This window comes from Candoia aspera, chromosome 5 (genome assembly GCF_035149785.1).
Source record: "Candoia aspera isolate rCanAsp1 chromosome 5, rCanAsp1.hap2, whole genome shotgun sequence".
Taxonomy (NCBI): domain Eukaryota; kingdom Metazoa; phylum Chordata; class Lepidosauria; order Squamata; family Boidae; genus Candoia; species Candoia aspera.
Window position 1 is genome coordinate 92,835,858 of NC_086157.1, and position 139,696 is coordinate 92,975,553.

The 139,696-nt window shown below is 39.7% G+C and overlaps 4 protein-coding genes across 6 annotated transcripts; 1 reads left to right on the top strand and 3 right to left on the bottom strand.

Moving 5' to 3' along the window:
- Positions 1-4,447: 4,447 nt before the first annotated feature.
- On the top strand, positions 4,448-23,619 carry HSPH1 (heat shock protein family H (Hsp110) member 1). The gene is made up of 18 exons (XM_063305711.1): positions 4,448-4,703; positions 7,743-7,800; positions 8,448-8,588; positions 8,783-8,905; positions 10,031-10,130; positions 11,683-11,816; positions 12,586-12,830; positions 13,249-13,477; positions 14,439-14,545; positions 16,340-16,473; positions 17,501-17,700; positions 18,631-18,759; positions 19,004-19,141; positions 19,974-20,099; positions 20,613-20,720; positions 20,806-20,925; positions 22,186-22,347; positions 22,808-23,619. The coding sequence occupies exons 1-18, from the start codon at positions 4,597-4,599 to the stop codon at positions 23,003-23,005; spliced, it is 2,559 nt and encodes an 852-aa protein (XP_063161781.1). The 5' UTR covers positions 4,448-4,596; the 3' UTR covers positions 23,006-23,619.
- A 3,577-nt stretch (positions 23,620-27,196) lies between these two features.
- Positions 27,197-71,617, bottom strand: LOC134498374 (WD repeat-containing protein on Y chromosome-like). Its single transcript, XM_063304449.1, has 28 exons — positions 71,550-71,617; positions 66,950-67,229; positions 66,209-66,262; positions 63,544-63,627; positions 63,257-63,322; positions 60,007-60,237; positions 58,220-58,299; positions 56,571-56,663; positions 55,216-55,261; positions 51,214-51,283; positions 50,390-50,630; positions 47,138-47,240; positions 46,905-47,056; positions 44,603-44,705; positions 41,965-42,071; positions 41,794-41,873; positions 41,648-41,702; positions 39,516-39,561; positions 37,942-38,001; positions 36,246-36,411; positions 35,079-35,165; positions 32,980-33,038; positions 32,128-32,269; positions 31,030-31,069; positions 30,863-30,951; positions 28,516-28,697; positions 27,786-27,886; positions 27,197-27,702 (listed from the first exon to the last, which is right to left on the bottom strand). Exons 1-28 carry the CDS (start codon positions 71,615-71,617, stop codon positions 27,522-27,524), a joined length of 3,066 nt encoding a protein of 1,021 aa, XP_063160519.1. The 3' UTR covers positions 27,197-27,521.
- Positions 71,618-77,932: 6,315 nt separating this feature from the next.
- TEX26 (testis expressed 26) lies at positions 77,933-99,114 on the bottom strand. 3 transcript variants are annotated; one of them, XM_063305714.1, is made up of 7 exons: positions 98,901-99,114; positions 93,744-93,825; positions 83,366-83,528; positions 81,414-81,570; positions 80,872-81,045; positions 79,633-79,794; positions 77,933-78,405 (listed from the first exon to the last, which is right to left on the bottom strand). In XM_063305714.1, the coding sequence occupies exons 1-7, from the start codon at positions 99,040-99,042 to the stop codon at positions 78,299-78,301; spliced, it is 987 nt and encodes a 328-aa protein (XP_063161784.1). In that variant the 5' UTR covers positions 99,043-99,114; the 3' UTR covers positions 77,933-78,298. The 3 variants fall into 3 exon arrangements, with proteins under 3 accessions (XP_063161784.1, XP_063161782.1, XP_063161783.1); XM_063305712.1 differs by lacking the exon at positions 93,744-93,825 and having other exon boundaries at positions 98,901-99,110; XM_063305713.1 differs by lacking the exons at positions 93,744-93,825; positions 98,901-99,114 and adding an exon at positions 84,231-84,895 and having other exon boundaries at positions 83,366-83,642.
- Positions 99,115-103,468: 4,354 nt separating this feature from the next.
- On the bottom strand, positions 103,469-116,819 carry MEDAG (mesenteric estrogen dependent adipogenesis). Its single transcript, XM_063305715.1, has 5 exons — positions 116,379-116,819; positions 109,048-109,157; positions 107,326-107,438; positions 105,395-105,680; positions 103,469-105,043 (listed from the first exon to the last, which is right to left on the bottom strand). The coding sequence occupies exons 1-5, from the start codon at positions 116,669-116,671 to the stop codon at positions 104,919-104,921; spliced, it is 927 nt and encodes a 308-aa protein (XP_063161785.1). The 5' UTR covers positions 116,672-116,819; the 3' UTR covers positions 103,469-104,918.
- Positions 116,820-139,696: the final 22,877 nt, after the last annotated feature.

Sequence of the window (139,696 nt, forward strand, 5' to 3'; positions counted from 1 at the left end):
TGCCCCTGATATCTGATCTGCTGGATCGCTTACAGAAAGCATGCATTTTTACTAGGTTGTACCTCAGGAATGCGTACAATCTGATCCGGATGAAAGAGGGGCATGAATATCTGACTGCCTTCGATACCAGGTTTGGTAAATTTGAGTACCTTGTTTTGCCCTTTGGCTTGTCTAATGCAGGAGCCATATTTTCCCGATTTATGAATCAAATTTTCTCTGATTTACTAGATAAGTATCTGGTCATTTATCTAGATGACATATTAATATTCTCTGAGGATGCTACAACTCATGTAACCCATGTACGTAATGTCTTACAAAGACTGAGAGAGAACAAGCTGTTTGCCAAGCTAGAGAAGTGTGCCTTTGATTTAACTGAATTACATTTCCTGGGCTATAAAATATCAACAGAAGGCATATCCATGGATCCTTCTAAGGTCCAGGCAATTATCTCTCGGCAACCCCCCCGAAATGTGAAAGAGGTACAAAAATTTCTAGGGTTCTGCAATTTTTACAGGAGATTCATAAATAAATTTAGTGACAGGGCTAAATCCCTCACACAGCTTTTGAAGAAAGGATCAAAATTAATTTGGGGGGGAGAGAGAGCAAGCAGCCTTCCAAGAATTTAAGCAACTCTTTGCATCCCAGCCGCTTTTAAAGCACCCTGATCCCACGAAGCAATTCATAATGCATTCAGATGCTTCAGATATTGCTATTGGTGCTGTTTTATTGCAATATACAAACAAAACAGAGAATACATTGCTACTTTCTGCATTTTTCTCCCGCACGCTCTCACCAGCAGAGAGAAACTATGATGCTTTTAACAAGGAGTTGCTAGCAATTAAAGCAGCATTTCAAGAGTGGAGGCACTGGCTAGAAGGTGCAACCTTTCCTGTGAAAGTTTGCACCAATCACAAGAATTTACAGCTTCTACAAAACACCAGATCCCTCACCTCACACCAAATCAGATGGAGCCAGTTTTTCTTCCGTTTCAATTTTGTTATTTCTTATGTTCCCGGGGTGCAGAACTGTTTGGCAGATGCCCTGTCTCAATCCATTCAGGCAACCCCCGCTACTCACCAGGAGGTACAGGCTACTATATTACAACCTCACAACTTTCAGCAGTCTATGAGGGGGAACCAGACAGAGATTTTAGCAGCAGGCAGACAAGCAGAGGACCTATTTACAAGAGTCAGAGCTCAGCAGCAACAGGACCCATATGCCAGGGCCAGGATGGATGACCTCCAGAGGGGCCCGCAAGACACTGCCTCCCCCTTTAATGTGGAGGCAGGAATCCTCTGGCATAGTGGGCGATTATACATTTCCCCCTCACTGAGGGAAGAAATACTGAGACTTTGCCATGACCATCAAACGGCAGGCCACGGAGGTGTTTTCAAAACTCTCTGTAGAGCTCTGAGAGGCTACTGGTGGCCTAAGATGACTGCAGACATAAAGTTGCTTCTTGTCATACCTGTAGACGAGCCAAGCCTCTCCCAGGGAAGCCCACAGGACTCTTGCAACCCCTACCCACCTCTAGTAGGCCTTGGGATACAATGTCCATAGAGTTCATCACTGATTTACCCCCGGTCCAGGGGCTGACTTCCATACTAGTGGTGGTGGACCTTTTCAGTAAAATGGTGCATTTTATTCCTTGCAAGGGCCTCCCATCTGCGCAAGCCACAGAGCAGTTGTTCATGGACCATGTTTTTAGGTATAGAGGCATGATAAATCACTTGGTGAGTGACAGAGGCCCTCAGTTCACTTCCAGGTTCTGGAGGGCCCTTTTCCAGTCATTAGGGGTCCAGATCCACCTATCATCATCGCATCATCCGGCTAGTAACGGGCAAGTTGAGAAAATTAACCAATGGTTACAGCAGTATCTCAGGTGTTACACCACTTATCGGCAAGACAATTGGCCAGCCCTGCTCCCCATGGCAGAATTTACTTATAACAACTCTGTGCAATCCTCTACCAAGGTATCTCCTTTCTAAGCACTCTACGGGGTTAACCCTCAGGTGTTGCCCACCTCCTCCCAGCAGGGAACTGTTCCAGCCACGGCTGATTTTCTTAAAGAGCAACAAGCCACAGAGGAGTTGTTAAAGGAGCAGCTGAACAGGGCAAAGAGTGCTTACAAGAGAGCTGCAGATGCTCACAGACAAGAGGGGCCAGTGATTGCAGTAGGAGACAAAGTGTGGCTCTCTACCAAGTTTTTGACCTCTACCAGGCCCTCCAAGAAGTTGGACTCTAAGTTTGTGGGCCCTTTCACTGTGGTACAGCAGATAAATCCAGTGGCTTATCGCTTAAAGCTGCCAGCATCCATGAAAATCCATCCAGTCTTTCACAGAACCTTGCTAGCCAAAGACCCTCCCCCAAGTACCTTACGATCGCAACTGCCCCCCCCACCTCCAGTAATTGTGGAGGGGGAGGAAGAATACGAAGTCGAGGAAATTCTGGACTCTAGGAGGAGGGGAAGGGGCATCCAATATTTAATACACTGGAAAGGGTACCCTGAGGAAGAGTGCATGTGGGAAAATGCCAGAGATGTACACGCACCAGCGCTGGTTCAACGATTCCATCAGCTTTTCCCTCACAAATCCAAGCCTCGCACTCTACCAGAGATTCCTCACTTGACTGAGCAAGCAGAGGAATCCCAAGCAAAGGAGTTCGTAAGTTGGCAACCTCCACCCCCGCCAGAGGCTCTGAGGCCAGAGAGAGAGGAGGAGGGGGAGCCGCAGCCCTCCACCTCCGGCTTGCATTTCCCAGGGGGGAGTGGGGAAGAATCTTCTAATTATCTAGCTATTTTCCAGCAGCAGCCACCTGGGCCAGAAGCGTTATCAGACCTGGAGAGCAGCACTGATTCGTCCTCGGAGTTTTCCTTTGAAAAATTTCCATCATTGCCCAGTTCCCATGGGAGCTTGGAGGGGGAGATGGACTCTCATGAGACCTCTGGAAGGGAGGGGGCTGAAATGGAATGTGAATCTGGAGGGGAGGGCGATGTCATGAGTACTGATGGTGAGCAGGAGGCGGCCCCTATCCGGGGGGAAAACGCATGCGTAGTACTAAGGAGTTAAGCAGCCATTCAAAGAGACACAGATCAGACCCGCCTTAACTTTTGGGGTTTATCTGTCTAGGTTTTTTCCACGCTTCTTCAGTTTGTTAGGATTTTCTGTCTAATGTAGCAGTAATAAAACACTAGAGACCTATTCCTTGTCTCAGCATGGTTCCTGGCTGTTAGGACATTATGTCATGAAAATGCAGAAAATTGGGTTAACTGAATAAATTATATTCAATTAAGGCACCACCAAAACCCAAATTTTGTAACAGACATAAAAATAATAAATGCCATTGGATACAATGGGCCTTTTTGATTATGAGCCATCAAGTCAGTGTCGACTTCATAGATTTCTCCATGAACAATGTAGTTTACTTCCAAACAAACATGTATAGGAGGATTGTTAAAAGTACTGTAATTTTAAACACTTTTAAATTTGGCTTTTTTCAAATATTCAGGTGGATTCAATTTAATATCAGTCATTCTCAGCCAGGACAGCTACACCAGCAAGGATTGGTGAAAGGCGCACCAAACTGGAAAGAGCTACATTTAGCCATGATGGCTCAACTATGGCAAGTGTAAAAAACAGAAACAGTGAACTTAAACCATGACAGACTCACCAACCTAACAGCCCCTCTCTTCTGGCCCCTCTCTCCTGACCTTCCCGAAAAAATTAAAGACCTGGCTCTGCCATCTCCCTTGGGGCAGGAAGGGGGGGTTAGTCAATCTTGGGGGTGGCTAGCACCTTAAAGTGGTCCTCGTATGTTTATGAATTTGAATTAGAATTTTTAGAAATTAGAATTAGAATTTTTAACTGGCATCTTGATGCCATTTTATATTTATGTACTATATCTTGTTTTTATTGTATTTCAATCTTTTTAGCTTTATTGTAAACGCCCAGAGTCCCTCTTTTGGGGAACATGGGCGGTGACGAAATGAAAAGTGTTATCTAAGTAAAGTTGAACAGAAATGAAGTTAAATAATGCCTTTCTAAAAAATAAAAACCTATGAAGCCAAGAAATTGCAAGCATATATTAACTGACATTGTACTCAAAGGCCCCAGATTACCCAGAGAACTAAAATAACGGAAATACTTAGATAATTTTACTCTTAGATAATTTTACTCCTTCCCGCAAGCAAAAACAGCGCATGCCCTCGCAGGACCTCCACTGAGCACGCCTCTTACCTGCGCCAAAGCGGCGAAAGCTTGGGGATGCGCGGCGTCCGAGGTCGCCTTGACAACGATAACGTCACCAGGTTCCGGACGTTGCCATTGGCCGGGAGGGTTCGAGAATGCCCGAGAAGGCGGAAGCGGAAGCCGCACGTGGAGCCGGCGAGTAGCCGCCGTAGATTCTGGAAACTTCTGCCCATTGTCATCTTGAAGTCCTCTCTCTGGAGGTGGCGAGTTTCGCGCGCGGGTGGCGAGCGTGAGGGTGGCGTCTTCCCGCAGCGGATGAGAGGCTCTTCCCCCCGCATCTCGGACTGAGCGGGAGTAGAAGGCAGCGAGCGGCTTTCCTTCCAGGAGCGGCCGGTGCAGCTGCCCAGTCATGGCTGTGGTGGGCTTCGATCTAGGCTCGCAGAGCTGCTACATCGCGGTGGCGAGAGCCGGCGGAATAGAGACCGTGGCCAACGAGTTCAGCGACCGATGCACTCCGTACGTAACCGGCAGCTGGAAGTGGAGACGGAGGGTGGGCTACGAAGGGGTGGCGAATTGCCGAGACGGGGGGCGGGGGGAGCCTCCGTCTTAAATGACGGGGGTTGTAAAGCTCAGAAACGTGGGAATATACATGGCGCGTGTCTATGGGGATTGAGTTGAACGCTACAAATTTATCCCAGGTAGCATGGCTGGCATGCGAGGTACGTAGAGCTTACTCGCGAAGAATTGGACCTGGCTAGACTAGCGGCACTGCCTTTTTTATGGCGGGTGGGTTCTTTTGGTCTTCTGATGATTTCCTGATCAGGCTGCCCCCACCCTTTTTTTTAAAGAGCCCTAATCCCCATCGCGTTGCTTTTTGTTCAAAGTTATATATAATGATGCTTTTTCGGATTTGCATTCCTTTGCGTTTCGGTTTCTCTAGAGTAGCTGTGCCTAGGAGCAGCCTTCTCGTCTTTTTTATATTCCTTCCGTGAGCGTAGAGGCAGAAGGCCATTTCCCCAGTTAGAGATGATCGCTGCTCAGAGAGATGGCTGCACCGTATTCCAAGCACATGGATTCGCCCATCGGGGCCGTTTTACACCTCATCAGTCAAAGCCTTTCTACGGCTCATGCATGAGGAAAAAAAAACCATCCCACCCCTCCCAAAACAGCAGAGAGCGTGTTGGTGTATGACTAGTGTGTCTGTGTATGGTAGGGTGGCAGGGAAATTCTGATTTTTGGCTTCTCGTTGGTGTATTAGTTAATGAGAGGGATGCTGCCGCAGTACCTTTTCAGTTTATAGCTTAGGCATTTTCTCTGGCTAATTAGCTTCTACTGGTGGTGTTCTGAAGGAAGTGGAAGGTGATGAGGGAGGAGCCTGCTGGTTTTTGAAGAGCCCTGATAGGATTGGTCCAACTTCTACTGGGTTCTGGAAGCTTCTGGAGTTTTCCATCCCCAGATTAAGGTAGGAGGTAAAAGAGGAAAAAAATAAATAAATGAAACACTGGATTTTCCTTTGCCCAGGGTCAGTTGAGAAAAGATCTGGGTGCTAGAGAGTCCTCTGAAAGAAAGGTTAGACTGATATATCCATGACATTGGAATGTCCACTTTCCATATTCAGCGATTGTTCAGATGAATTTCTTGATCTGACCCTGGCAGGAATACTTAGAGTTAAAGAATTTATACTCTTGCATTTTTTAATGGAATCTGCTCCAAGAAAGCTTGTATCAAATACCTTTTTAATTCTTCAGAGTGCCAGAACTTGATTGTTTTTAAACATTAGACATCAAACATATTTCCATTTCCTGTGACTGAATTCCTAACATGTGGATGCTGGATTAGATCTGGGTCTGTGGCTGTATGCTGGTATTTGAAATCACATCTGTATTCCATTCTTCCTTTCAAGAGTTAGGGTTTGTAAGAGAGTTGTTAAGAATCACTGATAGTGTATTGTTCATAACCAAAATTTTTATTTTAATATAATTTTAGAAACATCAGTTAGAATATGAAATGAGCTGACTTAAACATGGAGATACTCTACAAGCATGATAAAGTGTGCGTTTCTGGATTCTTAAAATTAAATTCATGATCTCCTATTAGGTGTTTAACACTACAAAATCAAAGAAAATTGTGAATTTAAGTAATGGATTATATTTTGGGGTGGAATAGGTAATGTTCATAAATAAGATGAAAAAAGGTATCTTGGTTTGTAGAGGGTGTAATTGGACACAGCTAGTTCAGGGAAGTTGGTAAATTATACTGGGTGACATCTCTTGGAATCAGAGGACCTATGATATGCAAGCTGCTACCCCTGTATGCAGAATTTCAGTATATAATTAACATGCTTTATTTATAACTTTTATCTCAATGATGTATTACCCCATTGTTTGCTTTTAACTTTAGTATGATTGTTCAAACGTAATTACCTTAGCTCAATAAACCATAGTTTATTGATATGATATACCTTGATTCTTCTTGATACCAGGATATAAAATAGAGGTGTATAACTTTTTCCAGGCTAAAGGACCCACTTGGCTTTGAGGAACATGTAGGGACCACTCTCAAAACATAGTGATGGAGCCTGGAGAAGAAATACATGTCATTTCATTTTGTTTATTTAACAAAATAAAATTAATATAAATCTCATATAAATTAATATAAGTACTTAGCAGTCATATATTTAACAATTTCCACTGTTTATCATATTAAAAATAAGACTTTGAAATTTGTAGAGGTTAATGCAGCCTTATTTCAGGAGCCACATGTGGTCTTGGGAAACTCTTAAGCCACCTGTTTCAGATGTCATTGGAAACCGTAATTTAAACATAAAAAAATAAGAAACCTTCACTCAAGCTAGAATATATTTGAAGAAGAGTACGTTTTCATTGTTTCAGGCTTAATTTTAACAAAGCTATTTTGAAAACAGTATTACTACATACATTTACTTATTCTTTATGACATTGTGTAGTTTGATCATGTGAAATAGTTTTTGAAAACAATCAAGTGAAGATGAAGATTGCAGAGCATAGTTTTATCAGTACTGTATAAGGATAAGCACAATGCATTACAGAGGAGACAAACCCAACCTGAATGTGGTGCTTTCATTCTCATACTGTTTTCCATAATAATCTAGTGGGCTGTTTGCATACATAGAACTCAACTGTCTTTTGATTTCAGCTTTTCTTTTCTTAAAAACTTTGATTAGTTGAGGGGTTGCCCACAGAATCTTGACTTGTTTCTCTTTAAATCAGGATCAAATGTAGAGAATTCTATCTTTAGCAGTTTAAATTCTCAGTGTTGTCAGATTCATATTGTTCTTAACTGCATTTCTGTTAAGATTCTTGAGTAATTTTAACATATAAAATGTAAATCTTTGCATAAAAGAACTCTTTATACTGTTGCGAGCAATTGTTCTTGTTTAGCTATCAGCACTGTTGGCTTATTTGTGAACTTCTTCAGAATTTTGAAGGAAATACCATGTATAGTTACTTGGTGTTTTTATATCTTTATATGTCATATGAACTTTCCAATGATAGTTGTACCCATATCTCTTTTCAGATCAGTGGTGTCATTTGGGTCCAAAAACAGGGCAATTGGAGTATCTGCTAAAAATCAAGTAAGTTCCCTTCTGAAAAAAAGAGCAGGATAAATGGCATTTATATCTTTGGTATACAAATTAGATGATGATGTGATTGATAAAACCCATCATAGTGACCTTTTTCGGGTAAAGCACAAAGTAAACTCAAGGTGCTGCTCTGTCTTTCTAAACCTAGGGAACTAAATCAGTAGCCAAGATTGCATACCGTAAGTGCAGCCACCCTTAATTTTTCCTCCGAATATGTTACATTTCCAGTATCCTGCCTATATAGCCCTTCATGTGGAAGGCACTGGATCAGAAAGGCTGTTTAGTCATGATCGAGAACCAAACTAACATAAGCATATATACGTATACAAAGCTTGTCTTCTTGGCATTTGAGATTGTTGAGGTCAAAACAAAAATTAGTGGCCTAATGTATCCCCTTGGTACTTTCCTAAATATAAAGGAATAGCTGCCCAATTCCTGTGAGGTAGTATAATGACCGCACTTTGGTCAGATCCACATTTGCTTTAGTGTGAAAAAAGCATAATTAAGGCAAGAAATTAGAAATATTTCTTTCCTCCTCTCTCCTTTCTTCCATAAATTTATTATTATACTTTTAACTAGTAATGGAAAATGAAGTATGAAATTTTGTTAACCACTGAAACTACCTTCTCCTTTTGCAGCTAATTACACATGCTGACAACACAGTATATAATTTCAAGAGGTTCCATGGTCGTACATATAACGATACTTTTATTCAGAAGGAAAAAGAGCATGTGAGCTACTGTGTAGTTCCAATGAAGAATGGGAGTGTTGGAATAAAGGTAAAAATGTCAGTATTAATTTACAAAATTCTGAGCAAAAACTGAACAGTTGTGGAAATGGAACAAAAGAAGCATTGGCCTGCTTTACATTTCAAAACAAGGTTTGGGAGGAGTGTTGGAAATCCAGTATCTAAAAATAACAGTGACAGTTTGAAATGCTATATTACTTGCCTCCCTCTTTTCTTTTTCTGCAGGTAACATATATGGATGAAGAACATTTATTTAGTGTAGAGCAGATAACAGCTATGCTGTTGACTAAGCTGAAGGAGACAGCTGAAAATAACCTCAAAAAACCTGTAACAGATTGTGTTATTTCAGTAAGTAAATTGACTAAATATTAAGTTCAGTTGAAGCTTTTTATTTGTATAATAGTTCCTCAAACAATGTAAACAACTTTGAATATCGCTTGAATCTGAAGGCAGGGTAGAACTGTATGGGATGTTTGCTGTTGTGCTATTGATGAAAGAAAGCACATACAAAACAAATAAGAAAAATGAATTAAATAGTGCCCCCCCATGATAGTGTAGGATACAAATCCTTTAAAATGGAAGACAACAAAAAGTCCTAATTTAAAGTATACAAAACAAGTGAATAATTAATGTAAAATAATGTATTTTTGTAATTTGTAATAATATAAAAAACTGCATATTGTGTACTTGTCCAAATAACAAAGACATAAATCAGGTTGTGAATACTTATTTTTAAAGATGATCAGACTCATTTTTGTAACACCTGAATGGTTAATAGGAACAGATTTTTTGCAGCTACTCAGCAAATGATTTGCTTTTGTGTAGAAGCATTATATATGAAAACTGATGCTTTGCATATTCCATATAATCCATTTCAGAAGTTGTTTCAGTAGGGTTCTGTTACTTTTGGACATTAATTTTGTTTCTCTTTCTTTGATGTAGATGTAACAAACTAGAAATGGTACGTTATAAAGCAATTTTGAGTTGTCAGAAGCTACTACAAGCTCTTAGATTTTGTTTTCTCATAGCCAGATCTGGAAGAGCAAGGAAGTATTGCTACTAAGCAAAAGTGTTAATGATACCTCCAAAATTATTCTCCTATTCATTGGCTAAAAAAAAAAATCACTTGAATTCATGTTTTCTTCCAGAAGTCAGTTTGCCTCATTGAAATAGGTTAAGTCATTTTACAAAACGTTGCTTACAAAATGAAAAGTATGATTTTTTAAAATTTCCATTGCCATTTTAAGCATTGCTTAGTATGTTCCTAAAGGCAGGTTCTTTGTTCTAATTTCACCCTTTGGATTATAGTGGGAATGAATGTATTTGTGGGTGACTTCATAGCTAGTTAAAATCATGTGTTATCTGATAAATTAATCTCAGAGGAATTGAGTTGTAAAACAAAATGGCTTTTGTGTTGAAAACAAATATTTTCCTCAGATATCTGATTCGCATGAGTATAATTGCTTTCTTCAGGTGCCATCATTTTTCACTGATGCTGAAAGAAGATCACTGCTTGATGCAGCTCAGGTTGTTGGACTAAATTGTCTCAGGCTAATGAATGATATGACAGCTGGTGAGCAATAGAAGCTTTATTTATTTATTTATTTATTATTTATGCACTGGCATAATCTGCATGGACACCTAATGGTTTTCAATAATAAAATAATGCTGAAACCAAGACAATAGTAGAATAATAATCCATTACAGTAATACAAATGCTGTGCACGCGTCAACTTTGTTAGTTTCCAGAAGGCCTTTATGATGGGCATTGATCTGATCTTGGTAGCATACACACACACACAGACCTGATGTCATGAGTAAGGATGGCGAGCAGGGGGCTCTCACCCAGACTGTCAAGCGCATGCGTAGCACTGAGGAACTGTTCAGCCATTCAAAGAGACACAGATCGGGACCGCCTTAACCGTTGAGGTTTATATGGCTGGGTTTTCCCACGCTTTCTCAGTTTGTTAGGATTCTTGTTAAGTACTACTAATAAATATTAGAGACCAAGTCCTCGCCTCAGTGTGTTTCCTGGTAATCAGGACACCTGCAGTGTGTCAAATGCTCTTCTTCTTTTGGAGTCTGGCCCTCATTGTGTAGAGGCTTGTATGAGATCTTACTAGTTAAAACTGGTTAAAATTAATTTTAACGGCCTAGTTCATCTTAGTTGATAAGTTTGTTGTTTCTGGAGGGAAGGCACAGCTCTGGATTTAAATTATTGTGTCCTTTCATCCCTGTACTTGATGATAATGGAATTTGAGAGAGCCACTTTATAGACAGAGCAGTGAAGAGATAGGAGTACAGCTGTTCATTATTATGATGGGGGCCTTTGAGGTCTAACGTTTACATCCACCTAACTACATACTAAAAATATGATAAATAAATACCTCATTAACATTCTATCTTGCATAGCAGAACATTCTCATTGGCTAGACAGTGTCCCACCATCCATGGTTCTGGAGGGGTGGCTCAGTAGCATTCCATTGCAGGATCATTTATGTATCTGTTGGGGTGGTGCAAACAAAACAATATTGCGTGTATTCCTGTGCTGTCCTCTGTATCAAGCCTGACATTCATAATATCATGCTTGTTACCTAACTGTTTAGGGTCAGCTTGAAATGGTCAACACTTTTCTTCTTACTAGCAGATCAACCTTCAGAAATATCTAGGAGGGTTGCTGAACTTTCTTTGACTGTAATTGCCATGAGAGGGTCCTGGGTGTAGAGCTGGTAATGTTTACTGGTTGATTTATTCCTGTCTGGATACAGTTTTATGGATCATTTGGCTCTTGTATTAATTTCTTATGTTGGTTTTATATGATTATGCTGTGTTGGTTTGGTGCTTAACTAAATAATAGTAAACGTAGTAGCAGCAACAGTATTTACCATACTATTGGGTTATGCATTGCTATATAGTACAATATTACTTAGCTGCCACAGTACATTAAAATTCTCCATTGTTTCTCTCCTGTGCTAATGTAATTGATATTCTAGTTCTGGATGTAAGTAACTTTATATAGCATTCCCCAGCCTGATGTTCTTCAAATATGTTAGATTACAGCTGCATCATCCCTCACCTGCATGCTACTGGGCAAAAGTAAATTCACATTTATTTATTTTTTACAGTGGCACTGAACTATGGGATTTACAAGCAGGACCTTCCAGCTGCAGAAGAGAAGCCACGATTAGTGGTGTTCATAGATATGGGCCATTCAGCATTTCAAGTATCAGCCTGTGCTTTTAACAAGGGAAAACTCAAGGTAGACAGAACCTAGAAAGCCGTGCAAGGCTGCCTGTATACAAAATCCAGTTTTATGGATGATCCAGTGAAGGGTAGTTGTGAAGCTGTTGGATTAAATCTGGAGAAATGTAGGTGCAAGTTCCCACTCAGCACTGGGTGACTTTGAGCCAGTCATCCTTTCTCAGCCTCATCTACCTCACACGGTTTTTTATTAGGATATAATGAGGGAATGCTCCAACATACCCTGCCTTCAGCTCTCCACAGAAAAGGCAGAACATAAATTCAATAATAAATAAGGATCAAAATAAAGCTGAAAAGAGTGCTATATATTATCCTAGGTTACTCTTTGCACATAGAAGAAAAAGCAAGTAACTGACAGCAGACATAGATAAGTGGGGGAAAAATCACTGTGATGAAGTAAAAATAACTTTAAAATGTGTAATCTGCTAAAGCGTTCTAGAATAAGAAAAACGGAAATATAAAATACTTTAATTCTGTGCATGCTTACAAAATGTTACACTAGAATTAATATTGGTCTGGTTTGTTTATAGTCTCTGTGTTAGAACTAGATAACTGGATGGGATCAGTGGAAACTTTTGATTCCTGGCAGTGCTGTTTACCACACCTTGGAAACACTGTATAAATCCATACTTAAGCACTGACATTATGCTTAAAGAATTTTGGGTGGTAGCAACATCTCTTGGGCTTTATATCTGCACTGAAAATATTTCATATATGGATGATAACAGATTGGGCAATTCACATTCTCTTCTTTTTCTTCAAATTAGGTTCTTGGCACAGCTTTTGATCCTTTTCTGGGAGGAAAAAACTTTGATGAAAAACTAGTGGATTACTTCTGTGCTGAAATAAAATCCAAGTACAAACTAGACCCAAAATCAAAAATACGAGCCCTCCTTCGTTTATATCAAGAGTGTGAGAAGCTGAAAAAGCTAATGAGCTCAAACAGCACAGATATTCCACTTAATATTGAATGTTTTATGAATGATACAGATATCTCTTCAAAGATGAATAGGTAAGGGATGTATGCAACTGTCATTTTTTAACCATTTTGCTGGTTCTGGCTATAGCCCAGCTATTTTAGCTTTCTTCCCACAGTGAGCAACCAGAAGAACACCGAATGCAATAAACAGAACCCTCCTTCTCTTGCTCACAAATTGTTGTTTAGCTCATAAATATGGAGACTCTCAGCTATCCCATACATAAATTCTGGTTGGGAAGATGTCACTGTAACTGGGTTCCTGATAGGGCATGCAGGCCCAGTTACTTCTGACTGGTTCCCTTTCTACTTCAGGAGCTCATCAGGTTTACAAAGATCTAATGTTGATGTACGTGATCTTTGTTTTGAGAACTCTCTCTTGGTTATGTGCGTGTTGTTTTCTCAGCCAGAAAGTTGGCACTTTTTTCATATCTTTTTAATGTTGTTATTTTAGATCCCAATTTGAAGAATTGTGTGGTGATCTTCTGCAAAGAATAGAGATTCCCCTTCATTCCTTGATGGAGCAAATCCAACTCAAAGTGGAGGATGTGAATGCTGTTGAAATTGTGGGTGGAGCCACACGTATTCCAGCTGTTAAAGAGAAGATAGGGAAGTTTTTTGGCAAAGATGTCAGCACAACACTGAATGCAGATGAAGCAGTTGCAAGAGGCTGTGCATTGCAGGTATTTTCAGGAAAGCCATTTTTAAATCAGAAGTGGGGCTGGATGGAGAAATACGTTTGGTTCTCATTTTAGTGCTACAGAATTTTCACTTCCCAAATTCATCCAAATCTTTGTATGGCTTTTTTCAATGCAAACTTACGCAGAGACCAGATGACATGAATGGGTTTAAACAAGATAAATTAACCTTGTTGTCTATTGCTTATTTCAAGGTGTATATTTAAATATCACTCAGCTATTCGTGGACCTTGTTTGGGTACTGAACAATTGGTTGTTGTGGAAAAGTCTCCATGGAAAAGCAGTGTGTTTAAAGTCAGGCTGAAGAAACAAGAAAGCTTAATCTGTGCTGACTTCTTTTCATGAGGTAGACAGTTTTTAAAAGAACAGGTTTTGGAAGGAACGATTTAGAATTAGGCATGACTAACAATGATTGTGCTGAAATAAATTTTATGCCCTAATCTCCCTCATCAGTTCTGTGGTTTTTCTCTCCACAAGTTAAAAACAGTTTAAAAAAATACACCTGGAATCCCACAGGAAAAAATCTCTGCCTAGTGATTGTTGGTGTAAAAAACACTGAACATACTGTTCTTCAGTACCACTCCCTATCATCTTACACAACTTTGAAGCCTTTTTTTTCCTGTTTTAGGCTAGTGAGATTATCTGGAAAATTTTGCTTTGTAGGTAATAGTACGGTTAAATAAAGGAAAAAAGTCAGAAAAATTAAGTAATAGTTTTTATTGCAGAAAATATGACTTATTTCTGTCGTAAAGCTGTTTTGAAATTTAAAATATTCACTTCTACAAATCTCCTTTATGAGATTAGGCTTTGTAATAAATAGTTGGCCAGAACCCTTTTTTCAAACCAATAAAAGTACCAGTTCTTCTTCCTTTTATAAGCTATTTTAATCTGACCTGTTGGAAAGGCAATAACAACTGTTGCCTTGTGTTGCATTTTCATTTTCTAGTGTGCAATTCTGTCTCCAGCTTTTAAAGTTAGAGAAATCTCCATCACAGATGCAGTTACATTCCCAATATCATTGATGTGGAGCACAGAGTTTGAAGAAGGTGATGGGTGAGTCATAACTTCAAATTTCATGTTTCTGTGCAATTGCCCTGTAATGTAAATATGCAGCTTAAATTGGAGCTCTCGCATTTGACTGAATTCTCACAGAAGAACCAATCAAAGAAATTAAATTATAAATAGCAGTATATTATTGAATAGTTCGTGATCCCAGTTCAGTAGTTGCCACTTGAGGTGAAAAGAAATTCACAAATCTCTTGATATCCCTTCATAGTTTTTGTACTTACTCTATTTATTTATTTATTTATTTATTTATTCATTCATTCATTCAATTTATATGGCTGCCCATATCACCAAGTGACTCTGGGCAGTGAACAAAATTAAAAGAAAATAAAAACAATTACAATAATACAATGTAGAAAAAAGGGGCAAATCTTCTTGTATCACCTGCAAGTTGTTTTGTTTTGTTTTTTGATTGAAGCGACATAATGACTTGTAATAAATGAATAAAATAAATAGCAATTGCAATAGTCATATGTGCACTGGAGCAGTTTTGTTCATGCTTAACTCACATATTTTTCAAAATGTATTCAAACTCATTTGTCACAATAATTTGTGACATTGACTTTAATATTCAACCTTTTGGACCATATAAATTTGTCAGTTGTATGTTGTAGTTATACTATGAGAATAAATTGGCAGGTGTGAATATATTACCAGGTTCAAATTTTAATTATCTTATTGCCAGACGCTTCAGTTGATTTGCATTGGATGTTCCGGAATATATATTTACAACGGAAATGAATGGAACTATGTTGAGATGATGATGATCTTAATAAACTTCCCATTTGGTTCATGCTTGATAGTAGAACTTCCTAATACCAAGTTTGTTTCCAATGTTACTGAACAAATTAGGGAACATGATTATACTGAAATATTGTAGTTATGCACAGAAATTGAAATGTTAGATTATTCTCTCACTATATCTAGCTAGTGTGCATAGTAGAGAGTGTATTTTCCATTTTGACCATCCTGTAGGTCTGTCCAAGCATATATATAGACTGAGCTGATCAAAATAATTGTTGGATTTTATTTGAGAAAACTTATGTATTAGATGTGTATTAGATTTTACATGTGTAGATCCATTTTGAACATTGTATGTTCATAACAACAACTGGCAAGGTAAAAGATAGGCTTCCAACTCTAATAGAGAGGAAGATATGCTTCAGATTCTTTTGGGAAGAGATAATATATTCTGGCCAGATTAAGTCCTGCATCTATTTTAAAAGCCTGTACTGAACTTGTAATGAGAGCCAGTTTGGTGTAGTGATTAATGCACCAGGCTAGAAACTGTGAGATGGAGAGTTCTAGTCCCACCTCAGGCACAAAACTAGCTGGGTGACCTTGGGCCAGTCCCTCCCTCTCAGCCCTAGGAAGAAGGTAAGGGCAAACCCAAAAAACCTTGCCAAGAAAACTGCAGGGACTAGTCCAGGCAGTCACCAGGAGTAACAAAACTGGCTCGAAGGAACAAAACAAAAACCAAATTTTTTATGGATTAAAGACCTTAGTACAGTATAGCCCAATACCATCCCAGAGCCTAAATTGAGTCTGAGATTGAGGATAATGTGTGATATGTGTTAGCTTTTGTATATTTATTATGCATGTTTTTAATTGTATTTGTGTTTTTAAATTATAGCCTGGAGTTATTTGATTAAGATGGGCAGTTATATAAAACTCATAAGTAAATAAGCAAGCAAGCAAGCAGTTAGGATGTGGCAGAGGAGTAATAAAGACTGCTTTCATATAGATACCTCCAACTCATTTTCCTCCTTTATCTCACTGTAGGATTCATGAAGTTTTCAGCAGGCATCATCCAGCTCCTTTTTCCAAGGTCCTGACATTTTACAGAAAAGGACCACTTGAACTCCAAGCATTTTATTCTGATCTCAGTAGTGTACCCTACCCTGAAAAAAAGATAGGTAAGTTCTTGTGTATGTAAGAATCTCTGGAAGTTTTTTATATTATTGGGTATTGGAGGGATATGCAATGTTTGGCAATTCAGGATTAGAATATTCTGTCTCCACTGTGGACCATGCCATGTCAGGGGTGATTTATTTGTAAAAGTAAATTTATTGATCTGAAAGCAGTTTGGCATGTTCAGATTTATTTACTTCCAGAACCTGCAAATCACCTGGAATGGCATGGTCCAGAGGAGGAAATAGAACATTCTGGAGTTCCCAGGAATGTTCTGTTCCCAAATCAGGAAATTTTGCATATCCCTAGTGTATAGCAGCTGAATAGATTAACCCCCCCCAAAAAAAAAACCCTCTGTAGGAAAGGAGTTTAACTAACTGCACGCATAGGACAATATGTATTTATTTTACCGTTTTGTTTATGTAGCTAAATGAATTCTGAATAATGGAACAACAGAGTTAGAATTTTTATTTGTAACACAAGTATTTATAAAAGCTCCCAAAAACTTGCAATAAAATAAGTGAAAACCACTGTACCATATGCTGTTACTGTAGTCACTGATGCTGCTTAAAGGGATCTGTCTTACAAATGGAATATTAAAAAGAAATAAGACAGCCAAGTGCTGGCTGATAAATGTTTGATGCTATGAGGCCTTTTTAAAAAGTAGACATAGCTTTTTTTCATAAATCGATACACCAGTATGTCTAGGAGAAAATTGGTTTGCTGCTAATCAACATGGTAGCAGTATTATGGATTTCCATCTGTCTTAAATAATCTAAACTCCATTCTTGTTACTTACCATATTTATATTTAACCCGTCTTAGCACTCATGATCAGAACAGAAATTCATTTGGAACATTCCCTCTATGAGTACAGCAATAAATAAATAGCAAGATTAAATAACAAATCATGGGCAGTGTGGATTTTCTTTCTCTTAAAAAAACCACTTGCTTTAGGACGCTCTAAAATCTTCATGCTTTTGGGAATCTATGATTTTGTTCCATATTTTGGGGGTTGTTTTCCTGTGTGCAGGCAAATATATCATCCAGAATATTGCCACTCAGAATGATGGAGAGAAAACGAAAGTTAAAGTTAAAGTTCGCATCAATACTCATGGCATTTTTAGTGTGTCTACTGCATCAATGGTGGAGCAGATGAAAACAGAAGAGAATGAAAGTTCCAGTATTGAGGCTGAAATAGAACCTCAGAATCAAAAGCTTGAGAGCTGTAATGTAAGTTGGTCTCCTCATCTGGGAAATTTAGAATCTTCTTTATCAAAACAAGCCGTGCTAGCATTTCAGAACAGAATAATCAAAATTGCGTTAGGTTTTAAGGGTGGGTCACTAAAAGTATTTCTGTCTCCTTGAACTCTTCCAAATTCTAGAATATGCAACAGCTGGATGAAGGTATCAAATGCAAGGAACTGTTTAAAGCTGAGTTTAACTTTGTTGGGGGTTTGTTCTGGTTGAGCCAAATAAATTTTTGTAAACTATCCACAGGAACAGCTACTGGAGCCCTCCAGTTGTTAACAGACTGTAACTTTTATTTTCCTCAGCACACATGGCCATTGATAACGGATTTTGAAACTAATCCACAATAACTGAGAGCACAAGATTGCCCAATTTATCTATAGCAAAAAATCCATAGCTTATTGATAGATTACAGGTTCTGTATGTTATGAGTTCAAAGTGCATGGTTCTGAGTCCCTTCGGCTACAAGTCTCAGGTAGCAGGTAATGGGAAAAATGAAATTTTGTAGAGTTGCTACTGATCAGAGTAGCTAATACTGGGTGACAATTTTTTCTGTGCCCGCCTTGGAATACTTCCAAAGTGCTTGGGTATTAAATAGCTTAGTCATTTAAAAGAAGGCATTTCCAGCTCAAAGCTGGGAAGAAAGGTAATTCTGCAGCCTCAAGAGGAGAGTTAGAGATTGTGATATATACTTTGCTCAGTATTAGTGATTCATCTACCTGGAGCATTGGAGAGATGCTTAATGGTGCTTTGCTCTTGAGAGATGAATGTACATCCATTTTATAATGCTTACATGTACAGAAATCTTCTATCTTATATCTTAGATGTATCAAACATTAAGTATATTGTAGCTCCTTAATGGTTTTGGGTTATTACATTTTCACATCTTTTGTGCCTGGGCTCCCATTTCAGAAGAATATCCAGCAAGGCAACACTGAGGCTGGAGCTCAGTCCCAGGTACAAACAGATGGTCAGCAAACATCTCAGTCTCCCCCTTCTGAGGCTCCCTCTGAAGAAAATAAAATCCCCAGTGGCGAAAAAGTGAGTGTCTTTAAATGTGTTCTGCTGGGAAACAAAATTTAATGTAACTGTATACAGAAGTAATTTTATATAAAAATAAGATAATCTACCTGGTGCTCTGGCAAATCTGCATTGGCCAGATCATGTTGAAGTGCATTGTTGAAACTGCACCAAGAAAAAGTATTGGGACATACTGAGTTCTGTTACAGTTCTGTTTTTTTCTGTCAGTCCATGATGTAATCTTATTATGTATTGTCCACTCTAGGGAAATGAAAAGAAAAGTGATCAGCCTCCAGAAGCTAAGAAACCCAAAATAAAAGTGAAAAATGTTGAGTTGCCTATTGAAGCTAATTTAGTATGGCAGCTTGGGAAGGATCTGCTGAATATGTACATTGAAACGGAGGTGTGTTAAATGACTTTCAGCATCCATATTTAATTCTGTTTTTTTCTTTTAGTTGCATCTTTGCCTCTTGGGAAAATATTGAGGCTAATTCCTTATTAGCTAAAAAAAAAATTAAGAATGGACATTTCACTGATCAGTAAAACTGTTGAAGATGAGAATGTGTTGATTTTTATATGGATGATTGGGTCATTCCTATATTTATTAGATATAATTATTGTTGATACTGTTTTACTCATGCTTAGGGCTGTTGACCCTGATACCAATGGGAAATTACTACTTTGCAATCTAGAAACCTGGCTAATTATGCATTATAGATTCAGTGTAGATCAATTTCTTGCCCCTTGATGCATTTGAATTAGTTGCATCAATTCAGTGAATAAGGATGGGGCATGGAGTGCATTGAATGTTCAGTCTTTAATAGCTTACGTTTATTTACTTACCAAATCATCTCTCAGTGGCATACAGTAACAAAGCAAAAAATATCATAGTACAAAAATATGTATTATATTTTATAAAAGCCCACAATGGATGCAGTTGACACTTGATGCTGGAAACCTAGTCAATATTTGTGTGCATGGTGCAAGATACTCATGCTATGGTCATAAATTTCTTATTTGTGATACAATGCTGTCTAACTTAACTTTGATAGATAATAATGCAGGAGTGTTTAAAAAGGAAATCACAGCTTTACAATACAGAGTGCATTTTTTTAATCATTCACTCAATTGTAAACAAAGCCTTTGAAGAAATTTAATTGGAGAGAGGCAATTATACTGAACTATTCAAAATCTTAAGTACTTAAGACTGTTCTGATTACTCTTTTGGTAAACAGGGCAAAATGATCATGCAGGACAAACTGGAGAAGGAAAGAAATGATGCAAAGAATGCAGTTGAAGAATATGTTTATGATTTTAGAGACAAGCTGTCTGGACCCTATGAAAAATTTGTGTGTGAGCAGGTAGTTATTTTATTTATTTAAAATATTTTTAGGTCTTTCATCCAGAATGCCAGTTTAGAATATTTACAGTGCACAGACTAAATACTATCACTCAGTGCTAGCATGACCATTGCATGTGCTGGCTTGGGATTCTGCGAGTAGAAGTCCCTCCGTTCAGAGGAGATGGGCGGTGACAAATTTGATAAATAAATAAATATCTATAGGGTAGCATATTGAAGAAGAGTGGTTCATTAATCCCCATTTAAAGCCATTCAAATTGGTGACAGTCATCACAACTTTCAGTGGCAAATTCTTAATTTTCCAGTAGTATTTAAGATTCCATTGTTCAATTCTAGTTAGCATATTTACTTCCCTTCTGTTTGTTTACTCTTGTTTTCTTCCTAAAAATGCATTAATTGTGATTTTATTTTATATATAGTTAAGAGCAATTTTGCATTATGAATGCAACTAATGCAACTATCAGCTGGTAGGCAGTGCTGTTAAAAAGTAAACTTGTTATTAAACCTTGCTTAGGATCGCCAGAATTTTTCTATGCTACTGTCAGAAATAGAAGACTGGCTATATGAAGAAGGAGAAGACCAAGCTAAACAAGTCTATATGGACAAACTGACTGAGTTAAAGGTATAGCTAACTCTCATTTTTATATGTTGGATTTAAAAAGTACTACTAATTGCTAAAATGACCTGTTGTTATTCTGATCTCTTAGAAATTTGGGACTCCTATTGAAATCAGATATCAAGAAGCAGAGGAGCGGCCAAAGCTGCTAGAGGAGATGGGGCATAAGCTCCACATCTATGCTGGGATTACAGAAGAATATAAGAACAACGTATGTAATCATAGTTAAAATACACACTTAAAAGAGTGAACTGCCCTGAATCCTCTTTGTGAAATGGATTATAGATCAGTGATGCATGACATTACCTACACACTGATAAATTCTTTACCAGCCTTCTGTTATATAGACCCCACCACTACCTAAACGATAGTTGTAAGAAATCCCAGATTTTAGAGAATCATCATTAAATCTCATGATTATCATTCTGGTACAAGACAGTTTTTTTCATAAAAAGTGGAAGGGGTACAAAACAGAAAATTACGTTTTGTTAATTTGGCTGAACTGTTCTAGCTGGATCACAGGTCAGCTAAACAGAAACCTGGAACTTTTTGGTTGTTTCAGGGTTGTCCAAGACCAATTTTAGAAGGGTCTTATGAGTAAAGTAGAGTGTTGCTCATTTTCACTCTGTTTTGGACAGGAGCTGTGGTTTTCACTTGCCCCTTGTTTGGCAATGGACTAATCTGGTATCAGGCTGTTTGTGACCATGTGAGAATGTGCTCCCCCACCGCCCATCGAGCTTCCCAGCAACCAGACTTGAATTCAAATGCAGCAGAACCAGCCAGTCCAGTTGCCCCTTCTCCCCAAATCTCCCAGTGTGCTCCTTCCCCTTAATGTCCTTTAGTTGTGTTCTCCCAGTGGTCTTTTTCCTGCTGGGAATCACAGATTGAAATCTTGATGAACTAAAAGTTATTTTTAGAATATAAGAAAATTGCTGTTTTTTTAAAACAATCTTTTTCAGTGTAAGGAACATGAGCAGGATATTTTAAGCTCGTAGTGCCATACCAGAGGATGTAATTTTATGTGAACCTTATAAATTTTATTTCTAATCTGAAGTATAGCAGTCTAATAAGTCAGTAGGCCTCAGTCTTAAAAAAACCCCACTATTTACTGATTGCTTACCTTCCATGATGTTTACTTAAGGGAATAATTTAGACATGACAGTTCATATATTTTTATATGTAGCCAATAATAAATTATTTGTATTAAAGCGTATGCAGTTAGCCAGCACAATTAGCAATCTTGTTTCTTACATGAAAAATCAGAAAATTAGAAGTATTGGAAGTGTGGCCTTGTAATAAGTGGCTTTGCTGAGTGGAAGGAAGATGAAAAATATGCGTTATTAACTTATACTTTATTGTCAAATAGAATAGCCCTTAATTGGTGAACAAGAACACTAGTGCTGATACTTAAAAGCCTGAGATAGCCTTGAAAGCTTATAGTAATGACTAATACACCGCATTTCTGTTTCAGGATGAGAAATATATTCATATTGACAAAACTGAAATGAATAAAGTAGAGAAGTGCATCAGTGACACAACAGAATGGTTAAACAACGTTCTGAGCATCCAAGCTAAACAGAGTCTTGATCAGGATCCTGTTGTCCGTGTAAATGAAATCAAAAGAAAGCTGAAGGTAAGTCTTAATTATCATGCAGGTTTAAATGTCAAAGAAAAAGCTAAGTTCCTTGTAATCACATATATTATGGTTCATTTTTCTAGTCAGATCTAATTTAAATCATGTCTGAATTTTAAAAAAGGACGGAGCATAACAAATGTAATGATATGAATATAGAATTAAAGAATGCCTCTCTCCCTCTTCATTTCTTATTTGCATGCCAAAATGAGAAAAAAACTTGAGCAAGAAAACATCAGTGATGTCTTTTGTATTACTGAGAAGTGTAGGGCTGCTGCATTTCTCAGTAAAAAATATACGTGCTGCAATTACCTTTGGCCTTACTTTCAGAGTCATCACATCTAATTCTAGCTGAAATAAAAGCAAAATGCTTGCTTTTTGGACTGGCAGGCTAACTTTTCTATACAAGCTCACAACAGGAGTTGCATTCTGTTATTCCTGTAATGTTTCTGTCTTGTAGGAACTACACAATGTATGTGAGCCCATTGTAACCCAACCAAAGCCACAAGTAGATTCTCCTAAACAGGAAGAGCCACCAGATACGCCTTTCATTAACAAAACTGAAGATTTAGAAGATGAAATCAAAAACATTGAGACAACACAACAAAATGGTGACTGCCATATGAATGAGAGCCCAGTTAGCATGGACTTGGACTAGACTATTGCATTTCAGTGAGCAATTTCATTGTGGGAAAATGTATTATGTGATATTAGGGAAGATATGTTTGGGGAGCTATTTATATTTTGGAATTCTGTTGTATTATGTGGGGAATGAATATATTGACAAGCTAGAAGTTGAAATCATGATAATTCTAAAAGGAAAATTGCCTTGGTAACTTTCAGATTCCTGTGGAATTGTGAACATTGACTAAAATCTTCTGTGCAGGAATTTAACCTTTTGTATCAATTAAGGCTAAAGTATCTTGAAATTGTTGCAAAAGGCACTGCTCCTTTGAAAAGAGTGCACCTAGAGCTTTTGTAGATGCCAAGGTAGTTTTTCTTTTGTCTCCATTTTTGTTATGTTTCTTCCACTGAAGAGGCATTCAGTCAGAAGCAAAATGAAAGCCAAGCTTTAAAAAGTTATTTGTATCATTGTTCAAAATGTTTGCTAGAAGATGAGAACAAGTATGTGAAGCAGCATGCAGAATTGCTTACATTTCATTTTCATGTGTGGAAAACCAGATGAAGGTAATACATGGATTTTGTTGTTGGTTCCTGTGATGCCTTTAGTGAGCTTTAATAAAGTTCATTGAAATGGTTATGATTCTTAAACATTGGCTTTGTTTGTTTGTCCTATTCAGTTTCCTACCTTTGTCTTGGGAGCCAACAGTGGGACATAATATTTTTATGAGTCTCACTTAAAATTCAGTCAAAATTTAGCATTTTTGTCCAACTGATTCCACTGATAAGCGTAAAACAAACTCCAGCCTGGACTTTGGTCTCCAGGGATCACAATCTTTGGATTGTCCAGCACTACATCCAAGACTGTTCTTAACATTTCACATACAGAGTTTGCTGTATAGCGAGATGGGAAGTATACAAGTAGCACCCATTCTGTTCTTATGACCCAATTCCCAGATGCAAACCCAAAGATTCTTCTACCAGGGCAGACAAGGTGCTTGATAAGACATACGAATCCTTATGGATCACAGGTAGTCCCCATCCTGTTTTTCCACTCTGTGCTCATGCTGTGCCAAAACACACACAGTCAAGTCAAACTAACAGCATCACCAGTTTAGAGGTCAATGTGAAAGGAAAACTCTATTCCTATGAATTGACCAGAGCAAAGAGAGGTACTCCTCAAGTCTTTATTGTCATCTCATACAACTCTATTCTTGAACGAATTTGTCAATCTCCAAAGTTCAACAGTAGTAAATGGTGGACGAAAGAAATGCAAGCAGATGTTGTTTGTTTCATTTCAGCTAAAATGAAAGCTTAGAAACAAATTGGGAGATTTTGAGAGGTAATTTAAAGAGCTACTTCATGGGTTCTTTATGAAAACATAGCAGACAGTGCTAGAATTGATAGATGGTATGAGCAGGGTCAGTAATAAAGAATTGGATTTAAAAATATGGTAACATTGACAGCACACAAGACCCTTGTTTTAATGGACTAGTGGGGAAAAGGGTGTCCATTAAAGCAGAAGTCTTAAATTTTGCACATGACTTTTTATGCATTTTATACATAGTATGAATAGGATTATATCTACATGCAGAAGCACACAAATTTTGTCTGCTGCATCCAAAGTCTGCTAAATGTGTTAAAGATTTGTTAAGTATTTACTGTGGTGGTTTGAGTTAAAAAGAATTAAGAACAAGAAGCTGAGTAGATAGGCAACGACTGCAGTTTGAACCAGGGGAACAGAGTAAAGGTGAACGTGGTAGAATATTGCCAAGTAACAATGCAAAAAAAAAAAGTTGAAAATGGTAAGTGAAACAGATAAACCAAAACTAAGGTGGAGTTCCACATTTTGTGGATAGTTCAGGTGATAATTTCAGTTGTATACATAATTGTTTGATTCAGAACATTTCCATGTAACATTTCCACTGGTAAAGGCTGGTTCTTCTAGTGAAGAAAACTTGCAACCACTGGAACAAGAGACCAATGCCAGATTATGATGCAGAGTTGTGAAGGTGGTCTTCAAGCATCCACATAAGCACATTTTTTTTTAAAAAATCATTTTATTTTTATCATACTTCTGTAGTACTTATTTAATAAAGCTGCCACAATCAAAGTGACTTGGTGGCTTACAGTATACAGAAAACAAGAATTAAAACATCTACAGTCAGGTTAAAACCAATCTCAATAACCACATAAGATCCCAGCCCAAGATCGTTAAAAAAATGTGTTATAAAAAGAAAAGAAAAACAAAAACAACAAGACAGAATTAAGTGTAAATTTAACAAACAGCCCTCCAAAATAATTCAGTTTTTAACATTTTATGGAAAGCCAACAAGGAGAGGTCAGCCTGATCATCAGGATAGAATTCCAAAGCACTGGTGCTACTACAGAAAAGCAGCACTTTCTAGATTCAAACACCTCCCCCCAGACTTCTAAAAAATGTGGCATGTCATTTCTCCCTGGATGTTCCAATACTTTAGGCTGATGCTGGTTGAAGTAGGTGGTACTGGAGATATCTAGGCGCCAAGACATAGTGGCTTTTATCAGTCAAAACCAGCACCATAAATTGAACCTAGAAACCAATTGGTAGCCAATGAAAGGCCTGCAGAACCAGTGTTACATGCTCCCAGCAATGAGAGCAAGTAAGCGTGCAGGCTGCTGCATTCTGGACCAGCTGCAGTTTCCAAGTAGTCTTTAAGGCCCATGTAAACCACATTGTGGTAGTCTATCCAAATGGTAACGGGGACATGCATTATCTTAGCCAAGTCCTCCTACCCCAGGTAGTGTATAGCTACAATTGGTGCACCAGCCAAAGCTGGGCATAGATCCCGCTGGCCACAGTTTCTACCTGTTGTTCAAGCAGGACCTGTGTATCTAGAAGGACCTCCATATTGCAGACATGTTCTTCCATGAGTAGTGTCTGCCCATCAAGAAATGGTGGCAATGGAGAACCCTGATATAGAAACAGCAACTGTAATTTATTAAGCTTCCAACTTCAGCCTGTTCTCTCCCATCCCCTTAGAGACTCTAGACATTGGGAAAGGACATTGACAGTATTTCCCTTACAGCCTGAGAGAGTGATGTACAATTGGGTATCATCAGCCTACAAGTATTAAGGTATCCTGAACTGTGACATGGCCTCAGCTAGCCATTTCTTACATTTAAAAAATGGGGGAAGGAATCAACCCCTGCACCCCACATATTGGGGGCCACTGAGCTGATCTTTCCTTCCCGACATCACTGTCTGAAATGACCCGCTGAACAAGGAATGGAGCCATTGCAAAACGATGCCCTCAATTCCCAACCAATACAGGCAGTCCAGGAAGATACCATGATCAATCGTATCAAAAATCACCAAGAGGTCCAACAGAGCCAGGAGAGATGCACTCCCCCCATCCAGTTCCTAACACAGGTTATCCTAGGGACAACCAATGCTATCTCTGTTCCATGCCCAGGCCTGAACTGTGATCGAAAAGGGTCCAGATAATCTGCATTGTCTAAGATGCTGCAAAGCTGTCAGCCACTACCATCTTAACAATCTCCCCCTGCCAAAAGGGGTGTATAGACAGGATGGTAGTTATTTAAAATCCCTGGATCCAAAGATAGCTTAGTCAGAAGGAAGCACACCACAGCTTCCTTCAAGGCTGCTGGCAGCTCAGTCTCCCATAAAGAGGCATTGGCAATCTCCTGGATCCAAGTGGTCATGTAATATTAAAGAAACAGCAGATGATACTGGACTACAACTTCCACCATTCCTAACAATTACCATCCTGCTGAGGTTGACAAGAATTCTTGAGTCCCACAGCATCTGGAAAGTCATGGTTATTCACTCCCGCAGTTCAAAATAATTTGTAGAGAGAATGGGCACCTATGGGTTCACACTGCCAGCTCAACCATAATATGGTTTGTCTTATTTTGGTTTCTGATAATCTAATAAGTATTGTCTGTAAGCCATGATTTGTAGTCAGTGGGCAGCTTGGTCTCTGGATTATATGCATTCCCCTAAAATTTTATTTTGCTGACCCCACTGCTCAATTTCAGTTTGCCATCATTTTGAGATAAGCAACCCAAATGCCACAGTGTAGACTTGGAACAGACTTAATACAGCTTTTAAAAATCCTACCCCACAAAGAAAGACATTTTGGCATTCTCACTATGTGTTGAGAATGCCTTCTCAATGCTCCCAGCAATGAGAGCAAGTAAGCGTGCAGGCTGCTGCATGCTCTCGTGCCTTGCAGCCACGTATTCACACATAAAAGTTGTTCAGATTTAGTCTCTGCAGCTGTGCTTGTATGACACAGAAGCACAAATGAGCCAACTGCACTCTAGCCTAGTATGTAACAACCTGTAGTAGTGGATTGGAAAAACTTGGTTATCTTTCATTAAGTGTGCCTCATTCAGTAAAAGATGATTAAGCAAACCATGGCTTAGCATAATGTGTGAACCAAGTCTGCAAAATAGTACCAATTATTAGGTTTAGCGGGGGGAAATTCTCCGTTCATTAAGTACATGTCAGTTACGAGATTAAAAGGTCACTGATGTGTTTTAGTATATTACTGCTCTGCTGCTCTTTGATAATTAGTACTGAATATGTCTACACCAAGAACAGACACGTCAGGTTTCTCACAGTTTCCTGGGAAATTGTCAATTTCGTAATAGTTGATGGCATGATAAACGCTTGGTCCCCTGTGTTTCATCGATCTGTCTGAAAGCTTGGATCTCTCATACTTCATCCTAAAAAAAAGGAAATTGCTGGTAGAAAAACAACACTTTCTGAAAATGCATCCATTCATTTGTCAACCTCAGCTGCTTCTTACCGCCTGCTTGAAGCTTGTGAGTAAAGCCTCTTGTTAATTTCTTCTTCAATATCCTCATCAGTAACAGTAATTTGTGAGGAATGTGGATTACAGGTAGCCTTCTGATGAAAGTATAAAGACAGCTGTTGTTAGCATAGCCACAGCAATCAGAATTGCTGCTTTCATAACCTGTATAGAAGTCTGAGAAGCTGTTGAGCGAATTCTTGATGTCAGATGGCAGAAGACTAATACAAGAACAAAAAACATTCTGATGTTCTAATGTATGCTATGTAGTTATACTGATCCCTAGGTTCTATTTACATGCATAGTTGTTGCAAGAATCTTTAACAGGTAGTTGTTTCAGCAGGATACACATGTTACCTTATTCTCAGGATTGGTTTCTTACCCTCAAAGCAGAATTTATGTATTATTTCTCATATGCTGCTGTAAGGTTACATTTAGCATCTCTTGAATACAGATGGTTCAGGTTGTGTATACCTGTGAGTGCTATTATTGGTTTTCAAGCAAGATTTACAACCTATGACTTTGCTAAGTGTTAGGAAGGATACAAAGGATTAAATTTGAGAACCAAGTAAATCACAAACTGATCTGGTTACTCTGTGATAGGAAGCCTGCCCACACTGAATCCCACAACTGAAGTTATTGTACTCCACCCCAGTATAGTTTAAACTTCTCCAGCAAGCTGCACCATAGCACAGTCTGAATAGGCTTGTAGTTAACATAATAAAACCTTAGAAGTAGAAACATTTTGATTCTCAACTTGACTGATGATCTGCATGTCAGAGGAATTGTCTTCCAGCATAGGATGTATGGGCATACTCTGTGGATCTATCAAAATTTCATAAGGGACCATGGGATGCTTCCAGGAGGCTGGGTTAAAAATTTCCCAAGGTTCTTCCTGGCCAAAGGTTCCTATGAAGGGGAAGAAGGAAACTGTAATGCTGAAACTAGCAAATATGAAGAATTGAGACCAAACAAGACTTACTAAAACGTAAGGTAGGTGCCTTCAGAATTCAGTGCTGAGAAAGGGACCAAAAAAAAAGTTAATTATCTCATTGGGAAGTGGGAGAAAGAGATGCAGGATAAAAAACCCTGGAGCTGACATACAAATATGGCTAGATTCCTAGATTCTGCAGTAAGCGATCTTTGTCATTATAAAAGCTTCTTTCCCATCTACAAAAACTTAATCTTAGTTTTAGTTCTGCCGTTAAGCTCAAGAGTGTACATTTGCATTCCTGGAGAATGCCAAGCAGTGACAGAAATTCCCAGACAGGCTTGTTGAAGGACGAGCATTCTGCAGAAATAGCTTTGAAGAAGAACAAACATACTGCTCAAATACAAAAAAGAGGGCTGGAAATACTGCTGAAATACAATGCATCTCTGATAGCCCACTCTTTCATTATGCACACAGAGAAGAAAGCTTAGATTACAAGACCATTCTTAATAATATGCTCTACTTTAGAGGCTTTAAAAACAATAACACTAATTCCCATTGATTTTCATTGGCTTGTTCTAATTATGGAAATGATTGTGTTCACAAAGCCAATTTGTGGTTTGTATGATTTTGACTTAATGTGTTTTGTGAACCTAACCATTGTTTGTAATATGCAAACCTAGCTATTTGCTGTTTAGTCAATAAGCCATGATTAAACAATGACAAAAGATATGTGAACCCAGTCAAACTTAGGTGTAGATTGGATGCTCCCAATTATATTCAGTATGTGCATAACTATTATTGCTGTGAGGCCACTGAAGTGCTGCTATAATTAACATGTGCAAACTTCCATACATAGAATCCAGTAGAAGAGAATATCTCTAACTCAGGGTTGAACCATGGAGTCCCTGGTGCTCTGTGGGCGTTGCTGTTTGCTTGCAGACGTTTCATTAACCAACTTGGTAACATCATCAGTGCACGTACTGTAGAATATACATAGATTTTTCTTTTAAACTGGAGCCTATTAGAGTTTGAGTAATAGTGCTTTAGGGATTCATGTAGGGCTACCCACATGGCAGCACACCTTACAACTCAGTGGGATTTAAGACTGACAAAGCATGTATAAGATTACAGTGAAAATATGCACGGAAGGTATTACAAATGGGTTAACATTAAATTGAATAATGTTAGAGCTACCATAGCTGGACTGCCAAAATCCAGATAACCATTAGAAGGCAGCAAAAAAGATACACAGAACTGTAACATTTTACTGCCATTAATGGCCAGAATGTTGCAGCCCAGATCTGGTAGCTCTAAACAAGGTTTTATCTTTAATAGAAAGAATTATGTTCTAAGGAAGAAAGTTTTTCTTGCAGAAGGATTTTTTTCACAGAGCAAAAATTCAAGGCTAATTGCATGCAGTTCTCATTGACATTAATAGGACCTGAGACTCAGCTAATTAGCTTGTTTCATTGTGAGCAATCACATGTCAGTACAAGTAAATTAGTCTGGATCAAGCCCACTATACTAAATCTATTGATAAAAATATATAGAAAACAACAGGCATTTCAGTGGGCTCAAAATCAAATAATTCATCACACTAAGTTTATTTATTTATCATATTTTTATCACCACCCAAATCCTCCCCCACACGGAGTTGCAAGAAAATAGTTTCCAAATCCTTATTACTATATGCTTTAGCTTTTTCTCTCTTTCTTTTTTCCTTCCTCTCTCCCTCCTAGAGATCATACAAAGGGACTAAGGGAGAATGATAAAACGTGCAAACTTTTGTGTGCACATTCAAAAGAAGAAGCAGGGCTATTCTGATGCGGGAAAAAACCTCTACTACAACTTACGTTAAATTATACTAAATCATGTTTTATCTTCTATTGTGAATCTACCTCATTGATCTGATAAAACACAATAATGATTTGAAGTGCCACAAGTCAGGCAGTAAAATTGTGTCATGGTGTTCCATTGTCACTGCTATGGAAATTCATTGACTGATAAATGGAGGCCCTAGTTAGGTATGTTTGAGTCAACTCTGTTACTGCAACTATCCGATTTCCCTTCTGCTACAGTAAATGTTACTAGCATTGAAGGTGTCTCGTTATCCTCAAGTTTTACGAATGTATTGATTTACCAATGTATTCTCCATTCAGGCTCCACAAACGAACTGTACAATCAATAGAACAGGACAATAGGATATTATCTTCATCTATAACTTCTAACCTGTGGATTGAAAGAAGATAATCAGACCTATTATATAAGCACAAATTATTCTTTTGTTATGGTTAAGACCATACTTACGTTAGAACCAGACCTAAATGTGCTCGCCAGTGGTTCACATCTGAAGCAATGAAAAAGAAAAGTCTCAGTTTATGCATGGACCATTCAGAGTTAGACTAATACAGAAAAATACTATAGGATATGTTTATGCCTAAACATAAAATACATAAGGCCATAGGACTGTAGCCTCTGAGGATGTCTCAGAATTAGATTTCCCCCATCCAGGATTGAAGTGAGACCTCTGAGGTTAAAGGGGGAAATGCGATGTTGGAACACCTCTCTCTGCTCCTGCTAAAACTTCCATAGTCTATACCTCTCTAGCATCCAGAAGAGAGAAAAAAGATCAATGGAAACCTTGTGGGCTCCAACATTCTTCCAGTCTATATGATACTCATTTCCCCCTGCCCCCCTAAACACACACCATACAGAGTTTACTTCAGGCTTGGGGCTGACATAAAAATAATTTCATAACAAGGTCTGAAAGAAAATAAACAGTCTCTCTTCTCCTGTGTTTTAGCCTCCAGGGAGGTTCCAAGTTCAGATCCCTCCAAAACACAGATAGGATTGTCTTCTTTCTATCTTCTAAAATAAAAACGACTAAGTGTCTTTGCGATGTGAACATCCATAATTTACACAAAGCATGACGTGAGCAACACACAGTATGCCCTATATGAAACAAGCGAGTTGAATAATGATTATAGGAGGGTGGTACGCAGAGCCTGAGTAATATGGGGGCTATGGAAATTTGGCCCCAGTCTTTAAAGAGAGGCTGCGGGGCAGAATGGTCACTTCACATCCCAACCAAACTTGCCTCTTCTAGCCTTTATAAACTTAATATTTTCTCTGTTGTTTCTTGTCCATTGAAAACAATAAATGGGAGTATTGTGTGTTGAAAAATAACCAAAATAGCTCTCGATATTATATTTTAAGTGATTATTTCACCAGCCTGAATGAAGAGCATTGACTGTTTCAAATACTAAGCCATACAGTGTAGGAACTCCCCTGTGGGAGTGGTGTCTGGGCCAATTCACTGTTTTAAAATAATGCACTCGGTATTTATTTTTCAATATTAGTCCATCCTGTTCTAGATACAAAGCTGTAATGTACCCATGCACATACATTTTGGTGTTTCTTCTTTTGGATCCTGAAGGGCATAAGTTTGGATGTCATAGATATATACAAAACCATCTTCATCAGCTGCATATATATATGAATCATCTGCAGTCACAGCCATGCTGCTGATCAGGGATTTTCCCCTAGACTGGAGTATACAGTGATTCACTGTAAAATATTGTTTACACACTATTTTGAAAACTGCATCACTATACAATATAAGGAGAGGTATAAATTCCAAAGAATAATGAGATTCTGATTTTCATGTTAGTCCAGGAACTGCAGATCAACTATCGTCTGGTCACATTAAATTTTAGAGAGACTGAATTCCTTAAGCCACCCCAGCAGCATCCAGTTTGTAGTCTTCCAGTTGGCCATCTCTGGTTTACCCCACAAGCTGGCAATAAATCTTGCATTCATAATAGTTTAACAGAATGCAGTGTAAAGCATTCGTACTTAATATGATGTTGGTCTCAAGCTGCAATCAGTGAAACAGAGGATTGCAAATTAGAGAAGGTAAGTTTTTGATATATTCCAGATTTTACCAGTATTCATGCTGAAGAACTGGGTAGCATTTATTATCATTGTCATTATTGCCTTCAAGTCAGTGTTGACTCCTGGCAACTGCCTGGAGAAGTCCCTGCAGTTTTCTTGGCATGATTTCGGAAGTGGTTTGCCATTGCCCCCTTCCTTGGGTGAGAGAGAGCGACTGGCCCAAGGTCACCCAGCTGGCTTTGTGCCTAAGGTGGGATTAGAACTCAGGATATTTCAGTTTCTAGCCTGGTGCTTTTAATCACTACACCAAACTGGCTCTTTTTCCTAACTCTTACAGCCATTAATTTTACCTATTAAACTTACTGGTTGAAAACTCGCTATCAGTGGATCCTCCGAAAACAGGCTCCAGAAATGCAGATAACCTGGGAAAAAAGTGTAATAGTATCATATAATAGAAATATAAAATATTATATAAATACTATATAATATAAATTATATATATGTATGTATGTATGTATAATATTTCCCAGATAGCCTGGAAAAAAAGTATAACAATGAGGAAATGATGGCCAGCTAGAAACACAAGTCTACCGGAAAGCTACCCATACTGACCAAGTGCTCCATTACCAAAGCAACAACCCAACCTCCCACAAGAAGAGCTGTGTAAGAACATTATTCAGACGAGCACTAACACACTGCAGCAACCCAGAAAAAGGAAACAGATCATCTATACAGCATCTTCGAGCAAAATGTATACCCCCTCAATTTTATGAAAACTTGCCTGACCACCCAACCCACTACAACACAACCAAGACAAGCTATGACAAGGATAACACTGCCATTCATCAGAAACATCTCAGAAACTACCAACAGACTATTACAACTACATGGCATCACTGTGGCTCACAAACCAACCAAACCCTTCAAAACATCTTGTTTGTTGTTTATTCGTTTAGTCGCTTCAGACTCTTCGTGACTTCATGGACCAGCCCACGCCAGAGCTTCCTGTCGGTCGTCAACACCCCCAGCTCCCCCAGGGACGAGTCCGTCGCCTCTAGAATATCATCCATCCACCTTGCCCTTGGTCAGCCCCTCTTCCTTTTGCCCTCCACTCTCCCTAGCATCAGCATCTTCTCCAGGGTGTCCTGTCTTCTCATTATGTGGCCAAAGTATTTCAGTTTTGCCTTTAATATCATTCCCTCAAGTGAGCAGTCTGGCTTTATTTCCTGGAGTATGGACTGGTTTGCTCTTCTTGCAGTCCAAGGCACTCTCAGAATTTTCCTCCAACACCACAGTTCAAAAGCATCGATCTTCCTTCTCTCAGCCTTCCTTATGGTCCAGCTCTCGTTACTACATGTTACTACGGGGAACACCATTGCAAAACATCTTAAGTAACCCAGAAGACCCAGTAGCCCAAGAAGAAAAAACAGGAGTTACCTACAACATACAGTGTAAGAGTTATCTACAACATACAGCCACTATGTAGGACAGACAGGCAGAAGACTAGCAGAGCGCATCCACGAACACCATCTAGCAGTCAGAAGACACAGTGAAAACTCCTTAATCTCACAACACATGGACAGACTCAACCATAGTTTTAACTGGGAAACTGAGTATCCTAGAGCAAGCTAAATCCAAAAACGCTAGGGATTTCCTGGAAGCTTGGCACTCAGACAACACAGCCATCAACAGACACACAGAGGTAAACAACATTTACATACCATTCAAAAGAGACAATAGAAAAGCGAAAAGACCAGAACACCTCCTCACCAGCAATCAACACCCAGATATGCAAAGATTAGCACTAGGATTAACACCAGATGAACAATCAAACAGTACATTATACCTTAATCAAGGAACTATTAACTCAGGCAATCAACCAAGCAGCAAACAATAGCCCAATCAAGGAACTCCCAAGAAGAGAACAACACCCCCACCAACACAAGCTGGACAAATCACAGTATATAAACAGAGAGCAAGGCCCACTTCCTCTTTGCACTGAAGATGTTGCCTAGTCTGGCAATGAAACATCTGCAAGAAAACAACAAGGCTCTGAGAGCACCAAGGACTCCAAAGTATAATAAAAATGAAATATTTGGTAGCATTTAAACAAGCATACGTGTAACCAAAACTGAATGACCTGAAGGCAGATCTACATAACCACAGTGAGTGTGGATTTGACTAAATAAAGCTAAAGATTGCCAGGTCCCACTTTACAACTTCTAATCTCATCACTTCATTTTTCCCTCATGTTTTTAGCATGACTGACAACTCTGTTAGCTGCAATAACTGGAAACAAGGTTCCTGACACCGAAGTATCATTTCCTTATCTAGTCTGCAAAAGCATAAGTACAAATTAATTGAAATAGAAATGATCTTCATATTGGTGTCATCAATTAATTCAGTGATCATCATGGCTGTTTTTTTAATTATTTACATCATCCATACTTCATTAATCCTACCTTGTGTCCCATTGGAAACCAGAGATGCTGTAGTTGAATCAAATTTCACAGCACGAGTCTTTAGAAAGATTATCCGTGTCACATCAGCTGGTAGGGAAGGAAAAAATATAATTCACTGCAGGGAAATATAATTGAAATTTTCAGTACACTGTAGAAAAGGCATAGCCCAACTGCATTTATCCTAATATGTCATTATGCAATTTGTTTGACTTGACTTTGCATCCAGACATTTGTAGTTTGCTGATTAAACCATAGTTAAACTAAGCAAGGCTTGGCACAATATGTGAATGCAGTCAAATACCTATCATTAACATCTTCAAAGTTAAAATTTAATTTCTATCACAAAATCCCCAACCTCTTTTTCCATAAGTAAATAACAGGCCCTCTGCTCTGAGAATGTGATATACTTTTTAAGACTAAAATTGTAAATGTATATACTGTATCTGGTATAAATATACTTAGATTTAATTTTATCTGAATTGTATAAAGGGGGAGACTTTCTTTGGATCAAACTTTTTAGAGAAGTTCATCACTTTAATCTGCTAAGTTTTAGCCTCCCCCACCCCTAGATTTATTGCCTGCTATTTTATTCTTTGCTTGTGAATTCCAATTTTAGTATATGTGCTGCCGAATGCTTGTGAATGTGACTATTATCCTTCTTAAATTATATCTTATGGTGTTAGCCATACCCAAAGATTGTGCCACAACAGCTGAAACAGCATCTGAATGACAATACTGTAAAGATCTTATTTTCAAGTTCTTATTTCAAAGAAGTGAACTGTAAACCAAATTCCAGCAGAAATCTGCTTCTAATATCAGTCAGAAGAGCTGTGTTGAACAAATGACTGGGATACTTACACTGAAGAGTTTTAGGCTTTATGCCAAATGGAAGATCATTTCCTGCCCACCCATCTGGAAATTGGGAGGTGACATATATGTTAAAATAACACCAATAAAATTATTGGGCTGGCTGAACCTCTTCCTAGTGTGGTAAAAATTGAGTTGTTTTAACTATCCCAAGGCTAGTCAACATGGGTTGGCTTCAGTTTTGAACTTACCCCTCATTTTCCACTTATGTGCAATTCCACATGCAATGATTCATAAATAATTATTCATAATAATGTGAGAATTATACTCTGCAGTCTTTTTTGTGATTGGTGAACTTACTCTGAGAATGAACATAGGCAGCTGTGGCCATTGGAATGCAAAATCTATGGTCTATATGACCTGAGACCATATTCCAAACAATAATTTCACCATCATAACTGGATGTTGCAAGGAAATTAGGGGGACACTGAGCAACACAGAGAATGTCTTCTTTGTGTCCCCAGTTCTGGGTAAGAAAAAAAAAGAAGTGAATACAACTGCTTCTTCAGTTTCTTTGTGTTTTGTTTTGCTTTGGTTGTGGTTGTATTTTACACAATATGCAAATCAACAGGTAGACAAAGTTATGCAATTTAGCACAACTTCATGATTATAAGTATGAGCTGTGATGAGCTACAAAGTCTACAACTTTCAGCATGGCTACTATATACTCTCTGAATATAGATCTACAATATAAAATAAATAGGCTGATTTTTATGCAAAAACATAAGAATATACTTTTGGACACTGCCATGTGCATTCAGTTATGTATGATCTCAGTTACAGTGACCACTGGGAAGCACCACATAACTAATTTTGTCCTACTGGAACCCATCAGAGAAAGAGGGTTTGAACCCCATGGAATATCATCTGATTACCCACATCTGATGAGCCAAGTAGGAGAAAATTGGTCATATGGTGCTTCCTGGTGGTCATTGTAACTCAAAACACCACACAGAATATACACTGTGTAAACATAGAGAAATCCCCTGAACCCAAGAGGATGGGTAGAAGTTATGTACCCACCACCCCATACATGTGGACATGATATAATGTAACATCTGTATCTCTCTGCTCTGACACCTTAAGGGAAGATGGTCTGTATATACCATTCTGATACATGATGGATGGTCTAAAAGTGTAACAATCAATTAATCAATTATAAAATAATGGAATTAATTATGTCTGAGGAACTCTACAGAACTCAGTAGCTCATGCACAATCCACAACAAAAATAATAAACTACAATTACTATGTTCTCTGTCTTAGAATTTTAAGCAATCATCATTTAACAACATTCATTTGGTATACCTTACAATCTTAAGCTTCAGCTTGATAACCTCACTGCATTCATGGAATCTAATATTCAGATGCTATGTACAAACAAATGCAGATGTATGCATCAAATAAAGCCTGGGTCTCTGCTTTTCAAAAGACAGACCAAAGACCTGGGCAGCATGATGTGGCACATCATTCAAAGATTTCCGTGATGAATACTGAATGTAAACAGTACTTCTGAAAAGCTTCTAATATATTTTCAGTGAAAGATCATATGTAAATAATTGAATTACTGTCACACTGATAAACTACATTTACCAATTTCCTTGTCGGGGTAAACATGCTTCAACAAGATTTACAGATCATCTCTTTGAAGGATGGAAAACTTCAACTTGTAGGCCTCATCTGATTCACCAGAATAATGCTTCCAGCCAACAAGATATGAAGTCCCATCCTGTCTCTGATTTATTTATGCCTTGTGCTTCTTTTAGGCAGAAAGGTGGGGTGTGAATGAAACATTTATCTGGAGCTAGCCCATGTGATCTCTCCCTAGGGAAAGTGCTAAGTATAGCTCCTTCAGGTTTATCCAGCAGTGCCAATCCTCCATGATTGATTGGATATCAAAGATTAAGCTCCACTCTTACATTATCCAGCTCCCCAAACCTAATCAAATTGCTCATCCCAGACCTATATAACACTTTATATGCCAAACATATCTCACTATGTCATCCTGCCAGTGGGCCTGAGGTTTCTTAAAATGATGGAAGTCATCTGTGGAATCCTACAACAGAAAATATCCAGATAAAGTCTTATCCAAGATAATCAATTTTTATCTCCAACATGAGTATTTCATCTCCAGACATACAAAAGTTAAATTTAGCTCTAATTCTATTATTCTCCTGAAGGCTCCCAAATCTAACTTGCCTATTTCTCATCTGAGTAGTGCATTCAGTGAGTTACCAGTATTTGTTCCTATGAGTAGATTACTCTGGCTCCCCTTGTTGCTTGTCCTGCAACCCATCCTTCCATCACAACTTGACCGTCTTACCAATGCTACCATGTATGATTTACATTTTCTTCCTAAGGGGCTATCTGATTCTGACATTAAACTGAGATTCCTGTATGTCAGTCATCCAAAGCTTCCCCAACAGTTTTACAAATTAGGCTATAAAGCCCCAGAGACTTGGACAAACACGGCTAGAAATGAAATCTTTATTGTAGTTCTAGAACAGTAGCTATAACAGAACAGTCTCTGAGTGGGTGGAAGAAACCAGTGTAGAATTTATGTGACATGACTCGGTGCTTTGCACAGTGAAAGGTCCCTGTGCAAGCACCGAGTCATGTCTGACCCTTTGGAGGGACGCTGCTTTCACGACGTTTTCTTGGCAGACTATAAAGTGGGGTGGTTTGCCATTGCCTTCCCCAGCCATCACCTTCCCCAGCAAGCTGGGTGCTCATTTTACCAACCTCAGAAGGATGGAAGGCTGAGTTGACCTGAGCCAGCTACCCGAGGATCCAGCTTCCGCTGAGAACAAACTCGGGTCGTGGGGAGTTATACCCAGTCCTATTTTAATCCTTGTTTCTTGCTCCTCCATATACAGAAAAAAGTCTTGGCTTTCATCTTTTCCTTACATTCTTTGCATTCATACTCTTCTGTCCAGCTAGTCGGAGTTTCTCTTGCCATTAACAGAACCCTGACTTAAGTGATAGCTGCTAATAGCCTTTAAGAGAATTTGAAATTTGTTTGCAGGGAAATGTCAGGTTCTTTGGCAACTATGTGAATTTGATATGCCCACATACTCACCAGGAGTCAAGCTCAAATTGTGGGAAACATTATCTTTACCTAGAGGATACTGTGATATCTATCCATCCATCCATCCATCTGGTTGCATCTTGTGTACGAAGTGAGATAGAGTGATATTGTGAAAGTGCCTTCTCATTGCTGTATGTGGATTGACTAATGTGAATAATAAGTGGTATTTGCCCATGCATTCAGGGAGTAGCTAACAGAATTGCTATGTTCCCAGATTTTGTTGCTGACCTATTCTTGACTTTGCTAATGGCAGTGTAGAGGCACTACAGGGAAAGCAGAATACCAGCTTGTGGGGAGTATAATTATCTAAGTAATACAATTTTGGACATCTAGTCATGGTCTAATGGAGCCAGTTCCCTTGGAAAAATGGAAAATGTACTCATCACAAGGCCATTATTTAAGTATGTGGGTACTTTGGCACAACAATTTCGGCAATCAATTAACAGTGATACTACTTTTTTGTATACAAATTTGTTACTTACATAAAACAAGTTTATTCTTCTGTCCCATCCCACACCTATGATATACCTGCAAGAGCAATTAATAAATATTTACCAACATTTGAATGATTCTCTATAGTCTTTCTGCTATGCAGCAGCACTTAATAGTATAGCTGCTCTGTGTATCACATTGGATACTGCTACCATATTCACAAATAAAACATCTGTTGAATGCAAGCCAATAAATATTAGTTGTTTTCTTTTTGTTTAAATATAGATGCCTTTTTTAATCCATGGCTGTTAAACAAGGACCAGAGTTCAATATAAGTGGTAAAGGCTTTTGTGAAATTACAATTTGGGCCTTATTTTGCATTACTTTATGCATACACAAATGGTAAATGGGGCTTTTAAACATCTGTCAAGTTTTTTAAAAGGTCTTATTATCCAGGGTTTCATTGTCTATGATCATGGGATTGGAATAGAAACCTAAAAGATAATGAAGGCCATCTGTATTCCACTATCCCACTTGTATAAATTCTGCCATTAAATCATCTCACTAAGTTGAGTTATCTGTTGTTCATCTTCTAGATTTAGGTGAAAAAAAAATCTGTGGTCCTCCATAATTTTCGAGGAGTTCATGAACTTCACTTTCAGCTGAACTGAGCTGAAAAAGGGTTCCCCCCAATCAGACAGTAGTTGTCACAAACAAGAGAATGGAGTTTGCATTTTGAGCTGTACACCCTCAAAATTTGCTTCATTCTTGTATAAGGTTTCATTTATCAGGATTTTTTAAGTTTTAAAAATCAGGTATTCTTCATCTTAATTCTGCAACTTTCTGTTTAATATATAATATGTCAGCTTCTGAATGACTACTAGTTATTCATTTAACAGGATTTTATATGCAGCAGATAGTACCTTCATGCCATTAAGTCTTACTTGCTTATTTCTGCATATTTAACTGCTAAAGGCAAAAGAGCAAACCAAGCTGTTTATTCCAATCTCCAGCACTACTGTATATGCATATATATAATAAAATGCCTGAACAATTAATGAGAATCCCATAACTCAGTGGTAGACCATAAGATTGCATGCTGAAGTTTCTATGTTTAATTCCTGGCATCTGAATGAAAAAAGCAGCTGAAGTCACAGAAATGCAGAAAAAAACAAATTCACTTCCCTAGTGCTCAGAAGAACTATTGCCGTAAAGAATGATACAGAATGAAGTGATGGGTTGGGTCCATAAAAGGTAACAGAATAAACTCCTAACAAGCCATTAGTGATGTGGCTGGCCCTACTATTGGGTAAAGCAGAGATGAATAATCAGCAGTTCTCCACATGTTGCTAGACAACTCTAGCATTCCTTACCACTGGTTGGGCCTTCCATAAATTCCAGTTCTGGAGGGCATAGTTTCTCACTCCGTGACAAAATTATAAACTCACTTAAATGGGAGGTTTAAAGGAAGACAAGTTGATCCCCATTTACCCCCTGATATCAGGATAGGGAGGTATTCTCTACTGCTATTTGCATATAGCCAGCTGCTGCTAAGAAATGCAACATATTTATTACACAAAATCTTACTTTAGCAAAAGAGGCCAGGGAGTCTTATCTCAATTTCAGGAAGATCCAAGAACAATCCATCTCCAGTCTAAGGTTCCAGGTAATACAGCAACAGCAGACAGAGTCACAGGAAGAAAGAGCCACTTATAAAAGCTGTCTCTTTCATATAGCCCTTATTACCAGCTTGACTAATTTGCTGAATCACACTTCTTTCTTTCAGACAGATAGCTTGATTTCCTTTGTTCTTCTCTGTTGAATTTGCAGCATGATGCTAGGCTCAGGACCTTGCAGAGCACAGACACTGGATATCTGCCAGCCTGCACCTGTGTCTCCTCAGGTGCACCCTTTTCTTTTAATTCCTCTGGTGCAGGCTGGGGCTTAGACAAGTCAAGCTCTTCAGCTTCTGAATCTGAAGACTCAGACTGATACCTAACATGAGGGAAATGTGTGAGATCTTTCCTATCTCATCTGCCAAAACAACCTGATGGACTGTTGAAGTTTATTTTCTCAGGAAGGGGCCTGTTTGTATGACCCCACCCCACAAAAAACCACATGGCTTTCATTAGCCTTTCCTGCACTAAAATGTCACCTGTTACAACAAATGTGGATAACTTACTCATTTTTGTTGACCTCCACATAAGCACAGTCACGGACTTCATCACATCTGTCTTCTGTACAGAAGAAAAAGCCCACAATGCTGAACGTGTAATTTTTTTCCTTGTTGAAATGAAATTTTGGATAATTTGTCAGCATTCTGCTTACCCTTTTTCAAAGTGTGAAGACACTGCCCATTATTATAATTCCATATCTTCAAGCAGCCATCTTTTCCTCCAGTAACTAGTCTAGAACATGATTGCAATGCCTAATTATTTCTTTAGCAATATGTAAAAAATATCACAGCCTTTCTCACACACTGAAACTCTCAAAATGTACCTTCTTCCACTGAAATCAAATGTGAGGCATGTGATCGCAGAATCACCATGAGCATTGCCAAATTCAAACACAGGCTTTCCACTTTCAAAATCCCATACTTTGACCACCTTAACAGAAGAAGAAGAAAAAAAGGACACAGATGTACAGAAACACGATTGCCATGATCCTAAAATCTGTATCTTACAGAGAAATTTGTTCCGCAAGATGCACTGCCAGTAGGCTTCTGGGTGCAATTCAAGGTGCTGGTTATCATCTATAAAACCCCTCATGGCATAGGGCCTGGTCATCTGAGGAACCACCTATCCCTCATCTTTTCTTCCTATCCCACACAGTCTGACAGAGTTAGCATGCTCCGAGTCCCATGAATTAAACAGTGTCATCTTATAGGACCCAGGAAGTGTGTCTTCTCTGTCCTGGTACCTGCCTTCTGGAACACCATTCCCCATCAGATTCATACAGCCCCCCTCTCCCTATGGTCATATTTACATGAGCCCTAAAGACCTGGCTGTATCCCCAGGCCCTGGGTTAGTGTGGGTGATGGTTTCCTTTTATGGGTTTCTAGTTTTAAATAATTATTGTTTTCCAGCCTTCTGGTGATATTTGTATTCTATGGTACTTTATTGTTGCATTTTGTAAGCTGCCCATAGTTTAATAGATTGGGGCAGCCTATACATTTTATAAATAAATAAATAAATAGCCCAATTCTATGAACAGATGAACAAGTACTCACAATTCAGCCAAGTCAACATGACAATGGTGTCCTAGCCATGGAAAATTGCACATGCATAAGAACTTACATATGTAAAAGGAGATCTTTAGATAAAGATGTGCACTTTTCATGCACATCTTCTGTTCTAATTGTGCAGGGAGGAAAACAAAATGTTCCTTCCAGTAACAGGCTTCTCCTATCAGCAGGTTTTGACATTTTAGCCCATTATGAATACTACTTACATTCCTTACTATTTCTAGGAAGTTGGAGGTGGTGGCATATACAAGGCCCCTCGGCAATACAGCTGTGCACAGTTTGTAAACTATTTGGAAGAAATACTTTAGACCTTGTGTGAGCACTTTTCTGCTAATCATTTACATAGTGCAAGCTTTCTACAGGCTTTCATGTGAGTGTGAAAGAAAAGGTCCAATTGCTTTAAGAGTCCCATCAACTTTAGCAAGCTGACTCCTTACAACAGTAGCTTTCACAGGGAAGCTGGAAAAAAGTGGAGCTACTTTAAGGACAAGCAGAGTAACAGGATACTTCTGCTAGCATATGATCTTCTTCTGAATTATGTTTGAAGCCTGCACAACTCCACCAAACAGATCCTTCTTTTAGCAATGACCAAAGCCAAGAGTATGTAAAGACATGCATAGTTGTCCTCTACAAGCCACACCACTGATGGTCCATTAGTTCAGTATGGTTGACAGCAGTGACTGTCCAGGGTTCCAGAGAACTTTTCCTTCCTAGCCTGGAGGTGGTGGATATTAAAATTGAGACCTTCTGCACATAATCAGCTGTTCTTCCCTCAAGTAACATTCTCTTTCTTTGCTTCAGCATCTTGTGTTTATGAGCATTACGCTCCATGGCCATGAGGTTTCTATTTCATCACTTGCTTTTGTCAGGCATTCCTCTCCCTCATTTACAACATGGGCAAATGCAACTTACTTGTTTTCTTTCTGTTTCAGAACGTAGCAGAAGAGATGTAGCAGGCAGCATGGAAACTTCGTTCAGAAATTAGAGTGGACAGAGCAGTTTTCAAAATGTACTGGTAACAAGTTTGTTGATACTGCGATCTGGGACCAATTTATTGGTGATTAAGTTTTATTGACCTCAAGAGTAGTAGATAGGCAGAGGTTTGCATTATAAAAGCAGCAGCCTAGTGTATGCTAGCTTATCTGAGAGTAAGCCTTATTGATTATGATGATGATAATGATGACTATGGAGGAGGAGGAGGAGGAACAAGAAGAAAACGAAGAAGCATATCTGATTGGCTATAAAACTCCGCAAGCCAAAACTAATAAACAGGAATTCTTGTTTTGTGGGAGGCCATTTCATAATGACATAGAGTCCATCTAGAGCAGTGTTTCTCAACCTTAGCAACTTTAAGAAGTGTGGACTTCAACATGCCAGCTGGGGAATTCTGCGAGTTGAAGTCCACATTATTTATTTATCTATTTGTTACATTTACATGGCCACCCATCTCACACAAAGTGACTCTTAAAGTTGCTGAGGCTGAGAAACACTGATCTAGAGCTAACTGAAGCCAGTATAGCATAGCACCCTATCTCACAGAATAGGCAAATGCTTTTGGAAGCACAAGTATGACAACTTGTCTTTATTTTTAAGGTACTTATTTAGAAGCATTTGCTTCTGATCCTGAAAGACATATAGAGACACTAAAAATAACCACAGATAACTGTATTCTCCATTAACATGTAAAATCCTTTTTAAAAGCCATTTTTACCATGCGGTTTGGCAGGGAATTCTGTCCTGTTAAGCAGCTTTGAAAAGGCTCAATCTTGAATCACAACCCACTTCATATCTAAAAGCAAAACAACTCAGAGTTTCTGAGGATTATAAATATATTGATTATATAACTATGGCCAAAACTGAAAAATACATAGAGAATTCTATCATTTCACTTACAGAATCTTCAGAGCAGCTCACAATATGCCTGAATACTTTGTTGAATTTGCAGCACAAAACTGGTTTTTTATGGGAAGTTATCATATAAGGATCTGGAGCTGATCTATTTTAGAGACAACAACAACAAAATCAAATTATAAGTAAATAAAAAAGTGCTATTTGCTCAGCTGCTAGCTAATGTATAAATAGCAAAACATGCATAAATGCTCAGCATCCTAAACCAAGCCAAATCAAAAAACACCAGAGAATTCCTGGAAGCCTGCCACTCAGACAAAGCAGCCATCAACAGACACATAGAGGTAAACAACATTTACATACCATTCAAAAGAGACAATAGAAAAGCCAAAAGACCAGTACACTCCCTTGCCAGCAATCAACACCCAAATATGCAAAATCACTGTTTTGATTTTGATTAACACCAAACAGCACAATACACCCTAATCAAGGAACTATTAACTCAGGCAATCAACCAAGCAGCAAACAACAGCCCAGTCAAAGAACTCCCAAGGAGAGAACAACACCCCCACCAACACAAGCAGGGCAAGTCACAGTATATAAACTGAGAGCAAGACCCACTCCCTCTTTGCACTGAAGATGTTGCCTAGTCTGGCAATGAAACGTCTGCAAGAAAACAACAAGGCTCAGAGAGCACCAAGGACTCCACTTATGACATTTAGCTGGCATTTATTTTTATAGTTGATATCTAGTATTCTTTTTTAATAAAATCTTTAGATAAAGCCTGGCACACAATTCTCTTTGCTTGGCTAAGGCTTAACTTGACTCCAACTGGGTTGCTTCCATTAATAACATTTGGTAGATACAGATGTACTTGGTGAGAAAATATCACAAGGAAAGTGTGCTGTTACTTTTCCCAGAACTTTTGTTATTTTCTGGCCTTTAATGCCGAATTAAGTAGTGAATTGAAGATATAGAAATGTAACATTATTTTTGTCAAACAATGACAGTTCCTTTGTCACTATCTAAACTCATTCATTCCAGATATCACCGGGCATTCCCCAGTGCCCCTTTTAATTCCATCCCATTGGCAATTTTACAGAGTATATAGAATAACACTCCATTTCCCCAAAGGTTATAGTTGTGTGAAACAGAGGAGATCATTGACTGAACATGTTCTCTTACATCGTAAGTTTTATTCTGATATAAACTATTTGCTGACAAACAGAACCCCTAAACTGACATTTATAGTCACAAAATTCTATTATTTGGCAACAAGGATCCATCAAACATTAGGACCAGGATAAACTATACAATAGGGCTGAAGTCTTAATTATGACTGATTTTATTCATTTTTACTGTTTGCATCTTTGGTTGTGTTTTGATTTAAGACTGTAGTAACACATATTTGAATGCCTTATTGTAGTTTAATTTCATTAGTTAAAGCTAATTCTCCATAAAGTATTTCAAAGCACATAAACTGAAATCACTGTTTTCTCCAAATAAATCTGAAATTATAAAAGAAATAAAATCTCTTGGGTTTAAATAAAGTCTTCTTAACCAGAAATTAGTAACTAAAAGCCATATTTCAGGTTTAGTTAATGTCACTCCTGCATCTAAATATAAAACTGCATTAGATAAATATTTTGGTACCCCCCAAAGTACCTGCATACATTTGGGCAGAACTTTTCCTCTGTGGTTAAACCCTCCTGATACGTATTAGTTTAATATGTTAATTAAAGCTTATGAATGTCAGTTCCTCTAGGCCTGATTTAGCACTGTAATACAATATTGGAAATTTAGGGATCATGTGTCCCAGAAAGAGAAGGTAACACCATGACGACATACTCTAATAATGAAAATGCCAGTGTCTCAGGATTTTATATAATGCTTTGAAGTTCATTAGAAGGTTGATAAATATTGGAAAGCACTTCTACTTCAGTTAATGCATGCATATTTGGAGAGCTAATACTTTCCTAGCATTAATCAGCAAAGACTTAAGTTATAAATAATAGGTTTTAAAAGATCCCACCAAGCTAATTCAAAAGCAACATTAATAATTTTTTTATAATTAAATATTCATCTTAGATTTTACAAAACATCATACCCTTGAAAATATTTTGCTTAAGCATTGTAATCTTAATAGATGTAGTATTAGTACATTAGTACAATATTTCAAGTATTCCCTTGTTGCTGCACTCTAGTCCCAAAGTAATAATCACACTATTTCCATGGATTTCCTAGAATTTCTTCAGCAATTTCTTACATTTTGGATTTCCCATAAATGCAGTTCTTAGACATCTGTCTAAACATCAGGAGTTCTGATTATGTTGCTTTTTTATTTTACCGTAATCTTAGGTGAAGAATGGCCAGTGTATCTGTGGCAACACAGAGTGATCGAGTGCCTGATATGTAGTGGCAAGCACTAATTTCTCCTTTGATTCCATTGGTTTTGGAACAAGCAGTGAATAAGCAAGTCTGATCCTCAATATCCCATATCTGCAAGGAAGGGATTGTGACATACTAAATAGAAAGAACTAGCATGTAGGAAACATAATTTGGAATATGCAAAAGGCAGACCTTAACTGTGTTGTCTGTTGATATGGAAAATATTTTATCCTCCTCAGATACATGGACGTAGAAAATGGGGGCCATGTGACTTCTGAGCAAGCCTGTGGGTCTTCTGAAATTTGATGAGAATATTAAATATTTACCAACTTCAAACACAGAATGAACTATATATTAAAATGAATTGTAATAATGGTAGTTTGTTTGGTGCCTAAGTCAGTCTTGACTCCTGGCGACTGCCTGGACAAGTCCCTGCAGTTTTCTGGGCAAGATTTTCAGAAATGGTTTGCCATTGCCCCCTTCCTCGGGCTGAGAGAGAGCGACTGGCCAAAAGTCAGCCAGCTGACTTTGTGCCTAAAGTGGGACTAGAACTCACGGTCTCCAAGTTTCTAGCCTGATACCTTTACATTATTTTAATTAAAAAGCACACACAAAGAAAACTGAATTGACCAGAATTGCCTAAATAATCTCTACAGATGTTATCCAACACATAGGTCATACTTTCAATTGAAAGGCTTCTTTATCTGCTGAAATCTGTGCAATTTAAAGTACATTTCTTTGGTTGTTCATGGCCATAAATATAGGTTCACAAATATATACAAACAAAAATAATTTTGCTCTGACTCAGTTTTGAATTGTTATATTTGGGAATGTATCATTAATTTGTGGGCTTGTTGGGAAAATGCACAGCAGTCATTCTTCAAAGATCAAGAGTTCTGTGAAATTTATTACCAGGAAAAGTGCCTTAAGGCAATGCTTTTTAAGATTTCATGAAGGGGCAGCTATATTTCAGTGGTCCCAGAAGACAGATCAGTGGTGAATGGTGGCGGCATATGTTTCTACTCTCCACAGTCAAGGGAGGGGAGAGTGAAGCTAAGTAAATGCTCAGCAGGAGATCACAGTGAGTGAGACTGGAAAAGGTAGAGGAGAGCTGAGTTTGCTCCCTACAACAAATCCTATTGCGTTGTGGGCTCCGTTAGAAATCTTATGAGGAAGAGGATGTGTTGGAATGTTATTGTGTGAAATCTCATGCGCTGTGTGTGTGTGTGTGTTTGTGTATGTATGTGTGTATGTGTGTGTTCAGCAACTGTTCAAAGTTACAGCGGTACTGAACGAGGGGGACTTACAAATGGTCCCTGAAGTTGCGGCCATTGCAGTGTCCCCATGGTCACATGAACACAATTTGGGCACTTGGCAATGGGCTTGCAATTACGACGGTTGCAGCATCCCATGGTCACATGATCACCACTTGTGACCTTCCCTGTCGGCTTCCCACAAGCAAAGTCATTGAGGAAGCCTGCAGAAGGTCACAAGTTGCTCCCCCTGCTGCTTTTCCTCCCAAAGAGCCCCTGGATCTCATACTCTGCAGTGCCTGCCCACCTGCACTCCATAGCATCCACCTGTGGCACATGCCCACTCACCTGTACTCTGTAGCACTGGCCCACAGCACCCACCCGTAGCTCTTACCAACCAGCCTGCTTGCCTGGGACAGTTTCAGTGCCTCTTCCCACGTCATGGTCACATGAAGTCCTTGCTCAACAGCCTGTGCAGTCCTCGCTTAATGACGGCAGTTGTTTACGACTGATGCAGTCGTAAAGTGTGATGTCACATGACATCACACTTTATGACTGCATCACTTAGTGACAGAAATTCCAGCCCCAATTGCCATCATAACCCAAGGACTACCTGTAACCCTTTGGAAAGTAATGGCATTCCTGTAATTTCTCACAATTCAGAACTGGGGTGAATGGTAAAAGAAGTAGCTGACTTCAGGAAGTAGATGCTCATACCTACAAGCTGGGAGTAGGGAATTGATGCTTGTACTATGACCTGGGAGCAGGGAATCAAACGTTTTGCATCAAAGAAGTGTCAGGGAATCACTGGTACAGCCCGTGTTTTGCTTTACCATTCCTAGTTGAAAAGGCCAGGTAGTAGCTGATGAAAAAGACTCTCCCTAAGATCTTGGAGAACCTTTGCTTGGAAAATATAAGGTCAGATGGAGAAATAATCTGGCAGGTTATAAGGGTATAAGGCATGGGTGGGTAATTTGAGATCCCAAGGTTGCATGCAGCCTCTGAAAGCCTTTCCTGAAGCCCCTGAATGCTCCTCCAAACAGAGTGCTGAAAGTGTGGGCACTCTCTCCCACTCTTTTGTGGTAGGAAACACACAAAGTATACAGTGAGAGCCAGTGTGGTATAATGGTTAAGCTGTTGCTGTATTGGCAGCAAAGGCAGGCAGGTTCAAATCTACTCTCAGTCACAGAAGCTCCCAGGATGACTTTGGATCAGTCTCTCTCTCAGCCCAACTTAACACCCTGGGTTTTGTGCATGCGTGTGTGTGTGTGTGTGTGCACGCGTGTGTTGTTGTTTATTCATTTAGTCACTTCCGACTCTTCGTGACTTCATGGACCAGCCCACGCCAGAGCTTCCTGTCGGTCGTCAACACCCCCAGCTCCCCCAGGGACGAGTCCGTCACCTCTAGAATATCATCCATCCACCTTGCCCTTGCTCGGCCCCTCTTCCTTTTGCCCTTCACTCTCCCCAGCATCAGCACGCGTGTATATGGAGAAAAATGGGGGACTGTAGATGAAGTATATAGTGGAAGTCCTAAAATAAACTCCCTCTTCCAAACACTCCCACAGCCTAGCGAAAAAAGCTTCCAAAAAGCAAACTGCAGCCCTGGGTGTCGTATGGCCCTCCTCTCTTCCTCCCATCAAACCTTCCACTGTGGCTGGTAGCATTCCAAAAATGTTACACCTGGCTCTGGCCACCAACAGTTTCCTCACCTCTGAGGGTGGCTAAGGGGCTGGGCTAGAAACCGGGAAAGCGTGACTTCTGGTCCTCCCTTTTGCATGAAAGCCAGCTGGGTGTCTTTGGGCCAGTCACTCTCTCTCAGCCCACCTCATTTCAGAGAGTTGTTGCTCTGGGGCAAAATGGAAAGGGGAGCATTAGGTATGTAAATTGCCCTGAGCTGACAAAAAATAAAGGTGGGATGAAAATCTAATGAATAAATAATAAAGCCTAGATTTATTTTTACCGTTGATAATGACAAGAAAAATATTGTCCCTCCTTCCATAACAATAATAGGGATCTCTTAAAGGAGTATGAAATTAACTGTGAATTATAAATTCATCTGTTCTACATTTTTCTGTAAAAATTCATGTGCACATATTCTAAATAAAAATAGCACCTTGTGCATTTTAAATAACCAATAGTTGGCCAAGGACTATAATAGAGATGTACAAGAATAGTTGCAATAGCTTACCCAGGCATGTATGGATTCCATATCCGAATAACTCGATCCATCCCACCGGTTACAATGGCATTGTTCTTTTTACTGAGTGCAAATGTTTTGACTCCTTTATGGACTCGAAAAATAATCTGATCCCCTTCAGCTCTCTGGGACGGAGTTCCTAGCATCTCCTGTGCTTTCCTCATCCTTGAATCTTTTTTTTCTTTTATTTCTCTCATTTGTTGCTCAACATTGGTAGCTCCCACAATGCAACCTGTAGAAGGATATGAATGTTCAGGAAAATATTCCTATACAGAATTTAGGTGCCAACATTCTTATATAGCAGTGTTTCTCAAGCTTGACAGCTTTAAGATATGTGGACTTCAACCCCCAGAATTCCCAGCTGGCTGGAGAATTCTGGGAGTTGAAGTCCACACACCCTAAAGAGTGAATACTCATTGATTTCTTTGAATTAAATAAAGAAAATAGGAATCTGAGTCAGTATACTGGTTAAGACGGGCAACTTGGTCTACACCTTCTCCATCTTATGAATAAGTGTTATATAAAGGCCTTGATTGACGAAAGCCATTTTGGGAGAAAGGGTCAATATTTATGGCCCATCTGGTAATGACCATGGCAAAGTGAACATTGCAACTTGGAATATAAGAGAGTGTAAATGGTAAAGAGATGAATTAATGAATGAAATAAAAGAAAGGAAAATGGTTCCACTGTGGTCACTAAGAGACAATACCAACTTGATGGCACATAATCAATCAATCAATCATGAAGTCAGCAGGTATTGAGTTCAGTTTAAGAGGAGACTTTACAAATAACATATAAGCACATTATATAATTACCCATAACTAAGGCTGTAGGCTCATGGCTTGATGCAGAAATTACTGCCTTAATAGAATCATAGTAATTCAGCTAAAAAGACAGAAGAAAATAATATTATCCAACTAAATACTGGTGAGAGAAGAATGCTATTTTTCTTATTTTAATCCTTTTTTGTCTTAATGGAACAGATTCACTCACAAAGAAAGAGAAGAAAACTTAGCTATCTAATCATTACAGAATCCTGGAAAAATACATCCATCAATTCTCACTAAGTTTAGATAACCAAAAAGATATTTTGAGAACCAGAGCCAAAGTTTAGCTGTTTCTCATCACTGAACTCTTTCTGCTTTTCAGGAAAATATTATGAGTGTTTTTGGATTGCTGTAAGAAGCTTAAACATGACTTGAATGTAAGCAAACTGAATAGACTCCTTATTCCCTCTAGATAAGTAGGCAGGAGACACTTCTCTTTTTACCTGGGTCACCCAGTCTCTGTGAACTTTCCAACGGATATAAGTGACATTTGGAGAAAGTATAGCACTCTCAAGTCTTATATTAGGGAGATTTTCCACTTTGGGCAGCTTCTTCCATGTTCTGAAGCACATAAAGAAAAGGTAATTATATCCTTGGAAAATCATTGTATTCATTCTGTCTGATTACTCATGTGATTATTTCCATAGAAAACATGTGACCTATGTTTAGAAAGTTGAAAATGCAAGAACATTTGAAGATACTACACTTCACCCCAAATATGTACAAATCTAAGTTTACTCTAGATTCAAGGTAACTGCAGGCACCTTACAAACCAATTAATATTCTGAGACATTAAGACACGGCATGTACTAGCAATGCTGTCAGAGTACCAGATCACTTTGATTTTGAGTCCCTTAAGTTGGCAAGAACTGACAAATTAGGTCAGTTTTTGCATCAAAATTCTTTATTTAAATAGACAGTGGCAGGGCTTACTATTATGCTAAACCCCAATTGGTTTGTTTAATAATGGCTTAGTTTATAGTGTGAATTTAACCACTTTGCTTTGTAGAACATGGTTTAGACCTTAGCACAATATTTGAACGTAGAGAATTGGGGTTAAATGCACATTGGGACAAGCTATAATATAGTTTGTTTGGTTTAGCTAGTGTGATGTCTAAATCTAGTCATTATAGTTTGTAAACAATTGCTTGTTATGTGTGAACATAGCTAAAATGGCTTATGCCACAAACCATGGTTAAAGCAAACCATGGCTTAGCTTCATTTTTCTTATACCTGTGACACTTTGGTGAGAAAAATTGCACACCTGTGTAGTGGATGTAGTTTCCATACCATAGACACTGAGACAGAATATACATTCAGACACATTTAGCACTTGTGAAGGAATCACCTCTAACCAACTCCTGGAGACTGTGTATCAGAAAGTAATTCCCTTTTTAAAACTGTTGACCTTTCAATTGCTAGAAAGGCAGCACAGGGCGCGAGGGCCTTTCTTTCTCTCACACAAAGAGATGTGAGGTAAGGCACCAGATGGTAGCAATGGGAACTACCAAGCTGCTACCACCTCAGAGGGTGCAGGCAGTTTGAAAACACCAACCTTCTACTCTACCGGTTCATCTGTTCTGGTACAACCTGGAATAAATATCTGCTTCAAATGTCTTAAATGTTTCAGATGGATGGATGGATGGACTTCTTAAAATACCGTATGGTTGCCCTTTGGTGTAGTGGTTAAGGCACCAGGCTAGAAACTGGAAGACCCCGAGTTCAAGTCCCACCTTAGGCACAAAGCCAGCTGGGTGACCTTGGGTTATTCTCTCTCAACCCTAGGAAGGAGACAGTGGTAAACCACTTCTAAAAATCTTGTAAAGAAAACTGTAGGGACTGGTCCAGGCAGTTGTCAGGAGTCAAAAACTGATTTGAAGGCACAAAACAAACAAACATGTATATATCATAGAAAGTATAACAGTCAACAATACAGTACTTAAAGCACTATATGTTTTAGTGTAAATTTTGTCAGCAACCTAGTAATAGTGAAGTTTATTGTTGTAACCACAGATCATAACGTAAGAGCAACCTAGTACAAATTAATTAGAAACAATTTGGAAATAACTTCCATTGGGTAAATGTCTTTTGGATTAGCAAATTAATAATGCAGGCTTCAGTGATTTTATATAACCCTAAGTCCAATTCAGTTATATGGGAATAATTTCCTGATAACTGCAATCTATATGTTTTTTAGATTGCTGTCTAAAAGAATGCACTTCCTGTTGATGTCACTGCCAACCAGAAGATGCCCCTGACTGTTATCAGCATGTTTATTAGTGAGTTTATCTGCAGTAACCATGAAATAAAAAATGGTGATATTAGTTCTAACTTTCTGTGGTAAGAGGTACCTTTTCTATTACTTATTCTCTCTTTCATTCCCAGGTTTATGCTTCTCCTATGGTGTTACGAAAGTTGTCATCTGAAAGAGCTGATATCATATCTCTACAGACAGGAATTATGAATTGCTAACTGAATGCTGCCTTTTATTCTTGATTTATATATATATTTTTTTAAGTGCTTACCTCAGGATCTCACCCACAGAGCATAACTGCAAGATATTAACACATCCCTACAACAAAGCAAGGAAAAAAAAGGTGGGGGAAACAATACATTCAAAACATGTAGGACTAAGCTATGAGATTCCAGTCAGGTGCTGAAAACAGATTGCAAGAAAGGTCACAACTATGCATCTTTAGGATGAGAGGCATTTTGTAATTCAAAGTTTTGAAGGTGCTTTTAAAGCTCTAAAGACTTGAGGACAGAGCATTTCAAGGAGAAATGCTTCTTTCCATATATAACTTGCGGGCTATTCAGGCCTTCCTTAGAGATCTTCTTGTCAGTTGCAATGGAGCTGGTGGCTACAAATGAGAAGAATCCCATATGGGAAGCACATTTCCTAGGTAGGTATGCCTTGCACCCATACTAATTTTTTTTTTTTGGTGCCCAACTAAGACAAGAAGCATTTTTAGAGTTAGTTCTGATTTTAAATGCCTATATAGTGGCTTTTATATATTTTCATTTTCATATATTTCTCCTCTAGACCTTCTTAAAGTACTCTGCTATTTTCACTGTTTTATTGTTTTTTCTTATTTTACTGCTTCTGTGTTTTCATCACTTTGAATTCCACTAGAACTCTAGTTATTAGATGGAAGCTTATCGATAATTGGTTTCTATGACAGAAGTTCCAGTGGTTCCAGAAGTTCCAGTGGTTCCTCCTTTGAACCACTGAAAGCTAAGAAAATAATGGCATTGCAACAACTGTATTTACCACACAAGTAAATATTATCGACTTGGAATTCTACTTTAATTCTTCCTGCTTGGTATCTGGGAAGATAATGAACATACGGGACACATAAATAACTTTTTGGTTATACCTTAGGCCATTTTAAGTTGCAACAACTGACGAATAATTTCTAAATCACAAGAAGTAATCATTCTGCTGTATTCTGCTTTGGTCAGACCCCAGTTTGAATATTGTATTCAGTCCTGAGCATCACATTTCAGGGAACTTGGAGCAGAGTTCAGAGAAGGGCAGCAAAGATGATCACAGGGCTAAAAACTAACTAAAGAGATGGAAGGAGTTGGGCATATTTAACCTTAAGGGGAAAAAACTCAGTGGAGATATGATACTCTATTTCAAATACCTGGAGGGATGGAAGAAAGTAAAAACCTATTCTCTTTTGTTCCAGAATGCAGAATAATGTATTTAAGTTACAGGAAGAGAAAGAGTCCCATTGAATGTCAGAAAAAACTTCCTATCAAAGGTGGACTCCCCTTCATTGAATGTATTTAAGTACGGTCCAGACAGCCATCTGTTCAGGATTCTTTAATTTGGATTCATGTACTCAGCAGCACCATGGACTTGTTCTTCCTGCCCCCTTCACACTCTATGATTCTATGATTATACCCTAAGAAGCAAATATCGCATTTCTGTTTTTTCCTTTTCCCTGAGCAACTTCCCTGAGCAATTTCCCTGAAAATACTTACCTGGTCATCACCATAAAGAATCATACATTCATCATGATTCGTGTAGCTGAAAATGAAGTATAGGAGAAAATGAAGAATTTCTTGTCCCTCACAAATAAATTTCATACAATTTTTCAAGCAAGTCTGAATCCTACGAAGTTATAAATGAAATCTAAACGAGACTGCATTCTTCAAACCCTCACAAACATCTAGGCATAGAGAAGAGCCTGGAATGCATATATCACCTCTGATGCCTATGACATCTCTATAGCAGGAAGATCTGTAAACAAATTGTAATCAGTAATCAGTGTCAGCTGAACTGTTTTGCACAAAGGGGACCCCTGTGCAATCAAGGCTCTCAGTTCTACAAATCACTTTAACTGCATTCAGCTGAACAGAATCTCCTGGCTTGCATATCTTCCTGCCAACATGAGAAAGTCAGAGTTGAATGAGAATGAGGCATTATTGTACATTTCCAGCTCCCCTCAATGCAGAATAAGGCTGTGCATGCTCTGAAAATTATTCAGAAGGAGTGCTTTGAAGCTCATGAAAGGTTAGCACTCCACTATATTTATTAAAGCGACCTATTTTTCTTCAGGCTTCTGTACAAGCTAAAAAATGTAACTGCTTTAGGAATTGGCTCATTAAACAATTCTTAAAGTAACCACCATCTTTTTTTCCAGCTTGAGTAGAAACCTGAGAAAAGATAGGTCGATTTAATAAACAGCAGAGAGCTACTGCTCTCATGAAAAATTCAAAGTACTTCTTCCGAATCATTTTCTAAATGTGCACAAAATCTCTTATGCACAGAGATTTTGACCAGGACTTTTGTAATATCTACATTTTAACACTCTAAGGTCCTGACCTGTTATAAAGCACTAGGTTCACATGGTTACAGGTTCCCATAATTTTATGAAGCCTAATTATGGAAGGATAATAAGAACTAATGCTATAATTATATTTAATCTCATAGGTGGGGAACCTGTGGCTCTCTGGATACTGCTGAACTATTATTTCCATGAGTGCTAGTCAGTGTGGGCAGAATGCCAGCAACACCCAGGGAGCATCTGTTTCCCCACACTTTGATGAATCTTGGGCATTTTCCTTGGGCCTCCTATGCATCTGGGCAGTTGATATAGCACCATTTGGGGACATTGTGGGAAAACTAAAAGAACGTCTTCTGATGGTTGCTGACCAACTCAAGGAAAGCAAAATAAAGAATCGTAGCCAGGGAGAAGCATTGAGCCACTGGCCTTCCACAACTACAGACAAGTACAAAGTACCAAAACAAGCATAACAGTAGATATAGTGTCGTATATAATAATATGAAATCATTATGTGGTGATAAATGGTACATGATATGGATCTGGGCTTACCAGTAATCTACATTTAGAGGTATAGCTTCCAAACCACTAATCTGAAGGTAGGGTTCAAAGTTGGAGCTTTCATAAAACTGAAGTTCACGATCCCTATCACAAGTTAAAATATGATCAGATGTTAACATCACAGGCTTTATAGACATAGTTTTCCCATAAGTAAGACAAATAGTGTACATAATAGCTATAGATAAGGATTCATTAGGGTTCATTTCAAAATGGATTGGAAAAAAAACCAGCAATTTTGTAATGTTGTTATACAGATATTTGTGACAGTGTAATTGGATTATAGTATTTGGTTCTATTTATGTTCATATGGAGGGTATTCTGACATTTGTGTCTTCACGTAATCATATAAACTTATGTGTTTGCATCAGAGGCCATGATATTATTACATTATCATATCATTTGTGCAATGATGTTAGGAAGCACATATTGTCATTTTGATGGCACTGTGGCTCTTTACAGACGCTCCTGATAGCATTTCTCCTATGAGAAAAATATATGTGGTTTAACTTAAAAACAATGTAGGTAAATATGACATGATATGAGTTTTGTAAAATTATGGATGTTGTGGATATTGAATGGATATTTTTCCACCCTCTTCCAAAGTTCCAGAACTCAGCTTTGAAAGGGGATTAAATAGACACCAATCTAAAGCATTATATGATTTGTTTCAGTTTGGTTTAGTGTTGTGTATATCCCCTTATTCTTCATTGCACACTATCTGATATTTCCTTAAATGGAAACAGATGGGTTATATAATTATAAGATGTATTAATTCATTTAGTTAAACTGTGAATTATAACTTAGTGTCCCCACACCACCACTCCCACTCCCTGCACTCAGGAGAAGTTGGAAAGTGATGCAAGGTTTGGGCTTCTGCCAACTCTAAAATGCCAAAAAAGAGAAGCAAAAATCTCTGCAGCAACAAGAACCCTTCACCTCCACTTCATTTGAAAAGAAAAGGGAAAGATACCCTGTCCCTTTCCATACTTTGCTAAGAGAAAGAGAAACTGACAAAACTCTTGTCAATTTCACCTCTGCTCCTTGGTCTGGGCTACTGAGGGGGAGCTGCAAAGCCTGGTTGCCAGCATTTCCTTTACAGGACCAGAAGCAGGAGTATGACAAGAGTTGCAACCATTTAGGAAATGGAGCACAGGCTATATCCACATAGCGATTTTGCCTGCTCCTTCCTTGTCCCCAAGCAGCAAGAAATCATGTGGTCCCAAATGTTGTTGCCTCCACAAGCAGGTTGAATGCATACCCAGAATGGGTCTATGCTGTGCTGCTCTTCATATAGCTTTTAATGTTCAACATTCAAAGAGTTGTGACTGTTGGTTTCCTTGGCTGAAATTCCATCCTCACCCAGCAACCTCCATCTCAAAAAGAGCCTCTTCCTGCTGGCCTGTACAATACTCTGCTTACTCATGCACTGTTATTTTTTTTTCTTTCTCCTTTCCTGTTGTAGTATCCACTGCCTGACATTAAAAACATGATGGTGCAAGTTTTGATCAGAACCTTGTGGCCCTGACTTTTTTTACCATATCCTGCAGACGTCCCCATGCACCAGTAAATTTCTCTCCCAAGGCTTTGCAGCAAAAGAAAATCCTGATCATACATAGTGGGTGTATGTATAAGATACTTACCCAGTTCCCAGAATTAATTTATTGTATGGTGTCATGACAGTAAAATCCATCAGCCACTTAGATTTTCTGTGAATTTTCTCCTAAAATGGGAGAAAAAATGTTTAAAAATCAGCTGGCATTTCTGAATCATTAATTAGGCAACTGCCCTTTCAAAATCAAAATGAATTTTAAAAAATAGCCTGGATACAGGAAAAAGCAAGGAGGACATGTCTGTAGAGAGATGATAATAAGGGAAATAGTTTTTATCTTAAGAGGAAATTCTTACCAGTACACTAATATAGGAAAAGAGATTTCTTTGGCATTTGGATCGTCTAAAGCAGTGTTTCTCAACCTTGGCAACTTTAAGCTGTATGAACATGGCTGGCTGGGGAATTTTGGGAGTTGAAGTCCACACAGCTTAAAGTTGCCAAGGTTGAGAAACACTGGTCTAAGGAATGCAACTGGAGTGGAGTGGGGAACATATGGCTGGACTACAGCCATATATTGCTGAACTACAATTCCCAGTTGTCCAGTTACGATAGGCAATGGTGAAGGACCCTGGGAATAGTTGTTCAGCAACATCTGTAGGGCCACATTTCTCTCCCCCATGTTAAGCCTTAGGTCTGATCCACACTTCCTGCTTGCCCTGGGGCAGTGGTGGCCCACTAACTGTTTTCCAAGGACAGGAACATACAACATCATCCTCAATTCAACCCCAACCCATGATGAAGTCAACTTCTATCTGTCTTCTCTTGCTCTGCATCAAAAGTAGTGTTTTCTGACTTGTGCTGGCACCAGCAATCCCAAGTACTTGAGCTGCCACACTTCATTCTGTTACAGGCAGTGCCTCCACTTCTATTGGCTAGCATGTGCTGTGGTGGGAGTGCATCATGCCCTCCAGTCCTGGTAACTGCCCAGCACAGCTATTTCATCCTGGGCTGCTAGGCTGGCTGCCAGTGGACCACTGAAGCCCTGTGCACCAGCAAAAAGCTGGATTAAAAAAAAAGAAGCTAACCAATGAACTATTAAAGGGCTGCAATTTTTTAAACACATTCAGCAGCAGAATAGTAAAATGGTGGACCTTTAAAATATAAATACACACACATATACATACATACATACTTACATACATACATACACACACTGTATATATATAATCTGGATGAAAATGGCAAGAGTTCTGTCAATTTTCCCTAGAAATCAAAGAGACAGGAAGAGCTATAACACTGGTATTTTTACTTTTTTTTTTCCTCGCAGTTCACAAGAAAAAATATCCAAGGAAAAGAAAGAAATTGGTGTTTGCTTTCCTAGCACTGGTGGGAGGAGTAAAGAAGGGGAATCCATCGCTGGTAGTACAGGTAACTGGTTTTCTATTGGGACACCTAGCTCTCACTGAGGCTAAAGTGGAGAAAGGGACTAGAATCCAGAAAGCTATTTCCTAAGCCAGCTTCATTTCCAGCCACAGGTATGAAGAGACTTGCTTGAGAATCAAGTGGCCAAAGGCTGTGGTGCAAAAAGGCATGAAAAACCATTTCAGAGAGATGAGACAATAGTCCCTCCTAATTCAATGAATATCACATGTGATGTAGTGCAGTTTCCTTTGGCACCAGCAAACATTTGGAAGTTCATATTGGAAAAGGCTAGATTAAGGGCCAGGAGAGGTAGATTTAACAACTGGGGATTCCACTGAAGCAGGAAGATCTTCTAAAAGGTAACCTCATTTGAACCTTGGGCTAGAATGCAATAGAAACTGAAACGAATAGAACTATATATTTCTAAAATCTACAAAATAAAAATATGTGGCATACAAACACCATCTTGCTTCGTTTGAGTTTGAGCTCTGGTGACCAGAAGGAAATATGCCCATCTTCTCGCGCTGTTATTAATGTGCTATCCACCAGGGAGCAAATGCGCAGCATGGGCTCTCCATGTGGGATCTCTTGCATTGTAGCAGGAAGCGAGAAGGTGACCTCTTTCAGGCGGGTAGATGAGCTGTCCTGTTCAGCATATTCCATCTGCAAGTATGTGCAGAAATCATGCTGCGTCAAGAAAAAGAGTCAGTTATTATCCTGGTGTCTGGACATGTAAGTGGCATGTATGCTTACCCAGAATTGAATCCTACAGTATCCAATAGGCTTATTCCCGAGTGGCCCCCAAAATTATTTGCTCCATCATACAAGCATGCCAAGTAAAGGATAAGTAACATTTGACAAGTAATGTTAGTATCTTATGGTGCAGGGTGCTGTACATATTTACAGAAGAAAACCTTTGTTTCTGTACTAATTTCAGTACCTCTACAGATAGCCTCATTTCCTTCCAACACTTTTAATCAAGCATTGAGGCCTATTGTGTGGTCCAAATCTGAAACATCTGCCATTTTGTGTTTGCTTGCTTATTTACTTATTTAACACTTTTCTAATGCAGCCACAATCAAAGCTACTCCTGCCAATTCGCATTTAAAAAATGATATAAAATGCAAAATGAAAACACCACAGTACTAGAACAATACAAAGAGAAGAAAAAGATGACAACATCAAAGCAAAGCAAAGCAAAAGGCTCTCAAAAACAGTTTGTTCTTCAAAAGCTTTCAAAAAACCACCAAGGAGGTTTTTGTATTTATGCAAGCGGAGCCAACGACCACAGTGAAGAATGAAGAGCCGGCAACTTTTTGAACCTCTCCGGACAAAGAGAGGATAGGAGATCACCCAGAAGTGTTCCAGACAGTTGCTTCTCGTGAGGAGACTGCAGGACAGTTGTTTCTAGTGGGTTTTGAGCACTGGGAAATGAGAGAATAGTCATCTTGCTCAAACCACGGTCAGCGCCTTTGAAGGGACACTACATTTGCATACTTTCTTTTCTAATCACTTTCAGAAATTGTTGTTAACTACTTTTCAGCTATTAGAACCCTTTGGAGAAGTTTGAAAGCACCGGGTGAGTTTGCCTTCAATTCTTAACAAAAGAAAATTTTAACTACAAGCTTAAGAACTTGTCATGATCACCGTTGCAATGCTTGTGACATCGCAACGGCTCGCATGACAATGCAGGGAAATGGGTACCGGGCGGATTAAGGGAAAAGGCAACTAGCTAACAAAAGAGAGCAACAGGTGCTGGCAACAAAGTATCAACTCTAGCCGGAGGCATGGAAGAGAGAGATACAATGTTGCAAAGAAGGTAATTGACAAGACCAGACCACGGCGCGCCCGAGGTGTCAAAGAGATTACGAACCTGATCGCCCGGCAATGAACCATCACCGGCCAGGGAAGCAATCAAGGAAATGCCCGGAGCACAGGAGGGGCTCCACGACCCCTCACCTACCGGCAACGGAACCGACGGGGCTCGGGGCGCACCCGAAGTAAGAAGGGGTGGAGCGCTGACCGGCGCGGGCTATTTAAATCCCGTTCCGGCGCGCTCCACTCACTCTCAGCTGTTCTTAAAGGGCACGCATACTGTTACTCAAATAAAACCAGAACCTAAGCCTACACTAGCGTCTGTGTTTTTACTGGGTAGCAGGCAGAGCCTGACAGAACTTTAAAATGTTTTTTGAAATAAACAGCAAAAGGTTGGTTAAAACTTTGATTTTAGAAAGCTACAAGTGGACTAAGCATCCAGATAAATTTGAAATAAGATTTTGGAATCATAAAGAATCCTTCCCATGGGAAAATGCTTTTGTTTTGATTTAAAAAAAAAAAAAGATAAGATTCAAAAAATTGGACATAGAGGGAACTAAAGATGACAATTAAAGGGGAAGAAAACATAAACTTGACTAATAGTTACAGAATGGTGCAAAATATTCTAACACTGGAAATACTGAAGACCTATTTGAAAAATGGAGTCAGAAGTTACTATTAACAATGTCAACAGCAATATCTGCCTTTATGGACAGACTGTTCCTAGAAGATGTTATGGAAGAGGAACAAGTTTTAGCTGACAAGACAGAGACTGAGTTGAAAGTGGATTTACAAATGACAGGCTACAAGAATGACATGGAAAAAGATGCTACACTGGACATAAAAAAGAACCTGGCTGATGTTTTAATAACTAAAAGGGACATGCAAACAATAAACCAAGAGAGTGACCTGGATAATTTTCCTATGTTGGATTTACAGAAGAGACTTGTTAAAGCTTTGTGAGAATCTAGTGAGAAGGGACAACGAAGAAAAGAAATCAAGTTCTATGACATTATTTGAATGGACTAAAGGTCAAGATTGTTAGAAGTAAAAGGAAGGAATATAATGTTGGTTTATTTCATCAAGGTTAAAATAGATATGCTGTTATTTCTGGTAACCCTTAGTGGACTTTTGCTGACACCAGGACTGAAATGACAATACTTCATGGATTTATTTATAGATAAGAGATGGGATATGGGAAGAAGAGATCATTTGTTGTAATTTAAAAGGAGGTAAAAAGTTACTAAAATTGTTTATAGTTCTTGTGATGAAGGTTGGAAGTCACTTCTTTATATATTTCTTTTCTTTTTCTTTACTATATTATTTTTCTTTTTCCTTTCTATTCTTTACAGCTTTCTCTTTTTTTCCCCTTGCACCTCTTATTCTTTCTTTCTATTTTTCTATCTTTCTTTTAGTTTGTATTAGTTTTTACTATTGTAATTATAATCTTTAATAAAATTACTTGGGGAAAAAAGAGAATATAGTAGTGTAGTTCAATAATGATTTCTCTCTAAGCACCAGCCATCCATTAAAGAAACTGTGAGTGGCTTCAGGCACAACTCCGAAAGTGGCAATGGAGAACAGAGAAAGAAAGGGAATTTCACCATTTCCCAGATCCTCAAATTTCCCTTCTCTCCAGTTTTTTTCCTTGAGAGTGTAAAACAAAAGCATTCCTTTTCTTTTTCTTCCCAGGGAGAAATTCTAGGAGATAAAGAGTAGCTCTAAGTCAGAGGAAACCCTCTCATGTTTGTGTGCATGCCTATACAATCATTGCAAATTAATAGTGAGCTTTATTCATCCTAACAGATTCTTCTTTGTTTCCTGCTTCGTTGCAGCCAAATGCTTGACTACATCTTATCCTTTTTTCCATTAAGTCCAAAATTGTATGTACCCACTGAATTTTGCCAGTTGCCAAACAGTCTATTTTCATGAACAGTTTCTCCACTTCTTCATCACTCTGTAAAGAGAAAAGATGTGCAAAAGCTATTTTAACAAAGGATTGAAATTTCGTGGGACACATTTTGTTGGAGCTCACTATTCCACTCCCCCCAATTTGATGCAGCACCTAAAAATAGGACAGGAAGAAAGGCATGTATTTTTTTGTCCCCTTCCTCCTTTTACTTGTAACTTTTGCTACAAGTTACAACTATTCCAAGTAATTTCAAATGGCTTGCTTACTGCATTATGTGATCCCATACATGTCTTTAATATGTGCTTGAAGTTTTCTACATCCAAAGATTTATGTCCATTTCTTTCTAATTCCTGGAGGCAAATAAAGCAACGAAACATTATTAAGCACCAGTATAAGGTGATAGACATGGCACAATATTAGTTTAGGTTTTCAAATCATAGTTTCATTCTTCTGTCACTTCTTTCTTTCTGAATAGTTCAAACATGTGAGCAATGTTAAATGCAAAACTAAAGTACCATAATGTCAGTATTTTCTTCTTCATCGAATCAAATACAGCAGTCCCCATGAATTCAAGAGGGATTCTGATCCACTTTCACTATAGTAAGATGACTCTGTTTTGCTACCAAAGGTACATATTTTTGCTTCTATCTCTATTGTCACTTTTACCTACCTCAAGAGCTCAGTCAACAAATCATGCCAACTGACGAGAAGCAGGCTCTTGCTCCAGCTTTAGTGATCCTTCATTGCTTCTGGTCCTGAGTAAAAAGACACCCACCCACCTGGACCTTCTTTTCACCTGGCTGCAGAGGCCTTCAAAAAGTAAGTGGAGCATTTTCCTAAGCCTGTGCCAGATAATGGGCTGCCCTCTCAATAGCCAACACCAAAGCAGAGAGAAAGACTTCAGTGAGGGAGTAATGGATATATTTTACTTTGCTCTGCTTTCTTATTTTATGTGTTTTGGAAAATCTTTTAATAATATCAGGAAGATGAATGAAGGTGCTCTAATGTAGGATACTTCTGGAAGGAGGGAAGCATGATATTGGGGGACTTACATGTCAAGTAAGAAGAGAAGTAAGAAATCCTGTGTCCATCTCTCACCTAAATGGACTGCAATAGCCATATTGGCCTGCCAGTTCTGTTGCAAGCTGCTATGTAAATGACTAATAATATTTCTCTCATCAATGATTTGATTGTGAATAAGGCTGACCTGGTATGTATTTCCAAGACCTGGGTCAGGGAGCTGGAGTGGTAGCCTCTCCTAGTTCAGCTCTCTTGGATATTTGGTACAGAAAAAAATCATGGGATCAGGGAGGAGAATTGCTGCACTCTGTAGGAATTCTTGTTGTCTCCAGGCTTCCTCTCCATTCACACAAACCATGTATCTTCTGCTGGGCACTTGGAATATTCTGCTAGTGTACCACCAACCCACTATTCAGCAGTCTCCCTACCTGGTCTAGAGAATGGTGATCTGAAAGTGATGGATTTAACATCTGTTCCCTTATTATAAGCAGACCACTTCCTGCTGAAACTTGTCTGTCTGTCTGTCTGTCTGTCTATATCTCATCACCTATCACCTATCATATTTCCTCTCTGTAGCAGATGGAAACCTATTAGAATGATCTGCCCCCCCAAGGCTGAGGGATTCCATTAGATTCCAGAAGGCTCTTGGAAATTTCTGGCTCATATGATGGTCCTCCTATTGAATGTTTAGCAACTCTGGAATATGGAGATGGTTGGGGCAGTTGACATGTTAACTCCTGAACATGATGCGGAGCTCATTCAGTCAGGCTATACTGAGTCACTGTTGTGAGATGGGCAGCCATATAAACAAATAAAATAAAAAATAAATCTCAGCTGAGACAGTGAAGCAAGTTGGGAGGTGACTAGAATGCAAGTAGAGGAAAAGGTGTCCTAAAACTGATTGACTGTTTTGAGCCTATTTTGTGGTAAAAGAGGGAAAAAAGCCATTTTTCTCCTCCATCACTGTATCCTCTCTGTGTCACCCAGTTGGGCTTTCTTGAGTGCTTCAAGTCCTTTTGAGATTTGGTCCAGCTATAGATCAAAGAGTTATTTCAATAGCACACTGATATCTTGGCAAAATTTATCAAATTAGTAATGTCTTAGACTCTACAGTTCTGGCAGTTCAATTTTTAGGAATATTCAGGGCCTTGTTGATTGGAGCTCTTTGAATACATTTTAGTCTTTAAAGCCTGATGATGTGGACAATCTGTTCAGTAAAGTTTGGTCAAGTATATGTTTCCTTGACCCTTGCTTCTCATGTCTCAACACATCTACAGTAGTAAGACAGATGGGTCCAGGAGATCATAATTTTTTTTTCCTACGAAGAGCTGCCATCAATACAGAGACTAGGTCTGGCATGGAGATATTATTAGGTGGAGTCAAGGTTCATCCTTGTCTGGATTCTCAACCAATATGCAAGATCAAAAAAAAAGTTGACTGGGAATGACACTGGGAACAAAGATGCCAATTTCTTGATTTCTCACATTTATAAACCACTTCAGTCTCAACTAACCTAAGTGAAGTATATACTCCATCTGTAACAAGGGTTAAAACAATAAAATAGCAATATTTAATCATCATTCAATCTATTGTGCCAAGAAAACACTGCCCAGTATAGACAATCACAAACTGCAGGGATTATGTTACTCTCTTGACAATGATCCTTTCAACAATAAATACTTTCTCTCACTAAAGTCAAAGCAGTTCCAAGGCATAAATATTCAATATTAGACAAACATTTTTTCCCAATCAATAGATGCCTTTAGGCTATATTTTCCAATGGAATAACATTTACAAACCTTTTCCAACCTAGATCCTCCCAGATGTATTAGAACTGCAACATCAAAAATTCCCACCTGGACAAAGATTATTGTATACTCTGATACCAATCATTTAACAGGATGACTGTACCTGAAAGACTGCACATAGTTTCTGAAGCTGATCAAGAGTAATCTGCTGTTCAATCTTGCCAAGACAAAAAGCAAAATGGATTAATGTCAGCATCGTATGGTACACAACTAAATTTGGGAGGGCAAAAACTTAATGAATAAACCTCCAAATATTCAGCTCTGCCCCTCTGAGCTAAGATTTCAGATGCTTCAGAGAAACATAAAATACCATTAATGTGGAATGTACAGTACCTGGATGAAGGTAGAATATGAGAAAATGATATAGTAGAGAGTAAATTAAGTGTTCCTTAATTATAACAGTTTTATTTATATGCCTTCAGTTAGATATATGCAGATCAGCAAGTATCAGAGCAATATGGTATTTGTGGGCAGCAAGACGTATTTCCATACCCTTGAATGGTAGGTACAGCCTCCCCCCAAACTGATAATATTTTTAAGTAGTAAAATAGATATGAGTCTCCATATCTTTGCTTTATGTTGCAGTGGCTGATTCTGAACAGTCTGCAGTGCCAATTCTGTGGCATCTCCATGGAGACTGAAACGTGTGCTACAGTCCTAAATAACCTGATACAGGTTTCTGACATAACAGAAAATAGGGCCTCAGTTTTCACCTGACTTATAAGCAACTTTTAGGCAGATGCTCTTTATATATATATGACATTTGAATAATCTTTTATACAACTCCTCATAGCCTTTAACTTTGGAAAATCCTTACTAAAGCCAACAAGAGAATTAGTTATACCTTGCCTTTCCAGTGACTTCTGGAGGAATCGGTGCGGTGATGAATGCTTTCACTTTCTGAGATGTTTTCCATGAGTCCAATGGAGTGACTCCTTTGCTGCCGTTTCAGCAACTCCTTCACAAGCCATTCTGGAGGTTGGAAAATCTTCTTTTGGCCTTCTGAGAAGCTGCCAACAGAAACTGGAGAGGCCGTTTGCAACCTGGGGACTCCTAATGAAGTCTGCGCCCGTCCAAACAGAGAGTCTTTTGTAGATGTTGGCTCTATTAGCTCATTCAGAATGCTGTCCGAATACAAAAACAGAAGGTGACCATGTGGGAAATGCTATTATTGTTCATTCATTATTAACCAGTTTTGGAACTAATGGTAACAAAAGAAGTCAAGTCCCAGACTGGGGTTAGAGCTAATTCTCTATGACACAATGGTGCAGTCTTTTCCATCCACAGATTTCTCATTCTGCAAGTATTCTATTAACAAATAAGGATGCCTGAGGTATTAAAAGGTGAAGTGACTTGCTAAAATCTGGACTAGGACTGTAGACAACAAAGCAAGAAAGAAGGAGGGAGGAAAAAGAAGGAAGAAAGGTGCTCCTTTATAGACATTTTCTATGTCAGACTATATTAAGAGTTGCTGTCTATTTATTTATATACAGCTTTGGAAAACACTCTGGATGGATTCTCAGTGGTTTACACGAATACACATAAAAATCAAATTAAACTCATAACCTAAAAACAAACATAGCATCCCAATATGCAACATTAACACAACCCTCAAAAACTATAGGGTTATGCATTAAAGGCTCTAAAGAAAAGCTCCATTTTGGCTGACTATCTGAGTTTCAACAGGGGGAATGAGTGAATACCCTGAAGGTAGAGTATTCCATAGGGATGAGTACATACCGAAAACACCATGTTCTTCCATCCATGTCCCTGATCTTGCAGAGGAGAGCATGGCGGGTGGGTTGATGTACTCTTAACACCCTAACCTGAGATTGAATCAGATGGGCCAAGGAGCTAGATGCAAAGCCGTGAGTATTTCCTTTCCCTGAAATGGCTCACCCAGGTTCTTCTGCTGTATCCCCCAACCCATCCCAACTGAAATGCATTTGCCCACCAACTCTCAACCATTTGGACTTACTGACAAGGACTGGACTTGATGGCCTAAACTCTCCCTTTCAACTCTATCATTCTTTCATTCTAAGTTAAAATAACAAGGCAAGCTTACAAAGTTATACATTTCTTAGACTTTATGGTACTTCAAGACTCTTGTTTGCTTTTGTTGCAAGATTAATGTGAAAATTCCTCCAGAAATTTGTGCTATTTGGGTCAGAGACAAGGGATTTGTTCACTCTGTAATGGCTTTTGCCTGACACTGAAATCTTCTGCTTGCATACAAAAAGATCTTCGGCTCGCAAGGGCACAATTCTAAAGACAGGGTAGGGCGGTAAATAGAAATGCTTTTAGGTCAAGGGTAGTACATGATCTTTGAATGGTGTTCTGAGAGTTGTTTCCAGATATGAACACAACTAGGAATGAAATGATGGAGATTTAAGTAAAATAAAATTGAATTAATTATATAGAGTTAATAGGTCTACTGTGATGTTCATGCAAACAAAATGGTGAGAAGACATAATGACATGATTCACTTTTCCCCTGGTTTATGTAAACTCCACATTATTCTTTATTACCCAATATTGTATTAGTTGCTTGCTTCTGCACCTGTATTTCTTTTTACTTTCTGAAAAACTTACCTTGTACTGAACTTGATGCACACACACCTGCTGTCCTAAACTTATGCTATTTATCTCAACCTTATCACTCTACTGAATAAATGAGTAACTTTCCAAAAGGGAAGATGAGTTGCTAGATTCCAGGAAAAGACATCTCCGCTGGAATATTCTTAGCAGGCATCTTCAGGAGCTAAATCAGATCATCCTCCTTCACTTATAAAAAAGTATTTAAGCCAAGAGAAGTCAGAGTGGAATGGGAACTTCAGTGTAGACCTGACTGGGAAGGTGCTATATTCCAGCTGGCCTGAGAAGGAGTCTGTCTGCAGTCTTTTTCAAAATTCCTATCTGCGGAAATGATGCTTAAGTATACATTCTCCTGTAATTTATATTACTTTAATAAATTTCTGGGCTCTTTGTTCTGTGAGTATGTTTATTGTCTTGAATCCTAAATAAACCTACTGGTATTCAACAGGTCATTGGATTCCTATTTCCCAGGATTCCTACTTCCCAGGATTCTACTTCCCAGGAATTAAATAATTTTTCCCTTGTATTACAATTGAAAACTATAATTTGCCAGTAATTTTTAGACAGACCCTTAGGATTGCCCCAAAGGGTTTGGGGAGCTACAGATTGCATCCCAAATGACGTAGGAAGCCTACATGAACCTTCTTCAGAACATCCAACTTCACTGGAAGACAGTGGAGCAGAATGGACAGACCACACGTTTCCTGGCTTTCCTGATCATGTGTGTTTCTTAATGGCTAAATATATGACAACAAATAAAATGATGCATGGAGGAATGGTATGAACTCTCTGTAGTTCTGACCATGGGTTCCTTAGGTGATCCTTTTATATGCACAAGCCAGTTATCTGGCTGAAAGCCAAACCAAAAATAAACACACTCTATAGCTTTGTGGTAAATGATAGTTTTAAACCCTGTTCTCATGTTTTGTTTACTCTTCAGCGTTGCTTGGTTACACTTAAAGTAATTGAAAAACTCAAGACACAGTCTTTGCTGTAAACATCTCCATGGTATTTCCCTACTGGAGATTAATTATTCAAACATACTGGAGAATAAACCAGACCATGTAGCAAATAATAAAAAAGGCAAAATCTCCTTTCAGTTGAACAAGACTCCTGGCAATATCATGCACATCAGATCTGTGTATTTTTCTTACTAATACTATCAAAGGGGTTTGCCATTTCCTTTTTTGGAAAAAAAAGGCCCATATAATAAGAGTTCTCACTCACTGTGGCCAACCAAAGCACTTCTTGGACACAGCACTAGCAACAATATGAAAACCTGGGGTGTGATTCCCATATATGTGACATAATCATTCTATGTGGTTTTGTTTATTCTTGCAGATGGTTAACTGAGGTGGGTGGGGTGGGGAGGCAATTGTCTCATTTTATGCCCACCAAAGCAACTTTGTGAGGTATGACTGGCCCAAAATCATCCAGTGAACTCCATTGGACATTTGGACCTAACATACTGTAGTTGAGTATCCCTGGCTGAGAATAGCTTATTGCAATACTGTGCAATACTGTGAAAAGAGGAATGTGTAATTTATTCACATTCAAAAGAACAGATGAAATCACACTAACCTTGGGACTAAGCGTGTTGTATGGACCCAACTGCTGAGATGTATATATCAAGACTGGTGACTTAGCCAAGTTCTATGTAAACGGAGCTAACTGTTGCAATTAAGTTTAGTGTACCATACCACTATTAGACAGAGGGTAGGTAATACTATATTAGTAACATAACATTTCATATCAGGGTGGTTTTGAAGGACAAATATTTACCCTTTTTGAAAGGCAGAGGATTATCCAAATATAATGGTGTGTGTTTTTAGCCCTTATTTGGGTTCATTAAAAAAGTTTTAGAAAATTACTGATCTTCTCCATCAATGAAATGGTAAATGTTCACAGCCTTTAAAGATAGCCTTTAAATGTGCCTATTTTCTGTATAATTTTGTGACAGCCTGAAACCTTTCAAGTAATGAATGAATGAATGAAATTAGGCAGCACAGTAGTATGTTGCACATATTACAAGCGGATGTGTAGCTTGTGGATAAGATTGCATGACTGAATAACTGGCTCTGTCCATACGTCAGGTTTTTTTGTGTGTCATTGTCCTAGCAGATTGTGATAGATCAGTGGTGAGTAGCAGCTCCCATCCTTAAAGGACTCGGCTTCTTCCTGAGTGAGAATGCCACTCCTGTCTGAGACAAAGGATGCAGGGAAACAAGATTTTCCTCCCTACAAAAAGTGCTTTTGCTGAGATGTGTACTCTTAGCAGGAATCCTGCAAAAGTTTATGTTAAATGATATTAAAAAAATTTCCCTCTGCTCTGTGAATCTAATCACCAACATGTCAGAAATCTAACACACTTTATTTGCAGGAACACAATGGCTTTATTCTTAAATTTCTCCTGTAATAGTGAGCCTCACGTTTTGCCATCAGAAAGTCCTCAAGGGGCTGATGGTAATTTTAATGTGCTGCATCTTTCCAAAGAAAGGGTTAGCAGGCCATCCGGCCACAGAAACGTTTGCACTTTTCACCTAAGCTAAGTCCACAGCTCATCTGTGCATGCTGAACTCCTGACAAGATAGCAATATGGAGGGATCATTGCTAAGCAAAGAAACCATGGTGCCAGGCAGAGGCAATTGTAATTCCTACACAAGGAGAAAAACAAACACAAACTCTGACAGCTTAGGTTCCTTGACAACAGCAAAAGCTTTCCAAACACGCCTGCCTTTGGCAGCTGCAGCTAAATCTTGTTTCGTATGAAAAGAATAAAGGCAGCAATGTGTTTCTGTTTAATGTGCAGAGACATAACATCTTTCTTCCTTTCCATTATTTGCTCCTTACCTGGTCAGCACGGAGGTTTCTAACTTCCCAGAAGCAGAACTTGGTCGCACTTTTTTCCTCAGAGGCATTATGGAACCAGAATGCTTGTCTCCCTAATCCCAATGGCTGAAATCTTGGATTTGTTTCTCGTTCATAAGGCAACAGCTTTTGCTAACTTTTGTTCAGGAGCCTGGAACCTGCTGGTAGGTCTGTCTGCAATGGCTCAGGTTACTGCAATCTTTGCACCTCCCTTAAGTCCCCAAACATCAAAGGAGGTGAAGCCTGGGAACGGTCCTAGCAGGCAGCACCTCCAAAGCTGTCCCAAGGAATGTGGCACAATGCAATTAATGCACCGCCACTACTGGGGATCTGGTGGAGTTGCTGCATGTCACCACGGTGTATTTCAGAACACACATTTCTCAAAGTTATGACGAGTTTCAGGGAGGACTACAGCCAATATTCAGATACTGTATGTTCATACCACTTTTTGCATCATTCCTCAGATGTCTCAGTACACTCTGTGTGAATCAAATGGCCATCCTGATCCAGATGTGGAACAGTTTGTTGTGTCTTACTGCATATTCCTCTATTAGCTGGAGATGGCAGGGACTGAACTTTAGACCTCATCTGCGCAATTGGTCCAGAATGCAACGATGCAAGCAGTTATGGACATACCTCAGTACACCCATGTAATGCTGCTAGTTCATGAGCTGCAAAGATTACCAGTATGCTTCTGGGTGCAATTCAAAGTGCTGGGGATCATCTATAAAGTCCTTCATAGCCTGGGGCTTGGATGCTTGTGAGACCACCTCTCCCCAATTGTTTCTGCCTATCTAATTAGATCTGACAGGTTTGCACACTCCAGGCCCCGTTAATTAAACAATGGCACCAAATAGGAACCAGGAAGCATGCCTTCTCTGTGGCTGTACCTGCCCTATGGAATAGTCTCCCCCACGAAGTCTGTATGGTCCCTACCTGCTGGACTTCAGGAAGGCACTTAGACTTGGCTCTTCCTCCACAGTCTGAATTAGATGCCCATTTAGCACCAGCAATGAGGTAAGCCATCTGATTTGATCCTCCCAACCTGGTTGCTGTTTAATGATTTTTGAAAAATGATTTGAACCCTCTGTAAGTCTCAGGAATTGTTGAGAAGTGGGTGGCCTTAAAAATTAATTTAATAAATAAATAAATAAGCAAGCTCTCCATCACTAGCTGTGAATGCTTAATACTGGATTTAATATTCAGCAGAGGACCGGATCTGATCATTGAAATGATCCCTTCCAGCTGTAGCACTGAGTCACAGCCTCTTCATGTGGAATGGAAAAGTATTATCATGTCTTTATTACTATTATTATTATTGTTAATTCACATTTTTGCCACTGCCCATCTCCCCCCACAAGAGGGACTCTGGGCAGTTTACAATAAAAACGATAAATTAAAACAGCAATCATAAAATATACATACAAATGTATAAAATATAAATACAATCACCACATATAAATATAAAATAAAAATAAAATCCAAGTGGCAGATGATCTAGCACAGTCCATGTATGTGAGGAGCACTCTAAGGCGCCAGCCATCCCAAGGAGTAACTACTCCCCTCCCCACCCCCAGCAGGCGGCAGAGCTTTAACTCAAGGACTGAAGTATTGTGAAGCTGACCTGCCTAATTGTGATCTTCAAATCCCTAAAATATATATATAAAAATCTGAAATATAAAATGGGAAGCATTTACCATCCTGATAGCCTACATGGTCTCTTTCAAGTTGAGCAGCATTCCAAAACAGATCAAAATCTGTAGAAAATGAGCTACCATATCCCCTTCCTTGTTTTTACTTGAGAATGAGATTTAGATTTAAATTTAGGGGTTTTTTTTAATTGGCCCAAAATAGGATTCTATAAAGTATTAGATGCATATTCATTAGAAGATCCTGAGAGATAATTTGGGATAGCACAAGCATCTTAAAAACTATCATTCCACTTAGCCATGAGGCATCTAAAGAATGTGAGCGTTCTGGATCTCTTTCAAACAACTGCAAAGTATTATGGTTTGGTGATTTTAACTTAGCATCTTACATGAATCCAGCTATTTAGCTGCCAAGCTATGGCTTGTGTGTGTGCGTTCAAGTCAGTTTTTGACTCCTGGTTACTGCCTGGACAAGTCCCTGCAGTTTTCTTGGCAAGGTTTTTCAGAAGTGGTTTGCCATTGCCTGCTTGCTAGCAGTGAGAGAAAGTGACTGGCCCAAGATCACCCTGCTGGCTTTGTGCCTAAGGCAGGACTAGAACTCACCGTCTCCCGGTTTCTAGCCTGGTACCTAAACCACCCCACCAAACTGTCTTTCTAAGCCAGGGTTTCTCAACCAGGGTTCTGTAGAACCCTAGGGTTCCATGAGAGGTCACGAGGGGTTCCCTGGGAGATCACAATTTATTTTAAAAATTATTTCAAATTTGGGCAACTTCACATTAAAAGATAAGTTTCATTCTTTATTTTTTATTTAAGAACACTGTTAGTGCATATATACAGGCCTACACATGAAACGGATATAATAATTTTGCAACTTCTGGCCTATACTTGAGCCTGAATGTGCAGGGGTTCCCCAAGGCCTGTAAAATATTTCAAGGATTCCTCCAGTGTCAAAAGGTTGAGAAAGGCTATTCTAAGCTATGGCTTAGGTGCAATGAATCCAACCAATTGTGGCCTATTCAGTACATGATTATAAATGGGGACCCATACCTTCAGGTTTTGACTTTTGTCTCCTGTATTTTTGCCACTAGGTTTGAAGACATAGCTGTCATTTATTATTTCCATAGAGGTCCTTTAACATTAGAGAACCAGTTTGGTGTAGTGGTTAAGGTACCAGACTAGAAACCAGAAACCTTTGAATAGCAGGTGGCCAGAAATGTATCCTCTAAAGCAGCAGTTCCCAACCTTTTTGGCACCAGGGACCGGTTTCATGGAAGACAATTTTTCCACGGACTGGGGGGGTGGTGGTTTTGGGATGATTCAAGCATTTCCTCTTTTTCCCGACCTTTTATTCTTTTCTCTTCATGCCGTTTGGAGATAGCAGCCAATGGGCTTGCTTTCTCTGACAGGAGGTGGAGCTCAGGCAGTAATGCGAGCGATGGGGAGCAGCTGTAAATACTCAGACTGTAAATTTGCTCACTCACCCACCGCTCATCTCCTGCTGTGCAGCCCGGTTCCTAACAGGCCACGGACCGGTACCAGTCCGCAGCCCGGGGGTTGGGGACCCCTGCTCTAAAGGATGATCTTATAGTTTAGGGTGGCAACATTTAGGAATATACATATTTTTCTGGATTTCAAGTCCTTTTCCCAACTGAACCATGTACACTCATCTTGAAATTTTCACTTAATTCTGCTAAGGAATACCAACACTGATCAGAATTCTTTTTAAAGAAGACACACTAAAATCTAAGGCTTACAGGACAAAAAGAACAGCTGCCACTGAACTGGAAGCTGGTGTTATTCATCCCCTAAGGCTTTTTCTGTCAGAAAGCATCTAAGTTGTAATTGTAGGTTTCCAAATCATGAATAGGTTTGGGATTTTCTAAAATGAAGTTACCTGGACACAAGCTAAGAGTAGATTCTACTCTTAATCAAAGTGATTACTGAACTGACAAAGTGGGACCCAAAGAGAAGATTGTAGTTAGTGTACATACCTATAGCAAAAAAGAGAGATGAAGAAAGGGATGCCCAGGGAGGGGGTCAAAAACATCAAGATGGTACCCTCAAGGATACAATCAAAGCCCAGCCCCTTTTAATATGCTTTGTGACTCATGTAAAAAAGGGGCAGAACTTCAACCATATGCTTGTGGTCACCATCTTGACTTTTTTGACCCCCTATGGATCCTTCTGGATGAGAGGAAACATTTAATATTTTATGCCAATGAAAATACTAGTGAAAAAATGCCTTTTCTTTGACTGCTTCCTATTTATTTTTCTTTTACTTAAAAAAAAGCCACAAATCACTTGTACACTTCTGAGCCTGGTGAAGTCTGCCACACAAATTCTTTTAACTGGAAAACAAATGTGACAACAGCTTGAAATGACTCCAGAATGTCCTTTTATCTTTTGTGGTATGAGGGCATAGGAATCTGGCTCTGAAGCCTTTTCCTCTCAAGTATTATTTCCTGTATTTCTGATTAAGCAAAAATATGAAGAGAAATTCCAAAATGATCCATAAAAGTAGTTTACACAGAACATTTCAGATGTAAGAAAACAGACACAATTATTTTAAGATTGTTGTACATGTTTAAAATATTGAGTAACTTTGAAATCTGTGTAAGAATTGCAGCAAAAAATGCAGTCAACGGTTGAGCTGAAAGGCATTTGTTCTAAAAAATACTCTGAAAAATGATTCTCTGTGATTTCTAATGTTGAATGTTTACTAGATGTTTCTTCAGTATTTGCATACATATAAAATATTAAAAATTTTGTTATCCATGGTGTGAAAGATAGCTGCAAATACAAATACAGATCTATAGGGTTTCAATTTAAAGAATACATTTATTAGCAAGTTCAGAAATCTTTATTTATTTATTACAGAGTAAGTTTATTTATTTATATGTAATTTATATGTAAATTTATTATAGAGTAAATTCAAGAATCTTCCAGACATCTTCTTTGCTGACCAAATAGCTCTGGAGGTTTTTGACTGCTATCTTCCTGGGTACCTGCATGGGTAGAGGCCAAGGGTGTGTGTATGTATGTGTGAACACAGCCAGTAGTGTCTGCAGCTAACTGTCAAGACACCTGACACAAGTACATAAGTTGTGGCATTTATGTGGTGCATGAAGATGTAATCACACAAATGCCACAACTTATGTACTTGTGTCAGATGTCTTTGACAGTTTGCTGCAGACATCACTGGTTGTGTTCACACATAACTCTAATCTAGGATTTTTAAAATTAGTCGTGGAAGCCAAACTGGATCTACACAAAACACTAAATGATAAACAACCACAGTTTAGCAAATCAACCCATCTGGTTCTCACAATCTGATGGCTACAAAACAGACAGGCTACATTATGCTAGGGTTGATGTGCTAATTGGGCAACTGACTCCTAGCAGCATTTTCTATGGCTGTGCAAAACATTTGAAGGGAGCACATTGCAGCAAACCAGCTTTCCTAGAAGTATTAAAGCAGCTGGATAAAGTCCCACTTGCACTGCAACAAAGCAGCTGTATTAGCTTCATCCTTGTATTTAATTCCTTGCACTTGTATTTAACTGATTTCACTGCAGAGGAGAGCTTTCTATTTTTATCCTTCCCTATCCTCATACACATTCTCAGTTGTATCTGGAAAAAAAAAGTTTTCATAAACATTCTCCTAATTTGCATAGGTTTTGATTAGGCTGTTATGAAGCACAGCAGGAATATTATACATACTATTACAGTGTTTCTGAACCTCAGCAACTTTAAGATGTGTGGACTTCAACTCCCAGAATTCCCCAGCCAGCATGGTGGCTGGGGAATTCTGGGATTTGGAGTCCACACACCTTAAAGTTGCTGAGGTTCAGAAACACTGTACTATCATAATGTCAAGGGTCTTAGATTTCTAATAGCACAATCAGCAGGCTTACTTTCAAATAAGTGTGCAAAGGGTTATGGGCCTTAACTTCCACATCTTACTTTTCTCCATGGTCTTGGATACACTTATGGATTTCAATGTAGCCGAGTCCTGAATTGATTGAAAGTACTATAAGATGTAAACATATACAAGAGAAATATTCTTTAATAAGGTTATTTGGGGGGGGGGTTGTTTCTGAACAGATTAATTTACAAAGCAATGAACATATCTGAAAATATAGATCCTTATCTAGCAACATGTGAAAATTTGCCTTCAAAGAAATAAAGCCGTTCATTGAAGAATGAAAACCTGTGCAACAACAGTTGATTGGTTAATTAAAATGAAGCCTTTGATTGACCAAAAGTTGTCATGCTTAACCAGATAAACGTTTAAAGAAAAAATAAATTCTTTCTACTACAGCTACAAATAGTTTTGCAATGGCAAACACTCTTATGGCATTCAGCCTTTTGTCAGACTCTGCTTCTATTAAGATGATACCTCCTACTTTACCTGTGCAAATTTAATTGTGTCTTTACACTTTACCTATGAAAATTCAATTGTTTAATTTTGTCTTTTGGAGATTATTCTGGGAGCTGCAATCCCAACAAACCTGGAAGGCATCAGGTTCAGGTTGCAAAAAAACAAACCAACCAACAAACCTACAATTAACCAACTAAAATTAATCCCGTTATTAGATCTGTAAGGCTAGAGTCGCAGTTAAAATATCTGATCATGATGGCAGGAAAATTAAGTAAAAATAAATGCTTTGTTCTTTAAATATATAGATATATATATACTTGTTGAATCTCTTTATTTAAAAATTTCTCAAAATTGCAACAACATTAAAACAAAGGCATTTGACAAATTAATATGTTATCATATCAAGGATGAGAATCAAACCTCTAGTGCAACTGGAATGGATAAAGGGATTTGATCTGCAATATATCAAGCATGTCACAACTTAGGCAATTAACAATTGAAAACTTCCTCAATTCATATTATATTGACAATGCTAGGGAACTGGTAGTGCCACTGCAGTCTTTTAAGATTTCTAAAGGAACTCTCAAATATAAGAAAAGTAAATGTAGTCTTCAAATGGTTTACTATTAAGACAGATCATAAGGATATTGAACTTCAAAACAGCCACCCTGAGATATTGATGAATTTTCTCCTGGAAAGTTTCAGATGCATTTGATTGGATTTTCTTCTGTCTTCTTTGATGAGGAAGGTCTTTGGGATATTTTGTCTCCACTGACCTTATCAAGGAAGTTCTGAAGGATTACTTTTTCTGCAGAAACAATGGAAAGAAGGTTATCATTTACACCTGAATAACTAGATAAAATAAATGAGAAATTAATTATTTCTCACTCCGAGTATGGATGAGTTGTCAAAGAGCCTTGCTTAGATGTCATATTTAAATAACTCTCTGTATTTAATACATATTTTTAAAGAATGCAAATAATTGAGGAGGAGTTGACAAGGAGTAGTGATTAGGAAGGGATTAACAATTTCCTCCCTTGCTGTGGAGGATTGTTTCTCTAATTACAGTATTTGTCACAATGCAAAATTTCTACCCAATGCAAATTATTTCAGGACAGTTTTCATTTAAACCATTGTAGGAAACAGTTAAAACGATATTCCCACATCTACTACAGTGCCCATTATAACCTCCCCCCCAACACACACTTGCTGCCCAAAATCTGTAATGATCAGTCTGTCTAAAAGCTTTGAGTGTCAACAGGGCCCAGTGGAGAGCTGTAACAAATACTTCTCACATTAATACTTCTCTCATTAATACAAACTTTTTGACATACACACTGAAGGGCTTCTGATTGTCAGGCATGTAGACTCCCATGCTTCCAAATGGGATCTACTATCAATCCCTTTCTGGCTCCGCTATTGTTCTCCCTACTGTTGTTACCTGTTCACTTGGCCACCAAGGCCTCTTCTAAGATCAGATGATCCCACTGACCCATATGTATCAAGTGATCCCAATGCTAATATTTTTTTTCATTCTCCAAGGATATTGTTGCATAATCTTAGAGATGGGTTAATATGAATAATTATATGATCATATTTGTTGCTCAAGTGTACCAGGGATCAACACTCCAGTGCCTGAAGATGACTAAGCATCCCCAAACATCCCAGATGGCATCCATAAAACCCAAACTAAAACATTATTTTAAAATCAATGGCCCAAACTTCCAAGATCTTAATTCTGGTGTCTCAATGAATTTACATGAAAATGGTGAACAGTTCTTAAATATACACTCTGCTTTTTTAATATTCTTAATATTTATTGTTGGGTGATGGTGCCTGCCATATGAAAAGATTGTTGACTCCTACCTTATATGTTTTAGGTTTGTTTAGGTAGGCAACAGATGGAGGGCTTGAGATAAATTTTGCAAATGTAACAATATAAAAACAAGTATATAGAAAAGACTAACACAAAGTCTTACTATATTTAGCATTATCAAGTCCTATACAAAATCCTTTTTTCCCCTCTATCATCTACCTGGCTTAGGAGCTCTTTCCACATATTCTTTAATTTCTTCTGGATCCACAGAATTCAGAACTGTTAGGATATCAAGATAATCTTTTCCAAAATCTCTCTGATAGGTGGACAGATGTTTGCTATGTTCATGATTCCAGATCTGAGCAATTGTCATTGAAGGCACTGTGCAGGCAAAGTGGTAAGAGTCATGTCAAACTAGAACACAACAAAACAAAACTGAGTACTTCTGCATTTTTAAATCATTCTGTTTCTCCATGCCACTAAACATTATGCCCCTCCTTCATATGAAGTGGCAAGCTGTTGCCCACATGAGGCTCTCTACTCTCTTACAATTAGAGGCCTTGAATCTGGGGGTATCTAAAACTGCATTAGTCCATTGTAAAATTGAGCAGAGTGCCACTTTAGCTCCCTTAAGATTGATGCCCTTAGAGAAATCCAAGGAGAAGATGCCTGGTAGCATGAGGAGCAATATGGTGAACTGGTGATCTTCTGCCAGGGGAATAGAAATAAATACTTGCACCATGATGATGACTAGCATCCTTTAGCTCCGAGATGGACCACACATGTGTCCCCACCCAGCACTTATTCTGTGTCTACTGAAATTTGGTAACAAATCTGATTACAACCTCATTTCTGTTTCTTTCTTTTTGCTACAAAAAGGATCAAAATGGCTCATGTAGTGTCCATGAAACTTAATGAACAACCATTTCACACCTTGGGTTACAGATGCCCAAAAATTAGCCTAAAAATCTGAGCCCTGACCATTCTGGTGAAGATGATGCATCACTGTCCACACCCTCTGTGATCATTGGAAGTTGGAAAGAAAAATCTAAAAATGGAAAACAAGACACCCTATATATTTAAGGGACGCGGTGGCGCTGCGGGTTAAACCGCTGAGCTGTCGATCGGAAGGTCGGCAGTTCGAAACCGCGCAGCGGGGTGAGCTCCCATTGCTCGTCCCAGCTCCTGCACACCAAGCAGTTCGAAAACATGCAAATGTGAGTAGATTAATTGGTACCGCTTCGGCGGGAAGGTAACGGCGTTCCGTGAGTCGTGCTGGCCACATGACCCGGAAGTGTCCTATGGACAACGCCGGCTCCAAGGCTTTGAAACGGAGATGAGCACCGCCCCCTAGAGTCGGACACGACTGGACTTTATGTCAAGGGAAACCTTTACCTTTACCTTTATATAGTTAATTTATGGAACTATATAATTCAGCTATAGAAAAACACTGCTTACCAGCACCTTTGACTGGAGCTTTACGTTTTGCATTACACCCGTATTTCCAAGTGAAGTCCATTAATTCAGGTGCACGGACTTGTGGCTGATAATGGCGCCTGAACTCAGTATCTGGAGGTCTTGGGAGTAATGTTTTCCAGTCTGGAGGGGCAGTAATATCATCCCTTGGAGCACCTGAAAAGATGGGAGATATCACATGAAAAGCAAGTTAACAGAAAACTATTTCAGTTGCAGTCCTAAATCCTATTGACCTCACCAAGGCTCAAGTGGAGGGATAGTGCCTTACCAAATACGCCACACATAGTTCACCTCAAATTCAACATGTAAACTTTTATTGCATGACTGTACAAAGAACTCTGCTTTTCAAGTTCTCCAAGGTCACACCCTAGCTGGAATTCTATGTGTGGTTGCCTCTTGAAAACACCTACTAACACTTCAAGTTAGAACATTTTCTGGTGGTGTTTTCAGCTTTTGAGTCATAACTCTTAACATGTTCTTCATTATGATATTTCAAGAGAAGGAAGGAAAGCCACAATTTTCACCTGGTTGTATTCCTAAATAATCTCTTGTGTATACTGTTTTGTACTGCTTCTTTAGTACCTCCTCCAACTCTTGTTTACTAATAGGTTTTGTCCATGGCGAAAAACTATCTGTAGGTAATGGTGTTTCTTCTCGAGGCAGCTGCCATATCAGGAAATGCTAAAAAAATGGAAAGAAGAAAATGATAAAGAACAAAAACCTTGTTTTTTTAAAAGAATCCACCCAAATTTGCTTTCAATTTTAATATATCTTTTTAAAGCAATTTAATTTATGTTTTATGTTTCTAAAAATGCCTATAATCCTAAGTATTATTTATGTCTTCCATACTTATGGATTGCTTGTTTTAAATTTTTATCCCTAATTTTGCACCCATGTATCAGAACAGCAATTTCTAGCCACTGACACTTTTTTCTTTTGTCAGAGAACGTTATTTCCAATTTAAATTATCCTAGCTTCTTTCCTGCCCTTCTTCAACTCTACAACTGTCCCTACCTCCTTTGGGAAAATGTTCATACACCATGTATACCTGTATACCATGGAACCAAAAATACAATTTTCTACACCAGTAAAATAATTGGTAAACAATTGCCTGGGAACATATTAGGCGTTATAATTGTTTGTTGTATAACGAAGGGCAATAATCCCATTGTGAAGCATGTAGGAAAAACATTGAGAGCACTTCTGTTGGAAGCCACATGTTAGAAACTGTAGTAAGGATGCTAATTGAGATAACAATCCTAAATAGTTATCCTGGAGACACAGAATCCTTCAAAAGTGCCTGAAGAAGGGAACTGCTAAATAAACTGGAAGCATTTATAATAATTGTATTTAATCAGCTTGACTTTTTGATCTAGTTCCACCCACTTCTTTACCTTGATCCTGCTCACCTTTGGAGGTACAACCTCTGAAATATCATTCAAAAGCCTAAGGTAGCCCAACCTGAGTACATAATGTGCATTTTCTCTGTTCAAGTTCTACTGGGTCTATCCAAACCTGCAACTCCAACTGCTGAAGTGCTGTCCTCTTGAAGGCTTTCCTACACAATGTGAGAACATATGTGCACACATAAAAGGCACTTCTAACAAGCACAATGGAAGTGTCTTTTACGCACGTGGATGCAGGCTCAGACAATATGGGGAAGCCCTTGAACCTGCCACACTGAGCCTTCAAGAGGTTGCAGTGCTTGATGCTGAATAGAAATGGGTCTGAATAGAAATATTTAGCGAAGCATTCTCTGAATGGTTTACACAGACTTGCCACAAATGATGTTTAGCACTTACCTGGCTATGTAGATACAATTTTTGTTAAAAAGCAGTTTCTGGGCCACCCAAAGTTGGAGTGGAGAAAGGCTTTTACTTTTCACCCTGAACGTAATTCTGATCAGGACTGAAGGCTTCATACTTGGAAAGATCATTAGAGTCCATGAAACTCAGTGATAAATAAATACCTATAAATGTGGACAACATATTAAGGCTCTGCAAAGCACAGAAAGAAGTTCTATCCAAAGCATAATAGCAAGAGTGAAGCATGTTGTTAAAACAGTTGCATCCTTTGGAAGGATCACATGGCTGTTTTGCACATTGTTCATATCTGTGTGTGTGCATGGATGTGTGTATACAGCCATTTCACACAATTGGCAGTTCAGTTGAAGGATTGTTTGTAGGTGCAAATTTAAATGCAGAAAACAGAGGAAGGCCTTCGAAGCAGCCATGCCTGGCCTGCGAGCAGATGCAGTTGTTTTAACGCTTCAAAGAGAGATGCTTCTGCAGATTCAAATGCTTCTCACAATTCTATTAAATATTTCTTATAACTAAGCCTTTCCTTTTCCATGACATCATCTCTGATCAGTGATTTCAAATCCAAGTTACGATATACTGTATCCAGAATCACCAAAGATTAAAATAGAAAGCATAAGTAAAATATGTTATTGAAATAACAGTAGCTTCAACTCTACATGTCCAGGCTGAGGATTGTTCCTGTTCTTTATTGTCGCGGGCTCGTTTGTTATAGGCTCTGCCTTGGAATATGGTTTCCAGCAGAACTCATCTCTGTAGATGCTCCTTTCAGTTGGCTCATCTACTTGAAAGGGAATGATGTGTCCGGTCCCTGCTCTGGCACTGCAAGAAAGAAGACAGCGACAATGACAATGCAATCGCATCTCTCATCTCTGAACTATCTGAACCTGCAGCTATCGCTAAGCCTACTCAACTTCTCTTTTCAATAAAGTATACCTATATCTAGGCTGACCATACGTTCCGTTTTGAATGGGACAGTCCTGTTTTTTTAACATTTCCAGACAGTCCCATTGTTTTAATTATAAATGTCCATTTTGTCCCGTTTTCTTAAAAACCTTACTTAAAAAATTGAAAGTTCCCATGAACCTGTCAGAATGCAGTCTGACTTTGAGTGGAAGGAGGGGGAGCTCAGCAGAAATGGCGGGAAAAAAGCCGCAGAGTTCAACCTGGCGGGAAACCTAAAAAGAACAAAAACAGGATCAGCTGATAGGCGGTGATCAAAGGGCAAGCCAATTGGCTCCTGCCTTGAAATGGCAGGAAGAAAAGAACGTAAAAGCACAGCCGGAGGAGGAACGACTTGTCGGGGACAACCGTTCACTAGACTTTCCAGCCCAGCCTTGCCTCTCGCAAACGAAGGAATCCGAAGATTCCCAGCCCAAGAAAACGGTAGAAGTTCCTGCCTGCCGATCCAGCCCGTTGCCCAGCCCTGCCCTGTTTTGCCATCCCAATGTCCTGTTTTTAGCCCTGTCCCATTTTGCCATCCCAATGTCCTGTTTTTGTCTCAAGGAAATATGGTCAGCCTACCTATATATCATATGAGCTTTTATTAAACATAGGCACATAAGGAACTGGCTTGTATTAAGTGATATATCTTTAGGTAGTTTGTTATTGTCTTCATTAGCCCTCTCCAATCTAACTCTCCTGGTGTGCTGAGATTTCAACTCCCAGAATTTCCCACTCAGTATGGCCATGGGCAAGTTGGCTAAGGGATGAAATATTTGCAAACCAGATGACCACGATCCAGGAAATACAGCACTGTGATAATTGGGATTTCAACTACCCTGACATCAACTGGGAGTCAAATTCTGTGCAATTGGGAATCCAACAGGTTCTTGATATACTTTGCAGACAACTTCATTGTCTAAAAGGTAGAGAAGGAAACTAGAGGATCAACTATATTAGACTTAATACATAGTGACAGAAAATAAGTGGTGGAAGAAGTGGAAGTGGTACGAACCTTGGAAGAGAGTGACCATGTAATTCTAGAATTCACCATATTCCAAGCAGGGAGATTTGAAGGTAGCCAGATTAGTGTTCTAGATTTCAAGAGAGCTGACTTCAACAAGCTAAGAGAAAAAGTAGGAAGGATTCTATGCATGGAAATCCTGAAGAGAAAAACAGTTCAGGAGAGCTGGGAAATTCTAAAAAGTGAGATAATTAAGGTCCAAGCACAAACAATACCAAAAAGGGGGGAAAGTAGGGGGGGAATACCTAATGAAACTGGCATGGTTGCACCAAGATCTCTCTGACAGAGAAGCAAAAAGGACAAGTCTGAAAAATGGAAAGAGGGGCATATAGTAAAGGCAGAATATCAGGAAATTGCCCAAATCTGCAAGGATGGGGTCAGGAAGGCTAACACTCTGCATGAGCTAAAGCTTGCTATAAATACCAAAAATAACAAAGAATGTTTCTTTAGGTATCTCTGAAACAGGAGGAAAGTCAGGGAAGTGGTTGGCCCACTCATTGAAGAAGATAATAAGATAGTGACAGGCAACAGGGAGAAGGATGAACTGCTTAATTTCTATCTCGCATCCGTCTTTCACAAAAGGAAAAAGCGATCTGACTTGTTAAAACCTGCACCATGGGGAGCAGAAGAGAGATGCATATTAAAATAGATAAGGAATTGGTGAGAGAACATTCAGTTGCTTTGAATGAATTCAAGTCTCCTGGATCAGATGGACTACATCCCAGGGTGTTAAAGGAAGTGGTGGGAGTCACCTTAAAGCCACTGATTGGTATCTTTGAGAAATCCTGGAGCATCTACAGGAATCCCCCATTGACTTTGCATGTTGGAAGCCGGCTGGGAAGGTCGCAAATGGCGATCACATGATCCAGGGACACTGCAACCATCATAAATACATGCTGGTTATCAGGCACCTGAATTCTGATCACATGACCACAGGGTGTCATGTTCACCGTTCCAATGTTACTGTTACATCGTAACGTTTCGCATGTCATTTGGCTGATGCATGTTTTGTCTGGGAGGGGAGGAGGATTCCATCTCGTGGGATTGTTATATGTTAGCAGCTGGATTGGAATGTGTTTGGGTTATCTCGTGTGTTCAAGGTTCCTTTCCCAGGACATCAGCAGAAACGGTTACCAACACCTGGGGCAGGGGGAGTTTGCAACGGCAGGGTGAGGGGAGGGATTACGTTTGAGCCAAGGGTTTTTAGTTTGTATTTGGCGCGCTTTTGCTCATTCTCAGCTTTCTCTGTATTTGCATACTATTCTTTAATAAATCAGATATCATTAAGTTCCTGCTTGCGAGTCTGAGTCTATTAGGGTAGGCAATCCTTACATAAAGCTGAGAATCTCAAAAAATTTTCCGTTAGCCCCTTTCCAGATTTATTTTGTGAGGGAGAAGTGCTAGCGATGAGCAAATCAAATCCCCAAACCATGGAAAGCGAGGAATCGAGCGAGGGGGAACCCGACTCCACGGTGATAAGAACAGAGAGGGTCCCTACTCAGGAGCTCTCAGAAATTCGGGAGGTGTCGAGCTCCAGACTGGGAGAAGAGGAGGTAAAAGAGCCCCTGAACTGACCGGTGAGTCACCAAGCGAACTGGTCACCTGGGATGAAACACAGGGACCCCTACCAGGGACGTCCAAAATGTCTTGGAAACAGCGGTACCCGAGTTTCCCAACTGTGGTGAGGCAGGAGGGAAAGGAGGATTCCCAAACCCCTGACCGTATAAGACTGGTGGAGGCCAAATTGGAGTCACTAGAATTTATGTTTCAGAAAACGTCAATGGACTGGGGTCCCCGGGAGAGGAGGAGAGAGGAGTCTAGTAATCAGCATTCGTCTCCTTCTTCGCCCCCACCTTCTTCGGAGGAAAGGAATAGGACCTGGCGCAGAGAGGAGGCAAGGGCACTGAGGGTGAGAATTTCAAGGTCCCCTCCTTGAGAACGGAGATCCCTGGGAGCTAAAAGAAAGTCCGACCGCCCAGCTGTGGCGAAGGGACCACCCGGAGTGGGGGTTAAGGACTTTACAGTTAAATTTGATGGAGATCCAACTAAGCTATCGTTCTTCCTTACCAATGCAAGGAGTTATATGGATGAATGGGAACCGTATTTTCGTTCAGAAAGAGCCAAGATTAATGCCATTGCCACTAAGCTCAAGGGGCGGGCTGCCAATTGGTATGTGCAGTTATGTCAATCAGATGCCCCTGAGCTGGAGGAGTTCGAAGAATTCCTGTGGGCGTTGAAGCTACACTTTGAAGACCCGTTAGCTAAAGAAAGGGCAAAACGGGCACTGAGGGAGCTTAGCCAGGGGCCACGATCAGTAGCAGACTATGCTCTGGAATTTAAGGCTCTGGCTGGGAAGGTTGAGGATTGGTCCCAATCTACCTTAATAGAACTTTTTAAGGACGGTCTGAACACGGAGGTCCTGAGGTGGTCGCTCGGTAGGGACGACCCAGATACCCTGTATGAATGGATACAGTTGGCAGGGAAGGCTGAGCATGCCCATGAAACCTTCGCTCACAGGAAGGTGATGAGATATTCCAGGCTCAGCAAGGGTTCCCGCCCTGCTGCGCCTACTGGAAAGTCTGGTCAACATGCCTGGGAGGAGGAGAGGGAGCGCCACTATGCGAAAGGGCAGTGCCTCCGATGTGGAAAGGAAGGTCCCCGAGTGGTGGTGTGCCCGAAGGGCAAGACAGATGATCGTTCGGGGAAGCCGACAGGGAAATCTCCCTCCCTACCCAGGAAAATGAAGGCAGTCATGGCTGAAACTGAAGTGGAGGAGGTTCCTTACTTCGGGGGCGAGGGGGAGCCCAATCTACACCAGCTGGCGGGAAACGCCAGCCACCTGCTCTAAGGAGCGCCTGTGGGCAGGTGGTGGAGGACGGGGGCGAACATGTTTCGGTGAGTGCCAACTATCCCACACTGAACGTGAAAGTGAAGTTAGGCTCCCGCACAAGAACCGTTGAAGTTTGGGCATTGATCGATTTGGGGTGTTTGCGTTGCTTGATGCACCCTGACGTGGTGGCTGCTTTGGAGTTACCCAGAGTTCCACTGCAACATCCCATGATTTTCACCCAGCTGGATGGTTCTACGACGGGGGGGAAACCAGTCACCCATTACATGGGCATGGTGGCGTTGCAAATGGGCAGCCACCGTGAGGGGCTGCAGTTTGTGGTGGCACCTGTGGGGCATCCCCCCTTAGTCATTCTGGGGATTCCTTGGTTGGTTCAACAAAACCCCTATATAAATTGGGTACACAGGACTTTGACTTTTGGGGATGGTTTCTATCAAGGCCCTGGGGAGGATGACGCTCCGGAGGCTGCAGTGGGGAGGATGGCGGCAGCAACCCCGCATTTCGCTGTCACCCCACTGGAGGGCTTGCCGGAGCAATACCAAGGCTTTGCGGATGTGTTTGGTGAGAAAGAAGCGTACCAACTCCCACCCCATCGAAAAACGGACTGTGCGATAGAGTTGGTCCCCGACACTCAACTGCCCAAACCAAAAATTTATGCCATGACTCAAAAGGAACTGGCGGCATTGAGGGAGTTTGTGGACAAAAACTTGGCCAGGGGTTTTATTGAACCAGCAAATTCGCCAGTGGGCACCCCCATCTTGTTTCGAGCGAAGAAGGATGGGACATTGAGACTTTGTACAGATTACCGCGGATTAAATGCGGTCTCGATATTAAACAAATATCATCTGCCGTTAATAAAATACATGTTAGCACATCTGGCTAAGGGGAAAATCTTCTCTAAGCTGGATTTGCGGGAAGCCTATTTCCACATCCACATAAGGGAGGGGGATGAATGGAAGACTGCTTTCAATTGTCCACTGGGTTCTTTTCAGTATAAAGTTTTGCCTTTTGGATTGGGGGCACCAGGGGTGTTCATGCAATTGATCAATGAAGTGTTACATGAACATTTGTTCAAGGGTGTACTGGTCTATTTGGATGATGTTTTGATTTATACTGAAATGGAAGAGGAACATGAGCGCTTGATGAAACAGGTGCTTAGCAAACGGAGAAAGGCTGAGCTCTATGCTAAGCTTTCTAAGTGTGAATTTCATCAGACTCAGCTTGACTACCTGGGGTACAGGATCTCTGACAAGGGCACTGAGATGGATCCTGCGAAGATTCAAGCTATTTTGGGGTGGGAGCGCCCGCGCACCCGCAGGCAGTTCCAAAGTTTTCTTGGGTTTTCCAACTATTACTGCCAATTCATCCAGGGGTTCACTGAAATTGCGTTGCCTCTCACTGACTTGTTACGTACGAAGGGGTTGGGGGACACACGCAAGGTGAAGAACCCGGGGGCATTGCTCAATTGGACACCTGAATGCCAGATGGCTTTCGACAAACTCAAAAGCCTGTTCACTGCTGAACCCATTCTTCAACACCCTGATCCCACTAAACCCTTTGTGGTTCAAGTGGATGCTTCCGATTTCTCAACTGGAGCGCTCTTGCTGCAGCGGATGCTAGCAACCGCCTGAAGCCGTGTGCGTATCTGTCCCGGAAATTTTCTGAGATGGAAAGGCGGTGGCATGTTTGGGAGAAAGAAGCTTTTGCAGTCAAGGCTGCTTTGGAGGCATGGCGCCACCTATTAGAGGGGGCTAAATGTCCTTTTGAGGTTTGGACTGACCATAAACATTTGGAAGTGCTCAGCACACCCCGTAAGCTCAGTCCTAAGCAGATCCGCTGGGCTCAATTTTTCAGTCGCTTTGACTTTAAGTTGAAATTCATTCCGGGCAAGAAAAACTTCCTAGCTGATGCGCTTTCCCGCCTGCCCCAGGATTCGGTCCAGGCACCTGACATTGTGGGTACGCTGTGGACAGAACCCCAATTGGGTTTGCAAGCTGTCACACGCAGTCAAACTCGTGCGCAGCTGCCCCCAGCTTCAGTTTCACCGGCTGGGGGAAGGCAATCCTTACACAGGGATTCTTCAATGGTTATAAGTGTGAGGACCGGTTGCAAGTCACTTTTCCCAGCACTATCGTAACTTCGAACAGTCACTAAACAAAGGTCATAAGTCGAGGACTTCCTGTATAGTGTCATGATCATGGGAAGTGATAGTACTGTTCTATGCTGCACAGGTCAGATCACACCTGAAATATTGTGTCCAGTTCTGGTTGCCACAATACAAAAAAGATGCTGAAGAATTGGAAACAGTGCAGAGAAGAATGATAAGATGGTAAAGGGCTTGGAGGCCAAATCATATGAAGAACAGTTAAAGGAACTTGGTGTGTTTATTTATTTATCATATTTATATAGCTGCCCATCTCACGAACATAGCCTAAAGAAGAGAAGGCTAAGGGGAGACATGATAGCAGTCCTCCAATATACGAAGGGATGTCACAGGAAAGTGTGGATTTATTTTCCACAGCGCCTTACAGTAAGACAAGAACCAATGGGTAGAAGCTTTATAGTGAGGGATCCAAACTTGAAATAAGGAGGCATTTCTTGACAGTGCTTCTAAGCAATGAAACAGCCTGCCTCATCCCTGGAGGTTTTCGATAAAAGATTGGTCAACCATGTGTCTGGGATGGTATGAGGATTCCTGCACTGTGCAGGGGGTTGGACTAGATGACCTCTAAGATACCTTCCAATTCCATGATTCTAGGAGATGTGGTTGCAACACACTTGGAGGACAACGAGTTGGAGAAAGGCTATCTATCCTGGTTAAAAATATCTCATTAGGATTCCAGACTGCTATGTTTCCCCGGCCTATCTAGATTGCACCTAGACCTTCTGCATAGAAACATGAACTCTTCCACAGAACTAGTTTGCTTCAACAGAGAAGGACTGGAAAAAGTAGATGTGATTAAATCAAAGATGAGGTAATGATGAAGAGAGTCTCTAGCGGGGTGAATATGATTTGCATACAGTGGTCTCAGGTTCAATTCTTTGAACTTCAGTTAAAATATAAAGTAGAAAGCTAAGTGTCTTGTAGCCTTAGGACCTGCACTCAGAACAGACATAAACTAGATTAGATAAAAAAGCTTTACCTAGTAACTTCTCCCTATGGTCTGTGATGTTACCCCAATGAAAGCTAACATTACTACAAACAAGTTTAGCTGGGCATAAGAAACCACAGAATGAAGGATTTTAGCTCAGATAGCAAGCTGCTGCAAAATCAGATGCAGTCTCAAGCAATCACAGACTGAACTGATAGACAGAACTGGAGAGCTGGGAACAGGTTTCTCCAGCCTGGCATTATCCAGGGATGTCAGGATTACAACTTGCATAACTCATTTGTCAGGGAATTATGTGAGTTATAGTCCCAGTGCACACGTGGCAGTGATACATCCAAGAGCACTCTAAAACTGAAACCTAAACAATGAATGATGACTATCTAGTCAATAGTTAGTGCTCTTATCTTAGCCAGTCCCCACACAGAGTGCAAATCTTATCAGGGTATTATTTGATAGGACTATTTATAAAGTGAGGAGAATAATGTATTTGTTTTCTTTTTCCTTATCTTTACAATTCATCAAAAACTATCCCACTAAAAAGAAGGGAAAAGGTGCAAACTCCCCAAATGATTATGGGTTTAGAGTAGTTCCCACATACGAAAGGATGACAATGACTGGGATTTTTTAACTTGGAGTAAGGGTAAGTAAGGGGATTGTAGTCTATAAAATTACGTATATGTAGTAGAAGAGGAGGATAAACAGATTTTCTTCCTCTCTTACATTGTTAGAACCTGGGGACACCCATTAAACTAAATGCAATAATATTCAGGGCTGATAAAATGAACTATTTATACAATGCAAAGTTAAACTGTGGAATTAATTGCTATCCCATGTGCACTAGCCCCCACATTAAACAATTTAGAAACAGACAAATTCATGGACGGTTGGACTCTCAATGGCAGCTAGTCCTGATGGCTATTTGCTACCTTCTGAATAATCTGGTAGCATTCCTTAAATGTTCCTGTAGTGGAAAAGGGATATTGCTATCCTGTCCATGTCTGTAGTACTCTTGAATGCATCTGGCCATTGTGTGGAGCAGAGTGCTGAATTAAATGAACCTCTCACCTGATCCAGAGGTCTCTTGATATATTCTTTAGGGAAACAAGTAATTGGCAAGACATGCCCACTAGTGAACCATTCTCTTCTTTCTTCCTCTTCCATTCCAGACGCAACGCAGCATAATATCCCAAGATGTGCAATCAAAGGATATATAATACCTAGACTATTCATAATGCTAAGCCACTATATCGGTCGTTTCCATCTAGCTTAGCATAGTGTTGAACTAGTCTTGTTCAGCAAACCCTAGTTTAGAAAATCTTGGTTTAGGGATATATGTAAATGTAGCCATGATATTAACCTTTTCTACCCAGCCTTGAAATTAAAAGGCTGTATGACAACTGTAATTTTGTTGATGCACAGTTTTAATAGGAAGAACTTATTACAATGATGGATTATGTCTTGTGAATTTCTTAAAGGCTGAGAATGGCCAGTAGTAGATGTATTTGATGGTTTCTACTTGGTGGCAGACAATTTATTGAAACAGCATTCTCTGGGGTGTAAATAGCCATTAGGATATGAGGAAGATGACATATCTCTCTAACCTCAACTATGAGGCCAAAAGGTTGGTAATAAACTATCCTTCTGTCTGTCTATCTGCTCTTTTGGTTTTCTATGAACAACACTGGATACGTACTGTAGTGATAGAATCTTCAAATACGCAGAGAATTAGTTGAAGGCTAAAAGCATATTTTGGAGGGATATATATCTTCTAGAAAATTGATTTAGGACTGCTAGGTTATGCTACTTGATTTATTTATGTGCTATTTATATATGAAAATCTCTCTCTTTTCTAAAGGAGGTAAATCTAAGTAGCACATACTTTGAACTTCTGACCACTTGGGAAATTGGTAAACATGTGAACATACTGGGAAGTTTGTATGACATATTAGAATGCTCTTATACCCTGTATATGTATGAAATAAATGATATGAAAATACTATAGATATTGAATACCGATTCACAGTCATGAAAGGCTGTTGGGCTGAATGCTAAAAATTTAGCTGATGCTATTTTCAATGGCATATTACACGAAAATAAGATGGTCCAGACTCTGCAAGTATGTATCATGGAAAAGTTCATAAAATGAGGATATTTCTGTCCCAAGAGGAAGCATAGAATCAACATTCCTGACCAAAAAATTGTCAAACCTAAACAAAATATGTTCCACTAAGGAATAAGGATTCCATTTCCAATCATATCCAGGGCATAAGGATCTAGGAGAGCATTATGAGTTTTTAATATTCCCTCCATACTGTAATGTACATGCTTAAACTAGCTATTTCTATTCTAGAAAAATAAATCTGCTTGAAAATATGCTTCAGATATGGAAAGGATCCATACCGTGAATTTACAAGGAAAAAAAATCTCTTTTATGTGGTGTTTTGGTTGAAGTAAACCATATCTATCATGACAAAGAGCAGATGTGAGAAGATCATTTTTGGCAAGAAATGGGCATGGCAATCTGATACTGCTCAGAAACTAGTTCTAGACTAGGAACTCATGTGGCAGATTTTTCTTCAGAAGAGATGTGGCTTAAACCCACTTTTTAAAAAAGCATGAGGGATGTATTGGTTGGATTTAGAAATTATTCTGAAAATATGTAGTAGTCCTTTTTGTATTTTCACGCTTTTTATTTCCTTTTTTCTCTTGTATACTTTATTTCATTTCTTGTAGTTTTTATGTATTTGTTGAACAACTTAATAAAGCTTTATTAAAAAAAGAAATTATTCTGAAAATATTAATTTAACCTACTTTAAAATCTTAAGATGGGAGGGAACTGCAATTACATACTAGTTTGATGGAAAAATACAGATAATAGAAAAAAAATAAAGATAAAATAGAAGATAGCAGAATTGTTTTCAATCCAGTGCACATAAAACATAACCAACCAATCTTAAAGCTAGTCTCCTTTTCCATATATATATATAGCACTAGAGATACAAAGAATAAAGTTTTAAGAAACAGATTATTAAAAGGAAATGAAAATGTTTTAAGGAGTCAATAAACCAGATATGATTGAAAAGTTTAAATCAGTTAAATCAATGTAATCTTACCAATCTGCTTCAGAGTCTGCTGTAGATTTAAAGGCAAAATCATGTTTCATTGTCGATTCATAAGGATCCCACTTTTGTCTACCTACTAAAAACAGTACCTGTTAAGTGCTAGACATTTTACATGTACTTCCTAGACTTTTCTTGTCTTACTAACCAAGAATGAACAAAAGGATGGTCAGGCAAGAGAACTTTCCAAGAGTCTTGGCATCAACGGGGTATTACCTCCCAAAGTAAATAGCAGATTGGGTGGGGAAATCTGGATCAGGTCTATGATAGACAAAAATACAGCATCTTTCTCCATATTACTGTATAACTTTCATCCAGAACATTCTTCTCCCACCCAAAAGTACTATTTATTTTCATCATACTACTAATAATAATTCAACTTCTTGTATCATTAGGAACTTATCTAATCTATCACCACTAAAGATAAATAAAACACTCTTACAATTTAGCGAATTGAAGAAACTCTCTGTTCTGCATTTCTTTCTCTGTTTTTCATAGCCAACTGGCAATTATAGAACCTTTACCACACAACATTCAGGCTTCTCTTCTAACTTGTTTTAAAGAAACAGAACCGAAGAGGTTTTCTTCTTTTTATCAAAGTGGCAGAAACCCATTCATATAATTCCCACCACTGAATTATACCCATCCCAATTCCAGTAACAAGAGTGCGGGGAGGGGAAAACTACGAAAATGGTTCAAAGGACGCCAAAATAAATGTGTTCCTCTTTAAAGTGCCACACATATCATTGCTGCCTTTGTAACAGTAGCCTAAAACAGGTAGATCTCTAAGTTTGCCTTCTCTAAGCTGGCATCTTCCAGATGCAATGGAACTGCAGTGATCAAACTTCCTTGGGCCTTTGGCTGAAAATTCCAGCACTTGCAAACCAAGCACATCAGGAACACAAAATTTAAAGCATTCCAACACACTTTAAAAGACATTTTCATTCTCTGAATAAATTGGATTTAAAAGTCCTGGACAGTCCCTGTGTATCGAACATGTCGGTTAATAAATTGTAATACTAATCTTTCATTTTTATCAAATTTCACAAAGAGAAGTGGAAAACTGGGGGGGAAAAGATGTCATTTTTCTGAGCACAGAGACAGTAACCTCTCTAGTTCCAGGACCCGCTTGTGATCTCCACTCAGAGTATGCTCTTTCTGTTCCATTTGGCTTATTCTCTTCCTCTGCACTCACCTGGCACCGCAGGCCAAAGAGAAAACACAAGGCAAATGCAGATTTTGCACCTTTTCTCCACTGTAAGCATTACTTGGGGCCAAGAGGTTCTTGTTAGAATGCAGGCCTCATAGCTGACTATGTCAACTCCACTGCAAGAAAATATATTTTGGTTCAAATATTGCACCATGCCATGGTTTGCAAAGCCACACTTGGTTAGAATTTAATTATATTCTAAGCCAGCAACAAGATTTGGACACTACAGTGCATGGGTGAATTCACCCAATAAGCTAAGTTCAAATCAAACAAACCACATTATGGCTTTATACAAAGGTGCACAATCTGAAGTCCTAGAGCTACATCTGGATCCTCAGAACCTTGGAAATAGTGCCCAAAGATCATTAATAGTTGTTATAAAATTGTAAGTGTTCATGAGACAGAAGGGTTCATGAGAGAGAAGGGGAAAATTATTAAATACATGATAGATGAGCAATCATATTAATAATACTTAATTTGAAATGAAATCAAATGGAATTGATTTTTTTCCTGGGCTCCACCCATTGGTCAGCATGCTTCTTAAGGACAAATGTGATCCATGGTCTAGAAAAGTTAAACGCTACTAGCTTAGTCCAATGTGTGAATCCAGTCAGTGCAACAGAGCAAATGTTGAGCTGTACCTATTATGGGCATCAATAATCTGGTGATAATCCCAAAGGCTGAATATAGATAACTGGCTGCAAGATATATTGACTATTTCATTTGAACCATAGACTTTGGCTGGCTTGTGGAAAAGGTCCCCTGTGCAAACACCAAGTCATGTCTGACCCTTTGGGGGGGTTGCTGCTTTCACGCCGTTTTCTTGGCAGACTATAGCGGGGTGGTTTGCCATTGCCTTCCCCAGTCGTCACCCATTGGATGCCTCACCTATCTTGATTTGTTTGTTTTGAAGCAATATGTTGTGTGAATCCAGCCATTGTAATTTGCTTTTTTTCTGAGCAAATAATTGTTGCTAAACTGAATGAAACCCTAATAAAAGCCTAGAAAAGCAAGACGTAATAAGGGAAATACAATCTGCAAGTTGAACTGGATCAGATCCAAGGTCAAGCATATTGAAGTGTTCTTGAAAATCAGCAGTCCCTGGCAGAAGCTATTTTCAGGAGTTGTTTCAACAGCAGTAGGAGAATTTTATAGACATAGCTGTTTGAGCAACAATACAGTCCAACTGCTGTGGTGGTGGAGTTGTTTTGGGATGTGAATGTGCTAATATCCTGCAGCTATCCAGGAAGGCAACTGCTCTGGAACATGCTGGAGAGAAATTAGTATTTCCTGTCTTGCCATTAACAGTTGTTAAAAAAATAGTAAAGAATTCTACAACAGTGCATTGAAAAATAACTTATCTGATTGGAAGGTTACACAGGCTTATCATACATATACACAATCTCTGGTTATGCTGGAGATGTAATAAATTTGAAGGTACTTTTGTGCACCTAATTTGGGCATGCCCATTGCTAATTCATTTGGGTTAGATGTTAACAGTATGGTGGATCACATTCTTGGGAGGACATTTGAAGATGTTAATGTATTGTTAAATGATATTCCCCAAACTTGCAATTTGTCTATTTATGACGACCTTGGGATGTAACATGCCTCAACTGTTGCAAAAAGAGTGATCAGGCACTCCTTGAAGAACACAGTATACCAGACTTTAAAAGATGGCTTAACAAAATTTGTCAGCTCTCAGCCTGAGAATTGTTTCTGTATTGACAGGAAGGAAAGATCAAACAATGGGTGTTAAAAATTGAGCTGTGGTATTTTGCATAAGTTGGTATTTTTGTATTATAGTAAAATAGGTAAATATTATTAATGTAATTTTCTCCTTTTTTCCTGTATTTTACTCTATTCTTTGTATACTCGTTAGTTCTTAGGTTATATTATTTAGCTTTTAAATACAAAGCTTAGTCAGAATTTTTTGAATGGTACTTGCAAATTTGTTTTTTCTGTTTTGTTTTCTTCAAGAAAATCAAAAGAGAAAACATGCTAGTGCATGTTGTGTGGGACTATTATCTTATACAGTTATTATTTTGACTGAGGGAATAAGATGGTTTTGTCTTGTTTGTTTAATACAAATTGCAAACCAGGATCTTTGGCGTTCTCCTATCTTAACAAGCCTGAGTTATAAGACAAGAACAGACCTGGTTTCCTCATCTAGCTTGTCCAGCTGGAACAAAATACACAAAATGATCACTACTGAAGGAGCTGTCCAGATCTATGTTCATTTCTCAAGGAAGGAATTGAGGAAGACCTCATAGTTATTTTTTCAAAGCATGATGCAATAAATACAACCACTGTACTGTACCCAGTTGTACCCATTTCCTGAGCTTTTTATTTTTGAAAAGGATCTTCTGCTAAAAGACTTCTGGGTTTCCTTTTCAATCATGCAAGGCAATGTGTAGCTTTTTGTTGCTGTTTTGAATACCACCTAGACCAGAGGTTTTCAAAAATTTCAGGCAGTGGAACCTTCTAGTTAAAAAAAAAAAATCCCACAACCCCTGATCAAGAGATAAAAAGTGATGGAAAACTGGTTGTGTTCAAGTGAACTAACCTTCCTTCCTTTCTTTTTTGCCATAGTCTCTTATGGAACCCTTCAAGTTCTAGTAAAATGCTAGGTTCCATAGAACATGGTTTGAATAACCTTGGCCTAGATTGCAGTCTCCAATGGCAGACTAGTATAAACATCATCCTCTCCTATTTGTTTGATTTGGACCTCTGAACAACTGACTTCCACCCACCACCAAAACCGCTTTTAGATCCATGTAGGGCTTAGGAATTCTCTGAAAATCTGCACTGATAGCCACCATTATAAAATTAAAGAGCAAAACTAAGGTATGCTTGCTTGAATATTGAACCACAAACTAGTCAACTACCTTTTAGCTTACTGGTGTTAGTTTATAATTCAATTAATCACTTGAATTCAGAGATTGGGTTAAATGAGAAATCCTATTTAATTATGGGTGTAACATGCAAATATCATCTAAGGTAGACAAGAAAAGTGACTATTGCTGACCATCACTGAGGCTTTGTATCCTAAATTTCAGAATTAGGAATTATGACCAGTATGAGCAGAGTGCCATTTACAAATGTTTTGGTTAAATGTGCAAAAATCTCTTTTAAAGTGTTGGAGAATCTATTTATCTCACTTTTCCTTTCTAAGGAGCTTGTAGAGGCATTCCCTGCACCGTTTTATTTCTATCTATCAGGCTTCTCTGAGAAACAGTAGCCCCAAAGTCACCTGGTGAGCTTCACAGCAGAGCTGGGCAACTTTGAACCTATTATAGCCACACGGAGGGGTGTCACACGTTGTTCTAGGCCTTGGTTTAACCATGATTTATTGAATGAAATCCCAATTAGCTTGATGGAGGCAACATAATAATCCAAGATCCCAGTAACCATATTATGCCACAACATGCTGTGAAAAAAGCTGCTAGGTTGTATCGTTTCGCTTTCACTAGGACAGTGTTTCTCCAACTTGGCAACTTTAAGACGTGTGGACTTCAACTCCCAGAATTCCACAGCCAGCTGGGGAGTTCTGGGGGTTGGTCCACATATCTTAAAGTTGCCAAGTTGGAGAAACACTGCACTAGGAGATAAGGTGGGGCTCTCTCTGCCCCCAAGAATCTGAACATTAGCAGCTTGTGGAGTTAGTTTTTTTTTTTTAAGTCCACGCCGGCTCTCTGTTACAAACGACTACATAAGCAAAAACGGTGGGATTTTTGGCTTGGCCTCATTTCAGCCAGTTCCATTTTGACCCCGCCCTCCTGCCTTCTTCGTTTTTAGCAATGGTTCCTTCCCTCAAGACCTGGAGGGAGCGCCTTCCAGCCACAAACCCATTCCTGCGCGCGCCTTCAGGTGGCGGCGCCCGGATCTGTGCGGGCCTCGGTTCTTCCCTCCCTCCAAGGCAGCCCGAGGGGGATTCTCACCAGCAGCAGGTGGCGGCGGCGCCGCCGTTCGTGCTGAGCGGGGTCTCCATGGGGGTGCAACGGGGAGGGACGCGGGAGGGGCTGGCGCAGCCCCATTAATCGGGGGAAGGAGAGAGCTCTTCTCCCGCTCCGGGAACTGCATGCTGGTGGGTAGTCCAACTCAGCGTCTGTCCCCGGTGTCTCCTTGCAGGACTGCAAAGCGGGGCGAGGAAGGGAAGGGAAAGGAGACGGCGGGGGAGCCGCTGGACGTGGGGGACGCAATAAACGCCGCTGCTTGCGTCCCGATTTGCCGGTTGCCCCGGCACCAGCCGATTGTGACCCGGGGAGTGAGCAGGCTACACCCTTCCCTCCGGCTTGGGCAGGGCCCCTGCTGGGTATTGCACCGAGGTGGGGATGGTTGAGGCAGAGCAGGAGGGCGTTCGTCAGCGAACATTTTAGGCCAGCATATTATTTAAACCAAGAGGGCACGGATGCTTTTCCTGGATTCACACCAACGATTGGGGGGGCACCTTCTTTCCCAGTTGCATGAGCTCCCTGCCTGACGTTTGGGTCAGCCGCCGTCTCTCACCAGGCAGACTCCACAGGGAGGTTGCGGCGGGGAAAAAGCAGAGGGATGGGATGTACGCCGCTTTGAGTTGCTGAAAGATGGGTTATAAATAAATGCACTAGACGCTAATACAGTGTTTCTCAACCTCAGCAACTTTAAGCTGTGTGGACTTCAAGTCCTAGAATTCTGGGAATTGAAGTCCACACAGCTTAAAGCTGCTGAGGTTGAGAAACACTGCACTAATACATGGATTCTTGAAGAATGGGCAAACTTTTAGCGACAAAGTGTCTTCAACATTGGGGGAGCAGAGTGCAGCAGGGCGGGGAGCCCCAGCCCACATGACTTTGGGGATAGGATGGCTATTTATAGGCTACAATATCTGGACAACCACTAGATGACTGCAGAGAGTTTTCTGCATTTCTCTTTCCTTCCAATGGCATCTGGATTTTTGCAGCTCAGATGCTGGCGTTTTCCTATTTCAGGGTTATGCTCTAGTTTTCACTGTTTGCCCAGTGAAAGTGGCACGAAACTCTGCTTCGTTTTCAGTCATTAATAGTCAGAGGGACTGACTCCAAGGGCCACAAAGGACCGGTGGTGGATGCAGATGTCCATTTCTTATAATCAGATAAGCTCTGTTTGGGGTTTATCGTTATATAGACGCCACAACAGAAGTGCTCAAACGTAATCCGGCCTATTCTGAGCAATCTGATAAAAGTACAAAGCGTCTTGTGATACCTTAAAATAGAATGGAGTGTAGTCTGGGAAAAGAGGATTAGTAAATGGTGGCAAGGAGCAGCAATTTAGATGGGGAATGTTTTAAATTTGCCATGCCTTAGTTATTTAAGATATCACCAGGTTCCTTTTTTCTTTTGTAATTTTTCCCTGATATTTTAAGTGAAGAACATGCTGAGTATTCTGGAATTTGAGCCTTCTAAAGGAATTTAGAATGGAAGCCAGTGGGTCACACGCAAGGGTCTGCCAAAATTATTCTTCCTCTAAGAACATTATTATAGGAGTTTAGACTTTCTTTGAATCTAATAGTAGTATGGTTGCAAGCTAAAGTTGTCACCTTTTTAAAAGCAGGATTCTTATTCTTTTAATAGCTATGATTTAGGGAAAAAAATAGGTAATGCAGCTTTGCTTGGCATGAAAATGTAGTAATAGAAAATTTCACCTATTGAATGTTGAAGGTTTATGTTGCTGATTAAAGGCTTCGGGGAAGTGTAGAAACAGGAGTGAACTAGAAGTAGATGCTTGAATTTACAAAGGCATCTCTTAGCAGTGTAGGCCTTTGTGGAAATGAACTGGATGTACATGCTTCTGACTTACAACAGATAGAAGATATAAATTGTAGGCAGAGGGCCATGTTGGTATGTGGTGGCAAAAAAATAAGGAATCTGGTAGCATGTTTTCCAACTAACACATTTTATTAAAGGCATAAGCTTTCATGAGCTGCACCTCATTTCATCAGATGATATAAGTGGATCACTTCATTGGGGGGCACTTAATAGACACTTTCAAATCTTCACATTAGATGAAATCTAATACATGTTTATTCTGCACCTTCAGTCACTGCATGATTTGCAACTCCTTCTCAAGTAGACTATGTGAAATATCTTAGTAGCAGAGGGATAGTTGAATTAGGGCAGCTTTTCTCAACCTTTTGACCCTGGAGGAATCCTTGAAATATTTTTCAGGCCTCGGGGAACCCCTGCACATTCAGGCTCAAATATAGGCCTCAAGTTACAGAATTATTGTATTTGTTTCACGTGTAGGCCTGTATATATGCATTAACAGTGTTCTTAAACTAAAGAATGAAACTTACCTCTTTAATGCGAAGTTGCCCAAATATGATTTTTTTTAAACAGATCATGATCTCCCGGGGAACCCCTAGTAACCTCTTGCGGAACCCTAGGGTTCCACGGAACCTGGTTGAGAAACCCTGCATTAGGGAGTAGTAGACACACGTAAGGAATGTTTGGTCTTACTCAACCCATCAAGCTCTTAATTTTGACTGCAGTTTAAAACAAGCCCCCAAATGTGCAAGCTCTTTTTAATGCTGTGATTGTTAGCTTTCCAATGGACTGTGTATTTGTACAGGCTTTTTTAGTGCTCCGCTATGTCAAAGCAAATGTTTCAGTGAGCAGGCAGTGCATTGGGATAGGCAATGGATTGTAATGCTCCTCCTCCCCTTTTTCTAAGATGGCTGTCTAGCTTCCCCAGCTTTGGCAGCTACCAGCATTTACAGGCCCATTCTAGGTTTGAGAGAAAGGTCTGCATTGTAAGATGCAGAGGATAATGGTGTGTTCCTTTTTCTGCTTCCTCTCTGCATCCAATCTAGACTGCCACCTTGTGGTTGGCCATGGGCAGGCCGCCTAAGGGTTCAAGAAAGCTCTCTTCCTGAATGTTGTGACATTTGTAGATGCCCATTAAACACCTACATCCGAGTTTCCCGTGTTATTTTTTTTTTAAAATCCCCATCTCTTACTGTAGATGGTTAGGTCAGTGTTTCTCAACGTTGGCAACTTTTAAGATGCTCAGATTTCAACTCCCAGAATTCCCCAGCATGCTGGGAGTTAGTCCACATGTCTTAAAATTGCCAAGGTTGAAACACTGGGTTATTTTTTTATTTATGGTTTTATTATCCATTTTGTGTTTTGTAAACTGCTTTGAGATACTTTTGTATGGAAAGTGGTGAGAGTGTACATGCACAAACACTGAGACCTACCTTGACAGAGGTGGCAGATACTGGGAGGCACATTGCAATTCTCTGCTGCAAATTATCTCTAGTGCAGTGATAGACCCCAAATTTATAGTATGACTAACCATCAGTCACAAATAATTTGTGTTTTATTTCAAGGCCTCTAACTGGCAGTTCTTTGTGTTTTCCATTACTCTGGAACTCTTGAAATATGGCCTATAGTTAGGTTTTAACTGAAAATTGAATTTTTTAAAATTAGGAACACAAGTCCTATTAGGAAATGAAGGTATAATTAAAATCTGCTTTCAGTTATTCGTATGCTAAAAAGGTCATGCAGCATACAAAACATTTAAATAGGTTTCTAGTTGCAAGATCTGTTGAGCTGAATTCAAAACTATTAATATTCAGATAAGCCTTTTATCCTGCCAAATTGTTTTCAGATTTACTGTATCATATGAGCTCACTCCTTCAAGATTTTACTTGTGGGAATTGACACCAGATGTTGGCTAGGTGCTAACTCCTAGTTTTTTCTTAATCTGAGGACTTTTTAAATAGAGGAGGAGGAATAGTTGGAAATTCATAATGGAAAATTGATATAATGGGAGGAGATGCATCAATCGGAATTCCTAATAATAAATTTAGATAACTTTTTTTTTTAACCCCAATGGGGGCACTGAGAAGTAATGCTGAGGAAACCTTAAAGTTGGCTGAAATACGAAAAAATAGGTCGAATTAAAAAATTATATGGACTGTTTCCAAAATATGTCAAAGAAAGACAGCATGCTTGTGTTTAGAAGAAAAAAAAAGGAAAAAAATCGAGTGCACTGACATGGAATGGAGTACCACTGAAACGGTATAGCTAGCTGGAACAGTGAACAGGAACATGGCATAACAACTACTTGCAGGGCATGTTTGTGTTCTAAAATACATTTGTTAAAAGTATCAAGAGATTCCACTGAATTGCTAGCTTCACCAGATAGGAACATTAGTTCCTCCTGTGGATTCAGGGAATTTGCTAGGGACAGTAGAAGGATGTTCAAAATGAAGGACCAAGAGGTGCAAGTGGTGGTAGATTCATGCTGCAAAGCTTGGATTTTGAAGGTTAGTCTGGATATTAGCTGTTTTGTTTTTTGTGAGGGGAGATTCAAAGTCCTGCTTATTTATTTATTTTATTTTCTATCCCTTTATTTTTATAAATAACTCAAGGCGGCAAACATACCTAATACTCCTTCCTATTTTCCCCATTGTGGTTTTGACGTTATAATGTGTAATACGTAAAACTACCTTGAGAAAAGAAAGAGAGATCCATGTAACCTCTGTTTATTGTGAAATAAAGATATATAGAAGGCACTGATTAGGCAATTGTTTATATACAGAAACTGAATATTACTTCAAACATTCCTTAAGATGTAGACATTTAACACAATAATAAAGAAAGCCTGCCAGGAAAAAAAAAAGAATTTTATGGCACATTCATTCCAGTCATTCTTTAAATCTGCTGGCACTCTCCAGATATGGTGGGCCTACAGCCAGAAGGCCATTCAGGTGGGGATTCTAGGAGTTGCAAACCTAGAAGGCATCTGGAAGGCATCAGTTGGAAAAGGCTGCTATAAGCCCAAATTATACCATGCAATTCATATTTAACAAGGTCAGGATTTCCATGATGAAAAGATTATACTTCCGCTATGAAAATAGTGTTTTAACACTATGGCATAAAGAAAAAGTAAAATATTAATCAGGCAGCCCTAAAGTGACTGAAGTTACAACCATTTCTGTCCCTGCCCCTCCCATATACTGTGAAATACTTATCACTTACACTTTCTTTAACCTTCCAAGGTATTAAACTCTGATTCAAAGCATTTCCTTTAATGTATTAGGTTTACATATTCCAGTAGTATCTGAAAAGAACAAATGTTTATATTTTATTTGAGAGGTACAGTGTATGCAAAGTAGGACTGCACAGCGCTTTGGATTCAATTCCAAAAAAATATTATGGAGAGCACAACGTAGCACCTGTCTGCTGCTATTTAAAGCAGTCTGTCTTTTCCTAGGACAGTGCAACAGCTGCAGCCACACAATCCTGGGAAAAGATATAGCTGCTTTAAAGAACTGGACAGATGCTGTGTTTGAGTATTCTGAATCATCTTTGTGAATTAAATCTGAAGCACTGTACAGCCCTTGTGAAAATAATGTCCAGTGAATGAAAGTTAGCAAAATTTTCCAAGCCAGAACAGAGCCAGACTCTGTCAGCAGCTGACTTCTGGATCAAAAGACTTAGAGTATTCCCTCTGCCAGTTCTTTACCACCATCCATTTTACAAAAAACCTCAAGTGTAGTTCATAGTCCAGTACTATTTGTCCTAGCTACTCATAATTCAAAGCTGTTTGGAATTGCCAGAGTGTGATAAACATTGGAGCAATCATAAAAATAATGTGTATTTCCCTGACTCTGAAAACCTAGTGATTATTTAGAAACTACTGAAATAATCCAGGATTAAAATCATTCTGGCTATATGCTTAAGGATAACTGGAATACCAAAAACTCCAGGCTTCAATAGCCTTTAATGTTGAATATAGAACCAGGTCTGCAAGTATCACTTCAGTAATCAGTCAACGAAAGCAACATAGAATGCAGATACATCCTATTATTTGCAACAAGGCAGAAAAATAAAATTTCTCTTTTGGGAATTCCCTGAATCCAGCAATAAGGATAATTCCAATGTGGTTATCTTCCTTCTTTCTTCAATATATCTTTCTCAGTGTTAAGAAAATCAGATTTCAGTACTTGACCTGTCTCTAGACTCCTGAGACCCTGAAATTGTCCAGAGTGCTAAAGGAGACTCCATCCAAGTTGACTGTGATGTCAAGTTGCCATTAAACACATCATCTATTGAAGCTGCAAGGTAATACAAATACATATGTAATGTCTAAAGAAATAGCAATCTTCCCCACCCTGACCAAATGCATTGTTCTACAATACTCATAATTTCCAGACAATATTATCACTGGCTGAGCTCAAAAATTAGACTTGAATGTATTTAAAGGACTGAAAAGAAAAAAAAGTGCAAACCTAGTATAAACTACAGGTTATGTCTTACCATATTGTAGAACCTTGTCAATTGTGGCTTATTCAACACACCATGGCTAAACAAGAATGCCTTACTGCAGTGTGTGAACTTAATCACAGAATAAAACTGTCCTACCTATGAACAATGTAATATTTAAAAATAATAGATCACCAACTTACCCCTAGAGGTAACGCTGAACTTCCTGTCTGAAAAGCTGTTTGAACGTAAATTTGCTTCACTCATTTTATCCAGAAATTTAGTTATAATTTCTTTCTTCTCTGGATTGGTACTTGATAAGTTAAGAACTTTCCCATTCACTGAAACAGTGCTTTTGCTGAACCCAAACCAATAAAAGAAATCAAATAAGGCATCAGTTTTGAACTCATAGGAGAAACTCAGACTTTCTTCATTAACCAGATGGGCTTTCAAAGGAAAAAACTTCTTTACAACATCTTGGAAGTCAAACTATACAGAGAAAAGAAAAATGATCGTTATTGATGGATTGATCCGATACTCCAGAAACGGATGCAGCCCTTAAAGCCAGTTTTTGCCTCCCTTCCCCCGAGCCCCTTACAACTGCCATTTCTGAAAAGTAACTTTGCAGTTTCCTCTCATTTTGAAATAGGAAATGCATTAAAATTGTAGCTTTACGCTTAACATAACTTCTAAAAAACAACCATTCTTCTGAAAACCTTGAAAAGAACTTTAAAAATTCTGGCCATGTCTATCCATGACATGGTAGCTCTCACTTCTCCAAAAACTTAAATGAGCCCCCCATCCCACTTTTTCACCCATATAAATAAACAAACATTGTTTTGGAGCATTTAGCATGTAAGACAATAGTATTAAATCCCACTGCCTTAAACTGTTGAAATTTAGCTAGTCTGTGTGTCTTTAGAATTAAGGAATAGCTTTCACATTTTTGTTCCAGAATGGTAGATACAATCTGATACCAGCAACATTAACAGGTGACTAATGCAATCAGTCTGCATTTTTCATCCTGAGATCTGATTTTAAACAAGAGACTGTCATGGCTACTACAACACCTGAACTTATTGGACTGTTCTGCTTCTTCCCCATCTCCCCATGTGTACGGTTGTCATGTTCACCGTTGCGATGTTTAGGCATCGTAACGGTTTACTTGCCAAGGTGCTGATACGTGTGCTGGCTGGGAGGGTGCTGCTGAGAGCCTTGTACACAAGACGTGCTGGACCGTGCCAGGGAGGAATGTGTTTGGGCTATCTCTTAAATGTCAAGGTCTTTTTGCCCGTTGATCAACAGAGCTCGTTAGGAGCACCTGGGAATGTGGGTTGTACTGTATGCGAAGGAGGGGGTGAGCTGATGTTTGAAACGCTGATATTTAGTTTGAGTTTAGGCGCGCTTTTCTCATTCTCAGCTTTTTACCTGTTTGCACTCTTTTCTAAATAAACCCAGAACCTGAATTGTGATTTTGAGTCTGAGAGTTTTATTTGGATAAAGGCAATCATCACAACGGTCTTGTCAAATACTATATAGTCTTCCAGAATTTTGGGTGGGCTTAGCAGTATGGGGTGACAGTAGTATTAAGGGCAGACTCCATTTGCTGGAAACATTGTAGAAATGCAATTTGTCTGTTGCCATAATTTAAAATGGTCACCAGAAAGTACAATAACTCCTGCTTGGGTATACTGTATTTTACAAAATAGGGGAGGGGGGAGGTAAAGCACAGTATCTCTACTATGTTCCACACAGACCATTAGAAATGTTGCCATCCACTAAGTTTTATGCATACAACAACATATATGTGGACGCATTCTATCCCTAAAGCATCCTAGAGTTTAAATAAAAGCTGTTTTTAGACCAAGTGTGAGTCCTAGCTGCAGGAACAAGATGGTTTTAATAACTTGGACAGTAGTCCTGAGCTGTCAAATAACAAAGCGTCAGAAAACTCAAACTCACATTCCCATTTTCACTGTATGGGTGAATGTATGGCTGTATGAATATAGTAGATCTAGGGGAAAGGCTTTCCTAATTTATCCAAAGAGCTATGTCCTTTGCCCCTTAAAATTTGTCCAAACTACCAACCTGAAGATAATAAACTTAGGTCGAACAAGACATGTGCCTGACTCACCTGAAGTTTATAGCTTTCTCCAATTACAGAAGATATTACATTGTTCATGCTATTCTCAAGCTGTCTTCTCATCTTTGGGTGTCGAGTATTCACAAGCAAAGCGTATGTTTTTTCTAGTGGGATTTGACATTGGTAAGGTGGAAAACAGTAATAAACAGTAATAAACATTTGCAGATCTCAAACATTCCTTATACACAATATAGTTTTGCCCCTGGGTTGTCGTACACAATACAAAACAAGCATATTGTACCTTTTCAGAACCTATACATTCCCAGGAAGGCATTCTTATGGGGTGCAGCCTTCCTCAAGCTTCCTTACGGCTCTCTAAAATATTTTCTTATCTTGAGTGTTGAAAGCAATTTCATACACTACAGGCAAGTATGATTACTGAATTCCTTCCTACTCAGTTATGTTGGCCCCAAGACAGCTTAAAGACATTTCAGTTCTCCAAAGCTTTTGGTTAATTGGTACAACTTTAAGCAAGATGGAAATACCTTCTTTTCACAACTTTTCAAGAAATTTGTGGTTTTACCTATTTTAGGAGTTTACATTGAATTACAGTAAAACCATTTTTAACAGATTCCTGAGGGGATATCCATTACTCTTAACTATATGATACATATATAAAAGTCATGATTTCTGTCAATGCAATGATGTCATAATGCAAATGATGATAATCACATATATCTCAATTTACGTAATTACATCTGGACTGTTTGAAATTAATCTGTTATTTGGGTTGCATCTTGATGAAAATTGGGTCTGTTGCATTAGAAATACACTAAATGGGGATTTGTTAATCAACATTTTGGTTTTTTGATTCTAATTGTTTTAAATGGTTACTAATTGTAAATATTTTCAAAACATTTAATTGTATCTCTGCCTTAAGATTGTAATTAAAATGAGAATGTGGAATATAAATTCTATAGATAAATATGTTACTTTTTTGTTTGTCTGTTTTGCTTAATTATTGATAGGCTTACTATTGATGTTTCAATCCTTGATCATTTAAATTGTTTTATTGCCTTCTACTGTAAGCAATTTTAATCTTAGGAGAGCAAAACTATAAATATTCAAAACAAATAAGCAAACTGCATCAGAGAGTTCTTATTTAATGTCTACTTTATACTTAATTGCTTTTATGCTACATACTTCTGATCTAGAGTTTAATCCTGACCAGTCTAACAGAATTCTTCTCTTCTGACTTTCTAAGATACAATGACAATTTCATCATCCTGTTTCACTTTAAGAAATCTTATGAATAGCAGATCTTTGATAGTATTACTAGCTCAGTTGCTGAAAGTTATATAAACTGCTCCATTTTGTTGCAGCTGGCTGGCAGAAAAACTTGGATCCAGTTAAAACTGCCATGGTTCTACTTAGGATCTCTTACAAAAAAAGCAGACCTATTTGTATTCAAGTTAAGCAACCTATTTAACCATATGGAACCCAAGATACAGAGAACCAGTTTCATCTAAGCAACATGCAGCTTAGGAAGTTGGCCGAAACTGAAGGTAGCTCTATTACAGCAAGAGCCATGTTGCTATAAAATTAAAATATTTTTATATACTTGCAATCTAACCTTGCCAGTTTAACAGAGACATCACAACCTGCCCTTTCATCCAAATTCAATCATGCCACTTTGAAGTAAGGATCCAATTACCGTTTTTATAAGCTAGGCAATCAGCCTGTACATTTTACAGTAGCTTTACCGGTACATACCTTTTGAAGAATTATATTTTGTTCTAACATTAATGAAAAACACCAATGGCCGACTCAGTATAGTCTCTCTGTAGTTTTTGTAATCATAATGGGTATTCAGCTCTATGTGCCTGTTCAAGAGAATAAAGTTGTGTAAATATTCAGGCCATCAGTGAAACGAATTTAAAAATGCAATTTCGTGTGAACTCAAGATAAGTTCTAGAAGGAACACTGAACACAGTAAGACTAGTTTCTCTCAAATGTACCCACCATAGTTCTTTATGGCCCATCATATGTGGGAAAAGAAGGGGTTAATGTGTTGAGGAGCAGGAAGTTGAAAAAATAATTTATGGAGGGTTGTAGGACAACCAGGAGAAGCAGCAGCTTTCAGCCAGAACTGTGATGACATTAGTCCTGACCACAAATATTCCTCTATCTCCAGAAAAATAACTGGAAAAAGAAAATGCAGTCTCACCACCATACAGAATATAAGGTCTGTGCAAAGCTTCAGATTCAGTCCAAAAAGTGCTTGGGAGCACACCAGGATGCAAATTTAGCACCTGCATGCAACTACTTAAAGCAACTAACTTCCTAGGATTATATGACAGCTGCATGATCCCATAAAAAGATACAGCTGCTTTAAGGACTTGTATGCAAGTGCAACATCTGTATTCTGCTGTACTCCAAAGCACTTTTTTGGAATAAAACCCTAAACACTGAGTAGCTCTAGTGGATATATTAAATCAATCTAATGGCTTAATGAGGAACACACCCACAGGAAATCACAGTCTCTGTCCTACTAGTGTGGCTTGGAAATGCCATTTTTGGCTAATTTATAGCTTAACATATCAAAACAGGATGTACACTGATTCTGTCCACGCCTAACTGCAAAATGTAGGCATAAGTAACAGCTGAAAATAATTACCATTCCTTTGGTTGGTCAAAGACAGAAGATGCATGCAACTCAGGTTCGGATGACACTAGGCTCAAAACAAGGGAGAAAATACTGCTGAACTTTATTAGTCCCAGGAAGCATGACTAACGTTGAAGGATGCTGGGAGCCATAATTTAATAACATCTGGAGAGCCATAGGTTTTCCATCCTTATCCAAAACTTAGTAGCAACAGCTATTTCCAAGCTTCTCAGTTGGGAGGCAGAGATATCAGTTGTGTTAGCAGAAAATTCCAAACAGAGCTGTCAGCCCAATTTAGCATAATGCCCAATTGTGCCCTGAAATCATGCCATCTAATCTTTGTCCTGTCATGTGTCTACATCCATGGTTTGGTACTTACACCTGCTACTGCTAGAGTCTACTTACAGAAGAGTGGGGTTTTTTCCCCTAAGGTACAAAAAACTGGAGCTCAAACTCCAAGTATAACCCAAAGCTTAAGGAGAACATGTGCACAAATATGCCCAAGAGGTTTTTCAGTTTGTAGGTTTCAAAATAGACATATAGATATTTATGGAAGAATTATTACCAAAACCAAAACAAAACCACCTATAACTCTTGCTAAAGGAAACTGGTTTTCTGAAGCTATGTTTAACCATGGCAACTTTAAGATGTGTGGACGGTAACTCCCAGAATTTCCCAGTCCACACATCTTAAAGTTGCCAAGGTTAAGAAACATTATTCTAAAGGATAAGCCAAGTTTCCTACTTTTAGCTGATAAGACAAAACTTTTGATCCCATATTTTTCCTTACAACCGCTGCTTGGGACACTTGGTTTATTTCTGCTCAGTTTATAATGGTTTTCATTTTAATGTTGTATTTCTTTGAGCCTTGTTGGACGGGGTGACATAAACTGTATTCAAGAAATAAACCATGATATAGTTTATGGCATGAATAAAAATAAGTTTTCTTTATTTCTTTCCAACAAAGAAGTTAAAACTGCAATTGTTTTATAGAATGTAGAAAACAAAAATGAAAACCTCTAGACTTTGTGTATATAAAGCTTAAGATGTTTACTATTCATTTTATTATTCTCCTTGTTCTTCATCCTCTAAATTGCACTTGGCTTTGGAATGTTTACCATCAATAGAAAGAATCTTGGTTTAGAAAAGTATTATTTTTGAAGTACAGCTCATGCCACATAATTAGGCAGAAATAACTTTTCTGAAAACAGCATCTTTAAAAAAAAAGTAGTAAAGGACGTGTCACCTTCTCTCACTTAAAAATCCGTATCTTCTAGAATTTAAGGCTTCATCTTTTATTGAGTTTGCCAGATTAGTCGTATAATATTCAAATGAATTTATCTGGGAGGGCACAGTGAAATGAAGCACCTAAAAAACAGTTGAAGAAATTTGTACTGTAGTTCTTAATAATTTAAACCAGTTTCTGTATGTTAAGAGATGCAAATCTATTCCTTAATTTCAGAGTCCAAAATTCTAAGCAAAAATGAAATTCTGTGCATCTACACAATTAACAAACCAAGGTCCAGCTGGATTTACAGTACAGTTGTTAAGCCAGGCTATTGGGCTGAATGGATGGAATACTTGTTTGTGAACTGGATAGAAATACCTGAATCAAATAAAAACAATTTTAAAAGAAAAATCTTAGTTTGTGTACGATAGCCAGACTACCCTAGAATTCAGAAACTCTGATCAACTTTAATAGATTGATGCAGTTCTTTTTCATATAAACCATGGCTCAAATCCACTGATACTCTTAAAAGCTGTAGTCAAGATAATGCAGAAAAATAAAGCACATGGTCTTTCAACCATTTAAGCCCTCCTTAACTCTGTTTGGTTTTCAATTTAAACAGATTCAGATAATCAGTACAGAATGCCAGGCCTAGTCCAAAGAGGCAGAAAAATGAAATGTGAAAAGCTCACAATACAGAACTTCAAAAGCTTCCTAATTAATTTGGTACATTTTAACAGAGATCCAGATCTTACTTATGTAGCAATTGTGGACAGTTCTATGGGACTAACCAAGTACTTTTGTTTGCTCAAGGAACCGACTGGATTGTGCTGTATTTATTTAATTTCCTACTACAGTATGTGTTTATCCAGCTTGATTAACATTTTCCATGTAATGGTTGATGACACTATATATTTTCTTCTCTCCAGAAAAGCTTTGTTACAGATAATTCTATTATTTTAAAACTAGAACTAGTTATTTTGTAAGCATATTGCAGAAAAACTAAATGGTTCGTTTTCCTATCACGGCTAACAGGTTTCACGGAATAAATAAAGTACTGCAAGCTGTCAGCTAGACCTTAGAAAATTTGGAGCTAGAAGAAATGAGCATACCTGCATCCATGAATCAGCTAAGCCAGACATGCTGGCTTTCCACTGAAAGTGATTCATTTTGCAGTGTATAAAGTGTGAGGTACAAATTAAGATGGTACAGCTTTTTAAATGGAAAAGGCAATGGAAAATGGAGACACCATTTGCGTTTGAAAAATGGAAAGAGAATCAAAATTACAAGCTCCAAATTCTCTAAGGAAAAAAAAAGATTGGTGGCAAAAGACAGACAGATGCCTTCATCATTGTTTTAAGTTAACGAATGCCCTTCCTCCCATGTTAGCTTTTATAATACGCATATGCCTATTGCCATGTTACCTGGTTTGCTTCTCCCACATCTAAATTGCAGCTCTATCTGGTTTAATATTATGGTCAAGCCAACAGGTCAAAAACATTAATTGCACCTTCTCCATTGAACACCATCTTTTCCATAGAACTGATATCCTGATGAGCTAGGTGTCTGGCAGGCATGTCTAATAAGGAAACAGGCCATAATCTCCTACCACGATTCTAGTAACAATGAATCCAGGATTATTAAAATGACCCAAGGTTGATCTCTCAAAAGGGCAAACATCCCCCTCAACTCTTCCCACCAGCATTGCTGTTTTCTGGCTTTAGTAAAACAGTGACAGATGTAGCAAAACGGTATCTGCATTAGGTGATGTTGTGAACTCTTCCCTGGCCATTCCTTTTACTAATCAGAGCAAGAGGCATGTGCTTACAGGAGCTGAACTAAATCCCTCCTGTACAGTATTTCTCTACCTTGGCAACTTTAAGACGTGTGGACTTCAACTCTCAGAATTCTGGGAATTGAAGTCCACGCATCTTAAATTTGCCATGGTTGAGAGACACTGCTCCAGTATGTTGCCGCCACAGACTTTGTAAGCACCGCTTTCCTTGTTCCCTAAAACAGCCCTGCTGAGTTGGGTTTCACGGATGGAAGACTCAGCCAACTTCATCTGATCAGCTGGATCCAGAATCAGACAAAGGAGCAGGATACTAAAAGCCACCCTCTGAATTTGTCTGAGTCCCGGCCCCAATAGAACCATGGCTGTCTACAAGTTGCAAAGGAAAGGGTTTTTTTTTCCCCCTCTGCCTGCCTGTCTCTTCAGTCCAGAAACTCAATTTGATTCTCCATTTCCAAGCAAAATGGCATCTGTATAAAAAGATGATTCATTCTTAGCATGTGTATGAAAGAGAGAGAAGAAATGATTTATCCTGTAAATGTTCTTTTTGGCTTTATTTGCTGTGGCAAGAGTTCTGTTTTTTGCTTTCTACCTTTTTCTATAGCTGTACCCTGTGTAAAGTGAATCACCTCTTGAAATGATCCCTCTTCTCTCTGCATTCCTTGCCTTTTTTCCATTGGCTGAAGATACTATTTGAAGCCCTTGTCTTTCTGTTACAGAACTGAATGTATTAAAATCAATTAACTGCTTATTTGATTCCTTTGTATGTTACTCTTGAATATTCTCTGCTGCTTTATCCATTTTTACTGATTATTTGATTTCCCTGTATACCATTATTTCAAATATTATTTATCATATCACACAACAAGGCTGCAACTTACATACTTGCATCAGATTGCCAAAAGCAAGTTTTTCTTCACACACACACAATTAACTTTAGGTCTTATGCTATAGCTTGTATAAGAAACCTTACCACCATTTTGGAATACTTGCAAATATATGGTAACAAACCCTCTTTAGATCACATTCCAAACACATCCCGGTGCTTTTTCTCCCCATATATAGGGCCAAACTATTTGTCTTACTCAACTTTCCATATGAAAAGCATATCTGCATATGTTCAAATACAGAGGTTGAATCTGTATTTGACATTAAAGTGTCTACACTACAATCATAAGTCATAACTCCAGCAGTGGTGAAATTTCTGTTGATTTAGCTTACAGAAATGAACTGGTGTCTTTTTCATAATTTTGACTATTTTTGGCTTTCATGTAATTTTTAATGTATGCATTTTAATGGCTGTTTTAATGTTTGTAGGTTTGGTTTTGGACCATTAATAAATAACAACAATCTTAAATTACACAATACGTTTTGCCTCATGAAGAAAGAGTTCTTCCTAGCTAACTGGTAGGTGTATGCCAAGAATAAGTTGAAGGGTGTTACCCCTTGTACTCCTGGAGGAGAACCAAGGACTCCTATTTACTTTAGTGGAAAAGGCACATTTCAAGTGCTGCCTCTACAGAAGATTTCTGAAAACTACATAAAATACTTGCCATAATAATGTACTTTACAGAGATCCCTTCACAGAGCAAAGGAAAAGTCACAGCCACCACTTATCTTTGAAAGGCCAAGCTTTTATATGCTAAGCTGTATCAGACAACACAAAAGAAAACAAAAGTATGCAAGAATAAGTAGTTACTCTACAATTCTGTCAAATACATCAAGATTAGTAGCCACAGGCTACTTGTTTTATTTACAAACCCATAGGCAGAAATTATTTTAGAATGTCTCACAGGAAGTTAATAATAAAGCCTCATTGTAATAAAGCCTCATTGCCTTGGTGACCACACAGTCATTACTGGTGGGAGGGGAGGTGGTTTATTAATAAAAGCATAGTTTAACAGGTACAGCTCATTTCTTATGGATGAACAAATCCAGTCCATGACAGTTCCAGCAAAATCTAGCCAACCTTGGAGAACCACATTATTGAGCAATATAAACCGAAGACCTGATGGCATATAGCAGCATCTTTGGATTATTTCTGGTAGTACAGGGTTGGTTTTTTAATCAGTGTAGTGTCATCCAAGTGGGAAAAAACCTGGATTGGAATTTCCATCTACCCACTCACCCAGTGCTTGCCCCATTCAAACCACCACCCTTTGTGTCTTCTATTGGTAGCCATTTCTCTAGGCTGCACTATCTGGATGAGACAAGACCAGATGAGACCAACAAGGCCTCCTCCTCTTCAGCTGGGTCTACTTGCTATCTGATTTCTCCCTTCAAAGCAGGCCCTGAAGCAATCATTCCACTCAGTCAGTAGTTGTGAATGAGTGGTATGCACAACACAGATAAGACTAATAACTAGTCCAGGTGAGACCAGTAGTCTTTAGGCACACACTTACAAATGTCCTTCTTTGGAAAAGTAATCTTTTTGTTTCTATCTCTGGGAGCCTTGATCGGTGTGGAGCTGGAGATCCAAAAGGTTGAGCATTGTTGCATTAGGAGATGATTGCTATGCACAGAGCTGATTCTTAACATTCCCTCTATCTACATGATCCTTGTTCCTTTGCTATCAGGAAACAGCAGCCCCATGGTGAAAGGCAAGCTTGCCGGTCTGGCAGATATAAATCCAGATATAAATCGTGGCAAATAAAAACTCCCCATCTGAAAAGGCTGGCTGAAGTTCCCTCAGAATGCTCCAACCTTTTTGGCTGCACCAACCCCTGGGTTACTTTTGGTTTTTAAAATAAACTGCAGAATGAGGGGTGTCCTACATTTAATGAGTATCAGACACAGGCAAAGTTACCAGGCAATCCTATGCACAGTTTTTATTAACAAGGAAATGGCTATTTTAGCCATTGTTGTTAAGCATTGTTTTTTGCAATACATTCTTCTGCTCTCCCACTAGATCCTGTTCATCTGTTCAATCTGGCTCCTGTTTAGGACTATGGTTAGTGGGGTTCTTCTGCCATTCACTTAATACAGGACTGTTATTTTGAGAAGGAAAAAGCTGCACCAGCTTCCCTCCCCCAAGCCTGCCTTCCCTAATAAAGGCTCTCCATCTTTCTGAGTCAAGAAACAGTAACCCACTTACCCACCCTACCATTTCATAGCCTGCGAGTGAGAAACACGAGTTCGGTTCCTAGACCCTGATTAGTGGTTGGGGTTTAGGCCCATAAATAAGGGACCGTTTTACAGATTACCTCTTAGCTCCAATGCCTGCTACTAGCCACCAAGGCAGGCAGCAGTTCAGCAGGTAGAATTTTTTTCAAAATTAAAAGAGCTCAAAGTACCAGACCCCCTCCTCCCGCAACCCTGTAGGATGCAACTCCCACCCCCCGGGTGGGTGTTTTAAGAAGGCGACCCCCTGGATCAAGGCGAGTGCGGGGAAATAAGGAGAGAAGAAAAGCGTCCGCTTACCTCTTGAAATAGCCGGTGAGCCTGCACTGGTGTCGCCCATCCAGCTGGAGAAACCCGTCGCTTATCACCGTGAAGCCGCCCCCAAGCCGGCGGCTGAGCGGATTCAGCACGGCCAGAGTGTCCCCTTGCAGCTGGAAGGCGTCCGACTGCAGGGACAGCAGCTGCCGCAGCGGCAGCACTGCCATCTCGCAGTTGCACGTCCGAAGGCTCTGCAGCTCCCCCGAAGAGACGGAGGTCAAGCTGGGCCTGACTGAGGTTGCCGGGACGGAACCGGACCCGCTCCAGGCAGCCATGGCGGTTCCGTACACGGAGCAGCAGAGCGAGAACGAGATGCGGGGGGAGGCCAGCGGCAACAGCTGGCACGCCAGGACCCAAGGCACTGCTAGAAATTGGCTGCCGGCCTCGGGGAAGGAATAAAAAGTACCGAGGCATTATAGCTCCGCCTCTGAGCGGCCGGGGAGTAAGGGCGGAGGAGCAACGCAGCCTTGACCGCTCGCCTGGATGTGTCATCCTGCGCAGCCTCGCGGGAAGCACAGCTGCGGGGCAGAAAAGTCCGCCGGATTGGCCAGGGCGGGGTGGCGGGGGCGCTGGCCTTCAAAAGCAGCCCTCAGAGAGCTGGCTTCTTTTCCCACCCCCCGACTGCCTCTTTAGCCTTACTGCACGTTTAAGGTATTCGCAAAGAACAGGTTCGTTCACACGTGCGCCCCTCCCCCGCCTTTCCTTTGGCCAGACGGAGGAGGACTGCTTAAGGATGATAGCCTAGGGGTTAGAAGAACTTGAGAACAGGGTATTATAGGCAAAACGGGGGACTGGCTCATGCTCAAATCTAATCCCCTGGTAAACGGCTACAAGAAAAAGCTTCGTGGGGCTGTGAAATTTCGCTACAGAATTATAAACCCTGTTTGTAGATCCGACCCTCCCCTTTTCCAGACGTGCGCTTGGCAGCTACCTGAAGGGTTTTTTCCATGTAATCCAGTTTCAGCCAGGAATTTCCCCCCTCAGGTAGAGAAGCCCTACATACCTGTATTATTATGCACCAAGAATCTTATCACGTGGCTGCGGAATATGTAGCAGAGCTGTAGAAGAACAGCCTTGTAACTTGTAAGTAAGTCACTTTGCAGTGGGGGGGGGGGGCGCTGTTAACCCCACCATCTTTGCAAAACTCCCTCAGAGTCTGCTGTTAATGCTGGCAGTATTCAGCAATGTATATCAAATCTTGTGCTGGCAAACTTGGTAACTACTGCAAGTTAAATGGAGTGTTTGGAGGGAATATGAATTATTTGTTGATGGCATTTTTTGGGGGGGAAGCCCTTGGCTATCCTCTTTTTAAGTTCTGATGGTTCCCCTTTTGTATTTCTGATAGGTCCAACTCTACAATATTGCTCTTGGTTGCACACTATTTTCTGGGCCCCATGTCAACCATTACATGGTTTTGCAGACATGCAGTGGTAAACTTACTTAAAAGCTTAGTTTATATTTACTGAATAGATGGCTTTCCTGGTGCATGACTTTTTTATGTGGAATGCACATCCATTTTAATAAGAAAACAATCCTTTCATTGCACAACACTAGTTACTGTAGTCTGTCTGATGGAATTATTTCCCATTTGGCTTTGTGCTTCTTTCAACAAGCCCAGTGGAATTTTTCACCCATTAACAGCTGGGTTCTACAACCTGGCATTATTTGACCCATGAGTAATGATTTTGCTCAGACTGGCTGATGCTGTTCCAAAAGTTAGGCACAAACTCCACCCATGGAGTGATGGATGTGCGTGATGAACGTTAAGATCCAGTCTTCAAGGACTGGGCAGCATCATGCAGTGGGTAACCTAATTTCCAGCCTTGTGTCCCTTTCTGGCAACTTGCTAAGTGCAGAGGGAAAGTGAGAAAATGGAGTGTCAGAAAAGATTGATTACTGGAAAAGGATAAGTCCTGGTGATTGCAGGCTGTGGACACATCTACCTTAGCTTCACTTCTTTCCTCTGCCAGCACCAGGCCCCTTGGGAGACTATTCTTGATAGTATGTGGCCTTTGGGAGAAAAAGGTGTTCCTTGCCGCATAGTAAATAAGTTATAGATATTGAAGGGCCGCAAATCACGGCTTAGGACCGGAGTCCTTTAAACCCGGTATGGGTCCCAATAAACTCACCAAGTGAGAAATAGGATAACCCTTTTATTTGACTGCTCAGGTAACAAGGGGGTCTCTCCTCTGAAAAGGAGAGCCCTTTGTGTTAGTAGACAGCATCTTTTATACCATTATCCATAAGATACAGTTACAAATATAAGGTGATTATTGGACCATTTCTGTCACAGGATACATAGGCATGCATACATTTGTGTTACCTATGTTAACTATACACTACATCTACACCCATCACCATTTAGGGATTGTGCCCTCCTTCAGGTGTAAAATTCCATCTTGGCCCCTCCTTTGGGAGTGGAATGATCTAATAATGGGAGGAGAATTTAACATAATTACCTGTCGGGTTACTTTCGGACAAGATATCCCCCATGTGCGCACGCTTGCATTCTTGTATTATCTTCTACTGGTTTCTGCTGGTTATTACCTTCCATTCGTGCCATCTCCCAACTTATACCTATCATGTACTTGCCAGCCTCCCTCATATTCCAACTTATTCTTAGGCATCCTTATCCCGCAGGAGAGCCTTGGAGCTCTTGAGACGAAGATATTATTTTCCTTGACAATTACGGCTTACACAGTTAGCTGAACACATACATTCCTTATAAGAAGGATGCTGGTAAAATTCTGTCTCCACAATATGTCTCACAAAACTACCCCTGAGTAGATCAACTATGTTACAAGGTTCAGTCTTGTGCATATTTAGTTGGCATTCAGGAAAAGCTTGATATTTAAAGTGGTGTTACTCTATGCTTTAAACTACACTGAAATTGTTTATTCTTTGTTGAGGGATTAGCAATATAGTTTAAAATCTATATTGTGTGATTGCTGCTTTATTAACTTTTTAAAGTATGTATGTTTGTGACTGCTTTACACAATGGTACTAGTTACCTTGGAAATTAGCGGGGCTGATTTTTCACACATTCCCATTCAAAGGCTACATATACTGTATGCTCAACCCTCTAAGTGCTTCTGTCGCTGAGATTTGACTGTGGGATGGGAAGTTACATGTTATGATGCAACAACAGCTTCTCAGAAAAGAGAATTCTGTAATGGTATCCTGGGGAATGTTAGATGGGAACTGATGTCTTCGCTCAATTATGAGAAAATCCCAGCATATCCGGAGCATACTAGTGATCTACTCTGCAGTCCTAGCACTTTTCTTCCATTCCTGACCCATCAAGACTTCTTTACGTCTATAGGCTGCTGGAGAGGAAAATTTAAGGTAGGTGTCCTTGGGTACGTGTGTATAAACAGGCAGATCAAGAAACATGTAAGCCAAATATGCATATTTGGGGTCATTTTCCTCAGAATGCATGACTTCCATTTGATGTATGGCAGTCAAGAAAGGGATGGATGCCATGAGTAAAGACATGAGCTGTTCATTGTTTTCTTTAGGATTAGGGGATCTGAATGGAATGCATGGATCACTCTTATTGCACGACCAGAGGATTCCAGTGGCATGTGGTTTGCATTGCCAAACAGCGCTCTGTCCTGGGTCTGAACTGCACAACAGACTCACCCTTGGCTGTTCATATTAATTTACACACAGCAATGGCCAATAGAGCAACTGTAGGCAACCTCCATATGCTTTAATTTACAGCTGCCACAGTACCGTGCCATTGGCTGTGTTACATAGGGGCTGATGCAAACCTTGTGGCAGTACCAACAAGGACAGAAATGGGGTGTGGTGTTTAACTGAATAACGCTTGTCAAAACCAAGCCTATCCACAAGTCCTTGAAATAACCATTTCTGTAGATAGACTCTCCATTCCAGAGAAAGATACTGTACTGAGAAAAACAAGTTCATATGTGCCTGTTGCACATGAGATTCGAACAGACACTCATGCCCTTGTTATCTCCCATATAGACTATTGCAATGCGCTGTACATGGGGCTACCCTTGAAGAGTATCCAGAAGCTTCAGCTGGTCCAGAATGCGGCTGCGCAGGCTATTTTTGGCGCCCCTAGAAGGGCACACATAACACCTTTGCTACGCGAGCTGCATTGGATACTAGTCTGCTTCTGGGTCCAATTCAAGGTGTTGGTTATCACCTATAAAGCCGTACATGGCATGGGACCAGGTTACCTAAGGGACCGCTTCTTCCCCGTTTCATCAACCCGTCCCACCCGATCATGCAGAGAGGGCATGCTGCGGGCCTCATTGATAAGAGAATTCCATCTGGCGGGGTCCAGGAGGTGGGCCTTCTCTGCAGTAGCACCCGCCCTCTGGAACATCTTGCCTCCAGAGGTGAGATTAGCCCCATCGCTCCTAGCCTTCCGGAGGAAGTTAAACACTTGGCTCTGCCACCGGGCTTGGGGTAAGGAGGAGAATAGTCATACTTGGGGCTGGCTAGTGCCTTGAAGTGCCCCTCCTACATAATGACTGAATGAGATCACAGCCATCTGGATTTTATTATATTTGGTAGTTCTGTGAAATTGTTTTATAGTGTGTTTTATATTGAAGTTTTATTATATATTTATTGTTTTATACTCTAAACTGCCCAGAGTTCCTCCGCTCGGAGGAGATGGGCAGTGACAAATTCAATAAATAAATAAAATTCAGTGTTTTCCCAAGAAATGTCATGATCTCACTGTTGCCATTTCTAGAAAAGAAAGTGGTTTCTGCAGCAATAGCAGGGGATAAACTGCTTATGCAGGCCATAAGAGTCATGCAATCTCCAGCATAAATAAGCTTTGTGTGTAGCAGGCAATAGGCCTCAGAAGTTAATATTTCATCAGATAATGTGCAGGACTGGATAAGAAGTTCTCTTGCCTATGGATAATCATATTTAGTAATTTACCTCAAAACATTACAATCTACTCTTCTTTAGATATTCACTCCCCTCCCATTCAGAAATAGGCATAGCTCACTTTATTTCCTGTAATTGTAAAAACGCCATTATATTTAGTTTTGTAAAAGATGCAGAACAATAAGTATAGTCAATGTACATAAACACAGTTTGCCAAAGTACAGTAGTCTGATGTTGCCTGTGTTATCCATGCCTCCTCAACCCTTGGCAATATTTTTGAGTTAAAAAATTAACTAACAAAGCATTGCCAATACCATTCAACAATGAGCACCATTTATTAAAAGGTCCATTCAGTTGCTTCCTGTTCAGCATTGCCCACTATCCTTACTTATAGCATGGACTTCTCTTATATTAGTTTATACTCCAACTTTCTAGTGAGTACTCAAGGTGATGAATTTCTGAAGAATTGTTCCATAACTAGTTAGTCTTATACACTTCAAGAGAAAATAGAGTGTGTGTGCTTTCTTCTCCTTTATATTTTTCTTTAATGGAAAAACATAATTTCATTATAAAGGGAAACCCAGTCTGTGTGCGAGTAGATAAGAGTGTGAAAAAGACACTTCAGTGCACAAAGGGGTATAGACGTGACGTATTTGTTTTCATCGCTTTAAAGCAGTATTTTCCCCCCAGAATCTAACAGCTGCCTTCTGCAGCTGCCATGCAATCCTGGGAAAAGATGGGTTTAATTTAAGAAATTGCAGAGAGGTGCTAATTTTGCACGTTTGGACCCCAAAGCACTGCTCAGCCTTAGTAGAGTGTTGGATTCACATCAAGGAGACTCAGACTCAGTTTCCCCATTAGCCACAATGCTGTACTGTAGTCTAATTTAAATGTTATTAAAGTTTCTTTTGAGAATAAAAGGGAGAGCCATATGTGTTGCCCTGAACTTTTTAGATTAAGGGAGGAATAAAAATAGAATAATCATGAATCAACATTTGTAACCAATTTGATTTGTCAACATGCATGCTTATTACAGAATTAGCAGATTTGCTTTGAACAATTCGTAAAAATTCAATTGCAAAATTATCTGCAGGAAAAACAGGAAATATTTTTTGGGTGATCTCAGCTAAATTTCAGTCACAATAGATTGGAAAATGAAATGAATGCTTATTTAAATTGTAATACTGTAAATCATTTGGGGTTTTTTTAGAAACATGTGCCCCAGTTTTTATTTAACATGATTTTACTGTTCTCTTTTTGAACTGTGTTGAACTGTTCTCTTTTTGATGGTGTTCTGTTGATGGGTGAGACATATTCAAATATGAATAAATTCTGCGAATGAAGGTGTGTATGTGTGTGATGGGATAGACTATGAATGAAGACAAAAGTTTTCATTTCAGGGCCACAGTTTATAATTACTCATGAAATCCTAGATCAGTGGCATAAGAATTCTTTAAATGATAAATCCATGCCTTTAAAATAGATTTGTGCTATTTAAATTAGGAAAACAGTATAAAGCACTGAACTAAATACCAGTCTTCTGCTGAATGGCCCAGTTGCAGCTTGAATCAGTATGTGCTTTACTCTGGAGAAAAGAAGGGTTGGATACAGGGTGGGGCTGCTAAGGGCTAACGGTACACCATCTTAAGCATCATCAAATGGATCTGCCTTGTTTATCTGTAATCCAGTATTGTTAAAAGCAAAACATAACTGGGGTCATTTATGAGACTGAGCCATGGTACTTCCTGTTTGGTTGAATAAGCCACAGTGGCTCCTGGAGTAGGGTTACTATATTTCAGTTGCAAAATTCTAAATGGAAAGAGGATTAAGTCATACATGTAGAGTAAGCTGTAAAGCTGATATCCGGAAAGGAAAAACTCAGCTCAGAAGGAGCTGAGGTTAGCAAAGGATACTAAGAATAACCAAAAGGGCTTCAGATATGTTCAAAATAAAAGGGGAAAAATCTGTATACCAGATGCTCAATGAAAATGGCGAAATGCTAATGCAGTGCTTTTTCAACCTTCGCTCCTTCAAGATGTGTGGACTTCAACTTCCAGAATTCTGGGAGTTGAAGTCCACACTTCTTAAAGTGGCTGAGGTTGAGAAACACTGTGCTAATGGATAACACAGAAAAGACAATACTCTATTTGGAGGGCTTTCAAAAGACAAAGGTACCATGTTATTTGAAGGTACCATGTTCTGTTTGAAGGGCTATCTAATCCTAAATATTTATATCTAGTGACTTGTAGTTGTCCATCAAACCCCAAAAGCAGGGCCAAATTCTAATTTTTCCAATGTACTGTATTTCCTGATGTCAGATGTATTGAACTGCTTTTTAAATAAAGACTGGATTACATATTCACCAAGCCACATTTAGTATAAATATGTTTTTAAAGCAACAACTGGCTGGCTTTATATTACATTCTAAGCCATAAACTTGGCTTAAAAACCAGAACAACTTTTGTTACACAATGCGGTCAAACAAATCACTTTACGGTCTAGTGTGTAGTGTGTGTGAAGCCAGCCGTGTCATTTCTTAAGTCTGTATCTACTGTAGATTATACTTGAGCATATCCACATCTTTTCATGCATTTTCTCTTTTTTGGCAATGCATGTGGAGTAGCTTACCATTTTGTTTGCCTATTTCTAATGGTAAGTGTAATTCATTTACAATTACAGTAACAATAATTCTTCATTTGCAGAATTTGTCCATATTCCTAAATCGGAAGCGTGAACAATAAGTCTGACATTTCACTGAGAATCTAAACTGGTTAAGCTGATAAATTGCAAATGCAGCATCAAAACAAAAGCAATACTCTGCTTATTCTATAAACCTTTTCTATAATTCAGCACACTTCAATCTGCTGTATTTGATTCTGTCTGCTCCTCCTTTAGTTTGTCAAATTCATGAAAGAGTTTCAGAACACTTTTTTTTTTAAACTAAGAGTTTAAAGTAACAATAATGGCTGTTTTCACCACAGAAATTCTTCAGCGGGGTGAGTCTGCTCAATTGTATGTTGGTTTAACCTATCAGGGAACCTTCATTAAAGGGAGACGCACCAAACAAATCCTTGCTTGTGTCTTTTGACCAAAGAAGAGTCTGAGGATATCCTGGCATATGAAGTTAGTTTATCTGCAGCTGAATAGTTAACCGCAAGGATTGAGAAAGTGGAGAAACTGCTCTGAAGTTCTCTAAGTCAGCTTTGTCAAAGCAGGAGGTGAGGCTAGTTGGATAGGAAGAATAGCTTGATTTTGCTCAATCCCCTCTCCGCTGCGCAGGAATTAGTCACCAGGGAAACTTATTTTTTTCCTTCAAGGGTGACTCACAGACTTGCAACATCACAAAGAAATTAGCAAAAAAAGCCCTCTTACATTTTTAGAACATCTTGGTTATTATTCTACTGCCTCTTCTTGTTTCTGTTGTTTTTTTTTTCCACAGCACTGAATATTCTGCAGCCATCTTTCATGAAACCCTTTCAGAGAGGGAGCCTACATTTAAAAAACCCACACACATTAGAAGGTTTCCCACACTGGGTTGGGCCGTAAACTCTAGTTTACCACCCACAGCCTGGATTCACAAAACAAGGTAAAGTAAACCAAACAAACCACAATAGGACATGTGCAATTGTGAGGGTGGGCAATGATCTCACCTTAGTTTTAGCCATGGTTTGTTGAACAAGTCATATGGAGTGGGCTGCTGGTGACACAAAGCTGTAAAATCAAGATTTTTTAACCTCTAAAACAAGCTCTTCCAGCTCCATAGCTTGGCAGGATGTACAGTATGAATCCAGCCACAGAATCATAGAGCTTGAAGTACCAGAAGAGATACTCTAGTTCATTGTTCCTCAGTCTCAGCAATTTTACACTGTATGGACTTCAACCTCCAGAATTCCCTAGCATGGCTGGCTGGGGAATTCTGGAAGCTGAAGTCCATACCTCTCAAAGCTGCTGAGATTGAGAAACACTGAGATTCTAGTTCATCCTCCTGCCAACGAGAGGACATCTTCTGTTTCAGTATTTTTAAAAGTTGTAAATCCAATCCTTGCTTAAAATCCACTACGAAAGAAAAGTCCACCAAGGCAGCAAAGGGTAAACTGCCAATCTGCATCTTATGCTCAAGGAATACCCCTAGATATCCCTAGATCCCTGGGTGCTTACCTTGCAGACAAATCACTGCTACTACTACCGTCTTTCAAGGCCATGCTACCCATGATGGGGAGACCCACGATGAAGTCTACCAGCTTAAGGTATGCTGCTGTATGTGAGGAAAAAAAACCTTCCACATTTAGTCAGAGCTGCACTACTTAGCCACTGGACAGGTGAAGATGGTGTTCAGGCATGACGTTCCACTTGTATGGGAGGAGGGATACATTCACTCAATGGAACAGTAAGGAATTGAATCTGGTCCTGGGGCTGGTTGTAGCCCCCAACTTTTGATGATCAGGATTGCAGGGAGGATCTGTATGGAGAGCCATTGCCACTCTCACAAAAATCCTGCCTCAGTAGGTATCCTTCCTGCAGGAAGAGGCAGCAAAGCAATATTTTACGGGCACTTCCAAGATGCCCCTTTGTGATGCTCCCAAGTTGGTGCCCGGGCACAGCATAACCTGCATTGGCAGCTGATTAACTAGCAATTTGTCTGCAGGGCAAGCAGAATAGCTGTGAATGCAGATTTGCAACAGGAAGGTTGGGTTTTGGGGCAGGATGGTTCCCTGTGGTCAAGACCTCCACCACCTGGCTGTTTGTGTCAGACTACCGTCCTTGCAATCTAGGCTGGAAGCAGTAAATCCAAAGAACAAGCTCTGCTCACTAGTATTTAAAGTATTAAAAAGATTAAAAGCAGTAAAACCATTAAAACCATAAAACTTAATTTGTGGAAGAGGGCAATCAGTTTCCCTAACAATACAACCACCTTACAGATACCATACCCACATTACTGGATCCCCAGGCCAGGTGGCAAGGCCATGTTTTCAGGCCCTTCCGGAAGGCCAGCAAGGTCAGGACCAATCTGACCTCGGGGAATATGCCATGCTATCTCCTGAGCTTAGAGTTTTTTTGTTGTTTATTCGTTTAGTCGCTTCCAACTCTTCGTGACTTCATGGACCAGCCCGCGCCAAAGCTTCTTGTCGGTTGTCAACACCCCCAGCTCTCCCAGGGACGAGTCCGTCGCCTCTAGAATATCATCCATCCACCTTGCCCTTGGTCGGCCCCTCTTCCTTTTGCCCTCCACTCTCCCTAGCATCAGCATCATCTCCAGGGTGTCCTGTCTTCTCATTATGTGGCCAAAGTATTTCAGTTTTGCCTTTAATATTCCCTCAAGTGAGCAGTCTGGCTTGATTTCCTGGAGTATGGACTGGTTTGATCTTCTTGCAGTCCAAGGCACTCGCAGAATTTTCCTAAGAGTTGATTTTTTCCAATCTGATGGCCATTCTTGTGTTTCCCAAATTTGCTGGCATATAGCATTCATTACCTTGACAGCATCATCTTGCAAGATTTTGAACAGTTCAGCTGGGATGCTGTCGTCTCCTGCTGCCTTGTTATTAGCAATGCTTCTTAAGGCCCATTCAACCTCACTTGTCAGGATGTCTGGCTCTAGCTCCCTGACCACACCGTCAAAGCTGATGTCATGAGTAAGGATGGCGAGCAGGGGGCTCCCATCCAGACTGTTAAGCGCATGCGTAGCACTGAGGAATTAGGTAGCCATTCAAAGAGACACAGATCGGGACCGCCTTAACCTTTGGGGTTTATATGGCTGGTTTTTTCCCACGCTTCTTCAGTTTGTTAGGATTCCTGTTATGTACAAGCAATAAAACATTAGAGACCAGTTCCTTGTCTCAGCGTGTTTCCTGGCAGTTAGGACATCAATCCTAACAAACTCCTACTCCCATCGAAAGAGGGAGGAACAAGAAATTAAGGAGAGACATTTGGAAATGTCATCAGAAAACCAAGAAATGCGGCTCGCCATCCAACAATTGGCAGCAGCCCTGCAACAACAACACCAACAAGTAGATCTCCAGATCAACACATTACAAGCTGCCATGCTACAGCAGTTACAACAACCAGTTCCGATTAACCCACAACCGGTGCCAGCAGCAGCAGCAGCAGCAACTCCGCCAGTAGTCTTGAGATCCCAGGGCAGTTTACCAGAGAAGTTTGGAGGAGAAGCAGGACAGGTGAGAACATTTCTCACACAGTGCACAATGTTTTTTGGCAGCAGACCGGCAGAGTTTCCCACAGACAGAACCAGTCACCTTCATCCTAAGCCTCTAAAGGGACCAGCAGCCAAATGGGCTATTCCCATGGTGGAGAACAACGACCCAATTCTCAACGACTACCAGAACTTTTTGGCAGGGTTCCGAGCACACTTTGACGACCCTATCAGAGAGGCCACGGCCAGCCGGGAAATTCGGAAGCTCAAGCAAGGTAACAAGAGGGTGGGAATCTACATTGCTGATTTCAAGTTGTTAGCAGGAGATCTGGACTGGAATGAGAGTGCATTAAAAGACCAATTCAAACGGGCTGGATGAGGAAATTAAGAATGAATTAGTGCGCCAGGGAACACCAGCTACCCTAGAAGCCTTATATCAGTTATCGGTGGTCATAGATGCCAGACTAGAAGAGCTCAGGCAGATGCAGCCGGGGAGAAACAGGACCCTCAGAGCATTTCCAGGTTTTCCAGCTCTCTCCGTAGCATCCACTCACTCAGCACAAGAGGAACCAATGCAGATTGGGGCAAGCAGGAGACTGATTTCCGAGGCAGAGAAGGAGAGAGAGAGCCCTTTGTTTCTACTGCGGAGCCCAGGGGCACATGGTGAGAGCTTGCCCAGCGAGAGGCCAAGCAACTTCAGTAAGACCCCCAAGGCAAGCAGCTGAAACAGGAACCATCTCTGCCTCTGTTTCCAACCAGGGAAACTCCATCGGTCTCCCTCCACAGAGCTCAGCAGGGAGACCATCAATCAATTAAGGAAGGCTCATTCCGAGGATTCCAGGCAAGCCTTTTACTACTTACCCGTAATCATGCACGTCAGCCCAGAGCACCAGGTCAAGCTAGAGACCATCGTGGATTCCGGAGCTTCAACAAATTTTATTGATGTGCAGACCGTACAAGACTTCAACATCCCGACCAGAGAATTGCCATGCCCCATAGAAGTGGAGACCATTGACGGCCAGCCCCTCAAGGCAGGGCCGATTAGAAGGCTCACAGAACCGGTGCAACTGACAATGGGAGACCACACTGAGTGGATCCAGCTTTATGTTACTGCATCGCTAAATGTGCCGGTAATCCTAGGCACGCCTTGGCTGAGGATCCACAACCCGTTGAACTGGACTACAGCTGGGAAGGAGCAATCTCCTTCCCAGCTAAGGAATGCCAGCACCACAAGATTCAGGCCGCTCCACGCTCTCCAGCAACCAACGCAGTCACGGAAGCAGGGGGGGTCCAGTTGCCAGCCAAGTATGCAGACTTTGCAGACGTTTTCAGCGAACAAGAGGCCACAGCACTACCCCCCCATAGGGACTGTGACTGCACCATTGAGTTGATACCAGGAGCCAGGGTTCCAGCAAGGAAACAATATCCCATGTCTCCCAAGGAACTAGCCACCTTAAAGGATTACTTGGACTCCAATCTCCAAAAGGGATTCATCCGACCATCTACTTCCCCAGCGTCTGCTCCTACCTTCTTCGTACCAAAGAAGCCTGACCCGTTGGCACCTGCAACCCAGGAGACACCCATGAGAGTAACTGCTGTAGCATCGCAGCTTGTAATGTGTTGATCTGGAGATCTATTTGTTGGTGGTGTTGTTGCAGGGCTGCTGCCAATTGTTGGATGGCGAGCCGCATTTCTTGGTTTTCTGAAGACATTTCCAAATGTCTCTCCTTAATTTCTTGTTCCTCCCTCTTTCGATGGGAGTAGGAGTTTGTTAGTCATGACACCCTATCACTGTTGCCTTTTGCTTTCCTTCTTTCTTGGGCTACTTCTAGTGTCTCAGCAGACAGCCATTTTGCCTTCTTGGTTTTCTCTTTCTTTGGGATGTATTTTGTTGCCGTCTCCTGAACAATGTTGCGAACTTCTGTCCATAGTTCTTCCGGGACCCTATCTACTAAGTCCAGTCCCTTAAATCAATTCTTCACCTCCACTGCATATTCCTTAGGAATATTAGTGAGCTCATATCTAGCTGATCTGTGGGTTTTCCCTAATCTCTTTAGTCTGATCCTAAATTGTGCAAGTAGAAGTTCGTGATCGGAACTACAGTCAGCTCCAGGTCTTGTTTTTACCGACTGTATAGATGTCCGCCACCTTTGGCTGCAAAGGATGTAGTCAATCTGATTTCGGTGTTGTCTATCTGGTGAAGTCCACGTATAAAGCCGTCTCTTAGGTTGTTGGAAGAGAGTGTTTGTTATGCAGAGTGAGTTGTCTTGGCAAAATTCTATTAGCCTGTGTCCTGCTTCATTTTGTTCTCCCAGGCCATGCTTACCTGTAATTCCAGGTGTCATTTGACTGCCCACCTTAGCATTCCAGTCTGCTGTGACGAAAATAACATCTCTTTTAGGCGTGCTGTCCAGTAGGTGCTGCAGATCCTCATAGAACTGCTCTACTTCAGCTTCTTCAGCATCTGTGGTTGGGGCATATATTTGGATCACTGTGATGTTAGATGGCTTGCCCTGAATTCGAATTGAGATCATTCTATCATTTTTTGGATTGTATCCAAGCACTGCTTTAGCCACTTTACTATTAATTATGAAGGCTACTCCATTTCTTCTGTGGTCCTCTTGTCCACAGTAGTAGATCTTGTGGTCGTTTGATGTGAAGTGGCCCATTCCAGTCCATTTCAGTTCACTGACGCCCAAAATGTCTATCTTTAATCCTGACATCTCACCAATAACCACATCCAATTTGCCCTGGCTCATAGATCTTACATTCCAGGTTCCAATGGCGTGTTCATCCTTAGAACATCGGATTCGCCGTTCACCATGAGCACCGTTGGCCGCTAGCCATCCTTTCGGCTTTGAGCTAGCTGCGTCATCACGTCTGGGGCTAGTTGAACTCATCTTCTGTTCCTCCCCAGTAGCATTTTGACCATCTTCCGACCTGGGGGTCTCATCTTCCGATGGTATACCGACATACCTCTGGTTGTGCTGATCCATTTAGTTTTCACAGCAAGAATACTGGGGTGGGTTGCCATTACCTTCCCCAGGGATCGCATTTAGTCTGACCTCTCTGTCAAGACCTTCCCATCTTGGGTGGCCCTTCACGGTTTAGCTCATGGCATCATTGAGGTGCTCAAGCTCCAGCACCACGACAAGGTAACGATCCTTTGCTGAAGGAGCTCAGAGTAGCTTACAGTTTTTCTCAGTGTTTGTAAATCTCTCTGGAAAGTAGTATTAGTAGCATGTGTGTGTGCTATGCACTTACATCTAAGCACAATACAAGACCCTACCTTTCTCCTCACAACAGCAATCCTTTGAGGTAGGTTGGCTGAGACAGAGAAGGGCTGGCCCAAAGTCACCCATTGTGCTTCTGTGGCTGAGAGTAGACTACAGTCAGGGCATCTCTGCTCCTGGTGCAACCCTTCAATCACTAAACCACCCTGGAAAGGGATCAGAATTGATCTGTTGATGCTTCTTGGTTTCAGACGAAAGCTTAAGTTACATTTTGTTCCTTTAGGCTTGGCAACTGCACTATAGCAGTCTAGAACTAACACAATCTGGCATTCGTTTGAAGTCTTTTTGCATTTTGTAGCTGCCTAGCATGCTGTCAGAAGAATTTCCCCATGCTGCACTGCTGGCTGTTTTTGCCTCTTGTCTCCCTTGTGTATCTTTTAAAAATAATCACCTAGCCTGGATGTTTCACATGCTAAATGGAGAAAAATGTTTTGTTAGTACTACCATCTGCTGGTTAAAGCTATTGCTGGCAACCAAACGAAAAAGCAGAAGAAGAAAGGTTATTTGAGTAGATCTCATGAAAATGCACTTTGAGGCCTGCATTTGTGACAGAAATTAGCAAACTGGGAATGGGATTTGAAGGGAAGAATATAAAGGATGCCTTAACTGGATCAAACTACATTCTGTCTCATCAAGTATCAGCACTTGGCTGACCGTGTCTTTGCTCAGAAGCTAAACAGGGTTGAGCCTGGTTAGTACTTGGTTGGAAGCTGCAGCAACTTATTCCAAGGCTTCAGGCTAGCCCAGTGTTTCTCAACCTTGGGAACTTTAAGATGGGTGGACTTCAACTCCCAGAATTCTCCAGCCAGCCAGGTTGAGAAATGCTGGGCTAGACTGAGAAGCTGAAAAAAAAAAACCCACAGGGCACTGGCAAAACTATATTTTTGCTGCTTCTACAAAACCATGCACAGACATCCTGATAGACTTACCTGGAGCTGAGCTCAACTTGAAGGAATGTTACTTTTTTAATGTCCATCTGATCTACCCTCCTGTACATTAGAAAACCAGTTAGCCTTACCTTTAGGATAATAGCAGCCTCACTGAGAGGACTGACAGAAACCTAGTCCCTTCTCAATGCCATCATTTCCCATCAGTCAGTTGATTAAGGGGATCAGCTGGCCTGTCGGAACAGAACCCTGACTGCTCAGAGTTAGCCAGCCTGATTGTCTGACAGGTGGGGAAAAGGGGTGGAGCAATTCACTTCTACATGTGCCCTTCAAGCTGCCTATTTGTAGATTATAGTTTACAAACTCCATTATATTACATATTGCTTACCTGTGTAGAGCAATCAATGGTTAAAGACCTCCTCAAGGGGCTAAACTTAAGGAATGCCTTATTTTTCATCCAGACTCAGAAGCCAGCACAGCCTGAGTTGACCTATTGGGTTATCCCCAAATCTATGTTGATGCAATACCTTTATTAGGCCAGCTCAAGATTACAAAGCTGAGTACCTACTTTTAAATAACACTTCATTGGATAAGATGGCTAAAAGAAAAACCCAGAAGAAAGAGGGAAATTTCAAATCATGAGTTTATCAGTGACATGCTCTTTTATATAATTTTTTATTAAAGATTTTTAAAAAGGAAGATTAAAAACTAATACAAACTAATATAAAATAAGAAAAGGAAAAGGAAAAGAAAATCAAAGAGAAAGCTGAAAGTGCAAGAAGGGGGGAAAGGAAAAGAAAAATAGAAAAAGAAAAAAGATGCAAAGAAGTAGCTTCCTGTCTTTACAGCAGTTACAAGTACAACCATAAATTTAAAAGATAACTGTCTTCTTTCTATATTCTATCCTGTCTAACCATCAGAACCATAAATCATATGGTTCATTTTTTCTGTTTTATGCAAAAAGTCCATAAGGTGTTTCCAGTCAGCAATAAACGTAGATACTGTCTTTTCTCTGATCAAAGAAGTCAATTTAGCCATCTCAGCATCAGTGACAGTCTCAGTCAGAATGTGGAACTGGACTGCAAAGAGGATTTTATCAGATGCAAACTGACAAAGTCAACATTTTTCTACCTTTCAACAAGTCCCAGATGTCCTTTGGTAGATGAACAAAACCCCCACAAAGCCTAGTTCATATAATATTGTAGGACATAATGTGGTTGAGTTGGGTTTTGCTTTGCATCTTGTGCAAACCCAACCAATTTTAACTTATTTAGTACACCCAATGGATCAAACCATGGATGAGCAGGATGTGTAAATCTAATTAAAGGGGGGGGAGACAAATATTTTTGTAACGGATGACTTTGTAAAAGGCTGCTGACCACTGAATATTGATTCTGCATGAATACAGTTCCTTTCTGAAGTTGAAAATAATCAGACTGTGTTCAGGTAGTCCTCGACTTATAACCGCAGTAGGGACCAGAAAATTCATTGTTAAGTGGTGTGATTGTTAAGTGAGGCATCACGTGACTGCATCCAATTTTGCGACCTTTTTTGCCACTGTCGTTTAGCGAATCACTGCAGTCGTTAAGCAAGACATGACTGTGACTTGCAACCCGCTGGCTTCCCCACTGACTTTGCTTGTGGGAAGTCAGCTGGGAAGGCCACAAATGGCAATCACATGACTGCAGGATGCTGCAACTGTCGTAAGTGCAAGCTGATTACCAAGCATCCAGACCACAATCACATGGCCGCAGGGACACTGCAAAGGTCGTAAGTGCGAGAATCAGTTGTAAGTCACTTTTTTAGCACTGTCATAACTTTGAATGGTCACTGAGTGGTTGTAAGTCAAGGACTACTTGTAAAAGCAAACAACTCTAATATTAGATCTGCTGCTGCTTATTCCCCCACTAGTGGCAAAACTTGACTCACTGTTGAAATATTCGTTTTTTTCTGTGAAATACAGCTAGTGAGATCCATTTTGTAAATTAACAAATTTAAATGTGGCAGAATTGCAGATGAACATTCAGATTAAATTTCTGTGTTTATGGCACATTAAACATCCTCTGTGCTACCTTCTAAGCACGCTGATGAGATTTAATCCTACTGAAATCAATTAGCACTACAGGCAGTATTATGGGGATAGCAGCTACACCAATCACAGTGTGTCTGGAAATTACTATGTCAAAGATCCCCTCTAGATGGCACTTTATAACTTTGGTAAAATAATTACTTTTGGGGTCTGAGTTATTAACAGTCTTGTTAAAAGGCAATATCTGCAAAGCTTTCTTTACGCAGTAGAAGAAGCGAACGAAGGATTCAGTCCTGAGCTGTCATGAGTAAGGATGGCGAGCAGGGGGCTCCCATCCAGACTGTCAAGCGCATGCGTAGCACTGAGGAATTGGTCAGCCATTCCAAGAGACACAGATCGGGACCGCCTTAACCTTTGGGGTTTATATGTCTGGGTTTTTCCCACGCTTCTTCAGTTTGTTAGGATTCCTGTTATGTACTAGCAATAAACATTAGAGACCCGTTCCTTGTCTCAGCGTGTTTCCTGGCTGTTAGGACATGAGCACACGTATTTCCAGGATGTCTTAGGGTTTTCAAACCAACAATAATAGACCTTTAATTAGAATGTAGCTTGTAGGTAGAGAAAGAGATCACCACCACTGCCGCACTGAAAGAAAGCCAGCATGATTTATGGACCCGCTCAGAGAAGCTTTTAGATGCAAGGAGTTTTCCATCACAGAACAGAAATCTTGCTGAAAGAACGAACAAGAAGGTCCACACCTTGTCAAATCAGGGCAGGCAAAGAAGGAAAGAATCTGAGGAGCATTTTGCTGCAGTTCTCCTCCACCGCCACCACCATGTACACACCAACACATAATGTGTCTTCACATGATCAGCTGAAAAGGGCTTGGATTATTAGAGTTGATAGAGGTGCTAAAGGGATATAACATAACTGTGGAAAAGCTGTACTAACATTTGCATCTTACTGCAGAAAATGTCAGGGAAATACACCTGAACTGACATTTTCAAGAATGGAATCTGAAGAGCTGACATGGAGAGGAAAAACATGGCCTATTTTTTCTAAAGGATGATAAATACTTTAAAAATTCAAAGGTAAAGCTGCTGGCTTCCCAACAAAAAGATAAATCCTTGAGGACAGAGAATTGGTCAGAGAATCATAGAGCTGGAAGGGGGCTTAGATGTTATCCCACCCAATCTTCCACTCAGTGAAGGATGGATGAGAACAGTGTTTTTCAACCTTGGCAACTTTAAGTTATGTGGACTTCAACTCCCAGAATTCCCCAGCCAGCACTTCTGGAAGTTGAAGTGCACACATCTTAATTTTGCCAAGGTTGAGAAACACTGGACTACAGCATCTCTAACATCACTATCAATCTGTTTGAAGACCTCCAATGAAAGGGAACCAACCACTTTATGTTGCAACCTGTTCCACTGGCTGACAGCTCATATAGTCAGGAAATTCCTCCCCATTAGTTTGGTTTTGGCCCTATCTGCTGGGGCAACAGAGAATGATGATCACTCCCTCTTCTATATGACAACTTAAGAGTTGAAGATTGTTACCATAGCTCCCCTTGGTTACCCCATGCAGCCTAAACATAATTCAGTTCCTTTAACCATTCCTGATAGGGCTTGGTTTCCAGACCCCTCACAGTCTGTTAGTCCTCCTCTGGACTTGCTCCAATTTATCACTATCCTTTTAAAATTGTGGTGTCCAGAATTGAACCTAGTATAACAAATGGGGCTTGAGCAAGGTAGGGTTTTTGTTGTTCAGTCGTTAAGTCATGTCTGACTCTTTGTGACCCCATGGACCATAGCATACCAGGTCTTCTGGTCCTCCACTGTTTTACTCAAATTCATGTTCATTGCATCAGTGATCCTATCTAACGATCTCATCTTCTGCTTTCCCCTTCTCCTTTTGCCTTCAGTCTTTCCCAGCATCAGGGTCTTTTCCAGTGAGTCCTCTCTTCGCATTAGGTGGCCAAAGTATTTGAGCTTCAGCTTCAGTATCTGTCCTTCCAATGAACAGTCAGGGTTGATTTCCTATAGGATTGACTGATTTGACCTCCTTGCAGTCCAAGGGACTCTTAAGATTCTTCTCCAGCACAACAGTTTGAAAGCATCAATTCTTTGGCGCTCAGCCTTCCTTATGGTCCAACTCTCACAGCCATACATTACTACTGGGAAAAACATAGCTTTGATTATATGGACCTTTGTTGGCAAGGTGATGTCTCTGCTTTTTAATATGCTGTCTAGGTTTGCCATAACTTTCCTTCCAAGGAGCAAGCGTCTTTTAATTTCATGGCTGCAGTCACCGTCTGCGGTGATCTTGGAGCCCAAGAAAATAAAATCTGTCACTGCTTCCATTTCTTCCCCTTCTATTTGCCAGGAAGTGATGGGACCAGATGCTATGAAGGTAGGGTAGAGTAGAACAATTATTTTCCATGATCTGGATTTTATGCTGTTCTTTCATTCCAAAATAGCCATTGCCTTTTTAGGAGCTGCATCACACTGCTGGCTCATGTTTAACTTGTGGTCAATAAGGCACCCAAATCCTTTTCACATGAACCATGCCAAGTGAGGTCTCCTACATCCTATATCTGTGCCTTTCATTTTTACTTCTCAGATGCAGGACTTCACATTCTCTTTGTTAAATTCCGTCCTATTCATTTCAGCCCACTGAAACACAATGATAAAAAAGGAGGGATTCTGAAAGGATTTAGCAAATTGCTAACTGTTAATCTATTCTAGGAAAACTGGGAAAGCATTAGGATTATTGAAGATAAAATAGTCAAGTACTTAGAGGAACAGAAGCATGAGACTTTTGGGGGAATGAGGTTCACATTTGGCTCCTGAATAGCATATCAGGGATTGCACTTCAAAACAGGGAGGCCAAGACAAAGAAGAGGGTAAGGCAAAGGCAAAAGCCAAACTTGATTTAATTTAATTTACATCTAACTAAAATTAAGTTGAACTATTGGTTAACATAATACCTCCCTTTTCCAGATTGTGTCTGCTTGTTACGCAAGATAAATCTTGGGAGAAATTTATATGACTGTACAGTACAGTTGGGTTAATGTTTGGATTGCTGAAGATACTTAAAAGTTTCTTAAAGTAATAATACAACTACAGATGTATTAAAAGAAAGGAGTACAATTTACCTTGGATTAATCCAGATTGGAATGATTTTGAATAACAAGAAATTGCACAAGTCCTGAAATTTGTCTGAGATCTTGGCTACTTGTGGTGCTGCCTAATCTTCACACTAATAGAGACCTCCAGATTGCCACAGTGACCTTTAAAGGTCATCTGCCATGAGGCAGAATTAATTATGTTTTAGCCACTGATATATTGTGCTGATTTTTAAACTCCCAGCACAGGGGGATATCATAACTTGCTTTGCTCATCCCACTGTCTCATTAGTGTTACAATTAGATTTGTTTTATCTGCAGTTCCAAACTATTCTTTCTTGTCTTGCTCTTAGAGAAGAAATGAAACCTATCCTGTCTGCAGCTGTGACACTTAACTAGGGAAAACAGCAACTATCTTTCACTTAAATAAAAGGTCATGAAGAGTAACTGCTCAAGAGAAGATTGTGTTCATACCAAATGGCAGGAGTAATGTTTTATCCATACTCTGGCTTAGTAATTGTATTTTTGTAAGAATGTATGGTTGATTCCATCACAGTGTTAATTGAAGCTACAATTGTGGACACTGATTGTGCAAGGAATTTTTTTTCTGAGAAGGTTGTACCTTCCTTATTTCCTTTCCACATCCTTCTACTAATTGCTTTTTGTAAATTCCTCCACAAAGCTCCAAAACCATTGGATGCAATATCCTATTCATATACTTTGTTGGATCATTCAAGTAGATCTTATTTCATCACTGGAAGGAGAACATCTTCCATCACAGGCTGGGAATCCATTTTTTAATATGGTATTTTGAATATACAGTTGAAAATCTGAGGCTAAATTAGAAAAATCTTTTATACTAGAGCAGAGTTACAAGATTTGGGCTACATTTTCTATGTTATCTGTATCTCTTTGCTGCTATTTAATGGTCCTCCAGAGTTGTGCAGCTCTGATCTGGTATATGATAGGATCTGCAGTGGAATCTCTCTTTTTTTGATATGGATGTGTCAGGTTTTTTCCAAATGTGTATTGCTTCTTGTTGGGTATATGCTAATGTACCCAAGCAGTAGAGAAACAGTATGCAGAATGGCAATGGAATGCTAGCTAATTGTTCAGAGAGTGGAATGGAAAACTCCTAAGTAGAGTTGAATTGAATAAAACATAGTTGTTAGAAGTTAAGTTTGTTCCCAAGCCAGGCTACAATAGAAGGCAGGAAGACACATGTAGAGGATCAGGAAATGTTTACTGTACCAATCGAAGTGAAAATTTGTAGTTCAGGGTTGAGCTGTGGAGTCCTTGGTGCTCTCTGAGCCTTGCTGTTTTCTTGCAGACGTTTCATCGCCAGGCTAGGCAACATCTTCAGTTTGCACTGAAGATGTTGCCTAGCCTGGCGATGAAACGTCTGCAAGAAAACAACAAGGCTCAGAGAGCACCAAGGACTCCACAACGTTTACTGTAGTAAAGCCCAAATCAGCAAGCAGGCAGAGATGGGCAGTGGCCACACCGACCATTCCTCACCACCTTTCTTAGATTTATAATCCCAAAGTTTAAGCCAATCATCAACAATGTGGGTGTAAGGCATTGGCCTATCACATACTTTCTTCATCTGTTCATGCTTTCTTAGCATGGACACTTGTGTGTAGTCCCCTCCCCTCTTGTCTGTGATTAGCCACAATGCCCACAAAGGCAGTGCCTACAGTTACCTACAACATCTCAGCTGTTAATCTTCCCCATATACAACTCTTGTGATGTGCTTGTTTACTCATAATGACAGAGCTAGCCCTCCCTTGCAAAATGGCATCACTGTTGTTCATTACAACCTCCTAGCTTCTCACCAGTTCTTATGCTACTTTAGATACTATTGTAAACAAATAAAAAAATATATTCCAAAGAAGCATGGCTGCTCAGTTAGCTAGTTCCTGGGAAAAAGTATTCTACACTGCAAACCTTTGTTGCAGATCTTGCTTGCTTCGAATTAAAAAAAAACAAACCAAAATCATAGATTCTTGGGGAAAATGTAACTTATCCTGTACCTGGCACTTTGGGGATTCCTTCTGAAACGATCATTGTTTCATATACTGACCACATTTGTATTGACCAATACAAACACAGACATATTCAGAAGGAAATGCAAATGTGAGACAATTCGTATAGTGGAGCATATAATGTAATCACTTAATTTATCTCAAAGTAAAGAGTATTTAGAAAAAATGTTAATGTCAGTGGTTTTACAACCCTTTTGTTCTCCAGCTGCTGAGAACAAGTTCTCTTTCATCATTTGCAGAATTACAATATCTTGGAATCCCAGTTCCCTTCTCATGCAAACCTGTTTCCCTATAATATGATCCTATGGCTGTCTACTTAAAAATAATTATACTTGACTTCAGTGGAGCTTCCAAATTAATGTGTTTAGGCTTGCTTCCTTAATCTTTTCAGAAACAGATAAACTCTGGCTAGTTGCAATCAAAGATCCCCTCATTGTTATGGTTGACTTAAGGAATACCATCATATATCCACATTCCAATTTTGACTTCACAACTATGTGAAGTATGTTAGGTTGAGAAATAGCAAGTGCCACAAATTTGCTCAGAGTTTTTTTTTACACTGAGTGGGAATTGGACACCTGGTCTTTTGGGTCCTTGTCCTACATCTCAACACTGATATATCACTCAAAGATGTGTCACCTGAAAAAAGTTGGGCAACCCTGATACTGTAGATTGTTTAAGGCTACTATGTGTTTCTAAAAGGAAAAGATATATCTTATTTAAAGGGCATTCCTTTATATTGCATTATTACTACTACTACTACTACACACAGTCTGTCAGATTGTTCTGACTGAATTTGGTACTTTTGACTATCCAATCCTTCCCAAGAATCTAGGATAGTTAAAGATATTGTCATAATATACAGTATGTGCTGTTCTAAGTAGTGCAACCTTTTGTAA

Coding starts and splice junctions, on each gene's coding strand:
- HSPH1 (XM_063305711.1), top strand. CDS start 4,597: ATGGCTGTGGTGGGCTTCGATCTAGGCTCGCAGAGCTGCTACATCGCG. Junction 10,131..11,682: donor AATGAATGATATGACAGCTG/GTGAGCAATAGA, acceptor TATTTTTTACAG/TGGCACTGAACTATGGGATT. Junction 16,474..17,500: donor CTACCCTGAAAAAAAGATAG/GTAAGTTCTTGT, acceptor TCCTGTGTGCAG/GCAAATATATCATCCAGAAT.
- LOC134498374 (XM_063304449.1), bottom strand. CDS start 71,617: ATGCCTCTGAGGAAAAAAGTGCGACCAAGTTCTGCTTCTGGGAAGTTA. Junction 67,230..71,549: donor GAAACCTCCGTGCTGACCAG/GTAAGGAGCAAA, acceptor GTATTCGGACAG/CATTCTGAATGAGCTAATAG. Junction 55,262..56,570: donor CCTCTAAATGTAGATTACTG/GTAAGCCCAGAT, acceptor CTTCATTTTCAG/CTACACGAATCATGATGAAT.
- TEX26 (XM_063305714.1), bottom strand. CDS start 99,042: ATGCAGTTCCCGGAGCGGGAGAAGAGCTCTCTCCTTCCCCCGATTAAT. Junction 83,529..93,743: donor GCAGACTCTGAAGCAGATTG/GTAAGATTACAT, acceptor TCTTTCTTGCAG/TGCCAGAGCAGGGACCGGAC. Junction 78,406..79,632: donor GGAAAGAGCTCCTAAGCCAG/GTAGATGATAGA, acceptor TTGTTTCTGCAG/AAAAAGTAATCCTTCAGAAC.
- MEDAG (XM_063305715.1), bottom strand. CDS start 116,671: ATGGCTGCCTGGAGCGGGTCCGGTTCCGTCCCGGCAACCTCAGTCAGG. Junction 107,439..109,047: donor AAAATATAATTCTTCAAAAG/GTATGTACCGGT, acceptor AAATCCCACTAG/AAAAAACATACGCTTTGCTT. Junction 105,681..107,325: donor GAGAAAGCTATAAACTTCAG/GTGAGTCAGGCA, acceptor TTCTCTGTATAG/TTTGACTTCCAAGATGTTGT.